The following is a 144179-nucleotide window of genomic DNA, read 5'->3' on the forward strand; positions in this document are numbered from 1 at the left end:
AATAGCTTATCACTTCTGAAAATAACTCTTAAATAGCATTTGTTTGCATTTGACACAAGGCCCTTATGTTTGCACTGATTGATGCTCATACCGAAAATTAAGCTTAGTGTTATATAATATTTTACAATAACTGAGCGAATCCTCGCGTGCTGATTGGTTGAGAGCTATGGTCTATGACAGTATAGCCCATGGACACGACATAACATGTCCCGCAGTGCCGGTTGTTTTTGTTTTTGGTTTCTTGTAAAATAATAAATGTCATTGTAAAAAACAAATCGACCACAATTTTCCATGATCTACACTCTTTAATATAGACCATAGAAATGATGCCACAAAATGGTCAAAACTTTGCATTGAAACCACTTGCCTGCAGCTCGTGGTTCCACTTGAGTTTTGACCATTTTATGATGTCATTTTATAGTCTATAAAAGTGTAGACCTTGGAAATTTGTGGTTGATTTGTTAAATAGTAGGGACTTTAAGATCCAACAATGCAGACGGCAGCAAGAACACACAAAAAAAACAATAGGTTTTATAAGCAAAACAACAACTTTGCATGTGTAACACACTTTTTGGTACATTTCTTTGCCCGTTTTTGCACGACTACGACGTAAAAATGCCTAATTTGGTGTTTTATGAGGACGTAAACAAGCAACAATGAAATTTTATTTCTTTTTCTGTACTTGAATATGGTCCCTAGGAATTCAACTCCAGGAGGGTTCACCTACATTTGACAAAGTAAGTGGGTAGGAATAATTGCGATAAAGACTGAAAGAACGCAAATTCACTTTTTAAGCAACAATCTCATTGCCGCCACGTTGTTGGATCTTAAAGTCCCTAATAACTACTTACTGCTCCATCAACAATGTCTATCACAGATTCAAACAAACTGATGGGTAACTGAAACAAAATTGTTGAAATTACAAGCAAGTTAAAAAGATGTCTACTCATGCTCAACATGTCAAACAACAGGAAATATTGTTCCACTTTGAAATAATAAAAAAAAATCACAGTTTAAGGTGGCAACCAAATTAAAACAAAATCATCAAACAATATCACTCACTCCAACATGTAATAATTGTAACTAAAATAACATCAAATAAAAAAGCAAAAATTAAAAGCAAAAATTGATGTGTACAGCATAGCATATGTTAAACAACAAAAACAATAAAATTGATACTAACTTACATCATTTGTCTTTGCAAGTGGATTAAGTTTCAGAAACAATGGACTTTCATTTATCTCACACATCTGAAGAAAAATTAATTTTCACAAAGTTTGAGAAAGTAGAAACATAACAACTTCAAAAGATCAACAGTCAATCATCTTCACAAAACTAGACTGCAACACAGACGAAACCAAACTTTTGGTTAAGTTTGTCGGTGGGCGAGCACAGAAATCCCTGTTCTTGGCCACCAGCTGAGTACCAGGATTTGACGAGTACACACACGGCATGGTTGGCCCGCTAAAAAAGGCATTATTTGATTGGCCAATCAAGTTGAAGGAAATTCGGAATACACTTTTAGTAATTCAATGAGACCTTTGGGGGCCCAGAACAAAGAACTTACCACTGCTAAGCAGATAGTATATGCCAGCATTAGATTACATTATGTCTGTGACAGAGGCTATACAAAACAAACCTGTTTGTGTACTTTGATGTCATTTTCAGTGGGTTCAGACCCTGTCGTATACCAACCAAGGAAATCCAGATTCTTAAACACCTGATGAACTATAAATTAAAATAATAATTAAAAAAAATTAATTTAAACCTATTCGCACTTCAACTGCCTACAATTGCCTGTGTGGATCAACATCCCTTGTGCCGCTTGTGACATCACAAGCAATAACAATGCAGTGACAATTCGATCTCTCAATCAAGAGGTTAGTTATTTAAAGGGATAAAATATTTAAGCAATAGAAAACGTTTTCTGTGTTTGCATAGCCTAATATAAACACGAGAGGGGTTGGGAGAATTCGAGACGAAGTCGAGGGTTTGCATAACTGTCGAGAATTCTACCAACGCCTTGAGTGTTTATATCAGGCTATGCAAACAGGAAAAAAGTTTTCTATTGCTTTTATAAAATAAATTTCCCAAGAAAAAACGCAAAACTCTTTGTATGGCACTGATTAAAATAGAAATTCTTACCAGTCGCAAAGTCTTGTCCACGAAGTCTTGCACGCGTAATCAGTTCTTGTTTTGCAAAAAGATGCTTTCCAAAATACAGACTTTTCTCGCTTAAAATGTCAGCTAAAGCGAAAAAAGATTGACACACTTTCTTCGCAACGATTTTCCAAGTTTCAGCTGACGAAGGAATGGGTGAATAAAGTAAACTTGTCGAGTTTTGAACATGGAAACTTTTTCAAATTCGTGCTTGCGTGATTAGCGCGGGTAAAGCAAAACATCTTGACGCCACAATTATGTTTACATACCCTCATTCAAACACTTCTCTCAGCCAATCAGAGCGTGCATACCATCTTAGTTATTTTATAAGAAAATTTGGATTTATCAGCTAAGTTGATAAGGTAAATAGATTAAAAAACGTGTTTTGGGTTCCATTATTAGGAACATTGGGAGGCATGTTATTGTAGTTTATAGAACATCACCAAAAATTGCAGTTGCACCTAACAACCAGGTACAAGCTTATTTTTCAGATTTTTTACCTTGACAAAATCTTGTTTAAAAGTTTGTCATGCATCTTATAACTGAATTCACAAAATAACTAAAAAATATATGGCCTTTTGTTGGCAAAGCAAAGAGTTGTGGTTTGTGAGTGGTTCATTTTCTTAAAATGGCAGAGGTTCACTTATTGTGGGAACATGACAACAAGAAAAAAAAATTGAATTACTTGGAAAAAAAGAATTAATTTGAAAGATAAATATATTTTTCTTAACTGCAACTACAGCTTTCTTTATGCCTTGGTGGAGAGAAAAACAAATGAATCCATCGGTAGGCAATAATTATTTTGAGTTACCTAGCATGGATAGCTTGGGGAACTTTGTTGTCCCTTTAATTTCAATCAAAATAAAACCTTTCCATACTTATTTAAAAATTTAAACCAATTTAAGAGCTCTTGCTAAAAAATATGCAATATTTTCAGAGCAAAAGAGGGAAGAATACAAATCCATGTCAACAAAATAGGCCAAAGGAGATTTTGCCCTAAATTCACTTGACAAGTGGCTAGATTTCTTTGCTTGACTCTCTTCACACGTTTAGGGAAAGTACCACAAACAAAGTTTCCATTTTGGATTATAAACTTTGTTCCTGTTATCTCAACAAGTCTTGTGTCTTTACGAACATTCTGTTAATTTCCCTCGTTTTGAAACATTACCCTCTCTTTGTTGGTGAGGAGAGGGCCACCATATCTGTTATCAACAGAAGACAGAGAGTCTGGCTTAGTCATACCCTATGACATGGTGATCCTGTCCGATTAGTTATTGAGGGTAGAATAATAGGAAAGAGAGCACCAGTCATTTTCCACTAAATTTGCATTAAAATGTTAAGAGTTGTGTCAAAAAATTTACCATAATTATTCAAATAGTGGGAGCTCAGCTACCAAATTGAACGTTCATATAAAATAACTGTTTAAAATGTATGAATTCAAAACGAGGCACAGATAGACAAACTTGAAGAAGATTAAAACAGATTGTTGTTTTTAATGTTTGATATAATGTTTGGGAGACATGTTTGTAAGAGATGAAACTGTAATTTTGTCATCCAAAAGAAATTTCTCAGGTTTCATAGCAAAAACCGAAGCATAGAAGTTGTTATTAACAAAATCAAACAGTCAGCCATGACAAAGCCCCTTTAAAGGCGATTTTACATGGGATGATTTGCAATGATGATTTTTAGTGCAACACAGCGTTGCAATGTTGGAAAAATATTGTAGCTGTAAGCGCCAGGAATGTTTTCCGTTACCTTTATAGTATTTTTATGTTCGCCGCGTTCTTAGTTATTTTCGTGTTCGCACCTTTAGTGCTGTTGTTTGGTTAATTAGTTTTTCATTGTTTGCGTAGCTTTGTCCTTCGTGTTAGGATTTTTCTGCATATCGTATATTTAGCTTTTATTGTAATTTTTCGCGTCAGTTCTTCGTTTAGCTGCGCTTGGTCCGGTTTACAGTTTAATGTTTGGGTTTTGCTCGTCCTAGTTTTTTGTCCTTATCTTGCTATCATCTTGTAAGTATCTTGTTTGTTTCATTCGCATTTCTAGATTGCCTTATTGCTTTCGTTCAGTTTGTAGGTTGTTTTATCTTGACTTTGTATTTGTTTAATTGTTATTTTTCAGTACCGCTATACTTCGCTATACTTCGCTGTACTTCGTTATACTTCACATTGGTTCACTTGTTTCCCTGCACCAGTTGTAGAAGTTCTAGAATAAAGTTTGTGTGTTAAAAACTTTAGCGCGTAAAGGCTGTGACTATAGTAGCTATTCGAACAAAATTAATGTCACAACAATGTTGCAATGCTTTCTTAAGCTAAAAACCGTCATTGCTAATCGTCTTGTGTAACATCAACTTGAGTGGCTTTCGTAACTTAAGGGGACTGTCACTTTATAGAGGAAAAAAACCACATGTACATGTAACTGAATGCATATTGAGAAGACTGATGAGATTACATGGCAACATGACGAATCTATATTAAGCCAAATGTAAAGTGAAGAAAAAGGAAAAAAACATAACTTCTTTTGATTATTTTCTGTAGTATTCTTGCTTGAATCTACAGTAAACTAGTTAACATCCAAAAAAATTACTAAGAAATGTCCTAACTACGATATTCATCATTTGTGGCTAAAAGATGCATCCAGAAATGACCAATATTTGCACTTTTTTGGTCTCTGTTGTCAAACATGTGACATAATATTTTGTTGTATTAAATTTGTCATTTTTCTTGCAGACCTACTTGTTTTGCTCTATGGAGCAGCGATCCCTTATAAGTAACAAAAGCCCTTTGAGTTGATTAATTTCCAATACCTTAATTAATTCATTGAGCATAAATTTCCTATAATAAAGTATGACAAACTTACACTGTTCTTCTTTAGTCTTGTAATACTCCATGTTAATCACAATTTGACCATCATCAAACAGATCAAATTGCAGCTCAAAGGAATTGAAAATTTCTATGTTTCGTCCATCCTGAGTTCCAAGAAGAGCTCCAATCACTAAACCCAAAAAGAGATAAACAACTACAGCAATTTCAAACAATTATACATAATAATCATACCATAGCTAGAAGACTTGCCTAATCAAATTTAATAGTGCAAATGTGCTTCATATTCCCATCCAGCACACTGATGACATCAACCAACTAAAACCTCATGTTTTTGTGGGTTTAGCAATCCCCCCAAGTGCACCCATAACTCAATAGAACACGATGAAGCATTTACCATGATTGTGTTTTATAAATTATGTTATCTAAAAAGAAACGCCTTTGAATTTGTTAGCAGATCACAGGGGAGCGGGTGAGTGTTGTTGTTGTCATCTGGGCGAGCTATGGTGTGTGCAAATCAATCTTTGCAAAGTTTTTTTGTTCAAGAAGAATTTTTCAGTGAATCTATAGTTTTCCGACTCAATATGGATTCTAAAACACTTTTTAATGTTTTCTCAAGTGTCTTTTGTAGTCGTTCTCTCAATGAGGGTAGAGTTGTTCTCATCTAAGCCTGGAGCAACTCTTACGCCTCTTTTGTGCTCTACAAATTTTGCTAGTGCTTCATATCTCAACAAACGCATGCTGACTCATAAACCAATTATTGTTAAATGATAATAATGAGCAATATTTTAAAAAACATATATTGGAAATTCAATGTCCAGCATGTTCTAAGAGCTTTTAACTTTCACCTACTTTCACCCACTTTTAACAGCAATAATGTTTAAATTAGACGTTGAGTTTACATCTGTCCACATACATGTATGAGCCTCTCTATGGGTACTTGGGCATAATTTTGTTGCCCATTTTCCATCAAATGATCGGTTTTTCAGCAGAGTCGTTGCATACTAAGAATTGCTTAGCGAGCTCGAGAAACCACAATGACAACAAAGGAAATGACAAAATAGAAAAGGAACAGGTTTAATAAGCAAGAGAAAAACTGTACATGCAGCACAGTTATTGGCAGATTTCTTTGCAATCATCCCATGGCTATTACTTTGTCAAACGTGATTGGAATGGGAGTGCAATCCTCCCTATAATCTTCAAGATGGTCATTTCATCAATAGTGATCGTCGTGACTTCAGTTTCCCTATTTCTCAATTACTTTTCCAAATATTACATTTTGTCATTTTCACGATAGTTTTAGGAAAAACCGCAAAATATAATACTCGCGAAATCTGATACTCAGAAGATTAAAATCGTGAAATTTAATATCGGATATATGCATCCATAAATAACGAAATCCAAGCCGCTGCTGTATTAGTTATGCCAACATGTTTCAGTTTCAAGTTCAGGAGTTTTTTGTTTGATTTTGGCCATTAGCCTTCCACCGCATCACCCTCGCTTTCCGAACTGTTCTCTGCTGCTAGATTCTTCAAAATCTCGCTGGTGCAGTCGTCAAACTTTTGTTGGTAATTGTCTTTGTTTGCTGTTGTTTACGACAAAATTATTAATTCTGTTACGTTGTTACTGTTCTGAGGTCAAGTTACCTTTACATCTAAAAGAATAGAAAAATCGCGAAATTTACTACACTTTAATTCTACCTTTCCCTAAAATATTGCAAAATCAAATACTCGCGAAATCAAGTGAGAACAAGCTACGTCGGAAATACCTATACAGAGTGTCGCAAATATAAGCTTAATCGTAACTGAAACCTACCTTGAGGGTTCGGTTTTCCATACTGTGCTTTTATCCTAGTATAATGTTCAGAAATATTCATGATGACGAGAGGATGAAGAGCCACAGATACGCTTCCACTGGAACCAGAACTTGCCAAAACAGTATCGGATACATCTTTTGATGAGGAAGGTTGAACTTCCATGGACGACGCCATGTTGGATAGTTGGTGGGTAGTTCATCATGTAAGCTTCCCACAAAATGTCCCGTGCACGTCATGTAAACTTTCCGCAAAATGTTCCGTCAAAAATGCACCTGGGCTGGTTTGCACGGTCTCTTGGGTCATCTCGTTGTTTCCAATGTTGCCTTGTTACCTGCTATCTTGTTACCTTGTCTACCGTTTTACTTCAGTAACCTTGTGTGAAAAAATCGCGAGGAGAGGGATAGGAAACCCTTTCCCTTCCCTCTCCTCGCGATTTGTTCACCCTTTCCCAAACTGAGAGCCTGTTCACACGCTAGGTAAAAAGAGGAGTGGGAAGCGGGAATTTTGATAACGAGCGGGAGCGGGAGTGTTCAGTCCAGTTTTTGTTGGATTGGGATACGGGAATCGTAAGGGAAAAGCAGAGGGATACAAGAATTTAGTTTTTTCGTAACCGCATTTTTTATTTAATTAACCAGAACTGACTTTAAAAATGACTCTTTTTTCAGTAGTCACCCAAGGAAATGAAGCCTGTCAAATAGGCCATTTGCACTAAGAGGCATGTGACAACGTTTTTATGAAAATGAAAGTTGTATGATTTTGCCTTCGAAAAACGATTAGTGGGTCATATCTTAAACAAAATAATAGTGATTTGGTTTTTCAAACCCGCACCATTTTCTTAAAATGAATAAGTTCGTAAATGGTCACGTGACCAAAATGAGATTTTTAAAATTATGAATTACTTCTCTCTGAACACAAATTTTGCACTTAAACTTCAAGGAAAATGTTGAAAAGATGATGTGATAATGTTTACAGCACATCTGAGCGTAACCATGAAACGTTGAACAAGATATAAGCAAGAAGTAGTTTTGGCCGCCATGTTGGAGGGCAAGAGCATGCCCTCCAACATGGCGGCCAATACAAACCATACTACTTTGCTGAAAAATCAAAGTGCCGTAAAATATCTCCCTTAAATGCGTTTCCTCTCAAATTTCGGGTGTAAGATAATTTTTGTGTGCTGTAACAATTTTTGGCATCAGCAAGATTCCAACTCATTGTTTAAAGGATGCATTGGTCACGTGACCTCTTAGTGCAAGTGGCCTATTTATCCATTATTACCCTTGCGTGTTTTCGTGATACCTTAAAGTTCCGAAAGTAACAACCCCTCGAAAGTAGCGCAGTTGACAAATCCCGAAAGTAGCGATCCCCCTCGAAAATAACGACCCTCCGAAAGTAGAGACCTCAAAACGAATTTCCCTTTTCGCAACATATAACGGATATGATAAATATCCTGAACAGATGCTACACTAATCCAAGGTTTATTAATTATATTTAATGAAGCTGAGTATCTTTAATATGAAGAATTATGGAGATCGCGAAGGGTGTTAACACCCTCCCTCCGGATAACACCCTCGAGATCGCCATAATTCTTCATATGATACGAAAGCCGAATTCAATAATTGTTTTATTATTCATTCAAAATAATTCCCAGTTTAAAAACATGGCTAAAACATGCATGCTTATCTCCATCGATCCATCGATGTTAAGTTCATCTTCGATAGTGTACGTTTAGAGTTTGTTCGGCTCCGCAAATATTCTCCAAATAGCAGATGTCGCCCTTCGAGTTGTCTTCTTGCTGTTCTTGCAATGTTTTTGGCTAGTTGTTACTCTTGAAACTTCGTTCTCACAACCAAAACAACTCAACCTCGTCCCCAGGTCTTCTCGGTTAACGGTGCATTAACCTTTCAAAAAAGCTGCACTTTTGACGTCATTGGTTCATTAAAGGCAAAATTCTTCCAAATTTGGTCATCAGTAGCTGGTTATGGTGAATTATGCGTGTGCTTTTAGCCAATCAGAATCAGGGAAATATTTTGAATGAATAATGATAACGATTACTTAACATTCCCATTAATAACTCTTAAAGCACACCAAATACATTACCTTTTTTCAAAAAGTATTCCTTTTACATTTTTTGCAATTTTATTTTCGAAGTGCCCATGTGGAGTAAAGTGTCACGTTTTAGCCATCCGAAAGTAACGACCCCCCGAGAGTAACGAGCGTCCGAAAGTAGCAATAACAGAAGGATGCTAAATCCTCTTCACTTTCGAAGCTTTACGGTATTCCGGTACTTGGTAAGCGTGCCCGAACGGTTAAAGGCAGAGGTCTGTGTGCCAAAGTGCGGTCGAAACTAGGGAGAGACACGAAAAATATGCCGTTTTATACAGTCGTCGCGCGGAAATTTTACGTCGGTACTTCGCCCCTTTTAAAACCCACTGTGAGGAAAAAAAAGAACTGTTTTTCAGGTTGCACGCAGATATTTTTGTGAGGATTTAAGACTGGAAGAAAATCTAAGAAAATATGGAGATTTTAAATAGGGAGTACAAGTAGCAGTGCAAAAGAGGAAGAAATCGAAGGAAAAGTCCAAGAAGGGTGGAAAAGTAAACTTTCTGCATGGGGGGTTGTCTGCATTTGGTTGTGCTGTTCGATTCCATCGCAGGTCTATGCTTCTGAATTTCTACAAAAGAGAACATTCTCTCAGTCTTTGTATCCAGTGTGTTCATATACATTTTCCATAACCCGTAGTCAGTGTAGATAATTGGCTTCATCGCATTATGGCATCTAGCAGTAAAGCAATCGAAACATTTTTCTACCTAACTCAACTGGCTGTTTTCCAAAAAGCCAGTAAACAGATCGAAGTAAGCCTTATTTTTTGCGCGGACAAAAAAAAACATGAGCAAAACAGAAAATGAAATTACGGTCGTTAATGGTTAAGAATGTTTCTTTCAAGCCGAGAAACAAAGAAACTCGTATAAGAAACTCGTATAAGAATTAGACGGGGTTCGGGCTGATCGGGATTCGGACGTTAAAAAGGGCGGTATACTGGGATTAAGAAGAAAAAACAAGCTGCGCGGGAAGGTGGGATTTGAGAACCCTATTGTGTACCATCCTTGTTATCCCAGGAGGGGACTCCCATATAAAAGTGACGGGGGTACTCGTTGTCTCGCCATATAAAAGTGACGGGGGTACTCGTTGTCTCGCTTTGGGGTGTAAATCAACCTCGTCCCCAGGGCTTTTCCCTCAAAAAATGGGTGTGGCCCACCCATTTTTTTGAGGAAAAAGCCCTGGGGACGAGGTTGGGTGTAAATTGCAGAGCAAATTTCAGATTTTGGTCTCACTTAGGATGTTTGGGATGGAAAGTCACTATATTTGCCCATTCCGGTATCGCTTAGTGCTGTGTACCTTAGGGGTTTAATTTGAATTTTCCGGCGCGTATCCCCGTCACTTTTACATGGGAGTCCTCCTCGGGTTGATATCCCAGTAATCTTGTTACCTCAGTCACCTTGTTACTTTAGTTACATTGTTACCTCTGTTACTTTGTCACCTCAATTAAGTTTATGAACAAACATGTATTTCTTGCCATGTCTGGCACGATGCCTTACGATCCTGTCACGCAATAGTCAAGCAAAACCAGAGATGTCACTTATAATAACCATTAAAAACCACAATGAATTTGATTTTGTTGCCCTAGCACTGGTTATACAAAATTAGCGAAGTCAAAAATAAGTAAAGAAAACTACTATCCTCAAAATAGACATTTATTGGTAACTCAAACTTGACTCAATCCTAACTCAGACTCAACTCTAACTCAACTTAAGATCGTAATTCGACAAAGAGCCGATCCCGAATTTCCCTGGCTTTAGTTTTAATATGCACCGATCGCGTTGCTTAGCGGTGAAATCTAACATTTACGACAAATGGCGTCTTGAATGCAATAAGCGAAGTAAATACGTACCGATGACTTGTGGCGATAATGCTTTTATAAACTATCGTTTATTTTCACTTTCTCAGTCAATTTAACATGTGTTTCCATTTTTTCTCTGACTGGTTTTTTGTTTTCCGGTTTCTCCAATGACACCCTGAGCTACCCAATCCAAATTTTATTACATACTCTGTATAATAAACAGCATCTGGTAGGGAATGATCGAGAATGTACTAAACAGTTTCTGGTTTTCAGCTGACTTCACGGCGACTATGGCCGTTTTTATACTAAGGACGCATTATCCATCTGGACGAAATTGGGGAGACATTTTGTAGTTTGTATAAAGACGGGCATAAAGACGGGCACCGGCTATGCGTCCAGACGAACTACCTTTCGTAGTGCGTCGTTCAAGACGTATTTCGAAGGAAAGTTGGTCCAGAGGCGCGCATAATGCGCCTTGTGCCTGTCTTTATACTTGAGGCGCATAACCAGACGAACCTCAAATGTTTGCCTAAGTTCGTCCACGCGGATAATGCGTCCTTATTAAAAAAACGGCCATAGACGCGTTATCCGTCTTCGCAGATAATTTGTCCTCTAATATAAAAACGGCATATTTGCGGGTGAACCCCGGGGGTCGACAAAAGCAAGAGTGATGATGTGGGGAAAATTTCCGTATTCAGACACGTGGTGACTGTAAATCACGTGACCATTTCAGTCATGTCGAATCGGCCTGTCGAGATGATACTATGATGACTCAAGGGTATACTTTGAAAAGTTTTCAAGTCGCAGAAATTATACGAATGGACAAAATTATTGTCGAGTCGACAAAATAACTTGTCGAGTGGAAAAAACTGCATCTCATTAACAGAAAGAATAATATGGCGGCAAAATAGAAACAAGAGCGTTACACATATGTATATCTCGCTCTTTAATTCAGGAAGCCGAACCAAGCGCTCATGGTACGCATAGATGGCGGCAGAATAAAAAGTTCAAACACATATATTGGATAACAATCAACAATTCCAACGCGCCGGTGGTAGATCCAGGCCTCCATCTCTGTCCAGAGCTAGAAAACAATTTTTTTCCGCTGAGAACTAAACTGTCAAAAACAATCAATCGAGTACCCTTATGGAAGCCTTTGATCATAAGTCAGGCTGCAAATAAAGCTGAAAAATAATATAAACAATACATAATAGTAATAATAATAATAATAATAATAATAATAATAATTATAATAATAATAATGACAATAATAATAATAATAATAATAATAATAATAATCATACTAACAATACATAATACACAATGAGCATAATTACTAGACCTACATGTTACATAATACATAATGTAATATGTTATACATACTGGTATTACGGACATCACATCTTCATCTTTTTATAATTTATTTGTTCCTGTTGTTTTAAGGGATTACATGAAGAAATAAATGAACAAATCAAGGCATACGTAAATTAAGAACTGACTAGTTGCACTAAAATAAGAAATGGCAGTTTTGTTGCAATCATTTATTTGCTGACCTGGCAGTCACTGTTTGGAAACGTAACAGCGTTTAAACTTTGAGTAAAGGCTAAAAAATACTCTATTTTTGCAATTCAGTATCATTGGTTTTTTATTGTTGACGGTGACGACCGCGTTGCTGTTCACAGAGAGTCACTGCATCTATTTTTACACCTTTTGCCCTTCATTAGATTATTAGTATTAAAAAATGCTCATGTTCCATATGCTTGCTTTTTCGATTTTTGAGTTGCGTGAACCCAAACAACTCTTGATGTTATTGCCTTCGTTATTTTCATTCATCTTCCTGCTCGTTGATTTTACATTAGATGTATTGACTGAACATTGTACGCATCGCGCAGTGTTTGTTTGTGCCAGAACCGCAGAAAATTGAATAGTTGTAAATACGCGCCACTTCTGCAGTACGAGTTGTAGGTATATTGTAAAATTCGCTCCCGAATTAAAGCATGCCTCTAAATTCAAAGCGATGTTGGCAAGAAAATGTACGTAAAAATAATAATTGTTATTGATAATATATTCTCATAAACGAATATTTACCCAAGGAAAATGAAACTTCATTCGCACTAAAGTATGTTGATTTCGATACCAAAAACGTTAGCGAAATTGGCCGTAATGATTGTTCTCCTTGATGCAAAAACCTTACTGACTATGCCACAAAATTAAATGTTTGCTTCCTCGGCTAATTTGTTTATACATTAATAAAATAAAATGAATAACATTTTCACGTTAATAGAAATTTATTTCTCAGGTAATGAAGGGCAAAGGGTGTAGATCGAAGATATGCTACGTTTTTTTTATCACAAGCGTAAATGTAGTTCTCGAGCATAAAAACTAGACACCCGTTCGTTCGTTTGTGGTGAATCAAATATAGTAACATCTCAAAATAAAAGTGGGCCGGCGATTTCATGTGTTTGTTGGCCTCCTTAAATAAACTCGTGATTTCTTCGGTTTATTTATTCCAGTGTATAGGCATATTATTTGACTATTTTTGCCACAAAGACTGGAATAATCCCCGATGACACTGAACTTAAATTATACGTCAATTTACGCACCTCGAGTATTTTTTACTATAAAGTCTGTTATGATCTTAGTGGTAAGATCATAGATTAGAAAATATGTTACATACAAAGCCATTCTGAAACAATTTGCGCATGTGTTGTTATCAAAACTTTCATTTTCTAACCTTATGACGTCACAATCAACTGTAAAAAAAAAACCCAAACGTAATATTTTACCCGTAATATTTTATTTTACCCTTCAAGTCAAGAAATGATGCTGCATAAAAAAGGGTTCCTAATGCAAAGATACTTAAAACGTTAACCTCACCAACGCTGGTACTGCCGATTGACAAAGAGCAGAAACTTTACGTATTTCAGTTGAACAAGAGGATAAATGGCTGCTTGCCGACGAATTGCGGAGTGTGCAACTTGCAGCACGGATACTTCGCTGGTGAGGAAGTTAAATTGAACCGGAAGTACTATTGCTATAAGTGTCCAAACGAATGATTTCGTACATATGAAAATTTGAAGAGACATTTTGGGAGAATTTCGCACATTTCCCCTCAATTTGTCCATTGTTTTCGATCGAAAAGATTTTGTGGATGGTCTTACCCCTTTTTATTGAATGAAGTAACATCGTCAACCGGCTTTTTAATAACTTAATGGCTTTGCTTCTCAGTAGTGGCCAATTTGGGCGTTTATGCTCTAAATATCCGACTACATTTATAAAGATAAGCAAAAAAGTTCGGTATGTAAAATAAGAAAGTCATTCTATATATTTATTTAGATTAAAAATTGTTTAGAAAGTTTGTGTGTCCAAACACATTTGTAATTTATAAAGTAACTACTCGTTATGTGATCCTGGTAGAGAGGAAAGCCACTGCTTTTCTTAAACAGAGTTTGTATTTAAAGTACAGATCGCTAATATTCGTACTCTCAGACGGTACACATGAAGATCCAATTTTTTAAATTTAGAGAGTAATTCGGGGTTTCATATCTTAACTAAGTCAATTCAGATTTAACATAAAAGAAAAACTTTGAAGGCGGTCTGCATCAAAAACATCTGTGAGAACATTCCTACCAATAATCGCGGACAGATTAATAAATCCTAGAGCACATTATTCCTTCTGTGATAACAACGTAGTAAGCTATTTGTAAATCTTAATATCACCTTTAATACATTTAGTATTCACAAAATCAGTGAATAGCGGTAGTCGACCAGTGGCTAGTGGGTATAGGTGATCCGCTGATCGTGACCCTGTTCAGGATAAAAACTTCCCCACATACATACCCTGTTTAGGACAACACCCTCAATTTTGGTACCTTGTTTAGGAAAAAGGACAAAATGCACGCCAGAGCAAATTCACGTTATAATCATTGCTTTTGTATACTTGGAATACAAGCAAAATTCATCTAGCAAATCAAATCAATCGTGCAGCCAATACCGTGTTGACCGACTCAAAAAATTTATACCAATTATATACCCTGTTTAGGACAGAGAGGTCAATAACCATACCTTGTCCAGCGGCACATCCCCGTATAGGCTAAGTATAGGCCATATAAAGGAATACCCCTGGGACATATTGAGAGACTGAAGAGCATGATGCAGGCCTGTCTATAGACTTTTTCATTTTATACCCTACCGACCAACGACTTATGAGCATTAAACGTGCTGAATGGGAATGAATTCAACATGAGCTTTGTTCTTAAGTTTTTCATATTCTTTTAATCATTCTACGCTCTCAAATTAAAGGTCTCTCAAAAAGACTGTTTTGCCAACGAAAATTGCTCCCGCGGCTCTCGCGAGAAGGAGAGAGGCAATTAAAATACTGTTTTTCCATTTCAAATACTTTAAATTCAATGGCAGATTGATTCAGCAGTTTATTTAAACCTCGGTGGCCTTTTCTAGCCCCATCACTCATGGTGTTTAATCATTAATGTTGCCTATCTCTCTCTCCTTTATTCAGATAATCACATGTGAAAGTGGACAGCACACATTCTGCCAGGAATGCGCGATAAACTACTTTCTCTCACTCGGAGACCCTAACACCGTGGCTGGTTCCGCGGAAGCTGGATTAAGCTGTCCTCTGACAGACGACTGTGGATCACAGCTCGAATTTGGTCTTGTGAGGGATATTCTGGGCCAGATAAATCGTGCTGCACGAACTAGAGTGCAGAGAAATTTGCGAGAGCACATCTTGAGGTGTTTGGGGAGGAATGTTCGCATTCCCTGTCCAAACGTGGAATGCACTTATTTCGTCATTCAAACAGAACACGATGATTTTCAAGAACTCTTTCTGTCATGCCCCAAGTGCTCTAAAACATATTGCCTCACCTGCAAGCACTCTCTCAGCCTTCAAGGTTACAAGGATCACATTTGCCCAGCTGATGATGACATAACCGACACTAACGCCAACCAAAAATTACATGAAGTTCTTACCGAAGCTATTTCAGTTCGATGCCCTAATAGTCAATGCAATGCGTCTGAGGGAGCTCCTCGCGCGGTCAAAGATCCTGCGGATTGCAACACAATGAGATGTGACAGATGTCGCAGATTTTTCTGCTTCATTTGCTCCAGGGATTTGGGGAGAGAAAGCTACCGGGCACATCAAGCATTCCCTCACAGGTAACTGAATAAATGCACGCTCTTGCCTCTCTGCACCCAGTCTCGTTTCCAAGGGACCTCTCCTAATCGGACGAGTAAGTTAGAGAGGGCCCTACGAACGAGGTCCTGATTATGGACCATCCCACAATGCATCATATTAGCACATATCAATAGCTGTGTTAGGACGACTTTAAAGTCTAGCATAGCTAGAAAAGCAGACGCCTTTAACCTCTGACCACTTAAACATCTTGTGTTAAGTGCGTCGTTCAGACGCTTTAAGAAACTGGGCGACTTTAAGACGTTAATGCGTCTAGTATAAAAATGGGACGAAATGACTGAGACAGTGTTTTGTCCTTTTTTTTTTACAAAGGAATCTGTTCTTTTTAATTCCTTTCGTCTTATAATTTAATGCATCTCGTTTTTTTATATACACCAGTTGACTTTGACGTCTCAGATGTTAACTGCGTCTTGACGACTTAAACTTCTCTAGCATAAAAAAAGGTCACTATGTACGTGGCGATAACTTTTTCGATTTTTTTTTCAAAGAAAAAAGTCTCTTTCACCATTTTGTAGTTAAGTAACTTATAAAGGCGGAGTGTACTGAAAATACCCAGACCTAGCCCCTTAAAAGATAAAAAAACAAAATGGTAAAAAAGCAGACAAGATCGTTGCTGCGTTATAACAGTACACTTGCCTTGGTTCTTAGGCTGCGTGCAAACGGACGCAACAACTCCCAACATTGTTGCGCCAACAATTTTGGAAGTTGTTGCGTGCATGTTATCAGTGGTGCGCAAAAGGATGCAACAACTCCCAACCATGTTGGGGCCTGCAGTGCATCGTGGGAAGGATACAACCCATAAGTCTTTGCAAACCATGCGTAATGAGCGTGCGTGGCCCCAACAATGTTGGAAGAGCTGTGCAAACGGATCCAACATTGTTGCGCTACGCTTCGGCGATCACGGAACAAAAGAAATGTTGGGAGTTGTTGGCTGAAAAGTTTGACCGGTTTCAAAACTGCACAACAACACGCAACGACATCCAACAACATGCAACAGGGTGTGCAAACGGACACAACATGTAACATCCAACAATGTTGGGAGTTGTTGGCCAACAATGCTGCGTCCGTTTGCAAGCAGCCTAAGGGAGAAAAGTCATCAAATTTTGTTTTTTATCTTTTACTTACAGGAACGTTAAAATGACAGAAGCGCGTCCATGTTGGCTTGTCAACGATGAAGAAATGCAGCAAACACACGAAACTGCGATAGAAATTCGACAATTGATCGCTGTTAGGAACTACCTGTTCTCACTTGATGTAAGTGATGAGAGAAAAGTACGGCTTCTCGAACGCAATCGCAGAATTTTAGGAAGCCTCCATTCTGCTTTGCAAGAAGACTTAGAGCTTACTAAAGTTACAGTGAATTGTGTCATTGTATAGAATACTCTCTTGCGGTAGCGCATGCGATATCAGGGAGCTTAACCAACTACGACAGTGATAGCTGCGAAAACGACACTTAAAAAGTGAATTCGCGTTGCCTCAAACTTTAACGTGCTTATTCCATCTCGTTCAATTTATCAAATATTGGCCAATTTTTCTGGAGTTGAATTCTAAAGCATCGCGTCAAAGTACAGGTAAAGAAAAAGAAATTCTTTGTCTTCGGTTCACGTCCCCAAAACGTGAGATTAGGCATTTTCACGTCGTAGTCACGCAAAGTGACGGCAAAGAAATGTGCAAAAAAGCGTGATGCACGTACAAAGATGTTTTGTCAATCCAAACCTATTGCTTTTGTGCCGCTCTCGTTTTCGTCGCCGTCGTCGTTGACTAAGCTCCCTGTTTTTTTAAATTCGCTCCTGAAGATGTTCACTACGGAACAAGGGCTTCGCTCACACTGCACTAGACGAATCTTTCACCGGCTGAAAAATTTAACCGGGTACTTTGTTCACACTGCACCGTTCAATATTTTTGCCCTGTTACAGTGAAATTTGATCGGCTATTAAACGTATAAATTTCCGTACGAATTTTCAACCAACAACAACAACAACAAGTTTTAAACATTTTGGGCAATAGCAGAGAAAGTGAATTTCATCTTCAATTTCATTAGAATCCCAAACTGGGCATAATCTTTTGTCGCAAAGAGTTTGGTTGTATCTTTCGATCCAATTTGGCTCATTTATGATTGCTTACGAGTATTTTTAAAATCTCACAGTTATAGGATAGTAAAGGGTTGATCATCGTGTCGAATATTTCACAGCCAAAGAAGGTTTTAAGGTTTCTACTAATGCCTGTGTGTTTTCGCGAGCCGAAAAGGGCGAAAAGGGTTTTCTCTTTCAAGTGTTCGAGAGACACATTAAAATTACCAGTTGAGGAGACTCGGGTTCCTAAAAATGTGTATTCGTGTACAATATCAATGGTCTTTTTCCCTATGTGTCGATATGTGGAATTCTAGGTAGGAGTTTGTCAACAAGTCGAAAATTCGTCATGTGCAGTGGAACTTAGCCACCTTTGTCAATGTGGCTATCGATAGACCTTTTCACGGTTTTTTCAACTTTTTATATGGACAAGTTCAAGAAAATCCGTCGGCATCACTGAAAAGAGCAACTTAAAATTAGTAAAATTGCCAAATTTGAAAGGGATGCGTCTTTAGCATGCGAAGATTATAATAGCTCCACAAAGTTGTGAAAATTTACCGACGTTTGTACGGTGGGGAGCAAATTTGTGCTCCCCCACTATACCAACGTGACCAACTTCTGTAAAATTTCGCGCCGTTGGGGAGCTATATCTTCATTAGTAAAATCCAACTAGTGGTCTATTATCAACGCTGCGTTCTGATTGGTTGAGCTACTACTAGGCTATATGTTATAGCCCCCTAGTATCGAAAAGCGGGGGCTTTTTGGCGGCAAAAAAGGATTAAAAGGATATTTTTGACCAACAGAGCTATTGACGCAGAGCCCATTCGGGCTCGAGGAATAATTGTTAATTAGCTTTCAACAAATCACTTTCAAACTTGGCAATATTAGTCATTTTAAGGCGCTCTTTTCAGTGGTGTCGAAGGATTTTTACTGAACTTGTCCATGTCAAAAGTTGGAAAAACCATGTAAAGGTCAATTTGCAGTGCAAAAAATCAAATTAGATTTAGTGAGTTACCTTTGTCATGTTTAAACGTTTATTTGTTTTTAATAACTTAAAAAGGAGCTTTTAGTCTTTCATAAAATATATAACACTATTTATGGAAGGGGCGGAAAAAGTGGTTCTAGATTCTGAAGCCTATCGCAGACAGCACAAACATAAAATATGTGAGTAGTTAAAATTGGTGTTCATGGATCTCTATGTTAGTAGTGCTGCTGAATTTATCGTATGCTTTTTTCGCGAGTAAAAACCAGCCTAGACGGCTTACGTTACTTTAACAATCTTTGTAAATAGCTGTATAATTGCTATGTAAACAGTATATATTAATTTTCATAACTTTGTGGGTTACGCCACAACATGGCGCCAATGTTGCCTAGTCACTAGGCCTCATTATTCCGCGCGGCCTATGAGTTTCGGGTCACGTGCTCCGAGCGAGCTCCAAAATGCCGGAATTTACCTAGCCTCCCACGCAGACGTTCTTAGGGGTTTTGTCACGCGTTCCTGCCCCACGAACGTTCGCGGGGCAGGAACGCGTGACGAACCCCTAAGAACGTCTGCGAGGCTAGAATTTACCGTAAGACGCCGTACAGAGAAACTAGGCAACCGTAGTTTAGAACTCGGAGAGTTTGATACTCTTATCACGTTTTTGTTGGATACTGTGTAATCATCGATGTGAATATTTTTATCAAGTGGAAATAAAGACCCTTAACAAAAACATAATGGTTGTTTTATCGCCAAACTTTAGGTTACGAATAGCTCTGTCTTTGAAGGAAAAAAATGTTGTTGCAAGAGAAATTGCAAGGGTCAAGTGTCGGTTCAGATGTGAGCAACGAGTTTCTCGCGATCAACAACATTTTCCTGAAGACATTAGGCCCAGGGCAAACGTCGAACTTTTCATGAATCAATGAATAAAGAGTCGTGGATGAGAGGACAACAGACGTACCCTCTTACAATACATTTTAACATGTGAACAGTAAACTCGGACATCAGCATACAAAGGCGCCACTGGCAGCCGCTCTCAGTCCATTTATGAGCTTACTGTACCCACCCAACCCATGATGTGAATGATGTGATGTGTGAAGGTTGACCACACCACTGGGGTCTACGTCCCCTAATCTTTTCGAACAGTGGTGTGAGTTCTTTTACGTCCCACAAGAACCAGATAAGTGAAAGTGCTGTGAAACGGGACCTACGGTTTTTTGTCTTTATCCGAGAAGACTAGAAAGTCTAATCATTTGCAGATGTCATTACAAAGGTAGCACTTTCTTCTCAGTTATTTAAAGACCCTGAGTGTTGGTCCGGCCTGGGTTCGAACCCGTGACCTCCCGCTCAGCAGACCGGCGCTCTCCCAACTGAGCAAACTAGGCGGCAGTTCATGCATGAGACGAACCAAAATGTAATTTGGGTCGACCTATAGCTATATAGCCGGTAGCTACTCTAAAATTCGGGTTAAAATAAAGGTTACGTATTGATTTATGCAACATAAAACAATTCGCCACTTTGAGGTTGCGCGAGAGACCGGGTCGAGATGGTTGTCAAAGTGCATTGTGGGACTGTTTGGGGGGACGCTTTTTCAACATGGTGGCAAATTCATCCCCCAAAACAGTCCCACAACGCACTTTTACAACCATCTCGACCCGGTCTCCCGCGCAACCTCAAAGTGGCAAAAAGTCCAAAGAAAGAAAGAAAAAAAACCGTCCCATAATGCAATACAACACAACAGCGACGGAGTCTCCAGGGTAACCTCTTCAAAAAGGCCAATGGAACAAGCGGATAGTGTTTATTTTCGTCCCCAAATTAAAGCCACTCGACATTTTTGAAATGAACCGAATCGAACTCATGACTAAGGGGCTATTTGCATGATCGATACCGGAATGACTTTCATTCTGGAACGAGTTCATTCCATCTCCTCATATTTTTCTATAGTGTTTACATGATACCAAAACGACATTTCGTTCCCGTACAAGTCATTCGGAAATTAGATCATTCCGGTTGTTTTATCCGAATTAAATTCTCGTTCTGGTATGAAATTTTTTTCTGGTATCATGTAAACTGAAATCGAAAATCGTCTTTAAACCGTATAGTCTGGGGTGAAGTGGCGCATGCTTATTTGATCTGGCGCGAAAACCACGCGAGCGAAACGTGAGCGAGAACGCCTAAGGGTTGATTTCCATTGCCGCGTAATTTTTACGTGCGTACGTGCGTAAAATTTACGTTCGCAAATAAAATGAAGGCAATGCATGAAAGGTCGCTCGAAAGCGTAAAAGTTGAACCTCGCTCAACTTCTCGTTTAAGCTCGGCACTTCAGTTTTATCTGTCCTCTATTTTATTTACGTGATTAAAATTTACGTGCTTTAACGTTCGTAGCCAAACACGCGTCAGTGGAAATCAACCTTTAGGCTGAGCTGTTCGATTTCAACATGTGAACGCAGTATGAACTTCACTCTGCCAACGAAACTCGTTTCGGAGTGAAAGTCATTCCGGTATCATATAAACAGCCCCTAAAAGAAACGGCAGGGGTTGGGGGTCGAAAATTGCGCATCGCTTGTCTGCGCAGTTGGGTAATACGTTGTCTTCAGCTCTTTGTTTAACCGCTAGTCACGTGAATAAAAGTACGAAAGCTTTGAGCGATGACAATTTGAGGATTGTAGTTGATGGTAGGCCATTCTCGTACTCCAAGAAGTTTAGATGGCATATCATGAGAACAAAAAGACGATCATGATGAATAAGTCATCATATTAAAACCGCTCTTGACTTTCGTGTCAATACTACTGGGAGCTGGGAATAGTCCGTCTTTTGTCTTCCATGAAACTTCAGACTGCAGGCAACAACCATTTAAGGCAAATATTTACAAGATGCTTTTAAATTTATTGGCTCTACAGGTTTAAGCTACAATAAAGCCCGTTTTGCTTTTTCGAGCTTTTGTTAATTGTCCTTTCAAACGCGCCATTGAATTTCTCAGATTCGCGATCATTTCAGTGATGCGTTCTTCTCAGTAAGGTTATGTAGCGAAGCAACCCGTGCGTTATTGACGCAATTAAATTTTTCCAATTAGGACTAGGCAGCAAGGTGAATTTTGTATTTTAGTAAGTTATCGTTCTGCTCTCTCCGCACGTATCCTTGCGAGATCGTTTTCATGTCTCAACACCGAAACTTTTTTTGGTTGTGAGTTTTTACACGGTTTTGTACCTTTGACGAGTAATAGCTGACGCCCGGGAGCTAATGACGAAAAGCAGCAAATGAAACATGCATGTCACCGATTTTAAATCTTATTTTCTAATGAGCGTTTGGACTGTTTGACTAATCATTAGTACGTCCAGTAACACAAGGATTAGTCGGCTGGCCTGCTTTTAATTACAGGCTTAATTTCAAATTCGTCTTGTTTAAAAATACCAGAAACTTACGGAAAGTTTCTGCGCTTTAAGTTAACCTTAAAAGAAATCTCCTCATACTTGACTGAATTTTTACGGTGAAATTATAAGCTATGCCTACGAAAAGAGACACTACTTTTCTCAGGACTCTGAACCAGTCAGTATTTTTCGGTTTTCGGTATATGTTTTTTGTACTATGAAATCTTTGATCTAGACCGGATTTACCTAAAAATCGGAGAGACGGTTTCGCCTTGAAAAACATCGTAGCATTTTGAGGTCACATTGCATCTTAAAAAGCACCGAGAAAGCGCCTTTTATGTTGTGAATGAATTGTCCCGTCTAAATTCGGTAGCAAAGTGGCGTGGGCGATCGATTGTCTATCAAGTTTGCATTTTCTTGTCACGGTATAGCCACATAAGTGTAGAGAAAATATTCAGAAATGTCTAGAATTCTTTCGCTGGCATTGAATTGTTTCCACAGTGTCAAACCAAAAAAACCCAGACTGCAGATGTTTTTCAGATCAAAATCTGTTTGAAAAGAACGATAAAGTAATTGTCTGTAGTATCATTTTCATTCACACGTGAATGAATGTTTTCCAACAAGGAATAGATCACAACTCACGTTGCCGGAGTATATGTATTGGCAGAACAAACTTTTTTCTGACTTCTTTAAGAAGTTGTAAAACCTTGGCTGTTCAGCCTTATTGAATGCTAAATCACATTTGTTTTTATCTTCTCATTTGATGACGAAAGATTAACCGTAAAAACAATTTCTAAAAACGTATGACTACTAAAAGGTATAGCTCCAGTCACTTGGATTGATTTCATTGCGGGGTAGATTGTTAGGCAACAGCGACATGGCTAACTATACAAAGCGGATAAAACTAACCAATCTAAAAGCAGGGATTCTAACTTTTCAGTTGTCCTATTTAAATTTCAAATCGACTCCACCTGGAGTCAGGGAAGTTCGCTAAAGTATAACCGAGAATGAATTACTGCAACAATTCGTGACTTTCGCTTCTTTAAAATATTCTTGGTAACTTGGCGAGCGAACTGTAAACGAGAACGAGAAACCGCACAAACAGGGCACGAAGAGTTCCTTCCAACTGACAAAGAAAACGGTTGCAGAAAATTGGCTTTTAATCCGAAGTCTGGACAACTTAAAATCAAGTGGCATTTTTTTTGGAACTCTTCCCTTTTGTTTGGAGGGATTCGTTTTGTCTGTGTTCTCAATACCCGGGTTATCATTGTTGATTCTGTGGAAGAAAATACTCGGGAACGAAAGGAAATGTTGTAGAGAATTTGCTCTCTAAGATGCTCTATCTAGTTGAGCTTAGAACGTAAATTGTTTACAGAAAAGTACTGTGGAATCACTCTTCAAGCATTTTGAGAGAGGCAGCATCGTCTTGAACGACATAACAAGTGCCTCTACAAAACCTACTAAAACGCTTCGATATGAGTGTTGTGGAATTGTCGTTCTTTTTTCAACTAAAACTCCCGATAAGCCAGCTACTTTCAGTTGTACTTTAGGGTTCAAATGTGGCTCTAATAAAATCAAACGAATCTTGCGGATTTGTACGTATCTGGCGAAATATATCTCAACTAATCTAATATTTTAAAACCTTGATAGGTTTATAGGCAAATAGCTGACGAGTAGGCTGGCAATGTTTTTAAATAAGGAAATCAAGTTTAATTCCAAGTAATTGAACTGATGTACTGATGTAAACCTGTAAACCGCGCCGTTTGTTCGCTTTCAATAAGCCCTAATTTGAAATAACAGAAAATGCTCTTTTTAAGGTTACTTTTGTTTTAAACAGCTAGGCTGTCAAGTAGGGACATTTAAAGACAGATTCACAGAAAATCATCGGAAGTAAGAACCTTTTCTAGACTGATCTGAGTTGACAGTTCTTTATTTATAAGTAAACATCCGCCGTTTTATAAAGAAGTATTTATATTTCCTTTTGAAGTCGTTCAGTTATTGAGTGACTATATTTTTAAAGCCGGATCTGTTGTTTATCGAAATACACAGCGCGTTTAAATTGTTAAAGTTTAAAACCAGGCAAAATGAACCGACGTCACGTAAAAACAAATAACGGCGAGTTTTTTAAATGTATAAATGATCACAATTCCTCCAGAACGACAAAACAGTTTGAATTGTTTAACAATGTTTTAATTACAACGAACGCCGCTTTGTTGACAAAAAGTAGAATTTTTTGGTGATCGCTAAAAGAACTCTGTAAATATAGCCGTTTGTTGTTTCGGCGAATTTATGAGAATACGAAATTCAACGCTGATATGCAAATACGATTACAAAAAAAGGCGTATATCAATAAAACGAACCCGTCATATTTAATGCGTTCGTGGACACATTTGTATTTATTTGGTGTTGTTAAATTCATTGTTAGAAACACAAACTTCGGGTTAACCGATTTCGTTGTAGATGCAATGAGAAGACATCGAACACGTTGCCGGCTCCCTGCCCTCCTCATTGCTAAAGTAATTCTCGCCTTACTTATAATGACGTTTGTAAGAAATGGAGGGGAACGCGCGGAAAAAAAATTAGCGATTTTACTTTAAACAAAAGGTGTGGGGAAGATTTGCGAAAATTTATTCACAATAGTCTTATCGCGTTTGCACGTGTTTAGCTAAGAGACAATTCCACCCCGAAACTGCCGATGATAATTTAGTAAATTGGTCAAAATATCGAAGTATCGGAGAACTAAAGTGCTTGTTTGAGGAAGAACAACTTGGTCGATAAAAACACACAACCTGTTGTCACTTTGGACAAGGCATGCGAGTCGATCAGGAAGTCTCGCTCGGCGTCGGTACAGGGACCGAGTCTGAAATCAAAGAACAATGTAGTACCAGCAACATGCATTTTGGTTTTAGCGTATTCTCGCAAGAAGTAAACGTAATAATGCTCATGATCTTTACGCATTCACATAATAAAACGATATTTTCTGTTGTCCTTCCTTGGTGTACTGTGACATTGAATTTGTGAATAAAAATACTTCTGGAGACGTTTTTAATATCCATGGCTTCTTGCCTAGAAACAACGCTTACTCGAAGACGAGGATGCGACTCGGCCGGGAGAAAAAAATTCTAAATGAGAAGTTGATCGCATATAATCATCTAAGTTCGTACCGAAACAATAAGGAAAAAGACAGTTTTACGCGTTTACAACGCGGTAACCGGGATTGACTCCTGATGCAATTGTACTAAATCCAAAAAGGGTTTTGATTTCTTTTTGAGGGGACTTTAACGCCAATTGTTGTATTGAAAACCTTTATGTTGCCAGCACATGGTTATTATAAAGAATCTGCTTGTCTCTAGCCTGGGGGAGAAATTCAACGGGTGATACATGCGCAGAAGGCAACACGTTGTAATTAAAAATAAAGTTTGACTCACTGTTTGGGAAAATGAATTTCGCTGGAGAGGGAATTAAGTAAATTCAATTTTTACGTGTCCATAGCTTGTGGGAAATAGAGAAAACAATCCAAGAAAAAAGATACTAATTTGCTCGTGACTTGAACAGAAAAACATAGCCGTTTTTAAAATTCAACTATTTAACCCCCGCATTTGGCTAAACGACGCACTCTGAAGTGCTAATCAAAGTCTTATTTTCGCGGTATTTTTGTTATATTTTTTTAAAAATAGTTTTTCTTCCTAAGAGAACCGATACACTTTTAAACAAGCTACAAAAGTACTTAAAATTGTGACATTCCTTTAAAGATAAATCGTTTTTTGGATGATCCGAAAATAAGATTGAAAATTAAAATATTATGCACAGTGATCAACTCGTTTTGAGCATAGTCATGGATATTTAAAGTTTAAGTGTGGTATGCATGGTGAAAGCAGAATTAGTCGTCTATTGTATTACGCGGTCTTGCCAAAGGTGGAGAACTTCCAAGAGCTTTTTTTAGGAAAAATCAATCTGTCAATCAAAAGTTGTAAATATGACGACAGACCTAGTCTTTATTGTTTAAACTGGCATACAAAAGAGGGGAATAATGAGTACAAAAATTAACAGCCAATGCTTCGGGGTATGGTGACGCACAGATTTTGCGACGAACAACGTTAAAAACTGGTGCCAAAGTTTGGATTCGGATAATTTTTTAACAGAAACGCGTCAATAATTTCAAGGTAAGGTGAACTTTTTACCCAGAACTGAGCAACTAAGGACTTCGAATGAATTGTAACTCGGGAGACCAGTTTTACCCCTCCGCGCGCCAAATCGGTTGCATGGAAATATCAAAGAAGGCATACTTGTGTTGGCTTCCATAGAATTTTGCCAGCGAACGATTCTTGTTTTAGGTTTCTATCCCAAAGAACAGATGTCGGTCTTTGCGCGGATACCGTGCATGTGTTGCTAAAGTATAACTGACTTCAAGACGCTTGTGTGTCCCCGGTGGTTATCAAGGGAACACTTGCTGCTCTGCATCCGAGATGTGTGTTCACTCGTCATTAGGCAATATCTTGAACAAAAACTCCTCTACTGAGAACCGATCCTGGGTTAAATGGAACTCAAATGAAATCAACTTTAACAGCTCAGAGTTTGCAATTACTCTTGTTTTCTAACTCAAACCTATCGACTTGCCGCAGTTCGTTACTGGTCATCAAAGTTGGTCGTTTTCTAAAAGTAATAACGGAATCAAGAAACAGTACACTCACTTTGACGTTCATAAATTTGGCGGTCACTAGAGTCTTTTTCTACCAACTCAAGAAGCCACATTTTGCAGATCTAATTTGAAAACAACCAGTTGCTTTGCAATGAAACTTGCGACGATATTCCAAATAAATTTGAATGATCGCCTGTAGGAGTTCAGTAAAAGACTTGAAATGAGCAAAATGCTTTGTAAGAAACATGTTTAAACTATGCTGATTCTATTTTCCACTTCACTCATTGTACCGCAACTGGGTTAGTTACAAATGTTATCAGTGATAGTTTTATCAGCTGACTGGGCACTGTGATTTCATTCTTGAGTGTACTTTATCGGACCTTCTGTTTGGAAGCTTGATATGTTCAACAAATTTTACCCTTTATCAAAAAAAGTGACGCCCTTGGTTATTTCGAAATGAATGACGACGCTAATTTTGCGCCGGCGACATCTTAGATTCAGTTATTTTATTTTCGCGCCAAGGACAAGTAAAGGAAATTTTATGATAATCCAAATCCAATTTTTGGCACTATAAACTCAATAACGTATTTTTAAAGATGTTAACCGTGAAATTTAATCAGTGAATATTTGTCTCAAAAACGGTGAACCAGGAGCTTCTTATTGGGCAAAAGTACTTACACAAATTCGTTAAAATGATTCAATCACTGTTCAATTTTTAAAATGGCTTCCATGAAATTTTAAACTTGAAATAAATTTAGAAGGCTTTGTTTGAAAACCACGAAGCATCAAGCCGTGGTTATAATTCGTCAATAAAGGAAGTTGAATTCATAGTTAGCTAATCGATTTTTAAGCGATACATGATAGTTAAAATTCCCTCAACAAAATTACAATTGATATTTGTTCAAAGAAACATTGTACGCTTCACATGAACAGCGACGATTCGAACAAATGTCCACTTGATTGAAACAGAGTATTGGCTTAAGCCGTGAATTACCTCGCCGCAATTCTATATTGTAGCTGCGCATAAAATTTATCCACTGGCACATGCACGTTTGCGCACTGCTCAAAGTAAACACGATTCCCAAAGAATCCACCTAGTTTCGTTGAAAGGCTTTTCTCATTGGCACTGATATTAAACTCATTTGATGTCACGGTGAATGATTTTTCACGCCTTTTATCCCTGTATAGGATGAAAACAAAGAGAAAATTTGCAGGCTGGAGCCTATTGATATATTTGCTTTTGCGATATATCATTTGATTGCCTTTAGACTAAAAGTCACATTTCCATCAAGACTAAAGATGCTATTTGTGTTAAGATCAAAGATCGTTTCGCACCCTAGAACCAACAAATTGCACTTCGCAAGAACGAAGGTTTTTTCTACTTTGTCTGTGATCAATGATTCGATTCCCAACACATGCGTTCCAACCGAGTAAAAACCGATTGCTTAGATACACTAGTAATTCCTACCTCAACTGTAAGTATACAATCGCGCGCTGCCCGTAAGGCTAACAAAAGATACATGAAATTAGCTTATGTTCAATATATATTTGAAATTGTATGATTTCTGGTTATGTATGGTTACGGAACATTTTCAAACCAATCTGGAGCTTGATAATACGATTGACCGTCCCATAACTTCCCCATTATCTTTTGTCCAACGGCTTTTTAAAGACAAAGTAACGAACTTATTCAGGTTTCCAACAGCGTAACGTACGTTAACCGTTTCTTGAGTTCTTGTTTGTAGGATGTCAACTCCTGCAGATAACAAAAGAATTTTTTCTCTGCTTGTAAACAAGTCGATAAGGGGCCGAAAACGACACCTTCTAACTTTGGGTAAAATCTCCCAAGGTCCGTAGAACGATCATCCAGGCTAAACCGATACAAAGATGAGTATTTTTTCTGATATGAACATTTCGCAAAGTTTCCAGCACGGGCCTGCCATGTTAGCGCTCGAAACCAGTGTTATGATCGCAAAAAACACGTTGCAGATTTCGATCAAAAGATCCGCCTCTTCTGGGTTTGCGAGGCGTGTTATTTGGTTCGCTAGCACGCCGACCGATTGACTGTTACGGAAAGCGTGTTAGTCAGAGACGATAAGGCGTTTTAAACTAATGGTCAACACCTGGAGTTCACTCTTTTGGTTCATACAAAGCAAAACAAAGAAATTTGCTCATCCAGCTGTTGATTACAGGATGTTCGGAGCCAACGGTCATTAGCTGGAAATTAGCGAACGTTAGCGAAACCCCTCGTGAAAGAAAACAATCAATTTACAATGCACTGGCGCCCATACCTGGACGTTCTAGAATTTTCTGCGAGCCGCGGTGGTGCGCTAAGTCACTCTTACATTCGGATTCTCCGAGACGCGATCATGTCTTCCAATCGATTAACAATACTTGCTCGGGCACGTGGCGAGTGTCCGTATTAATTGTTCGCGCGTGCCGCGATCTATGATTGTATATCTAGTGGGCATAGAGCAATTAACTAGACGACAATGGACAATAGTCACTGACACACGCGCCCTGGGCAAACCACGCTACGAACAGAACAATGGGCACTATTGTCTTTGGAATCAGTAACTAAGACACGATCGCTATTCTGTTCTTACAGTCACCTTAGGAGTTGAGCTTCTTCTTAAACCTCGAGTCCCTGGATATGGTTGGTTTACTCAAACTATAATAGCTATTTGAAAACGAAGCATAGTAACAAATCCTAAGTTTAAAAACGTTGCCTGATCAACTAACGGCTCATTGCAGAGCAAATTGTCAAAGAGTGCATAAGTCAGTACAACTGTTTGTAAATATGCTTTCCTTGCAGACCTTAGCAGACGGTTTTGGAAGCAGGACTACGCCTAACAAAATGCCTCGTGGACCAGGTATATTTAACAGCTGAGATTATTATTCCTTTTTTAATTCTACAGCGTAGCTATGTAATTATCACTTCCTAGACGCCGTCTTTAATTATGTAATAGTCGAGATCAGAATTTCAAGTCTGTTCGCATGACAGTACCTATGCAGCCTAAGGCATGTAATTAGCACTTCAAATTATTAATTCGCGTTTCTTGGCTTCATCGTTTCTATGACTCGACAAGCCGAAAGACAAATCGCATACCCGAACGCACTGTCTCTTTCGCATACGATATCACGCGAACGAACAAATTTACCGCCCCTACTTTTCAGGATCCTTGCGCTGCATCGCATTGGCTGATTTATCTCTAAACAACGCAACACGAGATTTCCTTCGAAAATGTGAAAGACTGTTCACACACGTTATTTATTTATTTTTTTCGCATGGGTAGTCGTTTAAGGGCTGTCATATTCTAGAAAGTCAATAAAACTAAGTCGTAGCAGAGGCCAAAAGTTATTTTCACACAGCGGGAAAAATTTGACGGCGAATCTATAAAGTTCCTTAAAACTGGAAGGTGATATTATTATCAAATTAAAAAGTTATTGACGTAAATTTAAGATGATTTTATTTTGGATGTTTTAGGACGAATTAATGTAAAACCAGAAAGAACCTAATATGATTTTTTAAAGAAAATGTTTAGCTAATTCTCTTTGGTTGTTTTTAAACTTTCACAACTTTAAACTTCTATACGTGTAGCGATATCCATGACAAGAGACTTGATAACGTCCCATTCGGTAAGAAGTTTTTTCAGTGAGCTAAAAGCATATAATGTTAATATTACAAGAAATTGTTTAAATAGAACTTAAAGATCAAAGACAACTTGCTGTGAATTTAGACGCTCTTCGAGGTTAAAATGTAAATTTCCAAGCCTTATGCAAAGACAAGCGCGTGCCGCCAATTAATGTGCGTTTTGTGATTGGCGGGAAGCGAAGCGAAACGAGTTAACAAAAGATATTATAAAATTGCTCGCATTTTGCTATTGTTATTTTTACAGAAAGGCATGTGGCTTGTCTGTGTGCCGAAATCAATGACCCTTACTGCCCTCACCGAGAACTTCGTTTAATTCAGTAAAATCCAATTCCTAAAATTCTTGACAAATATGTAGTGACTACTTCTATTTCAGCTTCTTTCAATAAGTTCATTTTATTTTCTTTAGCCCTTCTGGTAACAAAACTTTGATTGAGAAACTAAATTTACAAGAGTACAGGACAGTTATTTACCGAATTTCGAGTGCCTCTATTCTTCTTTTCTTAAGTTGTTCATATCCGGCGAGTTTCTCAGCGATCTTGGGAAAAACTCTCTTTTTCGTTCACCGCCATTGTGTCGAGAAGGTCGTAAAACAAAAACACGTCTTTTGTGTCTCGTTACAAGGCTACAAAATGTAACTCAACAAATTTCTAGAATGAAGGTAATGTGAACTGCGGAGATACAAATTTTAAATGAAGACAAGACCGTTGCAGTTGTATTTTATTTTCAATACAAGTACAGAAAATTGAGTGGTGCTAGCTGTTTTTATTTTGCTAATAAGTGAATGCAATAATTCTGAATAGTCGTGATCATCTTTCTGATCTTGTTCCGCATTAACTTAGATTCTTAGCTTGAACTACAAAACTAACAAAATTTGGTTCAACAAGTTTTTTCTGGGCCTAAAACGTATTTAAGGGAGATTTTTCGCGGACAAACCTTTTTGACCTAGTAATCGTGGATTTCTGCATGAATCCGATAGCTTTCATACTTTGCTTTGCTCCATGACATTTCGTCTAATTTCATTGCAATTTTACAACATTGCTTAGGATTATAGCCCAGCAAAATAAAAATACTCTCTATCCGACGGGTAGACATTTTAACCTTAGGGTCTTAAAACGGTCACCCACTAAAATAAAATATCAGATATGCGGGCACACCATTTTAATAAGATGCGCTTTTCTCTGTTTTGCGTGGTTATCAGTAAGTCCAGCATTAATTTTAAGAAACCATCGGAATTCTTACAAATGAGCTCCTTATTAATACTGACGGGCAGAGTCTGAGACAAATGTTTTTCACTTATTTTGTTGTGTTTGTGAAATTTTAAGAGCGAGGCCGCCCATTTAGTGAAATACCGGACAGTAATTTTCCTCTTCCACTATTTATGATATAAGCAGACATTTTTTAAATTTTTTGGGGCCCTGAATAAGAGCTAAAATAAAAACTTCAGAACACGTTTTGGAGTTCTGTTGACTATGCTCTGTAAAATTAAACCAAAATTTGGGAGAGAAGGTACATTTGAAGTAAGTATAGTCTTCCTGTAGCTTCCCGCGAAGAAGTGCCGTGGAACCTCGATATAATGAAGGGCCAAAAGACTGGCAAAATCTATTCGGTATAACGAGGTTTCGTTAAATCGAGGTTCTTTTCCATATATTTTACCACTACTGGGGCAAAAAATATCTTTCGTTATACCGAGAGGACTTCATTATATAAAGGCTTCACTGTATCTCTTAAATGGTCACCTGTGACAGCGATCTCGTAAAAATGACGGTTAATTCGATTTACATACACTATCCGCCTTACTATAATGTACAAAAGAACAATACCTCGACATTCTAAGCTGTTTGATATTTGGCACGTGAACAGAGAAACAAAAACATGAGTTTTTAAATGTTTTGTTACATCAGTAGCACATTTAAGAACGGTCTATGCACATTACGAGATGAGCAAGAATTAGCGCTTAGCTTGCTGCAAAATTCTTGAGTTTTGACAAGTTAATTTTTCTTCTGGCTAGTAACTACAGGTGTTTATATGCGGTTTATTTACAGTATATTACAATTCTATATTATTAATCGTGCATGCTGCCTTCACAAGACAAATGAGCTCTTTTTTTTATGTCAGGTCAGCAAAGCATGTACTCAGGGAACCATTATGTCTCTCACAGCAAGCTACAGTCGCCATTGACAATTCAGTGGTATGTATACAGTGCGGGTATCTATTACTATAACTCTTAACAACGATAAAGAGGGCATAAAACCCATTTTTACCATATATTTGGACCGAAGGACAATGATAAATAATGGCCTTATCTCGCGTAGCCCTTTGAAGCCCAAAGCCAGCAGTCTTAAAACAAGTAATCAGTTTTTAGCTTGGGGCGAAATTCCGGCCTAGTGTCCATAATATGGAAGTGCTAAAAATGAAACCATTTTAGCATCATTTTCTCAAACAGCCATTGTTTGCCGGTATTTCTCGAACATGAATTTTATTCGGTAATTTTCTTTCAATTTAATTTTTGCACTTTTTGATGCTTTTGGAGCTTACAACTGCGCCGAACAAAAATCAATTTTTTAGCTCCACGCGCGAGGAGGTGCAACCCCAAAAACCTTTTCAAATGGCTACACGTGTTTAGAATTTTGCCTAATAATTTACTGTGAAATTGGACTTTAAAGAGGGAAATGGAAAATTGATAAGTTAAAACCCACTCAAAATGATGAGAAGAGATTAACCGCGTAGTTGTACACAAGGAAAAATTTTTCTTCCAGCATTTTTTTTTCTTCATCCAAGAGATCAAAAGACTGGTTCAATTGACATTCTTCTCTAAGTTATTTATGCTAAAAGATCTTGTTTATATTTCAGTGCAATAATAGCAAAGAAATTTGAACAAAACTTTACCATTGTTAAAGGCATTATTTTTTTCGCGTAAAATTTGTGTTGGCGTTTGACGTTAAAAGTCGTTGGTATTTCCTGTTTAACACTGTCCTAATTGAAGGGCCGTGGCATGTAAGCGGATAAGCCCTTTATCAGGGAACAAGTGAAAAACACTTTTTAGTGTATCAATATTAACACAAACATTTAAATACTGTAACCTGTTGCTATTGTACGCTCTGTTAATATACTTTTGTCACTTTTCTTTCAAGAAAGGGCCGGGCGCGATGATAAAATCACTTTGTTTTAAACTTCACCAATAATCTGCAGGTTATTAGCTTCGCATGTATTCGCAGGAATGAAATGAAAATGAAACAGAACTGTATTCAAAATTTTTCCCCTCGTGCAAAATGTTCGGCTTGTTAAGTTATGTTTTTTGTTTAGTTTAATATGGTAATATATTTTCTGCAGTTTTGTGTTTAATTGACCGATGTCGTCGCTAGACGATAGAAACAGATACATTCAAACTGAAGCATCAGTTTTCTTCAACTGGGCGAAACATCATTTATTTCGGAAGAAAAACTCTATATCTTTGAAACATTAAGATCCCAATGGGTCGAGCGAGTGAGCATTTCTTGCTCTAAAACGAAGTTGAAAATTTGTTATTTGATTTGAATTCTGAACAAATTAATGCGACTGAAATGATTTAAAGCCCTAAGCTCGGAAACTGAAAGTAAAACGGACCATAGTAAAAACGATAACTTTGTTAAAATTTTCTCTGTAGGTTGAATGAAAATTATGAAGTATCCGAGGGAGTTAGCTTGCCTCGGAGCGCTTTATATTCGCACTACTTAGACTTTTGCGAAAAGAACAACTTATCTCCGGTGAATGCTGCTAGTTTTGGGAAGGTAAGTAAAAGAGAGAATTATGTGTTAATTTGAAGTTTGAATAAAAAGATCAGGTATGTTTACAAAGGCGTTAAATGTTCTTGGTATTTAATTCAAATTTACAACAGAATTCAAAGCTTCAGATCTTCAATAGCTCCGATTTAATCCGCACGTTTAAAACAACTCCTTAGAATAGGTCCAACATTGCATCACTTATCAGACATCATTCTGGTAATGAAATCTTCTGGGAGAAACAAAAAAATAATTATAGACGCCCGGTCGCACATTTCAGTTGATCGGATGCCTCGATAACACCTGCCCGTGGGTGGTTTCACACACGACTTCCTCAGAATAGGTATCATATTGCATACCCATAATGAGGACACAATGAACTCAAATTAGCAAACTGCGAATAAAGGGGGAACTATTCCTTTAAAACATATAAAAAGAAAACGGTCATAGAACCAACTAAAGTATCCCCGAGTCAAACCACTTATTCAATTTTCTTTCAGATTATTCGACATACTTTTCCGAATTTGAAAACTCGACGTCTTGGAACACGTGGTCAGTCAAAGTAAGTGCAACAAGTGACTACATTTTCCTGCTAGTTTTGTATTTTTTGTTTTTCATTTACTACTTTGAGAAAAAAACACAGTTCTTTTGTACCGGTGAGAATTCGCGTAAGAGACAATAAGCTGAAATCTAATTGTTTTACAATGCTGGGTTATTCTGTTAAAAAAGTCATCCTGGTGGTTGTTGTTGTTGTTGTGTCGGAATAGACGAACCGTTTGTACGTTCTCAAGGACATCTATCGTTGTGTTGTCTTCCATAATTATAGAAATGATCGGTCAGGTGTAAATTCCGAGCGTTTATCATCCAGCAACAGCCAGTTGGTTTGAATGTGTTACTCTCTTGAAAACAAGTTATATTTTTGGTTGGACTGTCTTTAGAAGCACATGGTTACACATTGTTGCGTATTGTGTCGATCTAAACGCGTTGTCAATATTCCAGTCAACTACTGAATTTCAACACTTAATGAAAAGCACATTGTTAAAAAACACAACGCCATCAATTTGAAATAAAGAATTTGTATAACGCTGCGAAGGGTTATCAAAATTGCAACAAAAACTTGTTGCACAAAAGGGCCCCCCACTTAAACTTCGTTGCCTGGTGTGGTCAATAAAGTATTATAAACAGACTAAATGTATTGTTTTAAGAAAGCTATGATAGGTTTAATATGAGAAGTTTGCAAAAGTTAAACGTTCAACAAAGTACTGCGGGTGATATGCTAAACAAAGACTTATAAATTAAAACTACTTTAACATCATGTTTGTGTTAAAATAACTCAGATATTGGTCACCTGAGTCCTTAAATGTTGAACAGTATCAATATAACGTTGGTATATTTTTACACGTGCGTTTTGCCTTTGAGAAGCATATAGTAAGTTGAAGACAAAAGGGCGTAAAAGAACGACACATATAAAATATTAACAGTTCAATAAAATACAAGATCTCCAAAGCAACGAACAGGTGTTACAAGTGAACACGGTAAACATGTTATCGAAATATTTCTGTTTTTGTAAGACATAGCAAACAGTCTGCCGTTTAGAAAAGAATGCAGTAACGAGAACGCAATTTAGCTAAAAACAGCGATTAAGGTAGTTAAACTGGCCACTAAGTTAAGTGAAATATGAGATAAACTACTTAAAACAATGAGGGAACATTTTTAAAAATAACCCCGTCAACAAATAAAATACAATAGATAGAAAACTCCGGGAGGTTGCGTTACGTATCACAAACAAGAAGGAATTATTTAATATATATACAGCATTCCCTTTCTTCCTTGTCTCCGACCTGATTATAACATTGTATGCTATCCATTAAAAGATAATATATATCCAGTCGAGAAACCAAATATCAAGTGCTCTCCTGTGTTTGTCTGAAATACCATGGAAAAAGAAAAACAAAGTAAATTCTGACTTTGCTCCCATTAGAAAATTTGATCTGTACAAACCATATAATAATTTCTTAATTGATCAAACTTGTCGGTTAAGACTGGCTAGGCTGGATATCTTGAACGGACAAGCTTCGTCAATAACTCATGATCACTATATGATTGTATCTAGGGAAACTGAGGCCATATTACAAAGGCATGTGATAAAATTCACCCAATTAATTCAAATGCAATGGTACTTCTATTCAGGGGACACCCTCGGGACCAAGGGAAGTGTCCCCTGAATAGAGGATGGCCTAGAGTTTTTTAATAATTAACCAACAAATAAAATATCTCTCTTTTATTCTGCCTCGAAATCTACTGCAGTCATTATTTCAAGCAGCTAGATAATGTATAACAAATCATGATTAACGTATCTCTGCGATATTGTGTGTTGAATTCCCACAAGGGCGGTACATCGATTTAAGTGAGCCAGTTCATGTTGTGAAAGCTGTCGTCATTGTGACTAGTGTTTAAACTTATCAATGCCTTCTGTATTCGGTCACTTTTTAAGTGCAAAGGTGTCCCCTGAATGGAGATTAAACCGGGGTTTCAGGACCCGGAAAAACTGTCCCTTTTACGCTGAATAGAGGTGTCCCTTAAATAGAGGTGACAAATGCAAAGATTAGTGTGAAAATTTTTCCGGAGACCAAATTTTGTGCTCCCTGAATGATGGTGTCCTTTGAATAGAGGTGTCCCAAAGGAGTGGTTCTACTGTACTTGGAAAATGTTAAGGAGAACTTTATATTGATACTGAGACTTTTATTTCCAGGTACCACTACTACGGTATCACCATAAAGACAACTTCTCCCTACCACGATACAGTCTGTAACGCAGCCAGACAGAGCAACACTGGGTAAGAACGAATTAGTAACTCTCTTTTCTTGCTTCCATACATTTACTTGAACATCAGTTTAGAGAATTTGAGGTTATATCAAGATAACAGCCCAGCCTCTGGCTGATACATTCACCTATTCTCATCACCTGTATATTGGACAATGAATTAATATTGTATGGAGGAGTTACTTACCAATTTTTTGCAAATTTCTTAACCCCTTAAACCCCAAGATCCACATACCAATTCTCTAGACTGATCTCCATTCATTTCTTTTAAGAATAGTTGAGAGAATTTGGTTTAAGATCAAAGTATTATGCCTTTGGTGATCAATTTAGTCATTCTCATACCCTTTACTCTTGATGATCTGCTGATGTTGTTAGGAGAAAATTGCTGTCGATCACTCTTGGGCCCTAAAAGGTTAAGACGGGAAAATAGGGGAGGGGTACGTTTAAAAACAAGCGTTTAATTAACTAGCCTGTGTGTAAGGGGAAAGGGTAGCTGTACATAAGCTAATAAATAGAGGGAAATGAAGGTGTTACCTTTGCTCTGCAAATGGCTAGACCTACACGTGGCTTGCATGGCCAGGTAGAAATGGCTTTTCCGGCTCCAGCAGGAGAGGTAAAAAAAGTGTCCTTTAATGATTGGCTCTTCTGTAATAAATAAATTAGGGTTTTTTTGTCATGATAGTTCGATATTCATTGTGATCGCTTGGCTCTGTGTTATTAGTTTCAGTCAATCGTACAGCAAGAATGATGCGGATGAAAGGTCTCACGGACCCGTGCTCCATAAGGGAAGTCAAGGGAATGGTGCCTACGTCGCGACAGCCCCAGGAGGAACTTTGCTCCCGGACTTTCCTAAGCCCAGCAAATTGACCCTTCCTGAGAAAGTGCCACATGAAAAGGCAAGTAGCTTTTGGGCAAAAATTCGGAGCAATTTTATAAAAACAGAAATTCAGACAGGAATGACTAACACTATAAAGAATAATAAAGCGTATCATGAAGTATTTTCCTAAAGTGAAGTTTTACGACTTTAACAGCTGTATTAAACTCCCCAAGCTGAGAACGAGTCGACCAGTTTTTTAACAAGTAAAATAAATTTTCCACAGGTGAAGACGTTTCTGATCATGTACCGGGCTCATTGTCAGAGAATCTTGGACACTATTCTGAGGGCGAATTTTGGAGAGGTAAGTTGGATTGTTGAACGTTTTTCCCTCTTCCATGTATCAGTTCAAGCCTTCGAATACTAAGAATAAGCTTTCCTTAACATTTCATTTTGTCTCAGAATCTAAATTTAATTAAATTTCAAGTCTTTTTTTTCATTTTCAGGTTCAGAACTTTTTAGTCCATTTTTGGCAAGGAATGCCCAGTCACATGCTTGAAGTCCTAGGTTCTAATGAAGTGGTAGAGTTGATTGGTCAGTGCGATACCATCTTGTACAAGGCGATAAGCGGTGTTCTCATCCCAGGAACCCTTCAGCCTTTACCAGCAAGGTACTGATTTTTTGTGTGATAATTTACTATTAATATACTTTTCTGATCGAAGGATGGTATCCCGATACAGTTCTGGGCAGCTATTATTAAAAAAACCACAAGAAGGTAATAGGCAAAATTTCGGTGACAGGGAAACACTTGTGTCTAGGGGTAAAAGGACCAGGAGAGAAGCCCTCCTGGGGAAAACAAGATCGAGTGCTATGGGAGTAACCACCCTGGACAGAAGTCCTGACCAGTCTCCAGGTGTTGAAGCCTATATCCATGCACTGGGAACTAATGAAACCAGGAAAGAAGCCCTCCTGGGGGAGACAAGATCGAGTGGCAGGTGGGGGGGTGGGGGACCACCATAGCTTATAAAGAGATGTATCGAAACAAATGTTATTTGTATAATATTATTGTAATTACAGTTTGACTCAAGCAATCCGCCAGTTTGCGCAGCAGCTTGACGAATGGTTGACCGAGTCTTTGTCTCACTTGCCTGAACCATTACAGAAGAAGAAACTGACTGGTAAATAAAAAATAGTAATTATTTATCTTAACATACTTGTTTTTACTTGCCTCACCACAGGGTCTGGAAGGGGGGCCGGGGGTGGGGGGAGGTCCTGATCCCGCAGATTCGCTCTTTTTTCACGGGACTCCCGTATCCCGAACTTCTGTCATCGCTATCCCGAGTATCGTTTTCTTTCCCAATCCCATCAGCATCCCTTGCCAAATGTTGGCGAATACCGCTTTCCTGGTAGCACTTGACCTTCCTGTCAACCTTGACCTTCTTTTATCATTGTTTCTAAGAATTGCTTGCTTGTATTTTCAGTTGCCAAGAGCTTTTCTCACTCACTCCGAAGACAAACGTCTCTAACACATCTCGCACAGGTATGATGATAGCCTTACAAAGTGTAGGGCTCTTAGACTAACTCTTAGACCACGATAAAAGGTAATACAGTGCAAACTAAAAAACTTTCCCCAAAATAAACTATTTAGAAGCAAATCTAGACACCCACTGATTGTCTTGAACCACGCTCTACGTTTGACAGACCATTATATTAAATATCTAGAAATGTAATTTTCTTCGCTTCTTCGTGCTTTGCCAACATTTTTTTTTATCTAAATAGTAGAGATCGAAGCTAAGATGCAATGTGTCATTTTTTGAATACAAATTCAAAAACTCTGCTAGAGTACATTAAACTTTGAACTTCGTTAAATGTCGTTTTCAAAAACTTATAAATGATTAATATAGAAAAATTCAAAAGAAATTTAATTTCAATAGCTCCTCTACTTTTTAAACGGTTAATACTTTAGGTCAATTTCTCGGGAAATTATAAAAATCTCAAGGATTAAGCAAAATATAAATAGCTAGATCTAGAGGAAAGTCTCTGCAGCCGTTTGATAAACTCTTAGTTCTTGTTTTGTCAAGAAGGTGAAGCCAAGTGTTTTTAACGTGATAAAACACTCTTACTCGTTTTCTTAATCAACATATTACTGACCGAGTCTGGGAAGTAATACGGTTGAGTTAGAATAAATGAGTTAAATTGCATCTTGTTAAAGACATAGCGTAAGTTTACGACTGATTTGTTTGTTTGTTTTTGTTAACAGGCCGCGCGCACAGTACTGCACAGTGCAGAGCCGGTATCACAAATGTTGACTGACTGGAAACAGATTGACTTTGAAGGCATTTCCCGCCAGGCTTTGTGGACATTCAGCCAATCGATCGCCGAGGATTACGAACTGATTAACGAACGTAAGTATACGCCCCCATAACTGGTTTGCCGCTTTATTTTGGCTTGATTGTATCTCGGTGTTTTTAGAGTGTGCACATGTGTTTTGTACCATATTAGAAGGTTGGTAGTTACGCCGTAAGATAATAATTAATTTTTTTATAGTGCGTCGCATACCAGTTTCAAGGTTGAGGCGTTAAAAGGAATAATTAAATTAACAGTTATGTTTAATTTAATAAATCTTGTTTTCGATTCAAAACATTAGAATTTGATATAGACTTCGTAACACAGTTAACTTTGGAATTTCGAAAAGAATAATAACATAATATTAGGGGCTTTGGGCAGTTAGACTCTAGTTACAATGAAGGAACATTAACGATTTCATACTTTACAACTCTGTCAGCAAACGCAAAGTTTCAAACTGAAGTGTTCATCTACGTGAGATCTTGAATTGCTTCGTTTTGTAATTGTTTTCAGATTTCAAAGAGTTTACCCAGCTTCTGGAACAGCAAGCCACCATTGACCAGTACGCTGAATGGGCTGCTAATCTTGTCAACCGATGCATCGCAAAAGTAAGAAGGATTTTATTCTAAAGAATAGACTATGTTAAATGAGTTCCATTCTAGTTGTTTGGACCAGAACCCTACGCGGTAGATTCTCGATCCCCCTTGAAACTAGACTTGTAATGTAACGATCCTACCCGGGACATTTTGTTGTGTTAGTGTTATGGGGTACATGCACGTCCTTTTTGCTCTCGAGGAAAATTGTTGTCAGAGGTCTTTAAGATTTGGTCGCACGACAGAATAATTGTAAAGCGTCAACCTCATCCACTTGTCATATATAATCCACGCACTGTTTGGAATTTCCGTAAGTCCAAGTTTATCATTATCCACACTTGTTCCAAATCCAATTGCAGTAAAGGAATTTAAATTGATATTCAACTACAAAGGAAAATGAATAGAAAGAACATGAAATTTACTTTTAACAGAACAAAAATGTGAGGAGGATAAAGAAGGGACAAAAACCGACCTTCCTTTTAGTTTCCATTCCTTTTAAACGTTTACGAAAGACACGGTTCGTACAACTTCAGAAAGGCAAACAAATTTCAAGGACTTTTCAAGAACATTTTAAAGACAAATTACAGTTTTCAAGAGCTAAGATTTATTCAATAAATCAGCGTTCTTTAATCCCCTTTTGAACACCTTATTGGCTAAAACACGTCATGAAGTCATTTACGATTTTCAATTCTTCAGCCATGGTTGATCACATTATTTTCTACTACTTTCCGCAAAAACGGTTTGGAAAATGACTGGATATGAACTGCAATTGTATCTGAGGTACAGAAATAGCAAATAAAGAAACAGAAGTAAGATATTGCTCATGCATAAAAATTTTTTTTTTTACAAGGTACTTAATTTCAAGAATTTTTCAAGACCTAATAAAGAAATGAAGTACTTTTCAAGGACCTTAAGACCTTTTCAAGATTGTACGAACCATGCATGGACATAGCAAAATCTCGAAATGACCGTTTATTTTTACTGAACCCAATACAAGTCCAAGCCACTAGGACCACTACACTCTGAGTGCATTTTTCATCACTGACAATTCACTTTTTTTCTCATGTAGCAAGTGGAGAAGACAGGTAAAACTTACAAAGAATGCTCACGGGATTTCCTGCTCAAGTGGTCGTTCTTCAGCATTAAGATTGTTCGTGAGCTGACACTGCACAGTGCGCACAGTTTTGGTAAGTAATCCTTTTTTAAAATATATAATCTCACCTTTCAATCAAGTTACCGTACGTAAGCCACTTGTCAATAGAATAAAGAATGAGAGTTTCTAATGAAGCATTTAAACAATTCTTTTGATTGTCTCTTACTGCAATTCATTGGAGTGGCTTAAAAGGGGTACACACTTTCGATAAATAAGAGCTGAGACGCGGAAAAAAGAAAAAATTAAGAAATCCTCACATGCTCGCACGAATGTTCCCGATCCGGATTCCGGCAAAAGTCACTTACTTACAGTTGTGATATGTTCGTGACTGAAATCCTGGATACTCTCGGCTTTCTTTTACTATCTTTTTCCACACTATAGTTCCGTCTGTCGCACGCGGCAGCTTTTTACCAATTCGCCAGAATTGAGCTTAGAAAGAAACTAGGGTCAAAACTATATTGGCCACCTTCAATTTACCAAATGCTTGCTCAGCCATTCGTTCTTGTCTATATTAATTAAATGGCTGTACTAATTAAATCAGAAAAGCCATTTAGTTTTAATAGTTTTCCACACCTTTCTTTGTGTTATTACAGGCTCGTTTCATCTACTGCACATGCTCCTTGAGGATTACATTCTGTACACCGTTGAGAACCACAACAACGCAGACGAACAGTCGGTCCAGTCCTCTGACGGTGAAAGTAAAGAGATGAACTTTATGGAAGGTTGGTGCTTTATTTTGACGAACAACTTAGCCCCAATTAAATAAACAATTCGTGGATTTTTATTTGCAACCCCTCCCCGCCTCACCCCGTCAAATAAAAAAACCCACCTCTACAGCACAGCAAACGACACCGACGGAAAAAAAGTTCAGTATATTTTTATCCGATTGGTCACACCTTTGAAGTTAAACCACTGGCTATCAAGGCTATCAGGGGTCTTTATGTGACTCGCCTTTTATAACATAAAAAAACACCGTGATTAGGAGGCTGTGATCAGTGGAGTTGATTTGTTTCGTCCCAGTTATAGAAACACTGTTTAACACAGCTATATATTTTTTTTATCTCAAAACTAGTCAAGGAAGACATGGAGATTGACGTGGTAGGACCAAGGCCTACTCATGTAAATGTTCGTAAGTCTACATCCAGAAGACACTCCAGCTCTTCTTCAATGGGATCTCTAAGAAGCCCTCGTGATCCGACCCCTCAAAGAAGCCCCGCACAGGTGGCTATGATGCGACCCTCGTATCACGATTTGTCCCCACATCCCATGACCCCGATGACGCCAACCACACCCACAAATAATAACAACAACAACAATATGAGTAAATACTCTATGCTATCATCCGAGCAAGGGCACTTCTTGTACCCTCCCCCAGGGGATTATGGAGCGCGATTTGGCTACTCCACCTCTCAGGGTAGCCTAATGTCTTCTATGGGCCATGGAAACAGCTATGCTGCGGCGGGTGCCAGTGAGACTGGAATTAACTTGGGAGATTTTGACATGACAAGCAGCTACGCGACAGAAGGATCCGGGTACTCTGCCGTGCGTTCCAAAACCAGTATTCCGGACTCAAGCTACACGATGATGACTCCCGCAGCCAACATGACGGCTTACGACTACAGAGGGATCTCGCCAATGGATCAGTTGAAGCAGTATTCTCAGTACCCTTTAACAGATCGAAGCTACCCTTCCTCTTACATGTTTTCTCCAGGCGCCATGTCGTCAAATGCTATGTATCCCCTGTCTGGGGTCAGCGGAGGCTCCAATGAGAGATATTACCCAGATGTACTGGAAGAATTCGTGGATATGCAAGCCGCAATGCACCATGGGATTCCAACACGGCCCGTGAGATCAGATTATAGTTACACACCCGCAATCTTGAGTAATTAGAAACTTACTAAAGTGGGGTGAAAAAAACCCTGAAAAATGTCAAGTCCTTGTAAAGATTATAATTATAGATGTTCCGAGTGTAGAAAATAGTCTATTTATTATCTTTAATCTGAATTGGCGTCCATTTTTTTGCGACTAGATGCATTGAAAATATAGTATTTAGAGTCACGTTAAAATCGGCAGTCGAAGTATATTTTCCGACTTAAAAACTTGCATACTGTCGCTCTCAGGTTAATGTTATCATTGAAATACTGTAGATAGAATTAAAATGGGTAAAGTAGCGATAAATTTTGGCATATAATTTAAATTATTTGGGATAATAAATTAAATAATGCTAAATGTAAAAAGATTTTATACATGATAAGAATATGCTTTATTAAAATGCGCTCGGAAAGAATCAGCCGGTTTGTCTATTAACATTGTAAGAATTTTAAGTCAAAGCGCTTAGTCTCCAAGAGTAATTATATTTAAATTTGGTATGGGCCATCTCGAGATTTCGCGAGAGATTGGGTCGTTACCGTGTCGAATTGCACAATAGAACCCTTTTGGGGACGCTACCGCTTCTTTTATTGGTTATTACGAAGTTGCAAGGGTAGCTGGGTCAAAATTCGTCGATCAAAACAGTCCCATAATGCAATTCGCCGCAACACGGCCCCAGATTACCCGCAGCTTTAATCGATATCTCGATTGAGTACAGTGCATTTGTATCGGAGACTTGTTGTTGAAGCCTGCTCATCACTTTCCCGCGCTTATTGCAGTTACGAGCTTCCTCGCGCTTGCTGTAATATTCCTTTGTTACAGGAACGCAGTTCATTGTACTTTTTACTCGGATTGGTATTTTATGAATGCTTCAAGTTGTAAAAAAAAAATCATATCTAACGGGATTATTCAGTATTGTAAATTAACGAGAAAAACGCAAAACTCTTTGTTATGGCACTTATTAAAATAGAAATTCTTACCTGTCGCGAAGTCTTGTACACGAAGTCTTGCATGCGTAATCAGTTCTTGTTTTGCAAAAAAGATGCTTTCCAAAATACGGATTTTTCTCGCCTTAAAATGTCAGCCTAAGGGGAAAAAATTAACGCAGCATATTTGTAAAGATTTTCCAAGTTTCAGCCGACGAGGGAATGGATAAATAAAGTAAAATTGTCGGGTTTTCAACTCAAAAACTTTTTCAAGTTCGTGCTTGCGTGATTAGCGCGAAAAGCAAAACAACTTGACATCAAAACCATGTTTACATACTCTCATGCAATCACGCCTCTCGGCCAATAAGAACGCGCGTACTATCTTAGTTATTTTATAGGTAAGGTTACTTTTAGTGTAATTGCGCAGAGATAGAAGGGATTATATCTACATTATACAAGGATAATCTACAGTAATTTGTTAAAATGGTATAAACTTATTGAAAAATGTGTAACAAAAGTGTGCATAAATAAAAGCATAAAAGTCAATAAAATTGCAACAAAAAATGTACTGGCTAGCGTCATTCATTTTTTGCTTAGAATTGAAAAAAGGGAAGTACAGTTGAACCTCAACACAATGGTAAAAAAAAGTGGTCGTTTTGGAAAGGTGGGCGTCAGAGGAGTTGGTTTGAAAAGTTTGGACCTAGTCTGGACTGTGTTAAGAAAAGCGGAAATTGAACTTCAAATTGAACATATTCTTTGTTTCTTGGGAGGTTTGTTTTTTGGTTTGAAAAGTTTGGACACTTAGTCTAGACTGTGTTGAGAAAAGCGGAAATTGAACTTCAAATTGAACATACTCTTTGTTTCTTGGGAGGTTTGTTTTTTGGTTTGAAAAGTTAAGACTTAGTCTGGACTGTGTTGAGAGAAGCGGAAATTGAACTTCAAATTGAACATACTCTTTGTTTCTTGGGAGGTTTGTTTTTTGGTTTGAAAAGTTTGGACACTTAGTCTAGACTGTGTTGAGAAAAGCGGAAATTGAACTTCAAATTGAACATACTCTTTGTTTCTTGGGAGGTTTGTTTTTTGGTTTGAAAAGTTAAGACTTAGTCTGGACTGTGTTGAGAAAAGCGGAAATTGAACTTCAAATTGAACATATTCTTTGTTTCTTGGGAGGTTTGTTTTTTGGTTTGAAAAGTTTGGACACTTAGTCTAGACTGTGTTGAGAAAAGCGGAAATTGAACTTCAAATTGAACATACTCTTTGTTTCTTGGGAGGTTTGTTTTTTGGTTTGAAAAGTTAAGACTTAGTCTGGACTGTGTTGAGAGAAGCGGAAATTGAACTTCAAATTGAACATACTCTTTGTTTCTTGGGAGGTTTGTTTTTTGGTTTGAAAAGTTAAGACTTAGTCTGGACTGTGTTGAGAAAAGCGGAAATTGAACTTCAAATTGAACATACTCTTTGTTTCTTGGGAGGTTTGTTTTTTGGTTTGAAAAGTTAAGACTTAGTCTGGACTGTGTTGAGAAAAGCGGAAATTGAACTTCAAATTGAACATACTTTTCGTTTCTTCGGTGGTTTGTTTTTTGGTTTGAAAAGTTTGGACTTAGTCTGGACTGTGTTGAGAAAAGCTGAAATTGAACTTCAAATTGAACATAATGTTCGTTTTTTTTTTCATCTTTTTAAAAATTTCCGTAGGTTTTTGGTAACTGTGGTATTTGGGTCTTCCCCTACTGGTGCTCAGTCTCTTTTCCGCTAAGGCCTCTTCTTATCGCAGGGAGGTTGAAGTGAGGGAAAATAGAAAGAACTCTCTTCCAATTGTCCACCGCGCGCTTACTATTTTTAATTATTTCTATTTTTTGGAATACCCAGTAGGAACCTCTGCGGGAAGCTGATCAGGACCTCTGTCCCACACATCAGGGTGGCTACCTTCGGTACCATCCGATCTAATCTCACTCTAGGAGGGCCCCCCTTTTATCCCTTTACCCCTAAACTAGTATGGTTCCTTTTCCATCGCTTTTTAGTCTCGCTTGCGTAAGTAGCGAGACTCTTAATCTACATGCCGTTTTTCTGCGTATCTAGGACACAAAGAGGAGTCATGGTCCCAGGCGTTCCTAGCGGAGACCGTGGAAACTGGGAATAAGAATTGTTTTGCGAAGAAAGCTTAGAAAAGATTAAATTTAGAGCTTTTCAAGAACAGTTCGGTCCACGAATTCTATCGCTTGAAAGCGTCGATTACCTTGGAACAAATGAACACTACAGTGGTCGAAAAACCAGAAGAATCTTAATTAGCAAAACCGCGATGGTCGGGTGTTGTAAACTTTCATTGTATGCAATGAAATTGCTGCCAAGAACTGGCACTTCTTGTTCGATGATTTAAGAGGCAAAGAAACAAAGGTAAGAAAGTGAGAGAAGTAATAAAGTAATAAAAGTGACAAAGTTTCAAAGGGTAATTTAGATGAAGCTCATCGATGAAATATCGAGTCACCGAAGAAAGAATGGAGTACTTAGTAAACTTGAACCACAGGCTGGTGAGCTCAGTTAGTTGGTTACCTGAGAGTAGTGGAACGGTACGGCGCGGTTCGATCCCAGCCAGACTAACACTCATGATCTTTAAACAAGTGAGGAGAAAGTGCTGCCTTTGATTTGATATTTGCAAATGGTTAGACCCTCTAGTCTTCTTGGATAAAAACATGAAACAGTAGCAGCGTCTCAGAACACTTCTCTGATCTGACCCTTGAGGGTGTGTGTGTGTGTGTTGGGGGGGGGGGGGGGGGGGGCGGTAAAAGGATCACTAGGGAGATAACAAGTGTTTGATAGCCGCCACTACAGATTCTTAAATCATTTTACATTCGCACCAGGGAGCTTTCATAATCCATTACTTTCTAAAATTGTAAACTGCACAAAAAGCGGTCTGGCACATTGACAGACCGTATCGTATCATCGTATCATCAGATAACATTGTATGGCCAGATATTTTCATTTACATTCTACAACTTAAGAGCGTATCATCCCTGTCAGAACGAAAATCACCTTTGATGCGTCCTTCACAAAAGACCTTAACTGCAACTGATTTAAGTGCCGTTACATTCTGACCACCATACATGACCTAATTACCCGTAGACATATTACCCTTGCCGATGATTTGCCAAAGGGATTACGTAGTCCAGCAATCTCGACCCCAGTGCTTACCCTGGCCGTCATGCGCAAAAGAGCTCCGGGGTCGAGATTGGTCAAGGTGCCTAATTAATTAATGACGCCAAACATGCGCAGTGTTCTACGATAATATGGCCTTTAAATAAGGACATTTAATTGATGTTAATTAAACCTCAATTCTGTACGTTCTGTTATTAACATCTCTATGCATGTTTAAGGTAACGAGTTTAAGGTGGCAAACAGCTGAAAATTCCTGCTTTTCAATTAAATTGCCATTCTACCACTTTTGAAGTTGTTTCTAATAAAGGCGAGTTTTATACCTATGAGTTGAAAACGACAGTGTTAATTCGATTAGTACATCACTGATCACAAGACAAGAAAGCAGGATTAAAACATTAAAAAATATTTCCGAAAAGTCGGCATTGTTAAGAAAGGCCACGACTAAATGTTGCATCATATTGGTAGCGGTCATTTCATCAATCTAAACAGTCTAAATCAGAATCAGAATATTTCCAAAAAGTAGGCATTGTCAAGTAAGGCCACGACTAAATGTCGCATCATATTGGCAGCGGCTCGTTTCATCAATCTAAACAGTCTATATCCGAATTTTCCGATCGAAAATTGCAGCTTGGGCTATCTGTGTCCAAGTAGGCAGTTCCTTTTGACAACAGCCTTCCATTTAGTCAGCCGAGTTTCAGATGAGCGCTTAAAAAAAGGCAGTTGGCGCTACTTCTTGGGTAGGCATCCGATTGGCGAACGAGAAAGCCAAGTCACTAAACATGTCAGAACCTAGCACGGTTATTGTTCGGTATTTTCTCAATTGCATCTTCATACCACTTCATTCTTGGTACTCTAACAATTCTTTGGTAAACTTTTATCCATAAGGATGACTGTAAAAAAAGGATCGTACCTGTGATAGCATTCAATCATGGGCATATCTATTAGTTACCGGGCTTGACTCTGTGCACAGCCAGTTTTTTGCGAAGAGTCAAATTCAATCGAGCGGGATTAAAACTGCACAAAGGCGTTATAAAAAATAACGTTGAACAGGAAGCGTAACGCCGACACATATGCATCAGTTTGAAAGTTTCCAAAGGCGAAAAAAATCACTCGAGCAATCATTTCCGGTCGACGACCATTTTTTGAATCACTTCAAATACTCTTAATTTTGCTTTTTAGTGCAAACATTACAAAGTTTTCATGCACTAATTGGTTCACCATTTACAGTAACCAGTCTGTTGCCTTAAGGTTTTTCATCCATGCTTGACAGACGTACATGAATAAATGTATCCAGGTGCTTCAAGGTGAATCATTCTTCCTCTAAACCTCACAGAATTGTGTGAACATCTTTTTTTCTTTCATAGCTTCTCTTGTGAAAGGCTGATTTAAGTATCAAAACATTCAAAACTTTCCTGTCAAGAACAGTACACCAGTTATCTTCTCTTCCAAACGAAATCAAAAGATCTTGAAGCAGGTCTAACGTTGTCTCCACGCCGCTCGCGTGAAAGATGCGACATGGAACACTCTAGGTCAGCTAGTCTGTCAGAAAACTCTTCCCTCTGCTTTTTCAATTCTGTTAAAAGGGTCTCCTTTTCTCTCTCGAGGGTGGCAATTTTCTCTTCCATCTTAGCAAAAGATCGGCTTTTTACTCTCGGTTCAGAGTCAGCGCAGTCTGTCTCAGTTCTGTTGTGCTTATTTGACAAAAGCACGCTCGTGCGTCTCTTGTCATTCTCGAGCCTTTGCTTAGCAATGCTCTCAATCTTTGTTTTGATCTCAGGATACTCGTCGAGCACTTCCATGAGATCATTCTTCGACAAGCAAAAAAGCTCTGAGTAACCTACGGAGCGGACCGAAGCGGTCCGACGATTTCCAGCGGCGCTCATGCACAAAACACTTATCTCTCCAAAGTAACTACCGGCCTCTAACACAGCATAGATTTTGGTGCCTGTTTCTGACACCACCTCCAACTTGCCCCTGTTCACGATGTACATCTCTCTGCCTACTTCGCCCTTCCTGCAGACGTAGTCACCTGTAAAAAAAAAATGCTATAGTTAACATATCGAACAAGTGAGGTAGTGTTTTATCTGACTGACAGAGACTGCTCACAGCAAAAAGGTAGGTTAAGAAAAACGAAACACAGCTTAACTTCTGATTTTCTTGAATAAATCCACTCACAAAACATTATGGTCAGCCTCCCTTGTTTGTTCCAGGTTATAATTACTATTCAATTTTGAGCAAGGTAGTATACACAATTAAAAACGGATACTGTCTTCAGAACGGGTTGCACTGAGACTAAATAGCACGGGCTCGTATTCACGGGGGACACGGCGAGGCTCCGCCCGAAAGGGATATCTCTTTTTAGGCTTTTCGTATATTTTGTGGTTCAACTTTATCCTTGGTTTAAATTTCATTTTCGTTTGTTTCAAACTCGTTATCATGTCATTATCATGCATTAACATACCCAAAAACATATGAAAACAAAATTTTAACCAAGGATAAAACAACATATAAAAGAGGGCAGTGATTTCGTGAGCTGAAGTATATGAAATGTTACGAACATTTGTGAATGACCGTCCCATTGCAGTCTTGCACGCTCACGTTCATTACAGCCAATGGCAGTTTACTTGCTGCATCATCATGACAAAACATCATACTCGTTGCTATTTATAAAGGTACTCAAACTTTCATCAATTTTTATTGATGCTTAGCCGAAAAATATTATAAGCAAGATTTCAAGAGATTGCCCAAGATTACCAAATACTTGCTACTATCTCAGTATTTAAGTGAAGCACTTCTCTTAAATTTTTCACGAGAAATTTTTTCATTTACCTGGTGAAAATAGTTGAGGACGAAGACGCAAGACCAGCTCGCTAAGAAACCCCGCCTCACAGTCCTGAAAGATAGCAACCTTCCTTAATGAATCTAAGTGCACGTGGATTGCCAACTCAGCTCGGAGTTTGTCTGGCAAAGAGTGCAGGAGCTCCTCTTCATCGGGATGTTTCTTGTTCATCCACAAATAATCGAACCACTTAATCACCCGCTGTTGTAGATGTTGAGGGATTTTGTGGAAACGCATGTAAGCTTTAATACCGTCCATCTTGTTTTGGAAGTCTACTTTACCGGCATTTTGATTGGTGATAATACTACCCACATTTCCTACAATAGTGGCAAAAAGAAGTACACCTGCAAAGAAGGGATGAAGTGGAACTCCGTCAATACGACTACTGTTGGTACCTCTCGACCACTGTTGGGTCAAGAAAATCTGCAACACTGTTGGGCCACGAAAATCTGAATTTTTGTTTGGTCAAGAAAATTTGGACCACTGTTGGGCCAAGAAAATCTGGATTACTGTTTGGCCGAGACAATCTGGACCACTATCGCAGCATGGTAATCTGGGCTACAGTTGGGCTATGAAAAATCTGGACCACTGTTGGGCAAAGATAATATAGATTACTGTAAGGCCAAGAAATCTGGACCACTGTTGGGCCAAGATAATCTGGACCAATATTGCACCATGGTAATGACAAGCATAATTGAATTCTGATTATCCATCTGCCTAAATCACATATGTCGCTCGAAAGTTCAATTGCACTGCACTTTTGACGGCTTTCAGAACCCTTCCAAAATCCGTACATTTCTGGACAAAACTGACGGAAGAGTATTATCTTGCATATTTTTGTGCGGAGAGAATTTTAAAGTTTGGTGGCAAATCCCTTGATAATGACCACAGAGAATAATACCTCTCAGGTAGAAAAAGCTGCGTGATTGGTTTATAGCTTGTGTTCTTTCGCATCCAATAAATAGTACCCAGCACAGTCCGCCCAGCTTCAGAAACGGACGCTTCGCACTTTGACCTTACCTTATCCTTGGTAGCAGATTTCCTTACCAAATTATTAGAAAGGCCCCTTCATTTTCCATGAGCAAAATAATATTTACAACTTACCTATCAGATAATCAAGCGTAACAATAATAAACTCCACGTTAGTGTGGGGTGGCGGCACTTCTCCAATTGTCGTCAACGTCAGAGTTGACCAATAAAAAGAGTATATGTATTTTCTTGTGAGTGACAGGTGTCTTTCAGTTAGGGTTCCGTTGATTCCTGGGTAAACCCATGTGTCGGTGCCAAACCCAATTTCGCGCGACACGATGAAGTAAATACATGCATTCCAGTGAATTAAAACAAGAATAAACTGCATTAAGGAAGCCAGTCTGAACAGATTCGGATAGCTGGTTCTGCTCTCTGTGCGATCAAGAAATCGCCAGAAACGATGATATTTTATCAGACGGTTCATGCGTATCGCGGGCTCGTGCTTTATGAAAATATACGCAATATCCAAAGGCACAATTGACGCGGCGTCTAAATAAAAGGCTGACGTGTGCAAGTAGTGCCGGCGCATTTTTTGAATGTCTCTTTGCATGATTCCGTCCTCCATGTATCCTGTTCTTGAGCTCACAAACACATCCGCGATATAGATCACATCGCAAAAATAGTCAATTACAATCCAGATAATCGCGTGTCGTTCCTGGATTTCAGGGAATGAGGTTCTTAATATAAGCGCCCATGAATTATACACAACAGCTATGGAGACTATTAGCAACCAGTAATAGAGCTTGTCACCTGCAAACAGAATATTAAGATAAGCCATAAATATCACAATTTATTCCACGCTATAACAAAACACAGAGATAGAAAGCTGTAAAATATTCTGCGGTATCTTACGGATTGTATTCAACGGCAGTTTTTTGGGATGCCCATTGAACGGACGGGAGAGTCAGGACTAAAAGGGTACACTACGCAAATATGGCTCTCTTCATGTTGTTTTAGGGAAAGGTATATTTATTTTGAATATTCATGATGAGTGGCAAGGGATTTTTTAGTTAAACAATGCTTTCTCGTGTTTTTTCGTGAACAGAATTACACGAAAGCTGAACCCACAATTGACCTGCTCCCAACGTCAGTGGCTCCATAGCTCAGTTGGTAGAGCATCGCACCGGTAATCGCGAGGTCACGGGTTCAAACCCCGTTGAAGTCCTGAATTTTTTTCAGCCTTCTTTACGTAATTGCATAAATTGCGTTCCCTGCGACGATCATTTCTTCATTTTCATTTCATATCCGCAGTTCATATGTGATTTATTTCACATATCATTAACACTCACTATAACGCGAGTTGTATATTTCGCCTTAGAGGATGAGGTATTGATATGCATGAGGAGGAACGACATTGTGACTGATTTCTGAAGATGTTGAGTTCATGTCACTGTCTCTACTGGTTCCGGTTTCGAAATTAAAAAAACGTGTAAACAGCCGACTTTATCGCTTCTTTAGGGACCTTAAGATATGAGGACGGGACAAGCCACGACGGCTACCGGAAGTAAATTTACACAATGAGGCCTGCGCACAAAAACTCCAAATTCGTGTTCTTGCCGTCCTGGTCTCGTCGAGGACGCCATTTAGCCTGTTTTGCCGTCATCTCGAAAACGTTAGTATTCTCGGCTTGTTTTTATCTACAATAAGACACAATCGATTCGCTTTTCAGATATGCTGACCCTGGTGTTTGATATTTAAAGACCATATTCTTCGCGATTTTTGTCGGAAATATTTCGAAATGAGGAAAAAAAGGCCATAATTTATGTCCATTGTTTGCTGTGTTTTGCAGTCGCGACCATGAATGTTCCTGAGTGCCCAGTGAAGAAAAGTGAATCAGTGTAAGTGAAGTTAAAAGAGATCCAGCTACAGTGGAGTGATAATCCGTAAAGTTTAGCGAAGGTTACTTTGACTTGTACCTCCTGACAGTCGGCCGGTGTTTACCTTTTGAAAAGCAATTTCATTTCAGTTGAAAAGCAATTTCATTTTTAACTACAGATTCCGCTTGAGTGTAGATTCTAATTGTTTTTAGGAACCCAATGGTGCGGAGTTCTCTTCACGACGAAATAATACGCCGGTAAATCATGTTTTCTGATCCCTTCACTGAAACAAAAAAGAGCACAGTTGCGAGAGGAAAGAAATGGGAAGAGGTCGCTGAAAACTTGAACCAAATTGTGAGAGAACTGAGAATCAAATTGAAAAAAGAAAAAAAAGCAAGTGGAATTGAAACCGACATAAGCAGCATTGAAGTGGCACCAGAGCAGTTAACTGTGTTGTTTCCGTATTCTTGTATTGCAAATAATGATAAAAAATAAATTCATATGGCAATTCCGGGTTCTTGGAGATTTCATCGTGTAGAAGAATAAATTCATCGTCGTCTATCACTCCGTCTAAGTAGCTCTCCAGAAGAAGGGTCCTAGCGTCTTTAAAGGTCGACACTATTTGTTCGTGAAATGTGAATATCGCCATTGCCTTCCCAAGTGAAAATTGCTTGCTCTTAAGTATTTTCTCTTTGGCGGACACGACGAGGCTCGACCTAGTCTTACTCGTCCAGCCCCGTTGCAGTCCTAGCCCCCCGTTCGCGTATCTTAAGGTCCCTTTCACTGCTATTAGAGAACGGATATTTCAATACTAACAAGTTGTTGAGAGGGCACATAGATTTCTGAACAGTTTTGTTAAAACTTGAAGGCAGAATAGAAGATCTTAATGGACCTTAAAAGCCAGTCTAAAAAACCAAAAATCGCTGTTAACTTGGATCTACCTTCAACTGAAGTTTGGGAGCTAATGGTAAGGTTTAGGACCAGGTTTTGGCTTCTTCTCGCCACCTGCGTTTGAATTGCAGTGGTTATGCTTGATAGTTTTTTGAGTAGAGGAAAAGTGAAAATTACAGACTGGCTAATGAGGCTCTAAGTCTGCAATGCGGCAAGACACTTCCTCGAACGTATAGGCTTGTGAGCAGTATTAGTCTTATTGCCAGTTTTCGCCTACGACAAAAAGGCCATTTTTCAAAAACTCGAGATAACTTTTCGTTCAAAGCCTTCAGACACCTTTTGCCTGGAAGAGGACTACTGTTCATTGACCCTGGAGCCCTCAGAGCCATTCTACGCTTTCTTAAACCGACTTCACGAATTCAAATAGACAGTGAGCGTATCTCTGAGAATTAAAAACAACTGGTCAAATCATAAATTCAGAAGGAGCCTTGTATAGCTGTAGTTATAAACAAACGGCCATTCTTAACCCTTGGGTTTGAACCATTTTGCACTGTTCGTTAAGTTACTTAAAAATTGACAAGAACATCACTTCGAATCGTAGAAACAACGTTTTCCAAGATCTAAAAGGTAAAAAACAACATGCCGATGAATTTTTCAAAGATCTCGTTCGGTACGGGTGAAATTGGAATGACATTTGAACACATCAAGAAAGACGGAGGACGAATTTGTCCAAGTACATCTTAATATGTCAAGCTAAAGAAGCGTTTTTATCCCGACAGTCGTCACATTGTAGGCGTGACAGTGGCAGCGTTATCTGCTAATGAAAGCGACTGGAAGAAAAACCCTTAAGAAGAAGAAGTGGCGTTAAATCATAATAAAGGTCTGTCGAAGGAAAAGTATATTTCTTTAATCAATTTAAGGTTTATTATCCAGTAATTCATTCATGCGAATTTTAAAGCTGTGTAAGAAACATATGTCTATTCTCGCAGCATGATTTATGACATAGACAACGTTCGCTCGTTCAGTTTATGGCAGAAATATAACATCCTATTTCCCTAACACCATTACTGATCATAACTGAGTGGCTTAAATTCATTTGAACACTAGGCGTTAAATGCCTTTTTGTGTCGAGGCAAAAAGAGAAAAAAACTGAAATTTGCAACGCAAATTTCATGACCCAAGCTTTGACTAATTTTAGTGACATTGAAAATGCGGTCGCAATTTCATTTGGTGGTGTAAAAACTACCCCTTTTACGCTAATAAAAAAACTGATATATTGTGGGAAAGATATTTTTACATCAGTTAAATTAAAAGCTCGGTCTTCATCACCTTGTCTCATTTCCGTCCTCAACTAGTAATTAATATCATTTCGAATACACAGAGAATATTTTATCAAGATTTAGGAGAGATAAACTAAAATAACTGCTGACGCGAAGAACGTCATGAAACCTTTTGGTCAGCAATTCAGTCAGTGTATGCTTTTCCCATTTTTGAAAAAAATGAAGTAAAAAGTATATATACATTTCAGATAAAATCGATATGAATCGGAAGCAGCAAGAGCGGTGTTTTTATTGTCAAAATGAGCCATCTTAACTACTTGTGCAAAAGATTCTGTAATTGTGACATACACATCGCAGTATAGTTCTTCGTGAAGCATTTTTGGAAGATTTTTTTTATATTATTCCCGGAAATTTGGCCGCGCTTAAAACGTTATTCAGTTTCACTCTCGAGCAATTTTTAATAATCAGGCAAGTATTGTAAGGAGCTACACTGATTTTGCCGTAAAATTAGATTACCGGCGACGCTAACCCAAGAACAAGAGGAAAAGCTTTATTTTTTTCTTGGGTATTTATTGAACCCCACGCGAGATGTCGGAATCTTTAAGATGGCTTTCAGCTTTTACCTCGGATTTTACTTCTCAGTAGCCTTTAAAGTACAATTTTCGAGGAATGAATGAAAGTAATAATAAAACATGATTATTTTAAATTACTCACCTCCTGGGTCAAAAAATCTTAGCCGTCCCACTTTTGTCTCACCGTCGGCAAGAAGCCCAACTGACGGTATCCTGACACGACTCAAAAAAGCCTTTTCTGCTTCACTATATCTTCTTCCTCCCTTATAGAAGTAGCGCAGAAGACGTTTATGGCGAATGTCCGCTTCTTCATCTTCGCTAAAGGTGTCCGTGTTAGCAGAGAAACGAACTTTTGACGTTCGGCTCGTACCTTCGTTCATTTTCGTCTCGAGGACAGGCGAAGTTTTTAGCTGAGTATCGTGCGAGTCTGAAAGAACAAATAGTAAATTAATCGCTAGAGTTGTCGTTATTTGGGAGCGTTAGTTCTTAAGCATCTTTGGCACCTAAACGAGGTATACTTACCTGCATATGTTAACTTCTAGGGCATCGTCGAAGGAGAATTTTTGCGGAAAATTTAAAGTGGCTAAAATCGAGCGTGAAGCTGTTTACAAGACAGGGAAATGCTGCCGGCGGAGACGAACAAATGACGGCGGAAGGCCCCTAAATAAAGGACAACCTTCAAAAACAACCTTTGGAAACTAACGACGTTGGAAACGGAACTCTGACAGTTGAATACTTAAAATGGGTCTCCTGTCTCTATTCACCATGAAATTCCTTTTTTGTTTAAGTGTATAATGAAAGGAAAACCTGGCATATTTGCCTGAATCGACAACAATAGAGCACTTAAGGCTGCCAATAATTAAAGATCGCTAAGTCTGCTTTTCTGTCCATTTAAACGGATTGCGAGCGAAAGAAATTAAAATCGTTCATGTCAGGCGCGCGCTCTGCTGCGCAGAAAAAATACACGCATCTCAAGAAACGTTTACCTCGGTCTTTCTAGAAGCCATCTCTTGATAAAAGTAACGAAGGTAAGACAACGTTTTTATCTCCTTGTAGATGATACATTGGCTGTCATTTTCGCAGGCAATATTTTGATGACATTTATACAGCATGCAGACACGATAAAACGTCTAAATGTTTGGATTACTTCTAAAGAAAGCCCCAATTCAAGAAAAAAAAAATTGAATCCGAGTCATAAACTGTTCCTGAACAACTTGCTGAGAAATTTTCATAAGATCATTATAAAAAGAAGTTACGGAATCGCACAGCTAAAATCGAACAAACAAACAAGAAACACAAAAAAGAAGGCCACTGAAAGATATTATAAAAGGCTCCTTTCCATTCAAGCCTGAAAGAATGGAAAATAGCTTAAATAATAGACATTGGGTGACTAAATAAATGCAGAAAATCGGTAAATGGGCTATAAACAATTTTGCGCATGCTCAAATGGCTAACAGCTGCTGAGGCCAATCAGTACGTTTCGTTCGCAAGTTCATTCCTAGCTTAGCGATGATATCAAGAGAAACTCATCTTTGTTCACTATGTTCACCTTAGTTAACCGTTTCACTTCTAATTGCAGTCAGAGTAAATTCACAAAAAAAAATCAAAATTCCTTACAATAAATATTACGTATGCAAAAGTTTTATCAAAGGGGTTTCATTTAAATTGTAATACCACAGGATTTTGTCCACTGATTCAAAAATAACGAAAACGAATCAACTAGTCATAACGTATAAACTCGGTCTAAGGGAGAAAGGGTCAACCCAAGCGTAATGTTGACGGTTGTATTTTGAATAATACAATTAATGACCGTTGATTAGAACGGCGATGAACGACCGAACAAGGGGGTCACTGATATTCGATTGAACTGAACAACTCTGAAGTACAAACCCCGCTACAAAACTTCTACTTTTTAGTCGCAATTGACCTGATGAATTCACCTTAGTAGCATTGGAATAATTCTCGATGAGTTCTTATTTTTCCAGCTCATTCTAGCGAAGTCCAGTGCGGCGCTGCAAAAGTCTTAAGGCAGGATCAAAACTAAATCCAAAACATTAGTTTCCCATTTCAAGCCGATATGTCACAAAAGATAAGATCCTAAAGAGTTCCAGCTTGAGAGGAAAATGTTTCTCGTGTTTATGCCCAATATAGTGGATCAAATGTTGAATCCAAAATTCGAATAATCCAAATTAGTAATGTTTACCAATTTCTACTCAGATGGAAATTTTCGCGGGGGATTAATTTTCGAAAACCTACGATTACTTACAACTTTCGGGAAAATTAACCCCCAGCAAAAGAATAATAAAATGCATTTAAGGTATTATTTTTATCACTGAAATCTTAAAAAAAAGAAAGAAAGGAAAACATCTCCAGGCTACTATTTGCGCGGTTTTTTTTGTGCAGTTCCCCGGGCTTTATATTCTGGTGTACGTTTTCGGTGAAGGAACTTATAGTTCAAAGTAAAATTAAACAACCAGTTTTTTTGCTAGAATATAAATTGGTCTGTTGAGAGTAACCTTGAAGAATCAGGATATTCTCCGAAAAAGGTGATTAACCATTGAGAGAGAAAATTCGTTTTTCCCAATAATCCGTAATCTTCTATAGAAAAGGCAAACAGATAAGAGTATGAAGGTATATTTTTTTAATATAATAAAATCTTATGCCTGTGAATTATTCATACATTAGCTTCTGGTTTACAGAGGTAGCGAGTTTGCTTACTAAAAATCTACTTAAATGATTCGTAACCATGCACTGCTAGAGCAAATAGATACTACACCGATGAGACACGTTGGCGTCTTCAAGAAATTTAAAACGAGGTTTACGCGCTATGAATTAAGTCGGGTTTAAACTAAAATTAATTTTCCTTTTAAGAAATTTAGAGGGTCCAAAACAATAAAATTAACATACCAGGGTATCCTGAGCTGAGTTATGGCTTGTATTTTGTTGACATATAATTTGGACGTAATGGTCCTGGAGTTAGAAACGAATTGCATCTTTCGTTTTCCACATTTAAGTTCAAGCTTGGTATTTACCCCTAAAATAGCCAGTTCTAGTTCAAAACACAATCTCAAAATGTTTTCGCTGACATGGCGACCAATTCAAACACGACAAGCCCGGCTCCTCACACAGAGGTGTTGCACAATAACCTTCTTAAGATGACGCGTCATATCATTTCTAACAGCCTAAGTCAATCAATGTGTTGTGATTGGACAAAGGTCGTGCAGCTTCAGATGAAAGGGGGGGCTGGTGGTGCCGACATTTACCATCCTATTAAAGTTTACATATAAGACTTCTGCATTAAAAATTCATGAGTTTGCGCGATTGTTTTGATAAAAGAACTATCATTTAAGCGCTGGAAGTAATAAGAAACTCGCCAAGCGACAGATAAATTGTACAGGCGATGAAGCAACAATTTAATTACGTGCGTTTTGAAAAAGAGCGTCAAGCTAAGTTTCTTGATTGTTGCTTTGCGTATTGAGGAATCGGAAGACGTTTTTTTTTAAAAAAAGACGACAAAAATTCGCATTGAATTCAAACAGTGACTTAATCCATTTCAATCAAAAGGTAAGAATAATTATATTCAAAACTGCGTTCTAAGTGGGGGAGGTCAGACTAGCCATTGCAATAACAATGATAGGTTTCTTTGAAACTGAATTAATGCAGCATGAATACTGAACTATGTTCTAATATCATTTTTTTAAAAATGTTCCTAAAACAGCAAAAGCTTTCTGAATACAGAAAAAACCCAAAGAATTAGACTTAAAAAAAACCCAGTGGTCATACTGCTGGGAGCAAGATTTCTCCAACGAAAACAGCCAGAAATAGTCCGTAAATTGAGTCAAAATATTGGCTAATACTCTTTCACATTAATCGTTTTTTCCTTTAAGGGTCAACACAAAGGATAGTTGACAACAATCTTTCGAGGAAGCTGTAACCTAACATGAAAGCAATTAACAAAAACCCCAGGGAAACGGTTATTTTCCATTTTAGTTCATTCCCTCCAATAAGTGAACTTTCTAATGGCCGAGAGTCTTGATGATTACAGCTATATTTCCGAGGAAAGAAATTTGCGTCATCACAGGAATATCGCCGGAGGGTCTGTATGTCTATTAAGTACCTTGTACGGATGTTTTAAAATTGAGTATCGAACATATATGATACAACGCTGATTTTATTTTTGTCATTTTCATTTGACGATACGAGAACTTCTGCCGCAAGACCAGCGGAAATTACATTTTTATCAGATTCACTAAAAGGGATTGTAACATGAAAAAGCTCTCATTTTAGTTTAGCAAAAAGATAAGACACGGGCTCACCTTTAGCAGATTCCATGGCCTGATGCGCGCGACGAGAGAAAAATGAAATTTCGGAGCGCACGTTTCACTGCAGTCGTTAATTTCTAATCCTATCCGCGTTTCCTGCTAAGTTGAGGACTCTTGAAAAACTAATCCGAGCAAATATTCGGCAGCTTTGGCATGGCAGCCGCATCTAATTGACTTGATAAATTGCGGGCTGAGTTCACATTTAAACAAAGGTGATTTTCCGTCAGCGCACCCCACAATTCACTCCATGACAAATCTTTCCGAGGGTGTCATGCTACTCCGGCCTAAATACACCAGGATGGGGATTTATATTTGACTCGAAGCCAAAATAAATGCGCATTACAAAGCAATATCCGGCATCTAGTCGAATTTACTTGCTTTTAAACCTTCTATTTGCTTTATGAAATGGAAACATTTACATTTAATTGGGAAGGCCCACCAGTGCACGCACTTTTAATAAGGTGCAAGCTACGTACATGACAGGTGACTTCGTTTCAAAAATAAAGAACAAAAAATCTTCGACAAACACAAAAAGACGACCGCTTTCAGGTCAACCCGACAAGGAAATGATCTCTGACACAGCGTCGATCAAAAAAGAAATGTTCAAAAGATTCCTGACAATGCTCTGCTGCTATATTACAACCGTCAGGTATAATCCGGCACCAACATGATTGTGAAAGAGAAGTGTTGGAATACTAAGAGGTCAGTTTATTTTCTTCTCTCAACCCTTCCACTTCTGACATTGTTATGGTGAGATAATTTGTCACTCTAACTTTTAAATTTGCGCACGAAATCTTGTGGTGTTATCATTTACATGAAATTTCTTCAGCAGTACTTTCACATGGCACTATTTATTTAGTATGTAGTTCTAACTTTTGAGTCTGTGGATGAAATCCTATGGTGTTACCATTCAAATGAAACCTCTTCAACAGTACTTTCACATGGCACTATTTATTTAGTATGTAGCTCTAACTTTTGAGTTTGTGGATGGAATCCTATGGTGTTGCCATTCAAACGAAACCTCTTCAGTAGTACTTTCACATGGCACTATTTATTTAGTATTTAGTTCTAACTTTTGAGACTGTTACAGAATCCTATGGTGTTACCATTCAAATGAAAGCTCTTTGGAAGACCTTTTGCATGGTGCTATTTATTTTTCTGGTTTTTTTAAAAAGACATTTTAATAATTTTGTGAACCTTTTCTTTTGCCACAATTAGGAGTAATGGGTTAAGATACAGTTTATTTCAATACCCTGATCAGTTTAACGTCCTTGACACGCGGCCCGAGGGTGAAAAGCGGGTCAGTTGGCCATCTTTGTTTCCTAGGTGAAGTACATAAGTAATTTCTTACAGTAATTAGGATTGTTTGGCTTTGCAACAATATTGCTTTTTGCCACTTCTTATATTTTGTTTACTCTATACGACAATCGCATATACGCGTTTCTGTGACCTTCCAATTAAGTTCCTCGCGTCGATCATATCGGATATATTTGATACCGATACGTTACGTGACCTTGAGATTAGCATACGTCGAGTTAAATTGTATTTCAACGACGACACGGACGCGTTTACATCAACAGGCAAATTCTCTACACTACTGTTCATGCATTTCTCATACTGTAACTGAGAAGAATTTGTTTGAAAATCAAGACATTTGGCACTTTGGTGAGCATTTCTTTGATATTAATCGCTTTTAAAAGATATTATTATTATTAAGCTTCTAATGATGATGACGATGATTATAATTATTCTTACTGACAAGTAATTATTAAATTAATGTAAGTATCTTAACTTAACCAGCGCATACGAAGGCACAGGGATCCCATGATCGGATTGCATGAAATGATAACAAGCAATGATTGGACAGACGAGGTTTAGCAAAATATCGTGATTTTTCAGTAGCAAGCAGATTATTTGGTTACTGACTGCTTGATCCTCAGGCACGTACTATTTATGCACCAATCTTCAGTTGACACAAGACGCTACTGAAGCGTAAACTTGTGCTTTATCTACATAGACAAATTGTGATGAGCTTATCAAAACAAAGAACGTTTTTCACCAGAAGCCTTAGTCCCAGTTCAAACGTCGATCTTTTCATGTACCGAACCTAATCCCTTCAATTAAGTACATGAAAAGATCGACGTTTGAATCAATTAAGTTGGACATATCTAATTCGGCTCGACCCATGATTTAAGATCGAGTGGCCCCCTGTGGGAATTTCGACAGTGGAGCGACTTCTCATGTGCCGAACCTAATGCATAAATTACTAATATTTTCACTTGTAAGCGTTTTAGACCATTAAACATCGTGAAAATGAATTGAGTCCGACTAATTAAGTTCGATGCATAAAAAGATGGACGTTTGAACTGGGCCTTAGCGATAATATACTAGCATGAACACTTCAAATATTCTGACCTTATGCATTCATCAGTTCATTCATTATTGCGGCAAACCGAAGCAAAAACAATAGGAATTTATGAGCCTGTCGTCACTCCGCGGTACATGTAGAAAGCCCATTAGAGTTCGAGTGCTGGTTTTTGGCTAAATGACGAGAAATCTTCCTCGATATTACACATCCCCGATTCCACAAGAAAAACAAAAAATGACGTCATGACCAGACTATGGATTGTGTGAAGGATAGGAAAGATTTTTCGCAGATATTTCAAAAAGCAACGTCCGTACTAGGAGAACAGTAAACAGTTTGATTATTGCGAGGTGTATCTAACACTCGCCAGCATCAAAAATTTAAACCCTGAGTATCATTGATATAACACTTCTTTTCATGCTTCTAAGAGAGACGCTTATTCGATACTGGGAGCTTATTGCTTTTCCTCGCTAAAGGATGGGCGCTTATTCGAGGTGGGCGCTAATTCGAAGTTGGGCGCTTAATCGAATAAATACGGTGAATAAATAGTTGATAAAAGAGATGACAAGGAACGGCCTTGGAGGCTCGTCTGTATTGTCGCAATTTTTGTAACAACTCCATCACACTTTGTAACACCTGTCGCAATTCGTAATAAACCACGTCGCAGTTTGTAATAAATAAGTTGTCGAAATTTGAAATAACTGTCCATCCGTGTCGCCCTCTGTAATAAAAATCTGTCGCAATTTATAATAACTGTCTATAAGACTTTGTAATAAACTAAGCTGTCGCAATTTGTAATAACTGTCCATAAGACTTTGTAATAAACTAAGCTGTCGCAATTTGTAATAACTCCAACGCACTTTGTACATGTAATAAACTTTTGAGAGCGGTTCCCTCTCTTGTGAGCTATGTATCTCGTTTGTATCTAAGTATTTTAATTCATTTCGTGTTATTTAAATTCCTAGTTAGTTATTTAGGGGGTCAATACCCCTTTCTTGCTTTCTATCCATTGGCGTTAATTCCCTTTTTTTATTTTTGCTTTTATGGGTTGTAATAAAGTTGTTGTTGAGATCATCTGAATGGATAAATTTAGGTTTCTGGGAAACTGCCCACCTTCCCCTCCCCTAAGCCAACATTATCACTTACTTCTCACCTAATGCAAAATGTTGGCTTAGGGGAGGGGTAAGTGGGCAGTTTCCAGAAACCTAAATTGGGTCAAATGAACAAGTCGAAACTGTTCTTGTACCTTCGGAAGGGATAATTGTCGGTCATTACAAGAAGCACAAGTTTTTCAACGACATGATAATTTCGAGCATAATATCATGAGTGATGCCTGAAAGTATAATGTTCGATTTTAGCAGCATAATCTGACAGACCCTATGTCTGATCTTCTAAGTTGTCTATGTATTACTTTGACTTAGCTCCAGTGTTGTTCCAGTTTAAATAAAACCCTTCAAAACCACGAATAAAAAAGAAACTAAACATTCTGATTCCTTCTTAAACAGCTATGTATACGACTTATCCTAGGTGACTTGTAATAACGTAGGTTCTTTAAACGCAGATGCTTACTACATTTAGTAAACAAAGCACGCGCAATTCGCGAGAATTATACATAAGCCTAGGATATAATTGTCACACCAAGGTTTTGAGTTGACAACTTCCCTGACGTGGTACTATAAGAGATAAACAGTTGGGAGTATTTGACAATCGGCAGTGACACCTAACAACCAGCTCCCCAGTATGATGAATTAAATAGTTCAAAACATAACAAACTATACTCACACAGGAATTGACTATCTTTACAAGGCGTAAATTATATAGCTGATTTAAAGCTTCCAAAGCAGTCTTGCAAAGGTGTGTTTGTATTTTCATCGATTAATCGACAAATTGAAACAGCTTTGCATCAAGCGAATTTATGCAATGTTCCATAAATGAAGGTAACACCAGATCTGACCCTATCAACAACAATATTTGATAGAAAAATACGATAACACAGAGACTCACCTTACATTTTAAAATCACCTGTTTTCCTATCAAATACCAGTTTCCTTCGTCGAGGACTGAGTGAACACTTGAACCAGACACATTAATCATATCATTTTCTTTCTCTGCACCTGCAGTGGTTATTAATAAAAAGCGTAGGAAAAACAGCGAGATATATAAGCTTCTTCCTTAATTTTGCTCTTGCTCATTTAACAATTTTGTATCCGTAGGGTGTCGAATGTGGTGTAAAATAAACGAGTTGTTTTTTTCAAAATATTCGCTGCATTGTCTGTCGAGTATCGAATTGAAATTGCTTTTTGTATGCTTTATTGGCGACACGCGCTCTTCGTGTGAGACAAATATAGATCACTTGGTTACCGTAGATGCAGTGGAAATATGCATGGTCAAATTAACTTTCTTACAGATTAAGTGTGCCTCTGCACAGCGCTTTCAAGTTAATTCGTGGAGCATGACAAGCTAAGATGAAACATGAACTGTGCTTTTAATTTACAAGAGTCCAACATATTATTAGGATCTTTTATGCACATGAAAGCATAAATTAATGCTTTTTTGATTGTTGAAAACCAAATTTCTAGGACAAAGGTAGGTAGTTTAGATTTTCTTCGCCACGACGTTAGTTTCAATTAAAAAAACGGTGAATTTATCAAAAAATATTCCCTTAATATTTTTCAAGCTTCCATAACAAAACAACGCTATATTGAAAGGTCAACGAATGCTAACTTAACAATGGCACTTCTCTTCGGACTTTTGTTTTATCATAACAACCGGTTTTAAAAGATAAACAATATCATTGAATGAACCAAGGCTGCTTACAAACACTTGCGTTATAGGTACTATAAGATTTAAAAACATAAAGCGAAATATTAATTTAGCAGAATCGGAATCAGTTTGTGGACAAAAGACGCCAAATAACACCTGTAATTTCATATTTCTTCCGCAGGGAAAATATCGGAAATGCTACATGCTGAGAAGATAACACCACCGTGCTGACCGATTTCAAATGTACAAGTAGATGAAAAGGTAAAAGATGAAATTGAGTAGAAATTATTAACCAGAAGGTAGGTCGATATGGACAGGTCTTCACCATGGAACCTTCTCCACGACATTAGAGTTGGCCTCATCAACAAACAATTTCAAGTGTGGCTACTGCCATCTTTTCAAATCACCGTCGCCTCTAGACACGGAATACACGAAGGATAGAAAAGCCTAGGCTAGCCTTAGTAAAGATATATGGTCGAAGCAGTTTTAGCTTTTCAACATTCTAGATCAATTTTCAACAGATATCGCCAGACGGTTTTTTTCTCATAATTAATGGCCAGACAAGAGACGCTAACGAACAAGTGAACAGACAATTTATGACGCCTCTCCATGTTACTCAATCTTTTCCCCCACCCGCCATCGCCTACATTCATTGTTTTCGTAAGAGGGCTGCAAGAGAGCACGAGAGTAAGAGATGGCATAAAAATCTATCGCAATCATGTACGTTCTTCTTCAATAGCGGCTCATTAACGACTTGAAACGTCAAACTTCACATGAGGCGAATCACCCTGATCCATAAATCCTCATTGTGCTGTTAAGTAGTTAAAACAAGGACGTCCATAATAACAGCTTTTGAAAAGAGTATAAAGTTTCTGAACTGGCCCTACGTGATCAATGACGTTTGCGATTTTCAAATATTTTGACAGCGCTTTTGCGGTTTCCGTCGCTTTTTTTTCTGAATCAAAATGACCCTCTTTAAATAACCAATAAGCCTGCAACTGCTTACGTGACGCGAACCATCGTTACATAAAGCGTTCTAATGTGACGTCAAGTCCGTGTACCGAAAACAATGAGACGGCAGCCAAACCATTTGGAATACTTTCTTTTCTCCGATAAACCATAGTATAGTTCCTAGTCAGAGAAAGCGAGGGGCCGGAAAGAAAGGAGCACTTGCGACGATCTTTGATAGTTTTCTTTCCGCCAGGGTTTCCCTTCAGTTCTCGCGGCTTTGTTACTCGCTCGCGCGTTTGTCTCCTGCTGCTCGCTTCCCTCGCCACTCGAAATGAAGGGCATTCTAGCAGGCTAAAAACACAAGAAACAGTTTTTTTCATCACACATGTAATTTTGTCGAAATACTCCCACACGTGTTTTATTTTCAAACTGATTATTCCGAGTGTTTGACAAGTGATGAAACACTTTGTCTTGTTTTTTATATATTACGGTAAGCATTCTTTGATTTAAGTCGGTTCAGAGATGTGTTTTGCTTGAAACATCAAGTTGTTAGGAATTTAAATGTTTCTTTTATAGATGTTACTTCAACTTAAGTAAATAGACTGGAATATATACGAAAAAAACAACGCTACGAACAAGCACAAGCTAATATCTCTCAAAGAGCTCGAGAGAGACTAAACAATCTGAAGTAATTTCCTATAATTTCCAAAAAAAACTAAAACGCTACCACCGAAGGAGTAAAAAATGACCAGCTGGCTTTTAATTGGCAAAAAAAAGAATAAACAAATTTTCGTGATGTTTTACACCTTACTAAGTAGAAAGTAGAATCTTAGCGAACTCTGGCAAGCCTATGTAAAAACGCACTGTTTAAAGCTAAGCTCTGGTAACTTTAGCGCGGTAGCGGTTAAAAACTTACTCTTCTTAGCTAAATAGTAACTCTATTTGTTTTTGAAATTGCTTAAAGGCATAATTAATCAAAAAAGTCAATATAAACTAAAGTTACCCACAGACTACGGCTGAAGATACTTTTTCAAAACAATCAAACTTTTGTCCGCATATAAACTATGTAAAAGTGTGAAGTTCAACATGCTTTGATAGTTTGCTTTGGTTCAAATCTTCGATTTTCACTTTTCAAGAAGATCTTCCCAGTTGTCTACTAAATGGCTAAGATCCTACGAAATAGTGAGCAAAAGAAACAGAGCGTCATCACAAGTGCATGCGCACAACAGCGGAAACACAATCCCAACTGAACATTACCTCGTACTGTTAAGAGGTCGCGTCAGATATTCTCGTCCTTAAACATAGAAACTTCACGGCTTCATAGTTCTGAGAATTTCAAGGAAAAGATAAAATAAACTTCGCTGTTTTATGCCGAAAACGAAAACATAGCAATTAGTTTAGCAATTACAAAATCATTAACAAACCATCAATCATATGAACACTTATTTTTACATATACTGTGTATGCGGATTTTGTCTCGCTCACTCATTGGCTAATTTCTGAACTTGTTATCGTGAAAATGACTACATTGAGCCCTACAATGAAACGTTTCATCTGTTAAGCTCTTTTAGTGATGAAGACATACGCCTAAGAGTCAAAACATGGACCTTGATTTGTACATACAAATCTACTTTGTTTATCGTATGACGTAAGAGCTGATAATATGACCAGCGCTAAATTAGCAATTCACTTTTATTATTTGTTACAAAAAAACACACCACTCGTATGCTCATTGAGGGCCAAACGAATCCACCACTGGCAAAGAATATAAACAATATGATTCTGGGCTGTTTTTAGTGACGTTTAAAAGAGGAATACAGCTCGCAACGATAACAAAATGTTTTGTTGCGAAAAACCTCCGAAGGTAAGAGGGTCTCAATGGTTGATGGTTAGTTTTTTCCAGTGTTGACGGTTGATGATTAAATTTTAACGCTTTTGGCGGTTGACGATTATTAAGTGAAAATTTACTCCAAGATTTTAAGTAAATATTAACTTCTGTATTAATTAATAATAAGTTTTGCGTATTGGAGGTTGTCTTGGCCTTTCACATATGAAATTTCAAAATATTTTCAGATATAACCAAGTCAGGGTTGCAAAGTCTTGTAATGTCTAGAGAGAGTCTTTTGCGGACATGGGAACTGGTTTTTACAGTTCAGAGATTCTCCAGAAGCCAGAAGTCCGTAAAGATCAGCTGATCAGCTTTTTGACGGCTTATGATGATCCACATTTTTGACGGCTGACAGTAAAATTAGGGGGTTTTAGCAACGACGACCGCGACGGCTACGAGAACGTCAAAACAGCAATAGGTTTATTAAACGAAACATCAAGTTGTACGTGCATCACGCTTTTTTGTACATTTCTTTGCTGTTGCTACAAGACTACGACGTGAAAATGCCTAATTTCACATTTTATAGAGGACATAAACAAGCGACAAGGAAATTTTCTTTCTCTTTCTAAACTTGAGTGGGTCCCCAAGAAATCAACTCCAGGGAAATTTACCTACATTAGACATTTTCAGTGAATTGGAATTAACGCGATAAAGTTTGAAAAACGCTAAGTCATTTTAAAAGTGACGATTTCGCTGTCATAGCCGACGTCGATGCTAAAACTCCCTATTACCCTTTTTCGGCGGCTGATGGTTAAATTTTAGGTCTTTTGACAGCTGACGGTTCACTCCATCAAGAACCTCTGCCGAAAGAATACAAAATCATTTGATATTTTGTGAAAATGCAGAAAACAGATTTTACCACAGCAAGGAACTGCTAAGTAGTTGCCATTAAAAGCCGGTACACTTTAAGATCTTATCTGTACCGAGTGGGCGTTAGGACCTCCTTGTCATACAAAATTTTTAAAACAGTTTATTTTCATGGTAACAATGTAATGCGGAATTTCATTCAAAGAGTCAAATTATTAATGCTGTAAAGCGACTGAAAATAAACAGTTCCTACTTAAAAAAATACTAAAACGCTTTCAAAATACTGCCTAGTAGCTTTCACTTGAATGGTCACACTTAAGGATTTCACCCACAGAACCTATAGTGAGAACAACGTTGTACAGCATAATAAATAGTACCACAGGAAAGTACTGCTCAGTAGCTTTCATTTGAATGGTCACAATTGAGGACTTCACCAACACAATCAAAAGTTAAAATCATTTTGTAGAGCATATTATTATATAGAGACGAGTGTTTTACTGGAAAATATACCACTCATAAAATTCATAAAAACTACATCCAGGACCCGAGTGGTTTATTTTCCATAATCTCACACGTGAGTTTATCGATGACGTAATTTTGGTAATTTTCCTCTATTATCTTACCAATGTTATTTTTACCTATATAATAAAAAGAAGATTACACGGCGGCTTGAAGATATGAATTTTATTTTCTCGTGGCAAAAACAATATTTTACTCACTCGCTGCGCTCGTTCGTAAAATATTGTTTTGCCACTCGAAAATAAAATTCATATCTTCGCGCCACCGTGTAATATCCTCTATATAAGCAGCGCCACCGGAAAGTATTGCTCGGTAGTATAGCTTCAGATTTGAATGGTCACAAATTGAGGTTTTCCTCAGGTTTGACTAATCATACAACAGTGCTGAAGAGCATATATATATATATATATATATATGAATGGTATTGCTCATTAGAATTTCATCCACACTCGGAGGCAAAATCTCTTTGCCTTATAGACATTAATCATACCTGACATTTTTTGCATGCGCTTTAGGATTGATGAGATAAAAGGAATGTCACCTGGTATTTCAGAGGGAAAACAAAATATAAAATTTGACAATATGAATAATCGCCGTCCAGTTTGTCTATTCTCTCAAAACGAAATAATTTAATAGTCATACAAAATGTACGGTTCGAGTTTCCACAAAATTTACGTCCTTATTGCTTGCTGAGAGGACATCTCTGACTTCCACCCGTAAGTTGTCATTATCGTCTTTAATATAAAAAGTTGATCATTTTCTGTTGTCTGGAATAAACAAACTCGAACGCGATTTTTTTAATGGCCAGTTTTATCACTTGATTGCTACCTGAGAAACCACGTGACAACCTTTTCACCCAATCAGTCCTTAAGCGCGTGCCAAGATGGCGGGTATCGTGAATAAGTTCTATTGAGGCATAACAACGGCAGAAACAGGCAGACCACTGACAAATGTCATCGTAATTATATTAGTATGTGTAATCAAATGGTGACGAGTGAAATTAGGGAATAATTTCACGAGTATACCATTTGATTACCTATTAATTTCATGGGTGACGAATTACGTTAGCAATCTTGGATTTTTGACATGTTTATCCTGGATAGTATCGATCGAGAACTCCACTCTCTCAAATGTTTAGACCTTAAATTTGACTTACAAAGTTCAGAATTGTTTAGACTATTTCGGCAAAATACCTGTTAGAATCCTTCTTGATGTTCTCTTGTGTGTTCAGGTTTTCTAAAGCGTCTTTTTGTGCCCTGACATCTTCATTCACGGCATTTTAAAACTTCGTCGCCATCTTGACACTGAAACGTACGGAAGGTTGCCATGGCAATTTTGTAATTTCACATGTGAAATTACAAATCAACGCTGAAATTTCGCGCCAAAATTAAGGAGTAATTCGTCACCTATGATATTAAACCCTTCAATCCCTAAAGTGAAAATTCGACAAAATTTTGAATTTTTTTTTCAAAATGCTGAAAAACATAGCACCGGGCGAATGTTATAGAGAGAAGACTACGAGAGGTTCCAATTAAATGGTCATAACGCAAGAGACTCAAAAGTCAGAACCACCTTGTAGTGGTGCAAGTGTTAAGAATTTTATTAAACAATTCGAGAAGCGTTCTCGTTAACGAGTCTGTCAGGAACTTATGGGAGAATTTTTAGGTTATCAAGACTCGCAGTAATAAAAAACCAACCTACAGCTATGAAATAATAAATAAGTCTTTTGCATAAAGACTTGATAGCCTCATTTCTTAAAATGAAAACGTCAGGTTTTGTAAAGCTTTTGAGACATTGCTAATTCTTTCGTATCTGGTCACGTTCATACTATGGAATTTTTTTATTTTAAGTTTCGGTACAGAGGAGAGGTGATGACGTCACAAAAACTAATTTTGTGAACTTATGGGAGAGGTTAACTTTTCCAGGAAGAACGAGGTGAAAAATGTTCACTTGCCAAAAATCAGCCTTTCAGAGTTAAGCATTGTTATGCTCAAATGACTCCATATAAAATCTTAAATGCGCCTGGATGGTAAACGTTTCGATCCAAGTCAACATAAGGATTTGTATGGAGTCGTCAGAGCATTAATTAATTAATAAATTAATTAATTATATCTCCCCGCCAATTTGCACTTTAAGGCTGATTTTTATCAAGTGAATATTTTTCATATTGTTCTTTCTAGATATGTTGACCTATCCCGTAAATTCACAAATTTGAATTTATGTGACGTCACACTTTGGCTCTAATCGATAACATCTTTCATCTTTTAACTCAAACTGAAATTCATTAGCAATTTTAAATATGCCTTTTTATGAAACTGGACATCAATTATTTTACGCAGGCGTCACTGAGATCGAAGAGACAAAATATGGAGCGACCTACACAGCTCTGTAAAGGGCAAGAGGAGACTTCCTCAAATTCGGCGGAGGAGGGGCCGCGAATTCCTCGTCTCGTCATAGAATCTACTGGCCAAACACGATTTGCAAGTTCGGTGGTCAAAGTGCTATCATTGCAACGATTCTACAAGAAAACTGGGCAACGCTCGCGAGACTCATGGCTAGAACGATATACATATCAGGACGACAGGGACTGGCGCCGGCCGCTCATGCGCAGATCAGCGTCGAATTCGCCGCAAGTACAGAGCCCAACATCTGAGGGGACTGCAAGTTCCCGCGATGCTTCAGACTCCTCACCTGACCGCGACAGCCCTAGCCGTTTCTGCTGTGACGTCACACTTGTGTTCGATCCATCAGGTAATGTTTATTTCTTCTGGCTGCTAACAGTTACACTCGGCATTTTGTACAACTACTGGGTCATCATTTTCCGGGTGGCATTCTTCGTGCGAGAGCAGAAATATGTCATTCCTTTCATGGCCATCGACTACAGTTGTGATTTTATATTTCTCCTGGATATCATCGTCCAGTTTCGCACGGGCTACTTTCTGGATGGCAAGATAGTCACGGATACAAAACAGCTGGCCAAACACTACGTCAGGTCTTACGGGTTCTTCCTCGACTGTGTCTCCATTCTTCCGACAGATTTACTCTACCTAGTGCTCGGTCCCAGGCCTTTTTTGCGCTTTGGGCGTCTTCTCAAAGCACACCGATTTTTTTTGTTTTGCGACCGCGTTGAGATCTACAGTGGTCGACCAAAGCTCTTCAACTTGTTGAAATTGATCCATTACTTGTTCCTGATAATCCACTGGGTAGCCTGTTTTTACTTTCTTCTTTCTTACTTTGAGGGATTTGGCGCCGACTCATGGCTACACCCAGCTCTTAACGGACAGTGGGCCGAGGTAGGAAACAAAACATTTTTATTTTTTCTAAAAACCCCACAATAATTCAATAACTTTCCAAAAATCACAAAAATTTTACAGATCTTTAATATACAGAGACGTTATAACATAGTAAATGTATAGTACCATTTGAAATTACCGCTGAAGAGGTTTCATTTAAATGGTAACACCATAGGATTTCGTCCCCAGATTTAAAAGTAAGAATGACAAATAAACTTCAATGTCATCACTTACGTCATGAGTGAAAGGGCTAGCATGATAGACCTTAGCAGCCCTTATCTTTGGGATACTCAAGTTGATCCCAGTTCCGCCAAATTCAATATTTACGTAAGTTTCTAATACTTATAGGTCGGTCCACAATACCTGTATAGCCTGTTCCGTTCTCTGGTTTCCATGACAACTGTTGGTACAGGGAAGTCGAATCCACCGCAGACCACCATGAGCCTAATATTCTGCATCTTTACATACCTCTGTGGAGTGCTCATTTTTGCCACTATTGTGGGCAACGCAGCGGATATGATAGTGGATCTGAGACGTCATAGAGAGAAGTATCACAGAAAGGTAAGCAGTTTTGTTTACTCTTGTTTCTCACATTACGTCACCAAAATTCTTTATTAAAACAAATCTTCGGTTCGAAAGGGTCTCCGTTTTACGATAGAGGACGCTTGAATTTCCAAGCTTTTGGGTGACGCAGCCGGGAAAGCTCTTATCTGGGTTAAAAACGTTACCGATTTTTTGAGATTTTGTTATCTAAACATTCCTTGTCTCAAAATAAATATTACTTTAATCTTTCTGAGTTCCTCAAGTGATATATTTACGCTTTTGTTGGAAAATTCAAAGCCAGATGTTTCTGTTGGTTTCCGGCCGCCATACTTGTGCCACTCAAAGGGAAACTAACATGGCGTCTCTAAACAAGGCTTTGAAAATTTTGGTAAAACATTTTCCCGAATATCGTAACGTTAACGATCCACGACAATTATAGAAGGATTTATATAAGGATTTTATACTGTGGATACATCGGAGCATGACGTCGCGTATATCTCCTCACCAATTTGCACCAACAGGCTAATTTTAGCAGGTGGACATTTTTCATCTTATTATTTCTGTATATGCCAACCAATAACGGCAATTCCATAATTTCACAAATTTAGTTTTTTTTTATGTTATCACTCCTCTTCTCTATGAAGAGGTCATACCTGGTGCATCAGGGTCTTTAGAATTCTGTAAAAGTAAAGATTATTTTTATCTCTAAAACTGTTATTGCGGGCGACAAGAGAAGCCCGCAATCCTAATCTCCTGGTTGTTATTACGCATGCGTTGCATGTTTGTAGCCAGCATTCGTTTGGACTTACACTAAGAATGAGTGGAATGCACAGAACGCAATTTGATCACTCGCGTTTGGACCTTCTATCACTCGCTATCTGATCACGCGTGTTTTGATCATCTATCACGTGAAACTTACGCAGCGCACAGCGTTTAAGCAAATGCGTTTTGACCTTCGGTTGTTGTCACCTGCACTCCCTTAACTTTTGGTTATTACTAGTTGTAGTTCAGAACACAGCACTTGTAGCGCCTCTGCGCCATGTTTGTTGACCTTCATGCCGGCCCTGCAAACGATCCCAATAAGCTTTGTGGTCGCAAATCGCACTCAGATTTTCACCGGCTTACAACATGGCGAATAGGCTTCAGCTCTACTAGGAGGAGCCTCCTGAAGTGATAACAGTTACTGACAGGACATACTACTGTTCTTCCTTACACTCTTCTGGCTAAGAACGTCTTCAATTGCGCATTACATTTTCGCGGGGTGTGTTATAGTCAAATAAACGTTTTCTTCTAGGTATCGGGTCGTTTCGCCCGAAGGTCGATCGGCCCGATGGCAGTTCGCCCAGGCTAAATCGATTCGCCTTTGTGTATTTGTGGTTATTTAAGCCTGAGAAAAAGGAATAAGCATGGAAAGACAGTCACTGCACATGTGGAATCTAAGGTTAACTAAAAGAAGATCTCGGAGAAGTAGGTTTACCATGTTGTGGAGTGTATATATGCCATCGGGCGAATCGATTAAGTCCTCGCGAACGCCTTCAGGCGAATCGACTTTTGGGTGACACGACCGCAATTCTTCTTCTGTACTCACCTCACCCTCTTACAACTGTTTTATCTGTAGCTCGACGGAATGAAGGAATACATCGCCGCCAACCAGCTGCCCATGGATCTACAACGCCGCGTGGTACAATGGTTTGACTTTGCCTGGAGGTACAAGAAGGACATGAGCGAGGAACAACTTTTTCAACAGCTCAATGATAACTTCCGCGCTGAAATCGCCATTCATGTGAACCTTGATACCCTGAAAAAAGTTAAGATGTTTGAGAAATGTGACCCAGGATTCCTACGAGAGCTTGTGCTGAAGCTGAAACCAATGCTTTGTTCCCCTGGTAAGATAACTTAAACTCAAGTTCAGTCGTATATAGTGTTCCTCCCTTGCTTCCTGGTACATTCGTCGCTCAATCTCACGCACTGCAAAAAGAGTCTTGCGAGCCATCTAAGTAAAAACACTTTATACATATCTGATTGTTGCATTTCACAAGTACGGTTTGTCGCTCAATCGTACGTAACCTGTTCAGCAAGTGCAATTACAATTATTGTGATGATTGTGCTTAAACCTCTGAATATTACATTTATGAAGCGCCCTTTAGTTTTATTTTAATCTGGTTGACGATAATACGCTTCTTGGTTATTTTTAATACAGGAGACCACGTCTGTCGCGAAGACGAAATTGGCCGAGAAATGTTTATTGTGAACAAAGGCGAGCTGGAAGTCGTAGATAAGAAGGGCAATGTGTTGGCTAAGCTCTTGGCCGGTCGACACTTCGGCGAGATAAGCATCCTCGATATGAACGGGATCGGCAACCGTCGGACAGCTTCGGTCCGTTCAGTGGGCTTCTCCGATCTTTTCCGACTTTCAAAAAAGGATCTAGAGGAAGTGATTGAGTACTACCCAGAAGAGAAGGATCAGTTGGCGAAGATAGCTCGACAGACATACGAGAAACAACAAAAACAGCGACAGCTGCATCAAACAGTAACAGATGAGGATGGGGGTAAGATATCAAAGGGCAAGGAATTCCATGACTTGCAGCGTTCATATCGGATGCAACTTTGGTTAAACCTATGGAACTATGGGAACGGATCGGCTTGCGGAATAAAAAGGGAAGAGTTAAACTATTATAAAGTGCAAACGGACGTACAACTCCCAATATTGGTGCGCCAACAATGTTGGGGGTTCTTGCGTCCGTGTTGGCAGTGGTGTACAAACGGATGCAAGAACTCCCAACATGAATATTGTTGGGACCTGCAGTACATGGTGGAAAGGATACAACCCATAATGCACGTGCGTGGCCCCGTGGATGCAACATTAGCGAGCTTAAGCAACGACGACAGCGACGGCAACGAGAACGGCAAAAAAAAAAAGCAATTGGTTTAGATTGACCAAACAACAACTTTGCACGTGCATCACGTTTTTTTGTACATTTCTTAGCCGTCGTTGCACGACCACAACGTGAAAGTGCCTCATTTCACGTTTTGTCGAGGACGGGAACATAACACAACGAGTTTCTTTTTCTTTTCCTGAACTTTGATACAGTCTTTTAGAATTCAGCTCCAGAAAAAGTTGCCAACACTTGAGGAACTGAACGAGATGGACTAAGCGCGAAACAGAGTGAAGCAGAGAGACTTTACTTTTTAAATGACGTTTTCGTAGCCGTCGCCGTTGCTTAAGCTCCTTATTGTGGTGCTACGCTTCGGCGATCACGGAACAAAAGAAATGCTTGGAGTTGTTGGCTCAAACGTTTGACCGATTTTAAACTTTGCGCAACAATTCCCAACAACATGCAACAGGGTGTGCAAACGGACGCAACACGTAACATCCACCAGTCTAGGGAGTTGTTGGCCAACAATAAGGACTTTAAGATCCAACGACGCGACGGCGACAAGAACGTCGCTTAAAAAGTGAATTTGCGTTCTTTCAGTATTTATAGCGATTATTCCTAACCACTTACTTTGTGAAATGTAGGCGAACCCTCCTGAAGCTGAATTTCAAGGAACCATATTCAAGCTCAGAAAGAGAAATAAAATTTCGTCGTTGCTTGTTTACGTCCTCTATAAAGGACGAAATTAGGCATTTTCACGTCGTAGTCGTACAAAAACGGGAAAGAAATGAACAAAAAAGTGTGATGCACGTGCGAAGTTGTTGTTTTGCTTATTAAACCTATTGCTTTTTTACGTTCTCGTTGTCGGCCGCGTCGTTGGATCTTAAAGTCCCTAATGATGCGTCCGTCTGCACGGGGCCTTAGGTTTACTCTAGTTAGCTCCTCTATGGTGAAAATCGTGAGGAATATCGAAACCTGCGCTATTTATTTAGTATATAGTTCTACCTTTTGAGTCTGTGGATGAAATCCTATGGTGTGACCATTCAAGTAAACCCTTTTCAGCAGTAATATAATAATATAATATAATATTTTTTTAGTATATTCTTCTAACCCGGAGCCAGCGGGAATATGAGCTGTTTTTCTAGCTTACATAGTTTGTAGATGAAATCAAACGATGTGACCATTCAAATGAAACCTTTTTGGCGGTACATTTGCACGAACTTGGGCATTTTTCTTCATTTTTGACTTCACTCATTTCTGGAAGTGAAATAGACTGCAAAACAGTCAGTATTATTATTTTTTCAAAATCGATTTTACAAGGCGCGAAGCGCGCGGGCCTCAGACGCCCGTAGGGTGGCAGTCAGGGCGGATCCGCCCCGGTGGCAATCCAGACCTTTCCGCGCTTTGACCGCTCGCGCGCGAGTTGTTAATCTACGCAAAAAATACGGGCTGTTTTGCAATCTAGAAGTAAAACGATTATTCTAATTTTAGGAGAAGACTCCATCATGGAGAAGAACGATCCACGTAGGTGGCTGGTGGCCGACAAGGAAACGCTTCAGCGTCGGTTGTCTCTGATAGAAGCTAAAAACGACGTCAAGGCGCTTGCAAGCAAATTTAGAAAGGAGAACGGCCACGTCTTGAACCCACGCGAAGTGGTGGCTTCGTTAGCGCAACGAGCACGAATGGAAAGAAGTGACGAGGAATCCAGGCTCATTGTTAAGGACTTTTTAGCAAGACGTAAGAGAGATAAAATTGCGACAAGAAACGCGGTATCACAGGACAGTGTGATCGTAAACTGGGATGATAATGGTACCAAAGAACTAAACGCAGCTTTTATGGAGAATTGTTCAATTGATCAGCTGAGAAAAAGTCAGCGAAAATTCTTCGGCCGCCCTCGTTCACGCACGCAGGTCAGTTTAGCTATTGGTGCAAAGGTGTAGCAGGAGTTATTGGGCTGCCTGTGAACCCCCCCCACCCCCGCCCCTCACTCAGCCAAAGTTAGGTTAATAGTATGGTATGGTATGGTATGGCATGCTATTCGGACACGTTATTTTCTTCAGGTATTTACAAGTATTTTTCTTCAGGTATTTAAATATCTTTTCTACATATATCATAATGGTATAAATATTGTTGATCACTGATTTGTTTTATTCACAAGGAATCCAACCCAAACTCACCCACAAGGAACGAAATTCCGTTGTTCACTTTCAAATCAAACAGCTCGGAGAACTGCGATCAGAAGAAGAGAGGGTCGCATGACAAGGGTCAGTCTTCAAACTCTTCATCAGCGTTTACCATTAAGCTTAACAGAACTCCGAGCCAAAAGGGAACAGCTTCAGCTTTCAAGAAAGGTATCTTGAAAAATAGTGGCAATAACGCGATAAAACTGCGACCGTGTGAATCAACTGAGACTTCATCCTGTTACGAAAGTGCTAGTAGCGACGCTGAGAGTTCAAGCAGCTGTCTCACAGGTAAGATGAGGTGCTGCATACAAAATGAAGAAACGCATGACAGTAGCAATAGCAGAAATAGTAAGAGTGGTGGGAATAGAGGTTATGGTTTTATTGATTCTCCACTGACCAGTTATGTCATTATAAATGATCGCAGACTCAGAAAACTTAACTTCAGAAAGACATTTCTTAAAAGTTCCCACGAGAGCTTCGCTTTTGCCCTTGGCTAAATCTGTATATTAGTGGTACAGTCAGTAGTGATGGTATTTGTAGTGGTAGATGTCCGTGGTAGTGGCGATGGTGGTAGTGCTAGTGGCAAGGATCTGTTTTGATTCTCACGATCAAGGAAATTTTTAAATTTCTTTCACTCATTCTGCATATAGTACATTCCGCATAATTATGCCATTCCGTAAGTCACGCCAAATGCCATTGCGCAAACTCATTCTGTCTTTGACCTTCACCGTTTTTAAAACCTTCGCGCTTCGCTAAAATTTTCGAGTCATCTGCATATATTTATGCTATTCCGCAAGCCCTGCCACATGCCATTCCTCGAATTCACCCTTACCCACACCGCACTTGTTGTTGTAAACTTTGGTCTAAGTAAGCCTTTGTACAAATGACCGGCCTCATGAACTCTCTTATCATTTTGATTCAGGCAAAGAAACAAGTCAAAGTGTCAAACTGAAGAAGAGGTTCAGAGCCCATTTTATAAAAGACAAAAAGAAAACAGACACAACAATCATCCTTGCCACTCCTGAAAATAGTGAAATCGTGGAAGATTCACCAAGATTACATCACGCTACCAACCGATTTATTCCCTTAGATAAAGACCCAGTGAAAGAAGTCAACAAGGACATGTACTCAGTCGCTCCCGAAAAAAATTGCACTTGCCAGTTGGAAGAAACAGAAGAAAAAGATATCCAGAAACTGAGCGCAACTTCATCTGAAGTTGAGTGTTCCTGTAGAAAGCCATCTGCTGGTCAAGAGATAAACTTAAACACGGGCTTATCCAGGCTATCGGATGATCGAGCTTATGGGGAAAGGGAGTCGGTGTTTTAAGCGAACCAATGAGAAATGCTTGCATGAAAACTTTGTAAAAACAAAGAAGCAAAGTGACCCCCCAAAAAAATTGCAAAGCAAACAATGGCTGAGTTTGTTTAAAACGACCATCTTCATCGGAAGCTTAAGTTCTTTTTTTTTTTTTTTCAAAAACCGAGACATCGAAAGCAGGAAAATGTTCACGGTTGAACTCCTTTCCCATGAATTAGTTCATTAATGGGCCAAGTTTTTTTCTTGGGCATGTTATCTTTTGACGGTTAGCTCAATAGACCTTCTTTAAGCTACTCGCCAGCTTTACACGCGTCTTAGGATCGATGGGATAAAAGTAATATCACGTGGTATTTTAGGGGGCAACCAAGTGATAAAATTTGCTAACACGCGTAGTCGCGGTCGAGTTTGTTTATTCTATCAAAACGATTTAATATTCATGCAAAAAGTACAGTCTCCGGAGAAAGCCCGGAGACTGTTTATGAAATTGTCGGTTTATGATATCGTCTACGTTTCTCATGCGTGGGTGGAATTCGTAGCAGGTCTTCTCTTTTCCCCAGTGAGCTTTTGCAATTCGGCTGATCCACCGTGGATCCCCGGCTTTTGTAGACTGTGTGCATCTACCCACCTACTCGCTCTAGCAGCTGGTTTTGTATTCGAAAACAAGGGTATTGTCTCGGTTGTTTTTCTTATCTTCTGTCGTAGATTAATCAACATTACGCGGCAGCTCAGCTATTTTTGCCAGCTAATTGTATGGCGATGGCATTTTAAAACACTATCGAATTCGCTAGCACGTGTATTCCGTTCCCAAATGAACACGTGGCAAATGTTCCTTTCAGGTAGTTCTTATAATAGTATGGTGAACGTACGATCAATATTCATTGAGAGACTGCAACACACTGTGTTGGATGCAAGTGGTTATTCACGTGCGCGTTCTTTCACAAAGGTTCGGAAGTCAGATTGCTGGTGGAGAATATGAGATTTTAAAACGAGGAGCAAAAACTTAAAACACTGCTATTACAAGTGTGCTGGATCCACAAGCGACTTGAGGAGGAGTGCGTGAAATTTAGAACAGCTCTTTGTGGTGACTTACTCGAGAGCTAGACATTCTAAAAGTCCTTTATTTTTTCCGGGTTGGTTATGCCATTTTAAAGGACTTTTCATACCTGTTTGGCGCGAAATTCACCGGTCGAAAATTCTACCGAGGACGTCATGACAACAGTCTACGTTCGATGTAATAAAATTCTACCATGTCTCCGCAGACCACGAGTAGTCGAAATTTTTCCCCAGGGATAGTAAAGCGAGCGAAATGCGAGCGCGCGTGAAAATCACGCGCGTTTCGTTCGACTATCGCTGAGGAAAAATAGAGACTACTCGTAGTCTAATGTCTTCTAGGCTTTAGGGTCAGGCGAAACAGGTCGACCTCGAGACACTTCGTCGCTCGCCCGGTAGCTGCGCAGTCTCTTGCATTGAAGGTAGCTTCGCTCATTTTTAAGAGGTCGACTTGTAGCTGAGTCTACTCGAGAGCTAACTCACGTGAAAAGCCAAGACGAGATTCATAAACAATTTATTAACGGATTAAAACGTACAGCTTGGCTTTAATCAAAGTTCGGTGGGCAGTTTCTTTCTCATGTGCTCATGGTTTCCAGCCCCACGTTACGTTACGGGCGTCTCTCTCTTTTTTGCACTCACTTCACAATTTCCTAACTCTTTCCCGGCAAGCCTGAATTTTTTGGGCCTTTGTTTTCCTAACTGCGTAAGTTATGACTTTAACTCTGATGATCTCCTTTGTATTTTTTTTCTTTATTCCGCGGTTCCAATATATGCCAAAATCATATACAGTCGAACTTCTACTGTAACGGCCACTCGGACAGTCCATACATTGACTCTTCTTTAAACCTCCCTACAACGGCCACTTTCTTCTGTCCCCACGGGCCAGAAAACGACCTAGGAAACGAAGACCTAAAAAACTACGACCTAGAAAGCGACGACCTCTTTACATTCGCATTTTCTTTCACCCATTAAATTCTAAGCGACACTCTTCATATTTTCAGGTCGTGAATGGAAATATATGAAATGACTCATGTCTTGAACTGCGGATAAAGATGTGAAAGTGGAAATAGTTAAATAAACAACCCTAGCGGTCGAAAGAAAAAAAAAAACAGAACAAATTCAGGCCTGACCAACAAAAGGGCCCTTGACAAAATCTGGATCAGACAGGATCGGTTCAACCTCTGAACACTGTCCCAAACCTTTTGTCTTTAAGTGAAATACAGGGCGGGGGTTGATCCTATCATCGGACGAGATCCGGGTTTTGTTCAGTGATGGTTACATTTCAGTGATGAATCAAATGATGACTTGTGTTGAAAGCATTTCGCAACTGTGATAAAATACACGTTTTAGTCGATTAACTACGAAATGCGTAGGATTCTAACGTTTTGAGCAGGGCGCCCTGGTTTTGAGCTGAGGCTTGCCGCTTGCCCCTCACACGCGCTCTCGATCTATTATGGATTTTAATAGTGATAATGTAACTAGACAAAATTACTGGTAGAAACATGCGAAACTGTATTTTGATTTTAAAACAACAAGCATGAGTAATAAAATTGAATATTTAATAGACTGCTTGCAGTCCGCCTTTTCTCTTAAAATCCGTCTAGTTCCCAGCCCAAGCCCGTCCTTATGTCTACCTGCGTATGTCATACAATTTTTGTCAGCCCCGTTTTCGCAAATTTGATATACATGTCTTCATAGCGATGTCATTCATTCAAAGATTTTTCAATCTGGCGAATACTGAGAAGTTATCGTGAAAAATTCACTGCAGGAATGTAGATTTCTATTTGATACTACCTTCAGTAGCAGCGACATACTGAGCCGAGCTAGCGTGACTTAAGCCCGTACAGAGAAGTGCTGGGTGACAACAGGCGGATCCAGTTTCATACTTCTTTTCAATTAAACTACAATAAACTTTGCCCTCAGTTCAACTACGTTTTCGATTTCTAGCTCGTCGTTTTCTAGATCGTAGTTTTCTAGGTGGTCGCTTTCTAGGTCGTAGGTCTTCGTTTTCAAGACACCCCCCCCCCCCCCCCCCCCCCCCACTAAGATGGCCGTTGTGGAGAGGTTCAACTGTATTCATCTTTCCCGGTTCTCTCTTACTTATGAGTCCCCTTTTTACAAACTTGCTTATGGCTAATATGTTCTATAATACATGCAATAAGAGGAGAAAGACAATTTTTCACGGGAGAACTGAACGGAGACTTTCTTTCTTCCGTTCATAAAAGTGCTCTGGAATTGGTCCAAAAAAGGGCCTGGGTACTAAGCTGGTAGAAAAATAGGAAACGGCAAAAAGAAACTGATCCTTACGGCAAGGCGATGAAGAAGTAAACAAATATATATATATATATATATATATATATATATATATATTTAAAAAAACTGCCCGATATTTCGGTTTGAAAACAAACCTTCTTCAGGGGCTGAAAGAAAAATGAAAATAAAACTAAAAGTTCATTACAAATAAGAATTTGAAAATGTGACAACAATGGATTGTTATTGATATAGGAGACTAGTTGGTATCATATATCAGTGAGCTTCGTCACGTCAATTTATTCCTAGAGGAGTTAAAGACCGTGGAATACCCTGCGCCATCAACCAAGGTCAAGCATAACAGATGAGAATAGTCGTGCAAAGATAAGGTTTTACGTTTTGAAGCTGAAACGTTATAAGTTTTACGGGAGTCTGTGAGTTAACTAGCCTACGAACGGCAGATGCATTTCCGGTATAAGTGGATCATTTTTACGAAGTCTTTTCAAAGCGAAACACGTGAAGACTGGTCAGCGCTAAGTGACTTCCGGTAAATCGATTCACTGACTAATGGTTCCTAAAACCTCTTCTAGTGTATCGACAGTCTGGTGTATCGTAAAATAGTTTAGCAAACTCACAGACTTACAATAAACTTATCATCCTTTAACTCTCAAATAAGATCTGAACAGAAAGCTAAAAGTTATTTTAAAATTAATAACTGCACGTTCTTACCATAACTCCTTAGCTGGACCAATTTTCCACTCAATGACTCACTTTGAAGCTCCACCAGATCTCTGCTGAATAGGAATACACGTAATTTTGGTGAATATCATACACTAAACTTGATAAATATTTCACTTCAGTAAAAACTCAAAAATTGCTATTAATAGTGATTATAAACCACGGCAAGAAAAGTGGCGAGCTCAGTGCGAATAAACAAAGAAGGCATATTTTGCCCACATTTTCTAACATTTACCGCGCGGTGAAATCTTCGTTGTCCGATTCTTTTCACTCCGGTTAATTCGAGTATTACTTCAGACCGCTCACACCACATACAAAATACAAAATTGGTGTGCGATGTAACAGCTTCCGTAGACAGTTCAATAAGAGAACCTTATCAACTGTACTAATGCGAGGCAACTATACTTGGCTTATGTTGTCGGTCACTAGCCAAAAGTGAGTCAGTAAGCAAGTAAGTAACTTTTTACCGTTACAAAACAATACTAGGTTGTGATCTCCAGAAAACATATACCAACGATTCCGAAGGAAGAAGAAAAAGCTCTAAAGCATTCCAGTGTAAATTGTGAACAGTCAGCTCAAAACTTTCGCCGCTTTCTCTCTCTCTCTCTCTGGAAGTACCGGTCTATGCGCAAAGTGAATGAAACAGTTGATTTTACACCGATTGACAGGCTGTTGCCAGATATTGATTTGAGGGGCGTAGAAGAGTTTTAATTAACAGTTACAGATGTCATCCGCAAGTCATATGATCGGCGTTGTACTGGGCGTTAACTGCTTGGAGTTTTTCCCACCAAAACGATAAAAAATGAGTCTGTGTGAGCCAGGAAGTGAGCGTCGCGTGTCATCCCCCGGCCAAAAATAGTTTAGGTAGAAAAAATCGCCAGCAAGCTAATATCCATGACTAATTCCCAACCAATTTTTACTTAAGATGCCATACGTCCCAGCTAGCATCACGATGCCTGAGGAACGGCTTTTTTGAATATCGGCTCTACTGAGCACTCCTGTCGTAAAATAGTTTAGCAAACTCACAGACTTACAACAACCTTATCCTCAAGCAGTTTAAGGTCTGGGTTTTGAAAATATGTTCATAAATATGGTTGATCGCCAATATCTTTCTCTAGATTGCCTAGAACCGGATGAAACTTAACCTGAAGATAAATCTTGTTGTTCTCTCTTGCCTTAACGCACGTCTCACAGAAAAATATTTTCATTTTCGCTTTCTCTTTCATCTAGCGCTAAACGAACATTTTTTTATCTTGATTTCTCGGTTGTGCAGCACGAAATATCAGATCTAAGAGTTGAAAATCATGAAGTTGGAAGAGTAAATAAGCTAAGTTAGGTGCTATGTTTGTTTGTTTGTGTTAATGGTAAGGTCGTACGGGAATTTTTACGTCTCTATCAGTGCTAGTATTTCACTTCATTTCTCGCTGCAACTGAGCAGCTACAGCACGTTCCATATCAGACCTTTGTGGTGAGGGTAAAAATCGGAATGAGTTTGCGGAATCGGGCATGTGGCATGGCTTGCGGAATGACATAATTATGCGGAACGTAATATATGGAAATGGCGCAAAGAAATAAACTAAACAGAAAATCATACGCGCGTCTCTGCCGCCTCCTTTTTTGGCAGGCGATTTTTTTGGCACAAATTTGAAGGAGCAACCGCTTTGCTGGCTCAAACCAACAAGGCAGAGCAGCACCTTGGAGTTCACGAGGATTGTGGAGGAAATCATTTCTAGTAGCGGCAAGCTTTACGAGGCTGCAAGGAAATGGTATACTCGGTAGTCCCAAATGAAATAAACAAATAAGTCTCGTAAATACGTGCAGACGTATTGTGTCGCAAATCTGTCGGTTCTTTTATTTAGGGGTATATAACCTGTACTTCACTAAACTGAAATCAAGGGTCAATCTTTATCGTAACGGTAGTGGGAAAAGAACGATCGTTGAACGTGAAGTCTGATATATTTGATCTCTGATAGAATATTATGTCACGATCACGCAACACACCGTCTCAAAAAGAAAGACTTCTCACGCGGTTTCAAATACGGAAGAACGCCAGTAACTCGAACTCGGAAGGGAAACGAAAAACAGTTCGAGTCACAGCTGGACTGAGTTAGCGAGAATTCGAGTTATCGGGGTCGATTGCAAAATTCAATTTGCCATGTTAAAATTGATAGTTACTGTGAAGTTAATCGTGCAAACATCTTTTGCAGAAACATTACAGCAGAAGGGAGCGTGACCTTCTAAAACATCTTTTCTTCATTGGCCGACTTTTGTTGTGTACGTAGTATCGGCAATGCCATGCAGCCCGACTAATAAAGGCAAGTAGTAGAATCTTTGTAGCTGAGCGAAAAAGGCCAATCAAGAGTGAAACCTAGCTTCGTGGCTTTTTGTTTGTCATCGTTGTCGAGCCCACAACATTAATAGGCAGCGCTTTTCTGCTCAATTTATTTCTTTCACTCATTCTGCATATAGTACATTTCGCATAATTATGTCATTTCGCAAGCCATGCCACATGCCACTCCGCAAACTCATTTCGCCTTTTACCCTCACCGGGAGCCTTTGCTCCTCAGTGCCGGCCGGGAAAGAAAGGAAACAACAATCCGAGTACTTTTAGTTCACAACAACAGTAATTGCTGCCATGAGTCTGAGGAACATGTTATTTCCTTTCTTGCTACAATCAAGTACAACACGTCTTACATCAGACCTTTGTTCGTAGTCGGCTTTAAAGAAAACAATCCGAGTATTTTTAGTTCACAAACAACCGTAAATTGCTGACATGAGTCTGAGGAACATTTCATTTCCTTTCTTGATGCAATCAGGTACAACACGTCTTACATCAGCTGTAAAGGAATATTTTACTTGCGGCTACCCTTGCTGAAATCACCTACAACACGTACCGTCTGATGGGCTAGGAAAAATGTCTTCTGAAAAGATTTTCTCTCCGGCCTCGTGATCGCAAAAGCCGGGGAAGTTGAACTCAAACATTCATTGATTATTTTGAAGCTGCACACATCATAATGACGCAGATCGAGTTAAAAGAACAAGGCATAACAGAACCTGAAAACATTCACGTTTTAGAATTGCCTTTCATCCTGAGTAAGTTCAGGTTTCATCGGTATTGGCTGGCTTAGCTAATCAATTGCTTCTTTTCTTACCATAACCTCTCTTTGACCTTGCCTCTGATAAGTAGACCATTCCAGAAATAATTACATGCGGCAGAACGCATAAAACTGGAAACCCTGTTGCATTTTAATTTACAAATAGACGTTGACGGTCTTGAAACTGCGCACATCACCATGAAGCAAATTTTGTTACTCATTTTCCTTTCCGCTGCAGTAATGCCCTCTGACGCCAATGAAGGTGAGTTCAAGTTCTGATATCAATATTGCTACAATACCATTTGAAGGATCTTTACAAGTATCACTAGGGAACAAACAGCCAATGTTAAAAAACTTATCTGTTGGTAAGGCCGCAAACAGGATCATGATCAGACTCAGACCATAAGCTATTAAAAGACGACACACGAAAATCTCCATGCTCAGGGGTAAGAAGTGTTTCTGAAAAAGAGCAAGTACATGCTGAAGCCTCCCTTATTGAAACAAGAACTTGAGATTAAGTTGTTGCCAAAAGTAATGCAACGAAGACTGATACAAAATAGAGAAAAAATCTTAGGTCGCCTTAAAACCAAGTTCTATCATGCTGCAACTGTACGGCTGGTTTGGTAACGCGACCGCCCGATGAACCTCTATCCCACACCGTGTTAACTATTTCACATGCATTTGTCTGCACAATATTTTCATCTGGAAACCATAACAACTAACAACGGTATTCTGACTTAACATTGCTCCTTTACGGAGCATAAATTTTCCCTTTTGATCCATCAGTCCTAGCACGGGGTCAGGATCCCAACTGGGGATGCCGGGATAGCTTTGACGGATGACCATTAAATTCTACCGATTTTGGCGGTTCACGGTGATCAAGAAAAAATGAACACTTTAATTTCAATAGTATCTTCAATGAGCTTAAACTTAGTCTAAGGGGAGGACCATTTGATTTTTGATGGGGGGGTTGCAGGATTTTTAGACTGCTAGATATTTTTTTATATTGCTCCAGCCCTGCAGGATTTTTTTTTTAATCTCCCTGTCCTTGCATGATACTTTTTTTTAATGGAAATTTAAAACACAAATTTTGAAGTTTAATATTAAAAACTTGACCATCACCAGCCACTCAAAATTCACCCTTTAGGCTATTAAAAACAACCTTTACACGCAATGCATTTTTAAGTTTACATCTTTCTTTCAAAGTAATAAAGAGTTTCATCTTTATTCAGTGTACAAAGAAATGCATCTCCACTAACCTGCGGCTAGTTGATTTCCCTGTCAGGCTAGTGGATGTTATATGCATCACTCTCTGTACTTGCCCAACAGATCACTTGCCCACTGAACAAGTGAACGTTTTTTTCTTTCGAATTACGTAATGCTACTGAGAAAAGCTTTCAAACTTGCGTGTAATGGTTCCAAATTGTCCAAAGGGCGAGCTGGAAATTCCATCTTATTTGAATCCTGTTTTTTGCTTTCAAAGCAAGAGAGAGGGACTTCAAAGAAGGAGAAATTGCACAGTAATATGGCTTCTCAATATACGCATTTAGTATTTGGAGTTATCTAGAGTTTAAAAAAAAAGGAGGGTTCAAGAAATGGGGACGTCACTGTAGATTTTACCAGTTTAGACGAATTTCGAGTGGGCGTAGAAGCACCTGGAGGGGATATAACCTGCAGGTGTTGTCAATGGTCCTTTTTGAAGGTCGGTACCAGGACAGTTCCGTTCCCACAGCCCATCATAGGAGTACCAGGCTTGATCACCCCTGTTATTAAACTGTTATTATTCTTAAGGCGCAATTGTTCTTGATGGATAAATATAGACAATTTCTGCCAGCTTGTGGTTTATTAAAGACATTGTTAAATAAACATTTGTCACTACAGTTGTCAATAGGTGAGAAAATCAGATTGGTAGTTGACCCCTTTGAATCATCTTTTATATAGGTACATGATCTACAAAATTACAATATTTCAATGCCTAAATAATTAAAACAATTACGTTTTAATTTATGTGCTACAGACTGTTTACTATTATTTTCTTGGCTTGAAAATAGGCAATGAACACAAAAGTAATAGAACTCTGCAAAAACACGAATGACCCAGAGGGAAAAAATGCTCTTCGATCTATTTGATCGTCTTTTGTCTCGTGCACATATCCAGCGCATCCGTTTCACATTCTTTGTATATTTTGAACCCTACACCAATTCAATGTGGCCTGCCTTTACTCTTGTTTGTCCCATTACCTTTTCTATAAAGTAAATCTTATTTTGTTACAAAAATACGTGCACGTGACAACTGTTAGGGTAGGAATCTGAATGCATGAATATCTTTGAATCATAATATCCTTCTAGATCAGAGGGTTCACTTTAATAGGAAATCTAATTGGTAAATCATGCGTCGCGCTTGCAAAATACTAATTCACGCATCAAAAAATGTGATGTCCAGTCCAGTATCATGTGACTCACAGCTACTTTTGGGGCCGTCACGCATCACGCAAAATCCTTTGCCACGCCCAGGTTAAGGCTGCTCGATTTTTTTTTCCATCTTAAGAATTCTGCAAGAAATTTTTTTTTAACCAGAAACATATGCTCGATATTTTTTTTGGGATTTGCACAACCCCCCCATCAAAAAATCAAATGGTCCACCCCTAAGTTTTGTGTTCTGGAGGCTGTTTTGGTCTTCCTAAGCATGAAAAGAACTGAAATTCAGGGAACGTCGCGGTCAGAAACACGTTATTAATGAAGTAAATCATAAATATTTTGAAACCGGAAGGACTTCAGCTGTGATGTCAGTTTAAACGTAAATCGAGCGGAAAAGACCATAAAGTGAGAATATTTAGGAACATGGAAACTGGTTAAATCGATCGTTTAAATCCAGAAGTCCGAAATGAGCAGCTGAAATAGTGAGATTTGAAAGACCTGCAAACTGTTTGACAGGTGATAGGGACTTTTAAGATAGGTCACTACAGTAGACTGGGACGGATGGAAGCGTATACGGGCGGCCTGGGGCCATGACGGTAAGAAGCCGCGAAAATTTTCCATTTAAGATCGGACAACAAAACAGAGGACGGTGAAGTCATGTGCGAAACTCGCTTGTAGAAGGCTCAATTACTGAAGAAGAGTTTATTACTTTATACGAAGAATACCAATCAGAAAAATAAGGGTACAAATTTAAGCTAGCTGGTTTTCAAAAGTAGTCTATGTTTTTACTTGAACTTTCCTTTCCTAAGCCAACACCTTTTGAGTTAAAGGAATCTTTTCTTGATAAAAATACAGTTTTAAGTTATAAAAAAGACGGCCACAATCATCACTGTTAGGCCCAGTTGAAACGTCGAACTTCTCATGTGCCGAAACTGATGCACAAATTACTAAATTTTTTTTTACTTGTTTAAAGCATTCTAGACCATTGAAAATCGTGAAAATGAATCGAGTTCGACTAGTTAAGTTCGACGTCTGAATCAACCTCAAAGCATCTGGATCGACCTAAATAGGTATTAAGTTCGGTACATGAAAAGATCAACGTTTGAACTGAACCTTACCTTTCTTGTCGGCAATTTTTTTGTAGAAAACAAGCAGTCGCCATGCGGCCGCGAGCTAAGTTATGAAGAGTATGCCTAAATGTCGCGGGTCGCGACTCGCGGGTGCGGGTGAGTGTCGCGGGTAAAAATAAATCACCAAATTTTAACAAAAAGACAAAATAAACAACAAAACTTAAATTCCTTTTTTTTTAACGAAGACTAGTTAGCAGCTCAAAGGAAGACTTCTTGTAGCTGTGGGCTTTTTCGTTTATTTCCGACATGTTTCGTCTCCTACTGAGACTTCTTCAGGAAATGAATACAACTAACAAAGAACAGCATAGATAACACGTTTTCTGCGTAAGTAAAACTTCCAATAAAAGTGAATAAAAAGAATAACTTGATTAAACTATGTTGTAAACGGACTAAATAAGAAACACCTTTTAATATAACAACACACAATAATTAAAATTATTGTGTGTTGTTATATTTTGGGGGTCATACCATCAGCGCTAATCGTATGGCCCCCCAAAACTCAACGGACCCTTAAACCCTTGGGCGTACAAGGCAGGGGAGTGGGTACAATCCCCGGAAGGTTTTTTTGAATCAACCACCAAGTCAAGTCATCACCTGATCCACACTTGGCGTCGGAGCGGGAGCTCGTGCGCAATACCAGAACCATAAAAAAACTGAATGACTTGAAAAAGTCATGCAGTCTGTAAAACAGCTACATAAAATGACCAAATTCAAGGTTTTGTAGAGAACATGAACCCGAGATACTACTCTTTTCTCTATCAGAACTATAACCTCCTCCCCAACAAATCCCAAACGCAGGTAGCTCGGTTACTTAGTGCAATGTTAGCTAGCCAATGTAGTTTTAACCATGTGGATTTTTCTTTAGAGACTTTTTCCTTTGTATCGCCCTTGGTTAGCTTCAACTAACTAGACTTCCTCGTTATGACATGTGGACCAAAAAAAAGTATTGCAAATCTTCTTTGAAACATAATAAAATTCTTCTTTATTTTATTAATAATTTAATGTTAAATTTGGTCATTTCTGTTTACCCGCGACCCTAACCCGCACCCGCGACCTTTACCAGCACCCGCGACCACTACCCGCGACATTTAGACATACCCAGTTGTGAAAGAACTCAAACATTTTTGCTTTTGTTTTTTCATTTCACCGATAGGTAAATCAATGTAAACACAAGCCAACGCATATTTAACCCATTGGCTTCTCAGTTTTAGAAGAAAAGTGACAATAAGTATGCATGAACTCTTATCGGTTTCACCGTTGTCTTCACGACGAGAAACCCGGCTAAAACATACCGTCCCAGAAGGACTATCTTAAACTTCCTAATGACTTCTTTTTATGACGGTTAAATTTTAGGCTGTTTGACGAAAGAGAACTAAACTTTTCATCTATGGCTTTTTGTTTCTTTAACAGGCCGCTGGAGGAAGCTGAATCACGGAGCAGTGTGCTTTAGTGCACGCGGTGAACGGCCCGGCAGGTTTTATGTTCCCTCCGGTAACTTAGCAGCCATAAAGTTGGTTCACCTGTACGGTTACGTCACCTGTGACAAGCATACTAGTTCCAGCTGGTCTTACTGGGGCTGTGATGTACCTGTCGTAAGATACCACGTTGGTGTAGCCATAACAACCAGCTCGAGCTATGGAGCCATCCTGCCGCTGAGCAAGTTTCTGTCAGGCAGTAGCGAAGTGAAATCAAGGAAATGGTCCCGCATTCCTGGTTATACCGGTTTGTCTCCTACGCTTGTCCTGTCGTTTGATCACCATTACCACTCTTCAGGGGAAACGTTCCGTTTGTGGTATGGTGAAGATTTGACGGATTCCACCGAACACGACAACGACGGTCGAACCTGTTGCGATGTTTACGGGAGGTTTGTTTAACTCAGATGTTCACAACCTCATTCAGAGATGTGGAGAGGATTCCCGAAATGATACACCTATTATATTGTAATTCAATAAAGTCTTGTTATTCCAGAGAACTTTAGTTTGAAATTGTGACACTTTGTAATTCATTGTCCTTGAAACCGTTTATGAAATTATCGGTTTACGAGATCGTTTGCATCGCTCATGCGTGGACGGAATTCGTAGCAGGTCTCTTTTCCACAGTGAGCTTTTGCAAGTTGGCTGATCCACCGTGGACCCCCGCCTTTTGTAGCGGCTGGTTTTGTATTCGAGAACAACGATATTGTTTCGGTTGTTTTTCTAATCTTCTGTCGCAGATTACTCGACATTACGCGGCAGCTCAGCTATTTTTGCCAGCTAACTGCATGTCGATGGCATTTTAAAACACGATCGAATTCTTTTTTACTATTATTTACTTATTTTACTTCATATTTTATTTTATTTATTTATTTACAAAAAAATAATTACAAATACGTGTTCTTTTAACTATTCAAAACTATTTTCTATCACAGCGGGCTGAAAATAATATATATATCAAAAGAAAACTAAATTCGTAAAGGAAAGAAACTAAATTAAAAGGAAAAAGACGCAAACCTAATACGTGAAACAGTACAGCAGTACAGTGTAGCTTAAAGGAATATGCATTATGGAAATGACACTACCATTTACATATCTAAACAAATTTGGCCCATGCTTTTTTAAATTGCACATTCCGTTCCCAAATGAACACGTGCAAATAGTAGCTCTTACAATAGTATGGTGAGCGTAGATCAATATTCATTGAGAGACTATAACACACCGTGTTGGATGCAAGCATCCTCGGAGACTCAGGGGTAGTCAGTCGGGCCGGGAGAAAAGACGCGACGAAAGTTTTCATTCATGGGGGGAAGAGCCCCTGGATACCGACTCTCACCGGACTATTTCCAAATGGTCAAGCGAATGCTGGCTCCTGAGTGGGCAAAAAAAAAATGCTTTGTATTATTGTGCTCAATCGGCGAACAGTTTCTTCTGAGTTCTTTTCGTGAGTTCCTACACGACGGCTATTAACACTGCTATTACAGGTGTGCAGGATCCACCAGCGACTTGAGGAGGAGTACGTGAAATTTGGAACGGCTCTATGTGGTGACTTACTCGAGAGCTAGACATTCTAAAAGTCCTTTATTTTTTTCCCTGGTTGGTTACGCCATTTTAAACGACTTTTCATACCTGTTTGGCGGAAAATTCACCGGTCGAAAATTCTGCCGGTGACGTCATGACAACAGTCCACGTTCGATATATTAAAATTCTACCAAGTCTCCGTAGACCACGAGTAGTCCCCATTTTCCCTCAGAGATAGTAAAGAGAGCGAAACGCGAGCGCAAATTAAAATTACGCGCGCTCGCGTTTCGCTCGCTCGGCTGTCCCTGATGACAAATGGGGACTACTCGAAGCAGTCGGATGAAATTCAGGCTACCCTTGCCTCACTTTGTAAAAAAAAAACTGTATATCACCGTAACACAATGACATTCGTCCCGATTACTATACGGATAGACGACAACGTAGTCGATAAAAATAACCTTGAAGTTTTTTGGCTTTTTTTCCCAGTTTTTTTTAAAAATGTTTTTGAACAGTAATGAAGAATCGCTCATTTATCAAGACTTGGTCAAAAATTGAATGTCCCAGTGTAACTTTAATTTGTGATTTCAGTTTTATTGACATTAAAAAGCTGATGCAAATTTCACAACGATTCAAAACAACTAATTAAGCAACAATAGTATTGATTATGAATCCTATTTATGAACTTAGACTGAAATGCAAGACTAATAAAAAACGGCTAAAATTGGTTCTGACAACTAAATTCTATAATTACCCAACCTAACACAGTAAAGAAATACCCTCAAAAGCAAAAACCAATAGTAACTGAATTCTATCACCTGACGGCCTCACTTTATAATCATAATGTCATTCTTCTTCGATCAGATACTAACAAAGGAAAAGGTACTGATCAATATTAATACGCCAAGTAAAGATTCAAGTGCTTATATTTTTCTACTGTTCAAATACGGCTTAAAATAATAATGATGATAATAATAATAATAATAATAATAATAATAATAATAATAATAATAATAATAATAATAATAATAATAATAGGTTTTTATGGCGCATTTAAAGAAATTCTCAATGCGCTTACAATAGAAAATTAAAACTAAAAGAACTATGTACAGTTATTATTTTAAAAAAGTGGAAACAGATTCAGAGTATTTGATATGATCAAGTAAACTGTTCCAGATTTTCGGTGCATAATATGAAAATGAGCGACGCCTGTAAGTCACGGTATTAACAGAAGGAAATTGTAAAAGCAATCCACTAGATGAGAGGGGTAAACGAGTCGGGTGGTATTTGAGAAGGAGTGAAGACAAATAGTAAGGAGCTAAATCATTTAAAATTTTAGATGTTAAAAGGAGTGTTTTAAAATTGATGCGTGCACCAATAGAAGGCTAGTGCAAGTCTTTCGTGACAGGAGTTACATGGTCAGATCTTCTTATTCCTGAAACCAAGCGTGAGACACAGTTCTGAACACGTTGCAGCTTGTCTATTTCTCGCTTACGTAAGCCACGATGTAAACTGTTACAATAATCCAAACAAGACATAAAAAAGCATTGACCATCATGTTGAGGTGATCCTTGCTCAGATACTTCCTCAAGCTGTCAATAAATCGAATCGCCAGCATAGCCTTTTTGCATGTTCCATTAATATGATGACTAACATTGAACTCTCTATCTAGGATGACACCAAGATTACAGAGTCGGTCTGATGGTTGTACTCTGGCGTTACCAATCAAAAAATTACTAAGAATTGGGTTCTTAACAAAACGAGAACTAAAACTGAATGACCTCTGTTTTACTAGGATTGCACACTAATTTATTGATGGTGTTCAATTCTATAACTTCACTAATACACTTCTGAAGGGTGTTTAACGCAGGACGTTGATCAAGAGGATCAACAGTAATGTAAGTTGAGAATCATCTACATAGAACATACAGTCTAGGTTATGAGCAGAGATTATGTCTTGAATAAAGAGTAAACAAGAAAGGACCGAGTATCAAACCTTGTAGAACTCTAAATTCTAATCTCCGACCGCTAGATATTGTGTTACCAATGATAACAGGCTGTGTTCGACTAGCAAGATAAGAAGAAAACCATCTTAGCACTGTCTGGGAAAAACCGAAGTAACTACTCAGTTTATACAAAAGTACAGTATGCATGGTCTAGGGTTTCAAATGCGGCTGAGAGATCAAGCATGACACAACAACATCTTGCATTGCCGACCATCAATAGTCCTAAGAACGTCATTCATTCGACTTTCAGAAGGGCCGTCTCGGTGAAGTGATGTTTACGGTTATCACACTCGCTGTTGCTATTTACTGAAACAGTTGTTCCTCCATGAAACGGATAGTCAATAGTGTATTTACAATATATATCAATAATGCATATAAAACGGGCAGTTTGGTCATAACTTAGTGTCCATTGTCTTTTGTCTGAAGGTCTGCTGTACTTGACTGGAATCAGGATGTAACGTTTTCAGCTGCAACCCAGGCGTCAAAACGGCAGCCATATTTTCCTTTCTTTCTTTAAGCGGCCTATTTATTACGGCCTGGCGTCGTGAACAGTACGAAATAAGTGTTTGTCTAAACTCAGGGATTCTTAATGCATAGACAAGTGGATTTAAAATGGAGTTGGAAAGATTAAGAATATTTATGATATCTACAAACAATGGAGCGATATCGAACCGCTGGATAGCAGTCAGATAGTTAACAATGACTAAAGGAAGCCAGGAAAGAACAGAAATGGCGGATACAAACAGCAAAGTTTTTGTCAAGCGGTGGTTTTGGGATGCTGCTCGGTTTTGCTGTTGTAAAGCGTTAATTCTCTTTCGAACTTTTCTCCATATACTGATATTACATACACAAACGATGAACAGGAAACTCAAGGGGAATGACATCCAAGACAAGGTAGCTGCTTTATATGACCCTAGGTAGCGAGAAACGAGAAAGACAGTTGAAACAAGGATAGCCAGAGACCAGACCATAAAAATAACAATGCTATACGCTCGTGTTGTCAATGTTTTGTGTTTAAGTTGCCAATAGACAGCATAAAATCTTTCACAGGATATAAAAGCTGCTGAAATTAGCGAGGACTGTGAGAAGGTCATGAGGGGACACAAAGGGCTTGCACTGTAAGTATCCCGGAGAGCTCCATACAATTCCTTATAATTTTGTTATAAGGAATTGTATGGAGCTTTCGAGGAGACTTTTCTTAATTAGTTTAGGCGCGGCGGATTTTGTCACGTATGATCAGCGCGAGGTGTTTCTCCCGACACCCTTCTGTCAGGAAAATGTCATCATATGAAAGCAAAACAGACACGATCGCGTCGGCGGGCCGAAGCCGGCAAAAATAAAAGGCTTTTCTTCTTCCATTTCAGAGGTCAGTTTTGTTTCGATCTGGTCTAAAATCAGGTTTTTGGGTTGTCGGTAATAAAATATTGTCTTACTCTGTTCTCAAGGACCTTTAGAAAACGAGACAAACGAGATAATTGACTAGAGAAAGAAGCGTGAAAACGCTTTTTTGGAAGAAAATTTTTTTTAATTCCCGCAGAGATTTTGCGAAATCGCGAAGCGCAATATATTCAGTTTCTTCCAAAGCCGTCATGATTAAGCAATGTAATGCCATCACAACTAAAAATGAATTTAGTTTGTATCGCAAAAGCCGCGAAAATAGAGCTGAAAAAAAAATGGATCGGAAAAATTAATAAAATCACCGAGAAACCGTCTCGCGGGAGCTTTGTCAAACAAACCGTTGGTACGGTTTATTTAACCTAACCTGGAAAAGGAGACGTCTGCACGCAGAATGCATTTCATCCTACATGTAGTTGTGATTTCCAGAACGGACCTCGGGAGCCTCATTGCCGTAATATCTTCTACATTACAGAAACCACAGCAGAATCGCCCTGCTCGCGTGCTAACTTCCTGCTCCAGTAAGTATTATGACTATACAGTACCAGTGAATTGTTTCAAAATTTAAAGCGGCCGAAACTTATTTCCATCAGCGCGTAGTTAGTTAGTTAAGCAACAATAATGCACAGCACTGTAGATAACACGGTTCTAGAATATCTGACGGCTTCGCGTTTTGTTCGTCGCTACATGCGATTTAATCGCTTATAACCTAACAGAAAATGTAAATGTACCTGAAGGAAATGCCGTGTATTGCCTTACCTTAAAGCTGTGATGTGTGTAAATTTGTCTTTTGCTATGGTTTTAGACAATACGACTTCTCCTGACTATCAATTGTGCGTCAAAACAAGCGCGATAATGAAATAGTCGAAGTGCCATGGTGTAGCACTTTATGACAAAGTTTTAACTGGAAAACTTGTTGCCATCTGATGTACACCTGTATAGTCTATGTTTGTAAGCTCTGCCTAAAGAATCACTGGGTTACACTGCACCCACGGGTGTGCCACCTAAAGTGCAGCCTATGTTTGTTAGCTCTACCTAAAGAATCACTTGGTTACACTGCACCCATGGGTGTGCCACCTAAAGTGCAGCCTATGTTTGTTAGCTCTACCTAAAGAATCACTTGGTTACACTGCACCCATGGGTGTGCCACCTAAAGTGCAGCCTATGTTTGTTAGCTCTACCTAACGAATCACTGGGTTACACTGCACCCATGGGTGTGCCACCTAAAGTGCAGCCTATGTTTGTTAGCTCTACCTAAAGAATCACTGGGTTACACTGCACCCATGGGTGTGCCACCTAAAGTGCAGCCTATGTTTGTTAGCTCTACCTAAAGAATCACTGGGTTACACTACACCCATGGGTGTGCCACCTAAAGTGCAGCCTATGTTTGTTAGCTCTACCTAAAGAATCACTGGGTTACACTGCACCTTTGGGTGTGCCACCTAAAGTGCAGACTATGTTTGTTGGCTCTACCTAAAGAATCACTGGGTTACACTGCACCCATGGGTGTGCCACCTAAAGTGCAGCCTACGTTAACTTTGTTAGCTCTACCTAAACAATCACTGGCTTACACTGTACTCACGGACGTTTGCCTCGCGCTCTCTTCAAAGACAAAAAAGCTATAGTCTGTTTGGCCAAAAATCATATTAGGGCCCCGAAAGACGTTAAAATTTCCTCCATAATAGAAGAGTGTTTTGCTAGAGTTTACAAACGTTTGGCTCATGAGTTTCAATATAAAGGTGCTAAAACTTATCAGCATAATTATAGCACACAAACATTGTCATCAAACTCCTGGCATGTACCTGAATAAGCCAAGCAAATATGAATAAAGCATATAACAAGAAATATTCGTCAAATGGTCTCGTTAAGTAAATTATACTTCACTTTGCGAAAGAAATTTATCGCTTGTATCCGTGTTACGCATCGAAAAAGCGAGGAGTCATCGCATGACATTAGGTAACAGAGGTAATACTCACGAGTTTCACGAATTCCCATTCCACGATTTTTCGCCGAGTAACAAATTTAAAACTTCAATTCTTACCTTACAGTGGTCGGTTCATTTACCTTACATTTGCCAACACTAATAAACATAAACAAAACGATGAAATCCGGCACTCTTCTTTCAGAAGTAGCAAGCCGCATGAAGTAAAATCCACCGATATGCGCTGCATTCTCACTACAAATATAAACATTTGCCGTGAAGAAAATACGACGAGGAGGAAAAAATGCCAGATCTTCGCCTCGGCAATGTATTCCAGCTACCAAGCCGGCGTATCTCCAGAAGGTGGACTCGAGGTGGGACAAGCCTTGTGATTTTTTAGGAGCCCTTTGCGCGCAAACTAATTTATTCTGGCGCGAAATGAAGATTAAGAAAATGCATCTGAAATCTAATACACGACAAGAAAATTTTCGCACTTTCGAGGAGCGCGACATATTAAATGGGATTAAGTCGGATTAGCTGGCCGCGGAGAAAACATCACTGCGTGGGATGGTACTTCCAGTAAAAAGCCTCTGTGTCCTCTCATGGTATCAAGAAAATGAGTAGAATAAACCATGGCGGCATTTGTCTTTGCAGCCCATAAGTGATAGTAGGGTCCTACCAACAAATAAACAAACAAAGGCAGAGACACCGCTCCCAACAACACATCAGCGAGGGCCATGTTCATAACTAAGAACAAACTTTTCTTGCGAAGCTTCTTTTCCCGTGCAAAGAGAATTATTACCAGCATATTACCCATGACAATTATGGCACTTTCAAACATAAAGGCGGTAACCACTTCTGTTCCTTGTGCTTTGGATGGAGTATACGTCATCGTAGGGGATGTAGAAGTGTTAGTAGAGCTTCTGGTGACCGAGTTGTTTTCCATCTTATTTCTTCTGCCTTCGTGTGAGAGAGTAGTGCGCGAAATGGCGCTGTCTGTCTCGACACGGATGCTTAAAAGCACTAGGTGAATAATTTTTCCCTTTAATAACAGTCGATCAATTTTATGCAAACATTACAATCCGCTAATTATTGTCAATTTTGCTCGTCGCCAGGGTTATGGGCTCCTGTGTACTTTCGTCGCCAAAGTAGCTAAGATTAAGAAAAATACCCGCATATATGCCTCTTATTAGCCGAGTTTTCGGTCCGTACTGTAAATTACGGACCGAGTTTTTTTCCATCGATTTATGGCCCGCGCGCTTCGCGCTTGGGCCATAAATCGATGGAAAAAAACGAGGATCCTTAATTTACAGTATGGACCGAAAAAACGAGGCTAATAAGATGTTTATTATATGGCTTCTTCCTGTTTGGGGGACCGGAAACAAGTGCAGGACGCACGATTTGACAGTCATTCGGCAGGTGTCAAAAAAGAAAGTTTTTATTGGCGCACGAAAACAATAGCACATAACAAAGGCTTTCCGAGAAAGTAAAGACAAATTCGCCATGTTAAGAAAGTTTATTCGGTCAAAACTAAGACCGTTAATGTGACGCTGGAGTCTTTTGAAAAATGGACATTATTGTGTCTGGCTCGCTTCTATCTTTTGTTCGTTGGTCTTTAAAAAACACTGCAAATGGCAAAGAAACTTGCCAAGATGATCGGGTGCAGGTATGTTTGTTATCATATTTGTTGAAGGAATGACTCATTTTCTCTTAGGCAAAACATCTCGAATCTCTGCCAGTCGATTTTCGTCTTCTTAACTGTGTACTACGATAAAATTTTCAAACACAGACTAGAATCCTCCTCGATAAGATTACGAGTTAGTTTCTTCATCGCCTTCGTTCACAAATAAACACAGTTTAAAATGTTGAAGGCCAAAGTCAACACCCAAGTTCTCAAGGTTGACAGGCGTCTTATAACTTTATTTAAACATTTTTTACGAGGTGAAGAGATTTAGACCTCCGAAATGAGCATTTCTTTAAAAATTTTGGCCCGTATAGCAAGTTACGGACCGCAAATTGACCAATCGCATGGCGAAAACAGACTCAGCCATATAACAATTATAAAAGTTTTATTTGTCGCTAAGAAGAAGCGACGACCGCGGCCGTTCGGTTATCGCGCGCCAAAATTGTAATCGTTGGCAACAGTAAATGAGTTAAAAATCATCATTTTGTGCTCAATTATCTTACTGTTTTAGTATATACTAAAACAATTATTCACCTCAGTGTCGGTGGCCAGTAGTGGATATTTACCTCGTCGCTTCGCGGCCCCGGTAAATATCTAATACTAGGCACTTCCACTTCGGGGAATAATTGTTATTGAGGACTCGAGGGAGGTTTCCCATGACAATTATGGCACTTTCAAACAGAAAGGCGGTAATCACTGCTATTCCTTGTTCTTTGGATGGAGTGTCCGTCATCTTAGGGGACGTAGAAGTGTTGGTAGAGCTTCTGGTGACCGAGTTGTTTTCCATCTTATTTCCTCTGCCTCTGTGTTAGAAACTAGTGTGCGATGGCGTTTTCTGTCTCGACACGGATGCATTGAAGCACCAGGTGAATAATTTCACCCTTTCACAACAGTGGATAATGTTTATGCATACATTGTAATCCGCTATGTCAATTCTGCTTGTCGCCAAAATATTTACGATTAACAAAATACCCGAGTATTTAAAACTAGCGTTTAGTTTCATCAAATCGCAGGTGCTGTAAAGTGATAATGAATACACTATATTTTAAGAGAAAATCTGTCAAAACAGTTATTGGTGTTCTATTTCTACTAAAATCATGCCCGAGGCAGTGTGGAAACAAGTCAGTTCAGAATAGAGTAAATTAATGGACACTGTTTAAACGTCTCTGTACCCGATTTACCTGAGCCGTTGAAATGGACAGCTCCCTACTTTATTTCAGTTTTGTATACATGAAATTTAAAATGAAAGCACTTTTTCCACTTTGTGTTTTCTTCGCTTTGTTCATTTTTGCTAGTGAGCGTCGTTCCTGAAACAAAGCAAACTCCCAATACTTTCACGGGCATATGGGGACGGAGGGTTAGTGAAACTCGCAAAAAAGTATAATTTTATTCAAAACTTTAAAACTTTTAGTTAAAACGTTTGAAACTTAAAACTGTCATTAATTTCGATAATTATATAGCTGGTAATTAATCCGACATCGTCAGCATGGCTATTGCATATACCCTTTAATTTTAGCGAACTGCCCAATTAAGGATTCATTTGTATAGTTTCAGAGGGGAATTTCCTTTGAAAATGGGCAAACTGTCCAGTTTAAGAAAAATAGCTTGTCTAAACCAGTCAAATGCCAGAAAAAAAACAGGCAATACAAACTAGCCAATCAGTGCAAAGTTCCTGTTGTGACAACGCTCCAGAAAGTGTCTTTTGGCTGATGGCGGTTCGTCGGTGAAGGCGAGTCTTGTTGCAGCTGTAAATGTCGTTTTATGATTGCAAATGCTGCTATTTTGTTTTGGTTTCTTGTTGGAGCTATTTTAAAAGAAAAATGGTCAGTTTGATCAAACTGATGAAATTTGCATTGGACAATGCCCGCATTCATGACGTAGCAAGAACAAACGGTCCTATGGGAAACGTGCAAGCACTGAAACGTTGAACAAGAACAAGAAAAACAATGATATTTGTTGTTTGGATGTCCACTGGCGTGTCACAGGACTCTAAATCTTCCCGATTTTAAAGATACATGGAAAGTTAATAAAAGTTCGATAAACATCCGATCAATAGGCTTTCAAGGTTCTAGAAGGCATTCTAAGTGTTTTATTGATTGGTAACTTAGTTGTTAAAATTCCTTTGAGAGGTGGATAAAGTGAAAGACCATTTTTGCTTGCTTCAGTTGGCAAATTGACGTGACTTCTTATATCTAGCTGCACCTGTGATGTCGGTGATGAATGACCTGCTTTCATTGTTATCGGTTTAACTGCGCATGCTCAGATACATTCGCTACATTCGCTTTACATTCGTTATCAAGGACAAAAATTTACAATAGAAATATCGAATTAGTGATACATTGAACTCGTGCTTGCTGTGGAAAAGATATGAGAGGAGGATCGCAAAATGCAATATTCTCGCAAGCAAAACATTTTACTGACGATGAAAATATTTTTACTGGTGTGCGGTTGTGTTTTCTTTGGCAAAATCACAAGAACACTCAAATCAATTCCTTGGGTAGCCAAACTAACTGGGCATGTGCCGACTGTCGCGGATGTGAATTTCATGATGGTTCACCCTTCGGTTCAACCTTTGCTGCCTGCACAAGAGATCTTTCTTCTTGTCCTCGTTTCGTCGGTTCCCGGTAGCGACTATCGATTCGCTAGGAACGCTATCAGGGAAACTTGGGGGATTAGCCTTGACTGTAGAAGTAAAAATGATCCGTGTCCATGGAATGTCGTTTTCCTACTGGGAAGAAGCTACCAAGACACGCTAGATTCGCAAATCATGGAGGAAGCGCGGGCTTTCAACGACATTCTAGTAGGAAATTTTAACGACACTTACATAAACCTAGTCATTAAGCTATTCATGGGATTTTCCTGGGCCTCAAAAGTCAACTGTCGCTTCGTTTTAAAGGCGGACGACGATATCTACGTTCGTTTACCGAAACTAGTATCATGGCTACATCACGCTCCTTCATCGCGTTTGTACGCTGGGCACGTTCACAGTAACGTTGGCGTCTCGCGGGATCCCGATGAACGAAACCCACTTCCACCAGGATCTTCTTTCAACGAGAAATACTACCCGCCTTATTGCCTTGGGGCTTTCTATGTACTTTCGCGGAGTATTATACCAGATATATTGAAAGCTGTACGGCGATGGAGACCCTGGCCAATTGAAGATACATATATTGGTGTATTGGCTCGCGATGTAGGGGTATCACCAATCGATATTTACGGCTTTGTTTTGAAGGCAAGAGCAAGCCGAAATTTGCCGCAATTCACGGATTGTTACTGGGATTGCATCACTGCTCTTGGACACAGGCTTACACCCACTCACCTTCATCTTGTTCACAATAAATTTCAAAACTTCCTATCCTTTAACAGCTCCACGTGTGCGGTGAATACCTGCGGCGAGGAAAATGGCAGCGGCTCGTTATGTGTAGGTTATATCGTGATTTTTGTCGCGGCCATTCTTTTAGCAGCGTTGGCTTATTTGAGAGCGCGAAGATTAACGTTAAACATGCAATGGTTCTGTGAAAGGATAAATATTTGAATACTTACACAGAGAATGTTTCTAGGGGTAAATCTTTTGAATGATAGAACGAGTCTGCCAACAGTCATTTTATATCATTTTAAAAACAAGATTGCAAAGTAAATTATATTTCAAGTTTAGTTTCAAGTTTCAAGTTTATTAAGAAAAATTGAGAAAATACAAAATATGATGTACCACTGCTCGCAGTTAGCTATAGCTATTCGAGGCGAGCAGTGGCTGGACACTAAGTAGAATAATTACAATAACAATACTAAATAGAATTAATTATTATCGCACAATACATTAAAATAAGCTGAATACTAAGTACAAAGTGAATAATTACAATTACAATACAATACAATTACAATACTAGGTAAAAATAAGGTGAATACTGAATACTGACTAGTAATAATAACGAAGATTCTCAGGAGAAATAAGGCAGATTACATGGGAAGCTGGAAGGATAATGTAGATAGAAAGCTAATAGAATGAACTGAGTTTAGTTTTCAAGACATATTCAAATCCAATAGATCAATATACTCATTCGCCTCCGAGAGTTTCTGAAGGAGCATATTGTGAATGTTGCATTTAAATTTCACTTTAGGCATTTGACGAATTTCATTAGATAGGTTATTCCAGACTCTAACACCGTTTCTTGAAAAAGACATGTTTAGCTTGTCTAATCTAGAGTATGCGAGAAAGAAGTTGCCTTTTGTTGATGATCTTGTGTTATGTGAATGAATATTATGTTGGTAATTAAATATATTTTTTGCATCTCAAAGGATATTCGAAGTAAAAAAGAAAAGAAAAGACCTCACTGAGTACACATTGGTTTATTCAAATTATTATCACAACCGCCCCGGGTCATCCTCGGAGAACCAGGGGCAGTTAGTCGGGTCGATAAAATGTTCGTGGTGAAAGTTTACTGTAAGTTTAACATTTTATCGACCGGCTAACTGCTCCTGGGTCTCCGAGGATGCCCCTGGGTGTGCAAAGCAAAATAATGCAGTTTCAAAAACAGAACAGGTTGGCGGAAAATATGCAAATGATTGAGGACGAAATGGGTTAAATATTTGATTACCGCCCTTCAATTCTGTAGAACAGGAGCTACCGAAATTGAGTGAAATAAACAGAACTAGTCATAACTATTATGTTTCTTTTTAGTAAATCAACGAGACAGCTTTAGTAAGCGTTTATTGACGGTTTACTGACCAGGTGATAAAATGGTTGGCTTCTGACAACGTGATAAACAGAGCGGCTTTCAATGGCACCCGTCAAAAAAATTAAAAGCGAGCAATTACTCCAATCAATCAAAGTAATGGAGGAGCAATCCAAGGAACCAATCAATTCTCGAGGTAAATACACGTGGCAAGCGCTTAGCACAAGAAAATATATGCGGGTTTTCTTGGCTCTCAAGACGTAGCGAGGTAACGAAAAACCAATGAAAGAACTACGAAATCGCTTCAGGTCTAGTCGCTGTTCTGTACAGCCCCCGAAATGATCCCGACCCCGAAATGATCCCGAACCCTGAAATGATCCCCAAGGAATTATGGAATGGTGATTAAACATGAGACTGTGGATTACTTTTTTGTTCTTTGTTGAAATGCTGCAATCCTGTCATTTCTTTTTATTCTTACGAAGTTTGAAACAAAAGGAAACTAGTTGTCGGGTCACTGTCTCGTTCCAGTCTCGCTCCAGTCGACCTTTGACCCATTTAGTTCGATGCAATGTCTCGAACCGCGTGGTTTTTAGTTCTTCTTCTGTGCTATGTTTTACAAAGCGTTATTTCGGGAAATGATGATAAGCCTCCTCATACAAATTCAGGATTATCGAAGAATATGGTTAAAAATAAGCGACGGGCATCACACGACTCCTGCACTAAATCGTATTGGAAGTAGTATGACCTTCAGAGGCAATTTTCGGGAAAATATCTGTTCGGAAGACCATTTGAGATCTAGAATTTTCGGAGCATTTGTTGTAAAATTTCTTGCTTGCCCGCCTCTCCTAGGATTTTCGAACATCTACAAAATGGTATAATTACTCATTTTTAACAGATTTTGACCCTAAAAAAGGCCACCTAGAATTTTCGGGAGCCTTTTCCTGGCTGAAATTTTCGAGAAGGTAAAGTTTAATCCCTATAATTTTCGGATCACTAGATTTTCAGCTAGGAAATCCGAACAGATGAAAAGCTTTTAGGAGATAACAATATGCCTATATCTACCGTTCGAATACTAAAATACGTTCAACAATGCTATGTTAAGTGGTTTTGAACTATATCCTTGTTGGGTGCCCCTGTTAAGAGATTTTCCCTTGCGATAAGATATGAGGGGAGGCTCCTTAAAGATTTCTCTTAGTCGTTGCTGGTTTTGTATAAGGTACCACTTCCCAATAAGTATTTTCTTCAGGCTAGGTAAAGCCGGGTGGTATTGTGTAACAAAAGGTAGAAGTTTTTTGCGTGCGGATTTGTTTCTCTGTTGTAGGGCTGTTTTCCTTTCGGCAAATTTTACCTCAGAGAGGTACTTTCTTAAAATAGCGGCAGGGTAGCCTCTTTCTAACAGGCGGTTGTGAAAATTTCTGATTTTCCTCTCAAATGTGATCTGCGAGGAATTAGTCCTTAGAAGCCTGAGCACTTCCCCTTTGATGAAGCCTTTCTCCACGCCTGGTGGGTGACACGAGTAGAAGTTCGTGTACTGGAATGTTTCTGTTGGTTTGTAAAGTGTTTGCACGTCTAGGATTGATTCCTTGTCGAATCTTACTCCTTTGTGCACTTTTGTGTCCAAGAACGTGATCTCTGCTTCTGACATCTCAGGCATGAATTTTATCGTAGAGTGAAAGTTATTTGCCTTTTTCACAAAATTCTCTCTTTGGATTCTTTGTAATGTTACCAAGACAAGGTTTTGTTAGCTAGCCATTTAACACGTTAATATTTTCGTATCTGTTTCTATTGTTTGCTGTCATATGATCAATTTTATTTCTAGCTTATGCATTCCTATTAAGAATTAAAGTCGTTCCTGTTATGTGGTTGCATTATGTCAGTTGCAGTCCACCTTTCATAAAAACATTAATTAGCTTCAGTTACAAATGTTTCTACAAATTGCATTTATTGCAAAATTTTTCCCTATTCTTAGTTTACTTTATTCTCTTTTAGTTGTTAATATCGGCGCCGTAAATCTATTAACTACATACGCCAAAATGTCTTTACTTTCCCTAATTATTGAGCAATCCACAGTCCCATGTTTAATCACCATTCCATAATTCCTTGGGGATAATTTCGGGGTCGACAAGAAGAAAAATGGGGATCATTTCGGGGTCAATTTGGGGATCATTTCGGGGTCGGGATCATTTTGGGGGCTGTACAGTTCTTTTCCTTGGGCTGTGTCCTCTTGGCGTTGTCATAAGGCTAATTATAAAATAATGAAATTATAAAACTTTACGTCTCTTCATGTTGTCCTTTAGCAGCAAGATTAATTAAGAGCGGCCGCCTGTAGATATCGAGAACTTGCCGTCAAAACTGAAATTTCGAAATACTTTATTTTCAGCCAGGAAAACCCCTTTGGTGAAACATTTTCGAAAATCACAATCAAAGTTTACAAAGGATTTTCTTTTTCGAGAAAACAGCCAAAAAGTGAAATGCTGCCCCACGTCATATAGTCGCCGGTCTAAAACCTTTGAATTTTACCATTTTCAAAGCCCTCGGGATGAAAGGCGGTTGAAGGAAACAAGTTCATCTTTGGCAGTGAAGTAAGGCATCCCAGTCACAATACTATTTGGTAAAATATTGCAAGATAATGCATTTTTTACGCGGTTAAAAATCGCCCGAAGATTCCTATCTTCAGCACTTTCATAAAAAATGAAATTTAGGGAAACTTTAAAGGAAAAAATCAAGGCTTGGCACGTGAAATTTTAGAAGAATCATTTTACCTCAGTAAAGCTCTACTGTTGTAGTACAACATATGAAAAATCCAGCTTGGGAAATTAAAAAGCAACCCGCCGAGAGAGTTAAACGCGCAGTTCATTCGATGTTTTTGCTTAAAATGCACCTTGAAATCGTCACGCAACCGGGGGTAACACAAACTCCAAAAAATTGTGTTGAATTCACATTTTTTGTGGTGATCAGGAAAATAGTTTTAACTTGCAAAATCAAAAGATTGATTGAGTCTTTTATTGCTCTGGTATGACTTGACTAGTTAGAAAGTTAGATAGTGGGCGATCGCAATGAACCAGCTCTGAAAGGTCAAACGGCCGTTTCCATAAATGTCAACAATGCTAAGGAAAGTATGGAGTCTTAAATCAATATACATATTTTCTTGAAATTAGATTTACTTGACATAAATTTTTTGATCTGAGTCGTGTGGTGTATTTTATACAAAGAAACTGCTGGAAAGAAAACAAACTAAGATTCAGACAAACATTGAATTGAAGATGGTAAATAATTAGCCTGCGAACCACAGACCAATATGAGGGTATATCTATGACAAAATTCAATAACCTAAAAGTGAAAAGGTTTAAGTCAAATCTGAAATTTGGTTTAAAAAAAAGACCACGCTTTTGCCAACATGCAAAAGGCATAATGCAAAGAGGCAACACGCAAAGATCCAACACGCAAAAAGGCAGTACGCAAAGGCAACACGCAAAAAAGCATAACGCAAAAAGGCATCGCAAAAAGGCAATTTGCAAAAAGAGCATCACGTGAAAAGTTTACTCAGGATCCAAGCCTGGATCTTAAACAGTATTATTTAGTACATACTGCAAGCAAACCGAAATGGTATTCGAACGAGACATTCCATCTTGTTCACCTCGTGAAGTGCTTATTCAGTACCTTAGGCGTGCCCTGATTGATATATTACAACAAGTTCAAAACGGAATTGGCAGCGAAAATTGCCGTCAATCTGAGGATGATCCCACCATATGAGGGATCATCCTCAGATTGACGGCAATTTTCCACTGCTGTTAACGCTGCACGAAGAACCGCTTAAACCTGTCCGCCATCTTTGGTAACTGGATGTGCCGATCTCAAAAGTAAATCAATTAAGTTCTCCAGCTGGGACGAAATGCAATCGCTGTCAATTCCGTTTTGGACTTGTTGTAATATATCGTCACCTCACGAGGTGAGCAAGATGGAATTCTCGTTCGAATACCATTTCGGTTTGCTTGCAGTATGTACTAAATAACACTGTTTAAGATCCAGGCCTGGATCCTAAGTAAACTTCTCACCTGGTGCTCTTTTTGCAAATTGCCTTTTTTGCGATCCCCTTTTGTGTGTTGCCTTTTTGCGTTATGCATCTTTGCGTACTGCCTTTTTGCGTTTTGCCTTTTTGCGCGATGCCTTTTTGCGTGTTGGCTCTTTGCGTGATGCCTTTTAGCGTGTTGGCTCTTTGCGTGATGCCTTTTTGCGTGTTGCTCCTTTGCGTAATGCCTTTTTGCGTGTTGGCTCTTTGCGTGTTGCCTTTTAGTGTGATGCCTTTTACCGTGATGTCTTTTTCTGCGTGATACCTATATGATAGTGGCTTTTTTAGTATTTCTTCCTTTTGGGGTGGTCTTTTTTTTTTAGCAGCTTTGACTCGGTATATTTCAGATTTGACTTAACCCTTATTGAATTTTGTCATAGATATACCCTCATATACCAAAACCGAAAAAACCTGATGCTCTCGAAGGCTAGTAAAGCTCAGTAAATAATATGAGTTTCCTAAACCAGCTGATTGAAAGATTAGGTGCCTTGTCAAAAGCTTGTCAATCTTGGCATCTGTGAGGTATGTCTCTTGATTTCGTTGTTAACTGATTGAAAAAATTATAAAAACTATAGACTAGAGAGGTCGAAATTATGTCTATTCAACACTTTTCATTCGAATAGGATTAGAAATATGAGAATTTCCTTTCTAACATTCCCGTTATACAAATCCCAAAAATAGGTGAGACTTGCATAAACGTTTTCCCATGCTTCCTAGTGTACCAATTTTTATCCTTCTTTTCTTGTGCATGATTTTGTTTTTCTTTCGCGTGAAACAATTGCGCCGGTTCTGCGGGTATCCTGGTTTTTTTGTTGATGTAATGTAAGTCAGGTTCTCTTTATTTTCTACATAAATTATTAAACGACACAGCCGCACAGTTGAGCTCAATGAAGAGTCCCGGGGTGAGAATTACGCCCTTTTTTGTGTGCTCTACGGTGGAGAATAGACCAACAAGTGAGAGTTAGATGGTATAAAGGAACCACTCAGAGGCCGAACACTTTGTAAAGAGTTTTTAAGAGGCAGTCCCGCTAACAGCGGTCCGGTCGATTTTGCGTCAGAAAAAAGTTTCCCTTTAAACTTTGTACACTAAAAGGGTTTGGTATATAAGTAATAAAAATGATTTTCTTTTTTGCAAATAATATATTTCCGCTTTCCTACAGGCGCGATCACGTCCGGGCCAATTCGTCTCCTCTAGAGCCCGGTTTGAGGACCGAAATTTGTCGTTTTTGAGGGCCGCGCCATAACAAAACTAAAACGAACTATAAAATATCTTTCACACCAGCTGTTTCCACTGCCTTTTATTGACAAATGAGCAAAATATCGAATTTTTAAATAATTTTGCAGACAATCTGTAAGTCCCGAAAGACACCACTCTGAGCAGGTCACCCGACTGCCAAAAAACATGCTCCGATTCGAGAGCTAAAATCTCAATTGTGGGACAAAAATCTGATATAAAATTTGTATCAAGGTCAAGGCCTTACTTCATTTTAAGAGGTTCTAAGGTCAAATCTGCGGGTATCCGCCTGCACACTTAGCAGTGAGAAGGTAATTTTGGCCATCATGGCACTTTGTTTACAAAAATAACTCTGACTCTATAATAGTATCATATATTTATCTACTTGATCGATCACTCGCTTGACCGAAAAAATATTCACAGCTCTAAATGTTTCCTCAAAACGTTCAAACAAACGCTTTTTGTAATTTTATTTGAAAATCATAAAGGAAAAATATCTTAGGTTCATAGAGCTAAGGTCAAGGAAACCACTGTTCCTTATATGCAAATTAGCTGGTTGTCACGCAATACCTAACGAAAGTGGATGAGAAAGCAGAGTTTGTATCATGGCGACTTGTTTTCTGAAAACACGAGAGTTTGGAGACTGTGGAGAATTTCGAGGTATAGCTGAGCTTGTAAGCTTAGATCAATGTAGAAACGATTTAAGTCAACATTTATCCCGATGTCATTTGAGTCGAGAACGGATTATGGAGGGAGAATTGATTTTGGTGCGTTCAGGTTTGTTTTATACGACCGAAACGCAGAGACAAAAAATGCTTGTTTGTCCGAAGCACCGTGCGTATCTCGGGCAGTACTGGGGAAATCAGACAAAGTTAAGCTCATGCAAGTACCCTGACCACAAGGGAGAGCACAGAGCGGTCAGAACAGATCGCGCATTTACTTTGAAGGTATCAAGGGAAGTAATGGAAGTGTTTGGTGTTCTTGTTCCTGTCGGAGCACGTGAGTATTTGCCTATTTTCTGGATTACCTCTTATTTGAAATAATTGAGACTCATAAACAACTTGCGCAAATAGCAGATATTATGAATAATCTCGTGTATGATTTTTTTAAGCGATCTGTAGTAGCTGTAGAAAGGCGCACAGCAAAAGGGTCCAGAGTAATTGGCCGTGGCTACAGGGAGGAAACGCGAATGCGGGACCACGCGATGAAGATGATGCAGTACTGCTGACTAGGTATCTTTAATATAAATATTCTTGTTTTTGACATTAAAATGCGCAAAAACAGTTATCCTCAGTTCTTGTCATAGCTCAAACACAATTCTGTTGGCGCAAGATAAGATCGTGAGAACGCTCGTTCGGGATTGGCTAGCTTAGCCCTGTTTGCGTTGTAATAAAAAGCCGACATGCTTTGTTCCATCCACCCTCTCGGTACTCTGAAAATACCCCAAGAACGGGACCATTAGGGAAACGTAATTGTTGGTAACAACATAAAGGAGCATTTGTATCCAGGAAAAAAATACCCTAAAGTTTAAAAACGAGCCTAAGGGACGGACCATTAAAGAAACTAAATTGTTGGTTACAGTATAAAGGAGTGTTTGTTTATAGGAAAAAAATACCCTAAAAGTTCAAAAACGTGAAAAAAGTGTTGTCGATCACCTTTTCAATCACTTTATATTGTTTGTCCCAAACAGCATTGCGTTCAGACCTGCAAACCAAAATGTGGTAGCTTTTATTTTTTATTTGTTTGTTTAAATGGCACAATCGCTTTACTATCGATATGAAATGCCCTCCATAACTTGAAGTTTTCGGAGGGAAATCACCCTAGCTTCCCTTTAGCAGTAGGTCTCTTGCCAGTCGCTTTTCCATCATTGTCATGTGGTAATGCCTTCTTGTGTCTCATATAGGAAGAGCAAAGACAAGGCCTTGGCGGAGATTCGAGAGATCCCACCAGACACCCCAACTGTTTCCACACCACTTGGTGACTTCCCTTGGACACCTGGACAGTGGCGCAAACTAGAGTTAGTGGACGATGACAGCACAGGCGAGGACAGGCAGACTTTTCCAGACCAGACATTCGAGGTGTATGATACCGCATTGGCGCAAATCGCTGGACTGTCCGATATCAAGATTTTAGAGCCGTTGACCTTTAGGCTGAAAGTGGACTGGGGCACTGCGACAGAGAAAGAAAAGCAGATGTGCGAAGAGAAAGTTGACGAGGCCTGTCGGGCAGTGTGTAAAGTGATCGCACCAAGCTCTAGCGAGGAGTAGCTGAAATCGTACGTGAAGCGTGCTTCCAGGTCAGATAAAGAGGTCGAGGCATTGACGTCAGCCTACAGGCAAGCACCAACCAAGAATCTAAAAACACAGATCCTAAGTATATATGCCTTGCGCTATACGTCAAACGAACTGAAGGCAATGCACGCGCCCTTTGAGAAGCTCAGTGATCGCCAAATAAAGAAAGCAAGAACACATGCAAAAACTGTAGGAGTTGGGCTCGAAGTTGAAAAAGTTCCTCATTACAGGGTACGCATTGATAGGTCGAAACTAGAACACTTTTTGGATTTTGTTGACCAGCCTTATTTTTATCAAGATGTTTCTTTTGGAACGAGAACAGTTAAGCTGGACTCAGGTCAGCAGATGGTTATGCCTAACGTAGTCAGAACTGTAGGGCGTTCAACAATGATTGAGCAATATCATCAGTGGTGCAGAGAAGAAGACTATCAGCCTTTAGGCAGGTCCACCTTATACAGGATATTGAAAGTGCGAGAGGCATCACAGCGCAAGTCGCTCCTGGGCTTAGATAACACGGCATCAAGTGGGGCAGAAGGCTTTGACACCCTCAATAAAATAGTGGATGACTTGGAGCAGTGTGGTGCACGCCATAAATGGTGCGAGGGATCTCGGGATAATCTAAAGGGAGCAAAGCGCTACTTAAAAACGAGCTACCGTGCGCACTGTCGTGAAGACAGCGACAATCTGTGTGCTGAGCACTGCAGGGAACACGCACTTAGCGATACGCAGTGCTTAGAGTTCAAGACATCCTGTACTCATGATCATATGGAGCTGTGTGAAAGCTGCGACAGTCTCAGGAACACACTGGGCTCTGTTTTGTCTGAGATTAAAGGTTCACAAGATGTCCAGTTCTACAGCAGAGACCAGCAAGAAGACATGTTGTACGATGCTGCTCAAGCACAGGACATGGTTCTCCAGTGGAAGGCCCACATCCTAAGGGCAGAGAATCAAGATCGCGCGAAAACTGATGCCGTTAATTGCCTTCAGAGTGATACCATTCTCATAGTGATGGATTGGGCCATGAAGTTTATACAGATGAAATACCGCGAGAAACAATCAGAATGGTATGGAAAGCGTGGGATGAACTGGCATATAAGCTGTGTCCTATCAAAACCAGCAGACAGAGAACAGCTTGAGGTTACTTCTTATGTGCATCTCTTTGACAATTGTGCCCAAGACTCTTACACAGTTTACGCGATAATTAAGCATCTCTTGAAGACTCTGAAAATCGCCAACCCGCACATCAGCAAAGCCTTGCTGCGTTCAGATGGAGCTGGATGTTATCACAACAACAACCTGATTGCTGCTTTGAATGAGGTTCACGTTCATACTGGCATAAGTGTGTTAAGGTAATTGCTTTACTGTTTATATCTCTTATTGTACATCGTAAACATTTTACTACTCCGAGATATCAGCTCAAGGAACAAACATGCTACATTCATATATTTCATAACCTCAGTGCGCTAAGTAGCCACGTGCGTATTTATTATTCTCCATTGCGTTTCACTGCAGAGATCATAAACTCGTCACTCTGGATACCGAAATATGCATGCACCGGATGTGATTTGTATAAAAGAAAACGGGAAAGTAAAATTCAATTCTTATCAAGGGGATGTTTGTTTCGATACTTTAAGGATTAATCATAACAACAACTTCCAGTAAGCGCTTTCACCGTTGATTTCTAGGTATGACTTTTCGGAGCCGCAGTTCGGGAAGGATGTGTGCGACCGCATCATCAGCCCCCTGAAGGGCGTGGTCAGACGCTTCTGTAACAAGGGTAATGATATCCTGTCGGCGGCAGACATGCGTGAAGCGCTCAAGGTCCGACCAGTGAAGGGATGCACAGCTGTTGTTTGCGAGATAGAGCGCACTGATCAAGAAATCAAGGTAAACCGCATCCCAAACTTCAGCACCTTTCACAACTTTTCATATGAGGGAACTGGGCTGCGAATGTGGAAAGCCTATGATATTGGAGCTGGAAAACTCGTGCTGTGGTCAGACCTAGACGTCCAAGTTCCCGGTGCAATAACCTTGAAACCTGCCACCAACCAACTACAGTTCTGGGATGTTCAACCTAGGTATGTAAAACTACAAGGAAAGACGAACCAAAGTGTAAAGCTTGACACAGAAACTGCGCTATTCGAATGCAACGAAGCCGGCTGCTCACATTCATTCGATAACTATGATGCCTTACAGGACCACATCAACTTTGGCAATCATGATCCCATCAGCACAAATCAAGAAAGTGTTTACGACAAGTTGCGTCGCGAGTGGGTTCGGAAATTCTCGGCAATGTCAGTAAGTGAGCAGAAACCGAAGCAGCCTACATCAGCAAAAAGCACTATGACAGCAACTCATGCGGAGTCTTCTGAAGCCGGATGGGCCTTGCAGAAACCGAGGGGTAGTGGGACAAGGTTCTCAGAGAACGTAAAGTCATATCTCCAAGCCCGATTTGACGTCGGAGTACAAACTGGAAGAAAGTCTGATCCAGTTCAAGTGTCAGCGGATATGAGAAGCGCCAAAAACCAAGACGGCACTAGAAAATTCTCGAGAGACGAGTGGCTGACGAAGCTACAAGTTCAAGCCTTCTTTTCCCGACTTGCTGCAGCGCAGAAGAAACAGGTGACTCAGAGACACGTGGAAAAAGACGACGAAAATACTCTGCTGGATGAAGATCTTGCACACCTGGACCAACAAAACAAAGATGAGGATGTTCAAGAGGTGCTGTCGCAAATAGGACTGGAACATCCGATCACATATGATGGCTACGACATCTGCGATCTGGTCAAGACTGAGGCATTGTCGCGCTTTACTGTGAAGGAACTGAGGGTCATGTGTGACCACTTTGAGCTGCCACGTAAATCAACGGACAAGAAAGCCGCTCTGATTAAACACGTTACCGACATGGTGGAAGAGTGTAGCTGCTCATAAACACGGCTGGAAAAGAACACATTGATTTTTATTCGGCGAATCAACTGGGCCGTGAACTCAGTTAGCATGTTCCACTTCGAGAGGGTGTTGTGAACAAGAGCTCTATGTACGAACCTTTTTAGAATGATGAGAAAGCCGTACCCCAGCACCACACCCATGTTCCGCCCCTTATAGTGAAAATCCTAAAATAAGTGAACTGTATATGAAACCCTGGATCCGTAAATAATTATAGTATATGAGCGGGAGTACAGGGCTCGGGGGAGGCTTTACTTGTTTGCGAAACTTTGTTCTGATTTGAGACTTTTATTAGATAACAAAATACACAAAGTGCCTTTCACCCCTGGATTTCTGTACTACACTAAGATGAATTGACAACACCTTACAAAACAGTCTCGTGGGCATAAAATTAGCCTAGCCTGGATTCTTTTACAGACATATTTTTGTTAGCCTAGTATTTTTCGTATTTCGCTACTCATGTTTCATGGGAGATTCTGAACCAAAAACATCCGGGTTTTTTTTAGCTGGGATGAAATATTTAAGTTAATCGTGACTGAAGAGGCGAATATAGGGCACATAGTAAGCGTATAGATTTTCTATCAGTGCGCGACTCGAACGTTACATTCACACTGTGCTATATAATACATGGCTGGATCTCAGTCACTGTGCCAGTAATTCGTATTCTGCGTAAATTGGCTGACTTCAAAACCGACTGTAGAATTCACCAAAGAGGGCATTTCATATTGATAGTAAAGCAGATTGTGCCATTTAAACACAGAAACGAAAAATAAAAGCTTCCACGTTTTGGTTTACAAGTCTGAACGCAATGCTGTTTGGGACACACAAATATATAAAAAGTGACTGGGGAGGTGATCGACAACATTTTTTCACGTTTTTGAACTTTTTGGGTATTTTTTTCCTGTATACAAATGCTCCTTTATATTGTTACCAACAATTTAGTTTCTCTAATGGTCCGTCCCTTGGGGTGTTTTTAGAGTACTCAGAGGATGGGCGGAACAAGGCATGTCGCCTTTTTATTACAACGCAAATACGGCTAAGCTAGCCAATCTCGAACGAGCGTTCCCACGATTTTATCTTCTGCAAACAGAATTGTGTTCTCTCTCCATAATCCGCCCTCGACTCAAATGACATCGTTCCTACATTGATCTAAGCACACACGCTCAGCTATACCTCGAAATTCCCCACAGTCTCCAAATTCTCGTGTTTTTAGAAAACGAGTCGCCATGATACAGACTCTGCTTTCTCATCCACTTTGGTTAGGTATTGCGTGACAACCAGCTAATTTGCATATAAGCAATAGTGGTTTCTTTGACCTTAGCTCTACAAACCTAAAATATTTCGCCTTTTTTGATTTTCAAATAAAATTACAAAAAAGCGCTTATTTGAAGGTTTTGAGGAAACATTTAAGCAAATTTTAGAGCTGTGAATATTTTTTCGGTCAAGCGAGTGATCGATCGAGTAGATAAATATATTATACTAATTATAGAGTCAGAGTTATTTTTGTAAACAAAGTGCCATGATGGCCAAATTTACCTTCTCGCTGCTCCGTGTGCAGGCGGATACCCGCAGATTTGACTTTAGAACCTCTTAAAATGAAGTAATACCTTGATCTTGATATAAATTTCATATCAGATTTTTGTCCCACAATTGAGATTTTAGCTCTCGAATCTGAGCATGTTTTTTGGCAGTCGGGCGACCTGTTCAGAGTGGTGTCTTTCGGGACTTACAGATTTTCTGCAAAATTATCAAAAAGTTCGATATTTTGCTCATTTGTCAATAAAAGGCAGTGTAAACAGCTGGTGTAAAAGATACTTTATAATTATCTGTAGTTTCGATATGACGCGACCCTCAAAAACGACAATTTTCTGTCTTTAAATCGGGCTCTGGAGGAGACGAATTGGCCCGGACGTGATCGCGCCTGTGGAAAGCGGAAATATATTATTTGCAAAAAAGAAAATCATTTTTATTACTTATATACCAAACCCTTTTAGTGTACAAAGTTTAAAGGGAAACTTTTTTCTGACGCGAAATCGATCGGACCGCTGTTAGCGGGACTGCCTCTTAATACAAATTGTAGCTGCAAGGTTTTACTCAGGTAACGACGAATATCAAATGGTTCCTCTGAGTTCACTGATGCTAAATTTGCATGTAAAGTTCATAAGAGGAAACTTTGAGTACTTTCTTGGCCGGTTAAACTCGTATTTTATGAAGAGGCAAAGTGCCCTTCAGTTGATTGTTTCAATAATATTACTTTTCGTACGAACATTTTGCGTCAATTTTTAATGGACTTAAAGCATTTTGTCGACCAGTTGGGAAGAGCGCATTAAGGGTGACCTTTACCTGGGTCACAGAAGCAATAGGACTAGTTTATAATGAATGCAAGCTCTTTAATGAACATAAAATAAATCAAAATATAAATTAAAAAAGGAGTGCTTAGGGTGGTGTCGATATCTTTTGTTGACCGTTGTTGTTTGGTTCGCCAAACGCAGTTTCAGTTTAACAACTTCCAGCCCCTCAGTAACGGGTTTTTATCGAATGAAACAAACTTTCAGATTCACCTTTTCGAAGATTCTCGATTTGAGATTCTGTACATGCATTTTTAACATTCCGCTTTCCTTCGGTACATACATGTATATAGTCTGCACTTGACCTTCTTCACGGCGGTTTTCACTTATTCCATTTATATGTTAAAATTAAAAAAACGATATTCATAGAGTACTTAAATATTCATTAGATACAGCATTAGAGAATACTATCCATTCATCTTCATCGAAAAAAAATGCATATTTGGGCCCATTTCAACATTTTATGCAAAAACATCGAAAGTGAACTTCGCGTTTACCTCTCTCGACGGGTTGCTTTTTAATTGCCCAAGCTGGATTTTTTATATGTTGTACTACAACAGTAGGGCTTTACTGAGGTATAATAATTCTTCTAAAATTCCACGTACCAAGCCGTGATTTTTTTCCTTCAAAGTTTCGCAAAATTTCATTGCTTATGAAAGTGCTGAAGATAGAAATCTTCGGGCGATTTTAAACCAAGTAAAAAAAAAAACATTATCTTGCAATATTTTTACCAGATAGTATGGCAATTAGAATGCCTTACTTACCTGCCAAAGATGAACTTATTTCCTTGGACCGCCTTTCTTCCCGAGGGCTTTGAAGATGGTATAATTCAAAAGGTTTGGGACCGGCGACTATATGGCGTTGGGCAGAATTTCACTTTCTCGAAAATGAAAATTCTTTGGAAACTTTGATTGTGATTTTCGAAAATATTTCACCAAAGGGTTCTTTCTGACTGAAAATGAAGTATTTCGACATTTCAGTTTTGACGGCGAATTCTCAATATTTACAGACAGCCGCTCTTAAAAATAAAAACACTGTTCAAATGAGACCTTAACTGCTATTAAAATATAAAATTGTAATCAAAGCTTTCGCTGATCAACGGCATCATCAGGGATGAGAAAATAGTACGCGCGGAGCTATATTTATATTCAAAAATAGGTGTAATTTACTTGTTTGTGCCGAAATATAAAGATTTTACCTATATTCTTTATTTAAAAAAAAACAGCTTTATTTTAGGCTGTAGTTTCGAGCTATTCATCTCTTTCACTACTGCATTTTCCTGTAATTTTCCTCCAGTTTTCACTTACGTCCAGTTTTCACGTACTTACGCAAAATGGCTCCTCAAAACGTCCCTTTGAGGTTAAAAAATTAAGTATATTTAAAAGCTAGACATATTAGGGTTTAAAAAAACGTTTGTTTTGGTAGCTGTTTGCCGTTGGCGATGTCTTGCAGCTGACCCTGGAGGTCTTGCGGCCGCCGAGGCGCCCGCTTACTCTAGTTTCTACACTGCTTTCTTGAGCACCATGTGGAGAAACTTTACGGCTTCGGCTCTGAATTGTTGCGAGAATCTTAGCCGGAATAATTCACCTGAATCATCGCTATTATTCGTTGCTTCGAATATCATTCGACGAATCTCATCTATGTCAACGTTTTTTGAAGACGCAATCTTCAAAGGTACAGTGAACTCCCTTTATAGCGGACACTGTAGGGACCTTAAGTTAGTGTCCTCTGTAGCGAGAGTCCGTAATAGCGGGAGTTTATTTCAGTCAAATTTCTGTAATTTATTTTTGTCCGGAATTTATCTGCTGTCCGTATTATCGGGGTGTCCGTTATAGCGGGGTGTCCGCAAGGCGAGGGTTGACTGTAGAAGGTATTTGCAAACACAGCGAAGAAGTTCGTCGAACATGGCGAACAACCGGTCAATGCATCCTCGGAGACCCACCGGCAGTCAGTCGGGTCGGGAGGGACGTAGCCTGCGTCACAGTCGGAACTAAACTTAGATTACGTCTGCAACGCAGGCTAGGAGAAACGAAACGACGAAAAGTTTTCAAGCACGGCCGGCGAAACCTCTCGGTACCAGATCTCACCAGATCATTTCCAAATGGCTCTCGGCTAATACCGGCTTCTGATTGGGTGCGCAAACTCCTTTTTATCATTAAAGTACGTTTACGCAACACGACGGTAGAAAGACGAGCACAGCAAAACGTCGGTGTGTGAGGAACGTGACAGGGCAATTATCTGCGTGTTTTATCGCGATCTTAAAACATTACTGTGATCTGGTCTTTTGAAAAAGAACTATCAAAAGGGAAGGTGTAGTTTGACGGAAATTGTTTAAAAAGTTTTTTGTTGTCACGCATGTCACACATGGTTTTGCCGTCTTCCTTCCTCAAGCGCAAGCTCACTGTTATGCCCAATAAGCGAACAGCATCTGTTGAGTCACTTTCGGTTGTTCGTACACGACAGCTGTTAAGTTGCCTTACCATATTTACTGGTATGCGTGCAAGGGAAACTTTCATTAAATGAGATGAAAGACCCATCGATAACTCGGGAGAACGATTCAGATGCCGGGAAAGTTGGAATCCGGAACCCTGAGCTTTGGAATCCGGTATACAGCTTAAGGAATCCGGAATCCCCCTTAACGATTAGAATCCAAAATCCTTTTCCACTAACAAAGACCCGGAACCCAGTACCTGGAATCTGCATTCAACGGCCTGAAATCCAGAGTCCAAGACTGTCTTGAATTCCCCTACATGAGGTGACAAATCACAAAGTATCACGTGATTTCCAAGAAAAGCGAGTCGCGTGATTTGAAGGATCCTGTCCTCCTAAATTTAGAAGCGTAAACCTCGGTCCTCGCAAGTAACATAAGCACAACCATACTAGAAACACATGTCTCGTACAGCCCCCCTAAGCTAAACTAAAGGCCCAACAGTATGACTTAAAGGGCTGAAGGCTAAGCAAAAAGAAAAAGGCAAAAAAAGTTCAAGTAACCAGGAACCAAATCAGAGAGCGAAAGCATGAAAGGCGCTAGCGTAGAGGCCATGAAACCACGCACCCTACACAAATGATCGGATGTGTTCTCTTTAAATCGTTAACCTCTCAAAATTTTGCCAAAAAAAGCCGTACAAGGTTAGCGAAGCCGTTGTCTGGTCACTATCTGGCCGGAAAAAAAAGTAACCCCCAAGAGAATTTTAAAAGTCGAGCACTAGGCAAACTTTCGTTCGTGATGTAAATTACAGCCTCCAAATTTCGGACATGCGGTTTTGTTTGCCACAGTTTTAATTTGTTGCTAGTCAACTGGGGACACCAACCTGATATACATATAAAGACAAATCATTGTAGATTCAACCGTTCCTGGATCACACTCGCTGGAAATGAATGCAGAAAAATTCATAAGCCTCGCTACGCTCGGATCTGCAGCCCCGTCATTTCTCTGAGAATAAGGAAAATTAAAGAGAAGTTTACGAGTCATCAGTAGATCAACTGTATGGCTTGAAAAAAGGAGCGTAAACCATAAACTAATCAAAAACAAGTTCTCGGCTTAAGTACACAGCAGTAAGGAAAAATTCTTGATTGCAGGACCAAGGTGTTATTGTCAAAAAGTTATCAACTGCCAAATCTAGACGCAAATGTAAGATAATAGGAACTTTAAGATCCAACGACGCGGACGGCAACGAGAATGTCAAAAAAACAATAAGTTTTATAAGCAAAACAACAACTTTGCACGTGCACCACGTTTTTTTTGTTCATTTCTTTGCCCTTTTTTCACGACTACGACGTTGAAATGCCTAATTTCCCTGGGTAGGGAAAATCACATATTTTTGTCTTGAAAATGGTTCTCCTGAAAGACCTCCATATATGTCGTTAAAGAAATACCTGGGAGGATCAGAATTTGTTAATTAAAAAAAGGAAGCTTTCCCTTTGGTGATCATTTCGATGATCACTTTGATATTGATCAGTCTTCTGACCTGATTGGTTAAAGAGGTGGAGAGAGTATGCTGCATATTACCAGCCAAATTTTCCAGGAGTACACCCCTAGGGGGATCATTAGCCCCTGCCAGAAGAGCCTTTCTCAGTGATTTTGTTACCGCTGCGTCCTGCTTCCCTGATGCATAAAAACCCCCAAAGACGCAAAATAATTCATGGCATGAGTCCCGTGAGGGCGCAAAGATCGATCAATCAATCTGAACATGGGTATTTGTAGAAATATCCGGCCTGTTCGTGTAATTTCTGTGGCAGTTCTTATGACTGTTGTAGTTTAACCATGTATATTTCTTTTAGCCTTTGTTGTGCTTTAAAATAGAAGGACCCTATTTCAATTTCAGTATACTGTAATACAGGTTTTTGGAGTCTGTCTTCACATTAACTGTATGGCTTCATAAAGGCCCAAGTATTTTCAATTTTGGACTCGTTTTTTTTACTGGGACTTGTTGGTTCTGGACTGGGTCTAGTGATTTTCCCCAAGATGTGTCCCAGGACTCACTGTAACTATTTGTAACAAAATCACTGCTTTCGTTTGCTTTCTCGATTTTGGTGTACTCGAGAAAGACTCTACATGAATTGAGTAAGATCTTTGTTAAGAATGTGCTGCTTGTTGCCAGGATACAGTTTCTACCACAGCCCTTATAGCTGTGCACCAAGTACAGCAGGCTCAGTTATGAACATCAGTATATCAATAAATGCATGCTCACACTCGAAAAACCAGTTTGACCAAAGAAATCAAGATTGACTAGTCCAGAATTTTGGGCTGAGGCTATTTCAAAGGCTTGACCCTCCTTTCCCCCTCCTAGACTCTCACCTACGCTTTCAGGGTGAGCTGTTACAGACAAAATTGGTAAATACTTGAACGTTGCGTGACCAAAACGGAAATGTTACGTGACAGAACATTGTGTGAGTTTCGTAACGTAACTGTTTCACATAATTAACATCCAACTTGCACGGACCTGCTTTGTGCCAGATGAAATATATAAACGTTTCTTTCGTTATAAGTTACAAGAAAATATACCAAGTGTAACAGGGCCTTAATTCTACCTTGCCTTCTGGCATTCGACACGGCTTGTTGATCAAAATTCGATGAACATGACAATTCAACTTCATCGGCGCATAAATTGGTTTAATCAGCTGTAATCTGGCTAATACGACAAGGGATTTTTTTTTACGATACAGTCGATATCCCCGATGCGTTTTCGCCAGGCCAGTTTAGGTTAGACTGTGAAACGTTATTTGACGATGTTTCAGAGCGATAATAACGATTTCTTAGGGTATTCTTTAATTTTGACTGCATTCCCCTGCCATAACTGATTTGACGGCGGTGATTTGATAAAAGCAAATTTTGCATTTAAGTATCTCTACAGACACAAACAAAAATTCGCAAATAAACGACTCTGTATATATACAGAGTGAAACTTCGCAATTAATTAATTGCGAGTTTTTTACTCACTCATATTTACGAAGCAAAATTTTGTAATTAGTTGTTAATCGCGAGGTTTTACTCTAAATACATATTAATTACACTGATACAAATCTCACACTTTACTATTTTCTTAACTGCGAAATCTCTGTCTGTTTCTAGTAAAAGACTGAAATCTCACATTTAACTATTTTTCCTTGACTGCGAAATTTCTGGCTGTTTATTGTAAAAGACTCAAATCTCGCAGTTAACCATTTTTCCTAAACTGCGAAATTTCTCTGTTAACATGAAAGAACACAAATCTCGCACTAAACAATTTTTCCTTAACTGCCAAATTTTGTCTGTTTATAGTAAAAGACTCAAATCTCGCAGTTAACCATTTTTCGTTAACTGCGAAATTTCTCTGTTTACATGAAAGAACACAAACCTCGCACTAAACAATTTTTCCTTAACTGCGAAATTCTCTCTGTTAATAGTAATAAACACAAATCTCGCAGTTAACCATGTTCCGTTAACTGCGAAATTTCTCTGTTAACATGAAAGAACACAAATCTCGCACTTAACTATTTTTCGTTAACGGCGAAATTTCTCTCTGCTTACATGAAAGCACACAAATCTCGCACTAAACAATTTTTCCTTAACTGCGAAATTTCTCTGTTAACATAAAAGAACACAAATCTCGCACTTAACTATTTTTCGTTAACTGCGACATTTCTCTCTGTTTAAATGAAAGAACACAAATGTCGCACTAAACAATTTTTCCTTAACTGCGAAATTTCTGTTTGCTTATAGTAAAGAGACTCAAATCTCGCAGTTAACCATTTTTCGTTAACTGCGAAATCTCTCTCTGTTTACATGAAAGAACACAAATCTCGCACTTAATTATTTTTCGTTAACTGCGAAATTTCTCTCTGTTCATAGTAAAAAACACTGATCTTGCACTTAACTATTTTTCCTTAACTGCGAAATTTCTGTCTGTTTATAGTAAAAGACTCAAATCTCGCACTTAACCAGTTTTTCCTTAACAAGTTTATTTTAAATTAAATATAGCTTACAAAGCTTGTGCCCGCAATTTTAATAGCGAAGGCTATTCGAGGCATGCAGGTACAAGAGAAAAAAGAAAATTCTATAAATATATTAAACGAACAATCCTAGAAGTAATCTAGTTTGTCGTGTGGTTTCCGGGGGGGGGAGCACTTGGGTATTTTTTGCGTGGGTATGTGCCGCCCGGGACTCCAAATTGGCACCACGTTCTAAAAAAATTTCCCCTAAAATTGATACCCCGTTCTAGAAATGGGCCAATTTTTTATACCCCGTTCTAGAATTCCCCCTAAAACTGATACCCTGTTCTAGAAATGGGCCAATTTTTTATAGTCCGTTCTAGAAAGCTGTAAATTGAAATAGCCCTGTTTTTTAAAAAGATTATTCTTTATTTGTTCGGCTTATACATCAAATAAATGCTTCTTCATAATCAGCAACAATTTTAAGCAGAAGATAAAGCAGTGATCCGCAATTTTTTTTACCCCGTTCTAGAAAATGCCTCTGAAATGTATACCCCGTTCTAAATCAGGAGCTTCAAAATCACGACCCCGTTGGGCGGCACATACCTGTATAGGTAATGTATGGGAGTACCCCCCCCCCCTCCCACCACGGGTGTGGTTTATAGCCAGAGTGAGACAGGAAGGCAGACTGTACTTCATAGGAGGGTTGTCCAATACTCACAAATAGACTCCATTGGTGTTAGTGGTGATAAGAAAGGTCTCCATTGGTAACAATGGTACGATTGGTACCAATGGAAAAGCACGCTATTCAAGTGGTTCTATTCGTGCCTATGCATCTCATTAAGGGGACTTAGATTATTTTCTCATGTGGTCTGGCTGGGTACAGGGCAATTCCAATGGTCCATTGGTACTAATGGTACGATTGGTACCAATGGAAAAGCACCCTATTCCAATGGTTCTATTGGTGACTATGAATCTCATTAAGGGGACTTAGATTATTTTGTCATGTGGTGTGGCTGGGTACAGGGCAATTCCAATGGTCCATTGGTACTAATGGTACGATTGGTACCAATGGAAAAGCAACCTATTCCAATGGTTCTTTTGGTGACTGTGCATCTCATTAAGGGGACTTAGATTATTTTCTCATGTGGTCTGGCTGGGTACAGGGCAATTCCAATGGTCCATTGGTACCAATGGTACAATTGGTACCAATGGAAAAGCACCCTATTCCAATGGTTCTATTGGTGACTATGCATCTCATTAAGAGGACTTAGATTATTTTCTCATGTGGTGTGCCTGGGTACAGGGCAATTCCGATGGTCCATTGGTACAAATGGAACTATTGGTACCAATAGAAAAGCAACCTATTCCAATGGTTCTATTGGTGACTATGCATCTCATTAAGGAGACTTAGATTATTTTCTCAAGTGGTCTGGGTGGGTACAGGGCAATTCCGATGGTCCATTGGTACCAATGGTACGATTGGTACCAATAGAAAAGCACCCTATTCCAATGGTTCTATTGGTGACTATACATCTCATTAAGGGGACTTAGATTATTTTGTCATGTGGTGTGGCTGGGTACAGGGCAATTCCAATGGTCCATTGGTACCAATGGTACGATTGGTATCAATAGAAAAGCACCCTATTCCAATGGTTCTATTGGTGACTATGCATCTCATTAAGGGGACTTAGATTATTTTGTCATGTGGTCTGGCTGGGTACAGGGCAATTCCAATGGTCCATTGGTACCAATGGTATGATTGGTACCAATGGAAAAGCACCCTATTCCAATGGTTCTATTGGTGACTATGCATCTCATTAAGGAGACTTAGATTATTTTGTCATGTGGTCTGGCTGGGTACAGGGCAATTCTGATGGTCCATTGGTACCAATGGTACCCATGGAAAAGCACCCTATTCCAATGGTTCTATTGGTGACTATGCATCTCATTAAGGGGACTTAGACTATTTTCTCATGTTGTCTGGCTGGGTACAGGGCAATTCCGATGGTCCATTGGTACCAATGGTACGATTGGTACCAATAGAAAAGCACCCTATTCCAATGGTTCTATTGGTGACTATGCATCTCATTAAGGGGACTTGGATTATTTTCTCATGTGGTGTGGCTGGGTACAGGGCAATTCCGATTGTCCATTGGTACCAATGATACGATTGGTACCAATGGAAAAGCACCCTATTCTAATGGTTCTATTGGTGACTATGCATCTCATTAAGGGGATTTAGATTATTTTTTGATGTGGTGTGCCTGGGTACAGGGCAATTCCAATGGTCCATTGGTACCAATGGTATGATTGGTACCAATGGAAAAGCACCCTATTCCAATGGTTCTATTGGTGAATATGCATCCATTGAGGGGAGTTAAAATGTTGTTACCAATAGAAATTGATGTTCAAGTTTCTTGAAAGTTGTACTCAATTGGCAGATTCTTACTGCTGTTCCATTCATGGTGTTTATTGTTAGAAATAGAGTGTTTTAATTTTATTAACTGGGTTCCCAGTTCTAGAAAAGAGTATGTGAATGAAGAGAAATTGTGACTTATCGATAGAAGTTTAGATATGTTTCGCGATTTGATTTACAACATGGAAGCTACCAGGAGTTTTGTTGGTCTACATCTTCATTGTGGGAGTCTAGCAAATGTAACATAAGAAATAAAAATCTCCATCGATTCATATGTTTAGTGATTGATGAATATCTTGATAGCCAACTGAAGAGTTGCTCACAGACTTCTGTGTTGATATTCTGTAGGTAAAAAGGGAAAGTCATTTATAGATTATTCAAAGATAATTACAAAAAATACGTTAAACATTACAAACAAAAAGGAGTACAGTAAATATATAAAAAGTGGAATGGTAAGAGCCAAAAATTAATCACTATAATTATACAATCATACATAAAATATAACAAACATTGTTTATGAAGTTGTATGCCTAGCAAAGTTGCTTACTTATGAGTTTTTATTTGAAGCCTAAAGCATCTTTGCTTAGTTTTATTTATTGTCCAGTGAGTTCCCTTATTCACTGGTCTGTAATAGAAGCTTTTCTGGTTAGTCACTGATTTAAATAAGGGAATATGTAGCAATTGTGGGTTTCTAGTTTCTTGCCCACTGATGTTGAATTGTTAAATAAATTTAGGGATAAGATAATCTGGTGCTGAGCTTGTTACACATAGAGGATATTACACGGTGGCGCGCCGTAGTGTAATGCTCCTTTTATTATATAGACAAAAAGACATCGATAAAATAATAGAGGGAAATTACCAAAATTACATCATCGATAAACTCTTGGTGAGCCTATGCAAAAGAAATGACAGACAGTCCTATGTACTCAGTAAATTTGACAAATCGAAAAATGTTAGCTACTCTAATTTTTAACTATCATATGTCGATTAAGAAAAGTCAAGGAATCCTGAAATACTCTATAGATCTAAAGAATAGGGTTTGGTTTACGCTGGAAACGGTTGGAAGACCAAGAAAAGGTCGTCACTTGTTTCCATCCGCCAAACTAACATTGACAGATTAATGATTCGTACAGAAAGTAAGGGTTAGGGTTAGGGTTAGGGTTTAGTTAGGGTTAGGTTTAGGGTTGTTGCTATATATATTCAAATTAAACCCTCAAACCCTCGGCGTTGTAGGGGTTAAAGTGATGCACTGCAGAGCCGATGATCCGAGATCGAATATTACTCGTGCCATCCTGAATTTTTTTCCTCAAAAATTGAAGAGACTGAGACTTTTATGAACAGAAATTTCAAGAAACAGAGAAATTTCATGTAAGAAAAGTGAAATGTCTTGTGAAAGGCACTGAGAAGAAAATGTCAGTTTGGCGGATGGAAATAAGTGCTTACCCCAAGAAAACCGTGTGCACTAACAATTATAATAATAATCATTATCATCATCATCATCATCATCATCATCATAATTATAATGAAGACGTTGATGATGATGATGATGATGATGATGATGATGATGATGATGGTAATAATGTGTTGATGCTGAAGATGATGATAATACTAATAAGTAAATAACAATGATACATGTAATTATATTATAATGATAATGATTCAACGATGGGGATAACTGATACAATATCTGTATTTCAGGTAACAACGCACTTCAATCGCGAACGAAGAATCCTTTATGCGGTTGAGCAACATGAGATCCCTGGTCTGATGAAGTTGTTCAGTAAACGATCAATGATTACCGCTCCTCGTGGCGTAGCAAAGAGATGTAAATCAAGAAGAAAAGACCATTGGTGGGCTTGCGGCCGTTGCTTTTTCGAACGCGGAAAGAAATCGACAATTAAGAATCATTTAATTCAACAAGTTTGTCAAAAGTCAGTTGAAATTAGAAAACGGGGAAAAAAAATTTGATATCCTACACTGCAGTTCAACTTCCATAAGAAAATATGCTGCTTTAAATGTGCTATTTGCTAGAGGATCCTATAATCTACAATCCTGGACAAACGTCCTTGGGAAAAGACTGCAATATTCATATTTTTCTGTCATTTGTCGGTTCCGTCTTAAAACAGTGCAACCTTTTCGGAATTTTCTTGCAGTTCTCCCTCCCTCCACCCTATACAAAGTTGAAACTCGGAAAAAAAAAATTCTGGATACACGCGTCCAACATTGTCTGTAGGGTGAGGGAGGGATTGGACCTGTTTGAATTGGAAGGCGCCCCAGAAACGCAAAAGTGTCCCAAGACTTGTGTCCATGATTGTAGCTAAAATATAGTTCATCCTTGTCTTTGCATTTCTTGTGCTTAATCTGCGAAAACTACCGCCTCTTTCCAAACGAATTTTTAGGAATTAAACCATATAAACAGCTCTCATTTGGATGTCTCTTTTAGACGGGCCCGTATACCTTGTGTTCGAGAATCCGGCTTGATCATTGAATCTGGTCTAATAAAAAGGAAAAACTTTCTTTCCTAGTTAAATATATCAAATTATTATTCATTCAAAATATTTCTCCGTTTCTGATTGGCTAAAATCCCAAGCTCAATTCGTCATACCGGTAACCAGTTATTGTCGACCAAATATGCAAAAAATTTGCGATATTAAACCTGGAACTACCCTGGGTGCCAGAGACTTTTCTAGCGCGGTTTCCGGTTTCTGTCAAGTCTTTATAGTGACCGAAAATTCCCACCGCACGCGAGAAAAACCTCTGGTACCCAGGGTAACCTGGAACCGACCATTGCAATAAGCCGCTGGGTCATTGAGGCTCTGCTATATGGAAAACAATTGTCTCGAGAAGAAGGGTCACTCGCCTACCCGAGCCACTCTGGGCGAGTCAACGTTTCATACATTTCCTTACAAAACGCGGCAAACCGGTTACGCGAGAAACAAACAGTTGGCTCGGCTGAAAGGGTGACCAGCCTAGCTCCGAATTAAAGAACTGTGCTTTTTGATTAAAGGTAGAAAGAATTCCAAGACAGGTTTGTTAAAACAACATTTTTTCAGGTGTTTGCTATACATTTCTTTGCCGTCACTGCACAACTACGACGTGAAAATGCCTTATTTCACGATTTCACGTATCGTGGAGGACCTAAAGCAGCCATTCATATTCGCCATTTGCGCATTTTCCATAATAGACACCTTGTTTGCCCCCTCTTAAGACGACTGTAATACTCAGGAGAAATTGTTTTGCAAAATTTTGTGGGACAAGCAAGATGTACTATGAGAGATATGCAAATAATGGTGATTGACGAAGCGGTTTTCGTTCTCTTTCTAAAGTTGGATATGGGTCTCCAGGAGATTTCGCCCAATTTTGACAAAGTCATGCGTTGGAGTAATCGCGATGACACTGCCGTGAGCTAAGAACGCGAATTTTCTCTTTTTAAGCGACGTTTTCGCTGCCCGGCGTCGCCCAAGAAGGAGAAAAGTAACGTTATTCGTCATGGAGACAGGCTAATAGTAAATTAGGCCCGTTTATATGGAGATTAGCTGTCCCGACAAAAAGGGGCCATCCTCCCAGCCGAGTCAACTTATAACGAGCGTTTTAATGTGTGAGTCTCTTTGTACTGGCGGATCCAGACCTTCTAATAAGGGGTGGGGGTATTCTAACCGTCTAATCCTTTAATATACCATTTTTGACAGAAAAGGTACCCCTTTCGCGTGATACCTTCTATTGACAACTATTGAGAACTTTGCATCCCTTTTAACTGCTGTCAGGAGCCTACTAGTCCTGTTGCTGTAAATACACATAATTAGAACGTTTTTTCGACTTTTTCGCAGCCTCAAAATGCATCTCTCAGCCCTTTGAAGTACCCAGGGGGGGGGGGGGGGGGGACGCTGGCAACGGCCTTTGATCTTGCCTCTTTCCGGCTTTCCATGATCGCGCCATGTCTACGACCAAGCCACTATGTTCCTGAGGGCAAAATAGGCTTTGCAAAACACCTAGCACATGACGGCAGTTCTCGTTGTTGTTCCCGCAGGATCTGATACGTGAAATGAAATATTTTCCACCTAACGTCCATCATACCGCATTCACGTTCATCCACAATTCCATTTTTGATGTACATGAGCCTATGTTTTCCCGTGCAAAATATCCGGGTGTCACTAGTCAATGAAATATCCTTTGCGAAGTGAGTTTTCGGCGCCGGTAAATGCACAATGTCACCCTTCAGCCAAAGTAACAGATCATGCCACTCGAATGCCACGGTATAACTTGTAGGGACCACGGAAAATCGTTCAAGAAAATACATTCAGCGTTTTCAACCCCAACCCAGGCAAAGTTTCCGGAAGCAGGATTAAAAAAAAGTGTTAAAAATCAAGGTCAACGGATTAAGTAAGAAAGTTTTACCGCAGTTCGCATTGCCAGTGATCATAATGTTCCGGTATTTACCCCTCCCCTTTATCTGCAGATCACACACTGCGTCGCGAAATACTTGTGGTGGGACCGGATTATTGGCTAGGATTTCTTCGGCACAAATCTTCCACAGCCCGCCACAACTCTCCGTGCATTCTATTTCTTTCACTTCTTGCAATAACTCTAGGGGAGTTTTCTCGATCGTGCCAGTTTCTCAGCAGCATTCTCAATTTCCCATGCGGTATTCAATATATCTGCGACCGCCCTTGGCGTAGTATTTCCTAGGAATTTAACAAGATCCGTTTTGCCCTCTTTTTTCTGTTGGTGAGCCAAAGCTTGCAGTTCTACCAGCGATTTCACGTTTTTCTCAACTATGATTTCTGTCACCTCGAATGTCGTAAGACGCTTTCTCTTTTTTCATGTTTTGCTTTATTCTTTACTCATCTTTAATTAATATTCCAACACTTATCAACCAAGGAAGGAGAACATCCAAGATCTAGCAAGAGCTCAGCACCATCTGTTAAGAAAAAAACCCTGCTAACTCCATCTTTTCTAAAATTCATACCGTTGCTTTCTCTTAGGGCATAAATACACAGGACATCTGCAGTCATTTCTGTACTCCAGTCCACTGGGTTGATATCCTACTCATGACAGCTGATCATGCACTGTAATACTATAGCTTACAGACCTCTTTCATATCCGGTCATTATAAAACACAGACTAGGTATAAAATGCGGACTAGAAACTACGGACTGAGTATGAAACACGTACTAGGTATAAAACACTGACCACAGACTGTGTAAATAAAAAAAGTTTTAGAGAGGTAATTCTCATAAATCCATACCAGAGATACATTTTGCTGCAACACCACGAATAGCACCATAGAACACCATCAGCAGTAGGTTACCAGTTATCTAGAAAGTGACATGTAACAGTTATCAACCATATGGCAGAGTCTACAGCAGTCAATAGTGCTTTTTATTAATATTATCTTCTCCATTCCATAGATGATAGGTAGATAAATATATAGACAGTAACTTTATTAAAGTGTCAGTCATTTTTAGTGTTTACACACTAATTGAAGACACTATAATAAATTATAACTCTCGCAGTGAAGCAAGCTTATAATTTTGTCGCCCCCGGATCACAAGCGAAGTGCGATTTTGCTTTGGTCATAAATCTTTCTTTCTATCGGTTTGGTATCCGCAGTTGCCAAGCAACAAACCACAAACAAACTCTAAAAGACGCCACTCAGCATGACGTCACCATACATTTTGGGTGCCCATAGTGCCCGATTCGAAAAGTGGCCAAAAATCCTCGCAGTGGAAAATTTCTAAAACACTGAAAGAATGGTGACACAAACTTTAGCGAGAGCTAGAAAAGATGAGCATGTTCATCAGGTGGCGCTTATAAAGCCAGAGAGTGAATAAACGCGGAAAAAATGCGAAATGGCTTTGAAATACTCATTTAAGCTATTTTTCTTAAATGTATATTTGAGTTTGGGATAAATACAGCTCCACATTAGGTTCAAACAGTGTAAATGGCAGAGATGACCCAGCCAATCCGGGAAATATGATTCTGTGGAATAATAAAAATATAACCATAGCAGACAAGTCTATATACTGGAAAGACTGGCACGCTGCAGGTATAGAAAGAATCTGTGACTTATTGAATGAAAATTGTAAACTTCTAAGTTTGTGAAGACTTCTGCAGGAAACCCGGCCTTAGGCCGCCTTTTACTAATTTCTACGGTCTTATTACGGCCATTCCAGACAAATGGAAACGTGCAGCTCTCTGGCTGGACTCTAATTTCAGTGAGCAGAAGTTGGAACGAACAGCTGAAAACAGCTGCAAAAGTATTCGCAAACGGTTAATAGAAAGGAAATTCCAGGAACCTTTAGCTAGTTCAAGGCTATGCAGACTAGGTCTTGATTCTAACAAGCTTAAATCAATTTACACTTTGCCATTTCGCTTAACCAAGGATATTAAATTATGTATGTTCCAGTACAAAATAATCCACAATATTTTACCGTGGCGGCAAATTATATAAGATGAAGATTTCAAACTCCCCGCTTTGTGTTCATTGTAACTCTTTAGAAACACTTCCCAATATGCTAGTCAATTGTACCGAAATTAACAGTTTATGGGCAAAAATAATTTCCTGGTGGAATCATCAAAGCGGAGACTGCTACCTTGTAGATGAATTAAGCATACTTTATGGTTACTATCCAAAAGACGAAAGAACTCTAATTTTCAATTATTTTATTTTACTGGGAAAGAGACACATTTTTGTTCAGAGATTCGAATAGAAGACCCCTAACATCGACCTGTTTTTTGATTTTGTTAAAGGCAAGCTAATTGTACATAGATGTATATTCAAATCCAAAGGGCTAATTAACAAGTTTCACTCTCTATGGAAACCTCTCCTGTGCTTACTATAAGGTTTAATTATATAATCACCGTGGCTCTTTTGTGTAAAGTAGTGTAATTTATTCATTTATTTATTCAATGTTTTGTTTTGTAATACTGTGTAATGTTAGCAATAAAGTGTTGAAGAAAAAAAAAAAGTAAATGGCAGAGAAAAATACTTTCAGATTATTAAAGTGGTCTGTTGTCTCACCTTTTGCGCTGGAGGAAGTTGGGGTGCAGGTTCAAATCCCGGCGAGGGAACCTGCAGTTTTTTTTTCGTTTTTTCTTTCAGACCGAATACTACCTATATTGACACTCTTAAGAGGGATACTGGGGCATTCGAAGCAAGTGAGATTGCTGCACTGATGGCTGATAAGAGGCTGTGGAAAGATCTAGTGGTTGCCCGCCTTCGGGCGACCATGTGAGTGAGTGAGTGAGTGTTTGTTTCCCTTTATTTCCACTGCTGGCCCTTTTTAGTTTCACGAGATTTTTGCAATAACGTATTTCTAGTAAACTAGTTTCACACACTCGCATAAATAAAAACACATTCAACTAATACACCTAAGAACTTTTAAGGAGAACTGAAGTGAAAAGTTGTTTATTTTATAATTTGTCACTATTAGTTGAGTAAATATTTGGTAGCTCTTATTGTTAAGTTTGGTGAAATATAGCAGCCAATTTAAGTTTCTTTCCTTTTTTGTGACTTATTTATGGCTCAAGTGTTAGCATTAAAAGTTTACAAAAAATATTCACCTTGATTTGATTTGTGGCCAAGTGTGGGTGTGGATAAGGCTGCAGAAAATATTTATTCACAAAAAGTGGAATGTTCAAGAACTGTTAGGCATTTAAATTTTAAAGCCCACAAATAACAATGGTTGATTTATCAGGAATGCACTCAAGCTTACAGTTTGACGCCAAGCTGAGGTTAAATGAGCATAAAAACAAACAACAAAGATGAAACCATTTAAAACATGGAATTTAAATGGCCAGGCAGACAATGAAAGTGGCTTGTGATGACTGCACTTTGCCGTATGAACAAATCTACTTAATTTTTGGGGGTGTTGTGAAGGAACGATTAGCGAGTCCTGACTCGACACTTCTTTTCTGAGTTAGCTTGCTCCAGGCGTTCAATAGATAATCGGGTGAATGGAAACATTTGCTTTTCAAAGAAGCTTTTTGTATTGTTCTTCTGCGGGCGTTTTAATTGATCAGTGAGCTGGAAAAAATATAAACTACTGAAACGTTCTAGTTGAATGGCTTGTGGAAGCGTCAAGTTATCCGCTCTCTGGGTTAAATAAGTTTTGCTTTTCTGAACAAATAAAGTTGGAAGTAGGAAAACAAACTTCAAACTATAAAGGTTTTTCTTATCAAATTGCGAAAAAAACTAACAGGTAAATATTGAACTTCCTACGATCTCCTACGTGGTATTCGCAAGGTTGGGGTTAAATCTCTGCAAATTTTGGTGAACCTTGCAGTCCGTACGAGCATTTAAGGTACTTTAGCGCGGCTCCAGGCTTTTAACAGGTACGTTCTCGAAAAAATGAGATAGTAAAATCTAGAAACCAATACCCTTCGGAAAGTGCAAAACAATATTTTTACGCTTCAATACACAGCAGCCGAGATAACTGCAGTAAAGTTTTGAAACTTAAATTTGACAAGTTATTATTCGACACTTTGACAATGGCATCCATGGGATAGCAACAAGCAAAAACTGTTATAGGGGCAAACACATGGACTTAAGCTTACATTTTGGAAAAAGAGCTCATCCATTATAGGTGTGAAACCGACCATGAATGAATCTACTACTGGCTAAGCTTACAAATATGACAAGACGCAGAAAATGAGGTGATATTCATATAAACTTTAGCCTGTGAACAGGCTCTTTATTTGGGGAAAGGGTGAAAAAATCGCTAGGAGAGAGAAGGGAAAGGGTGAGAGCCTGTAGGCAAACATTTGGGACGGTCGTTCCACGCACCCTGTGTGCAAGCTCCATTGGCGAGAACACTGACTGTTGACAGGTTTGATTTACATCGCTTTTTTGGTCGGCACTTAGCACGCGATTTGATTTAAATAATCGCTTGTAAATAGGTCTTCTGATCTTTAACATAGCGTCAGTCTGGCGCTTGACTGATGAGGTTTTTCAGCCGCAATGAATGTTCTTGCATTAGAGGGCAAATCACGCCGACCAGAAACAATAACCGCAGAAAATCAACATGCATGTCACGACCTCTCAAATAAGAGGCAAAAATCACATTTTCTCATTTAAAACTAAACCCTCCAGAACAGAAAAAACTCATTGGAAAAAGCAGCATTTTGGCACCAGGTAAAAGTTGAGTGTTGCCTACCGACCCCTTTTTTACACGCGAAATTGATTACATTCCAATGTATCCACGTGACAGATAACGATCTTGCTGACAGATGGTAGGCAAGTACAAGACAAGCTTAAGAAGGCGGAATAGCGGCCTCAAATATGTTTGTCTACACGTTCTCACCCTTTTCCTTCCCCCTCCTCGCGATATTTCCACCCCATCCCAAAACAGAGAGCCTGTTCACAGGCTATTTCATTATTGACCCCCCGGCAAACAGCAATCCAAGTAAAGCTAGTTTCGTACATAATGAAATTCGGTCTAAATAGTCTTTATAGTGTCGCCATTTTATAGGAAAGTGCACTGTTCACAAAGCCTCATGTGCCGCGTTATAGGTGGTTTTCATGCAATCTCGGGAGACACAAATAATAATGGTGAATGGACAAATGCTGGTGGACAAACAAAGCGAGCTAAAAATATAATGAGCGATCTTTTGTTTACCGTCCATCAGCATGGCGGCGATGACGTAACGTGAAAACCACCTATTATGCTTTTATCAGATATCACGTTAAAACCGAGATTTTTCCTAAGAATAACTTCACATTCATATTTATATTATGTCGCTAAAGTTGCCTTTGATTACTGGATGGTCCAAAGAACTTCTTTAATGAAACCCTGAGGCGCGGAAGTGCTAGACAAGGTACACAAATCGTTCACTTTATGCTTGTTTGATCAATTGTGAAACCATAAAACTAAAGACAAGCTATATTATAAGTAATTACGTGAGAAATAAATTGTAAATCATTGATTGTTTGAGGAGGTTTGTTTTGGCTTCTTTTCAAGATCGGAAGTTTTTCTTTTGTAATTAAGTTAGCCTGTTCCAGGCGTCGTTCAGATACTAGTGAGGACACTATCCGAACGCCTGGAACCGTGCTGATTATGACCAAAGTAGGGAATAGATGTTTTTATTTCAAATACATAATAAATAAATAAATAAATAAATAAGGCAAACTCGCCCAATTTGGTTTCTGCTAAGTATTGTAGATCACAGGACGAGGTAGTCAAATGTAAAATGTTAGAGGCTTTAGACTTTAGTTAACAACGTAATTTACCATTATTCGGCTAAAAATTACTCAATTTTGGTGAGAATTAGTGGATTCCATGCAGTAAAAACGGATTAAGAAGCGTCAAGGAGACATAGTAAAGCCCGTTTGGTCAAAAAGGTATCCCGCATGGGTAGGGTAGACGCGAACTTTGTTTGGGAATTCGGTAATTGTCTACATCACACCAAGGAGACATGCACGTGCACGCGTAGTGTGCGGACGCAGGATTTGATTGCTCTGGCCAAGATCGAAATCACCGAAAATTTTAGTCCAAAATATGCCCGATACACGTCATTCGAAAGCCTCAGTTAGTTCTTTGGCGGCTGAAGTAAATGTTCAAGGAGAGTTTGTAACTCTGGCAACGCTTCGCGAGATGTTACAGATGCAGGAAAGAATGTTCATTTTATTTCTTACTGCTATTTCCCCCTCGTTTTTTTTTTTTTTTTTTTTTTCATCTTTTTCTTTTTAATTTTGTTTTCCCCCACATTGAAAATGTCTGTCTTTCCGGAATTTTCATTTTCCTTTAACGACCTTGATGACGCCGACTTCAACCTAGCAATTTATGAAATGCAAAATGGTCCTGTTCGCTATGATGCTGATAGATTGGCTAGTTTAAGTTTCAATCCTTTACTTCACAATATTAGAACAAATCTAGCTCGTTCATTTGACCTTGACCCTGACACCAATCTCAGGGATTTATTTAGCGATGACTGTGAATATTTTATTGAAGATCAATTTAATGACATGCTATCTAGTGAAGATTCGCGTATTTGTGACAGCTTTTCTCTACTGCATCTAGACATTCGTAGCCTACAATGTAATGCTAGCAAATTAACGGATCTTTTATCTAACGTAAATTTAAAATTCTCTTTGATTGGTATTTCCGAAACTTGGCTAAATGATTCGTCGTCGTCAGTCGACATCGACGGTTACAGTTTTGTTCATAAAAGTAGGGAAAATAGATCCGGTGGTGGAGTTGGTCTGTATGTTTCTAGCAAGTTGAATTTTAAATTTCGATGCGATCTTGATTTCTCGTTGCCAAACGTCGCAGAATCTTTGTTTATTGAAATTGTTAAGCCCCAGGGAAAGAACATTGTTGCTGGTGTGATTTACAGGCCGCCAAACCAAAACGTTGATGAATTTTTAACAATGACCAATGAGCTGTTAAGTAAGATTTCAAAAGAAAATAAGCTATGTTATTTAATGGGTGACTTTAACTTAAATCTAATGAACCACCAATGTCATTCCGTTACTGGTGAATTTTTAGATGCGCTATATTCAAATATGTTCTTTCCATTGATTACGCGCCCTACAAGAATAACTTGTCATTCGGCAACTTTAATTGACAACATTTTCGTCAACCAATTTTTCGATAGATCCAGGAGTGGACTGTTTTTCACTGCTATTTCTGACCATCTGCCTATATTTTCTATTCATTTCGACACCTCAATTTCAGCATCTAATGAAACTGTTTTTGTTCGAGATGTAAATCAAGTCAACACAACTAAGTTTCTATCGCACTTGGAGAGAATTGACTGGTCTCAGTATGCCACTCTTGATGATCCAAATAACGCCTATAACAGCTTTTTCAAACAATACTCTACGGCATATGACTCATGTTTTCCTTTAAAAAAAACTAATGCGAGCAATTACCGTTTGAGAAAGCCTTGGCTATCGAAAGGACTTCTGAAGTCGATAAGAACGAAAAATAAGTTATATAGACAGTATCTCACTAATCAATCTTTGCATTATGAAATTCATTATAAAAATTACAAAAACAAATTGAATCACTCATTAAGAATCGCGAAACGTATATATTACGAAAAGAAAATCGATGCTTCTAAATCAAATGCCAAAGCAACATGGAGAGTTCTAAACGAAATTATTAAGACAAAAAAGAAAGCGTTTAAAATCAATTCCTTCTTTAAAGTTGACAACTAAGAAATTACGGATCCAGTAGACATCGCTAATAGATTCTGTAGTTATTTTTCTAATATCGGACCTAATCTAGCCAAAGAAATTCACTCGTCTGTCTCTCACCGCAGTTTTCTCTCTGGTCACTTTTGTCAATCGGCGTTTTTTGATCCAGTGACTCCAAATGAGCTATTGGAAATTTCCAATGCCTTTCGACCAGGTAAGGCAGCTGGCCATGATAGAATTCCCATTTCCATCATAAAAAAGTCAATTCAAATTATAGCCGTTCCTTTAGCTCATATAATCAATTTATCTATCTCTCTTGGCATTGTTCCCGACCATATGAAAATTGCTCGCGTGATACCACTCTTTAAAGCCGGTGATCGATCACTCTTTACGAACTATAGACCGATCTCGATTCTCCCTAGCTTTTCTAAGTTTCTTGAAAAGGTTGTTTATAACCGTCTTTATAATTATTTAAGTAAACTAGAAATTCTATGTGATAATCAATTTGGCTTCAGGAAAAATCATTCAACTTCGTGCATTGATTGACCTATATGAAAAAATCTCCTTTGCTCTTGATCGCAATGAACATGCCGTTGGCGTTTTCCTTGATCTTTCTAAGGCCTTTGATACCGTCGATCATAATATTCTGCTTGACAAACTCGAACACTATGGTATACGTGGCGTGGCTCTGGACTGGGTTAGAAGCTACCTCTCCAACAGGTTGCAATTCGTTCAATTTAACGGTCAATGCTCCTCTCCTCAAACTATCTGCTGTGGTGTCCCCCAGGAAATATATTTTGGGCCCCTTGTTTTTCTTGCTCTATATTAATGATTTAAATAATGTATCGACGCTCGTCGAGCTGATTTTATTCGCTGATGATACTAATTTATTTATGTCCCATAAAGATCCTGTCTACCTGGCAGCCTCACTCAATTCCGAACTTAATAAATTATCCACTTGGTTTAAGGCAAACAAACTCTCCTTAAACCTAAAGAAAACAAACTTTATGTTATTTAAGACTAGACAGAAAAGGTATCATTTTCCAATGCAAGTATGCATAAACGAACAGAGAATCGAACAGGTTAAGGAAACGGTCTTCCTCGGTGTAGTCCTTGATGAACATCTGTCTTGGAAACCGCACATTTCTCAAGTAGCTCGTAAAATCTCGAAATCAATAGGTGTCATTAATAGAGCAAGATTTTTTCTACCTAAACCGTGTCTAAAAACTCTTTATTATTGTTTAGTTTATCCTTATCTTCACTATTGTATTATTGTCTGGGGATCTACGTACAAAACCAATCTTCGCCGTCTTGTCTCTTTGCAAAAGCGAGTTATCAGAATTATTTCTAAATCAACTTTCGCTTCTCATTCAGACCCTATTTTCAAAGAATTAGAGCTACTAAAACTTTCCGATATTAGACAGCTAGAATTAGGTAAACTTATGTTTTCTCTTAACCATTCTCTTTTGCCTTCAAAGTTCAACAATTATTTTTCTTTAAACAAACAAGTCCATAGCTATGCCACTAGACACGCGAACGATTTTCACCTTCCTTCTTGTAGAACAAACCTTCGTAAATTTTCTGTCAGTTTCCAAGGACCTACTTATTATAACACTATAGAAAATGATATTAAAGAATCTAATTCTCTCCACTTATTCAAAACGAAATTGAAAAAAAAATTATATATGAATTATTAGTTATAAATCTTGTAGTAAATAGTTATATTTCTTCCATGTCTGATATTATTTTTATACTTATTGTTACTTGTACCATACCTAATATTTTGTCAACTCAGTCTATGTAATTAGTTAATTTATACTTACCTTCATTGTATTTTGCTTTCGATCCTGGCCTTACCGTTACTGTTAACTTTATTTTTACTCTGAGGGAGCCCAATGTCTATAAGCCTCATGGTTTCTTTTTGGGCTTCCTCGCCACTTTCATTTGCTTTTGTGTAACCGTCTTGTTTTATCGTTATTTGTATTTTGTGGTAAATCAAATAAAGTTACAAAGTTTAAAGTTACAAAGTTTATCGACTGAACCGCCATCACAACAAAACTCGTGGAAACTTGCAAACACTTTACTAAAGTAGTTCGAAACAATAACAATGACCGCAATAATTGACAGGAAAGGGATCTATAAAGTTCCTTCAAAATAAGCGTCTTGCTTGCAATTGTGTATTAAATTCCCTTTACCTGAAAAACGTAAAACAAGACAAGCAAAGTAGTCGGCTTTCCTGCAGTGAAGCGAAAAGATCGTCCTGAACCTACGCGAAAGCGTTTTTTTCATTTTTCAGCGCCTTTAATACATTTCCCACAGAGTGCTGGGCCCGGGTGTCCGAGTTAATAATTTCAAGTACGGCCGATAAAATAAATGCGAAAGCACAGGAAGTCAGTCGACAAGTGCCTCAAGACATGAAAAATATTGGATTTTTGTATCATTAACAACAGTTCCACCAAAATAGAACTATAGTAATACAAGGTAGCTGGGTAGCGGGGTAGCTGGGTAGCTGCTCTAGTCATGTTTTGAGAGTGGAGTGCAAGGCCTGGTTTGAAATTGGGGATATAATTTTGGATCAGACATGATATAGGACAGGGAAAATCACGTAGACATATAAAGAATGGTTAAAAACTATTTTTAATAAAGTGTTAACTTCTCCAAAGTAAAAGCAGTCGCTAAAAGACTATGCTAGACGGCATAGAATGCCAGGCTGTAGGTTATAGCATAGAAACACAGGTTTGTTTTCTAAAACTCAAGAAGAATATATTTAGCTTCATTAATGTAATTCAGTAGCAAAGTAAAAACAATGGGTACAAGGTTATGCTAGTAAGCATGTGAAGTGGATGACGGCAGGTATTTTGTTTTCCTTAAAAAGCCCTGAAATAGCCTTTGTCTATCTTAAAATCTATTATATTAAAATGCGCCAAATATATACCAGTAAGGAAAAGCATATGCTCTAAAGCACAGGAAGTCAGTCGACAAGTGCCTCAAGACATGAAAAATATTGCATTTTTTTGTACCATTAACAACAGTTCCATCAAAATAGAACTATCTAGTAATACATCCAAAAAACGGTCTTGATTGCTTCAAGAATAAATATTGTATTTAAATTACAATTTTCAGTGCTATACCAGAGTAGTAAAAAGTTGGGCCAAAGTTTAAAAACTATTTTCAATTGAATTCGGCAAAGTGAAAGCAGTCGCTAACTAAGACTATACTCGACGGGCATAGGAAATGTCTGCATGACTGCAGATCACAGCATAACAACTCAGGTTTGTTTTCTAAAAATCAAGAAAACTATTTTTAGCGTTATTAATATAATTCAGTAGCAAAGTAAGAACAATAGGTACAAGGTTATGCTAGTAAGCATGAGTGGTTGACTGCAGGTATTTTGTTTTCTTCAAAAACTCAAAACTATATTTTTTTACACGGGTCAATTACATTAGGATAAAACCAGTTAGTAAAGAGATATTGGTCCAAAGCATAGTTTGTTAGTTAGTCTAATATTAGATTTTAATAGTGAAACAAAGAAGTTAAAGATCGAACCGGCTGCAAGAATGTCGAATCATAATCAACTTGACCTCCTCTGTATTCTAATGAACCGCAAATCAAACATTGCGGTATTTAAATAATTAATTAAAAAACGACGGTTTCCTTCTCCAAATGCATTGCATTGAAAACACTTTTTAGGAGTATCCAGAGTACTTTTAGATCTTAAGAAATACGTTCTAAGCGGCGCTATGAAATTTAATATCTGTTCGGTCATCCTAGGGCAACTTGTGAGTCTTTTCAAAATTACAACGGCTAATTCAGTATTACTTTCCCAAAATTTTTAGATGCAATTAAAAGTTTTACGAAAGTGAAATTTTTCTGATCCCTCTCAGTTCCATCGAATTTTCGATTCCGAAAATTTTAGGTTTCTTTTTCTGCGAAAAATAGCTTAACCTGGGGAGTGGAATGCGAAAAATTAAACTTCAGAAAATCGGAGCCGTGGAATTTACTTAATAAATAGGTTCGAAAATTGTACATGAATGGAACAGTCATCTAGAAATTTTTAGCCTTCCTCAGGGTATAGAAAATTCTAGGCAATTTTGCTTCTCCGAACGGATATTTTACAGGAAATTGTCGTTGGGTGCCCCGGCCGAGTAAAGGAAGTTGGTTTTTCATGTAAGGTTCTTGATGTTAGTCACGGGAAATGGAACGCAGTCGAGGTCATACTGAAAATGATACAGAAGTCAGATAACTCATAGGTAGCCCAAGCTCGAAATATGAGCATCGGCGAGCTTCGGCGTTGTTGCGTAACATTCGAAATATAAGAATTTGTATGAGGAAATAACCTATCGTTTCTGTATCCTACGAGAATGAAAGGATTTCAATAAAAACAGCTTACCTTACTTAAAATGTGTGTTACGTCTCTCCTGTGTAAACCACGGGTTTACAAGAGAGAAAACCGTTTACATGAAAACCCGTAAAACGGCCATAAATCGACCCGTGGACTACACAGGAGAGACGTAACACATATTTAAGTAAGGTAAGTGTTTTTTAATTGAAATCCTTTCATTTTGGTATGTTACAGAGACGATAGGTTTTTTCCCTCATACAAATCCTTATATTTCGAATGTTACGCAATAACGCCGATGCTCGCCGATGCTCATATTTCGAGCTTGGGCTA

At 38.8% G+C, this 144179-nt stretch overlaps 8 protein-coding genes across 11 annotated transcripts in view; 5 read left to right on the forward strand and 3 right to left on the reverse strand.

Moving 5' to 3' along the window:
• The window catches only part of LOC140950171 (COP9 signalosome complex subunit 6-like), an 11728-nt gene extending 4736 nt beyond the window's left edge, over positions 1 to 6992 (reverse strand). Inside the window, exons 1-5 of one of the 2 annotated variants that reach the window (XM_073399367.1) lie at positions 6798 to 6992; positions 5020 to 5154; positions 1640 to 1728; positions 1188 to 1250; positions 852 to 899 (exon numbers count right to left, since the gene is read on the reverse strand). In XM_073399367.1, the coding sequence (XP_073255468.1) occupies positions 852 to 899; positions 1188 to 1250; positions 1640 to 1728; positions 5020 to 5154; positions 6798 to 6972 (510 nt within the window). In that variant the 5' untranslated portion in view covers positions 6973 to 6992. The remainder of the gene's footprint in view (positions 1 to 851; positions 900 to 1187; positions 1251 to 1639; positions 1729 to 5019; positions 5155 to 6797) is intronic. The other variant, XM_073399368.1, reaches the window with a different exon arrangement.
• A 6568-nt stretch (positions 6993 to 13560) lies between these two features.
• On the forward strand, positions 13561 to 19426 carry LOC140950170 (uncharacterized). Its single transcript, XM_073399365.1, has 3 exons — positions 13561 to 13696; positions 15213 to 15871; positions 17036 to 19426. The coding sequence occupies exons 1-3, from the start codon at positions 13640 to 13642 to the stop codon at positions 17283 to 17285; spliced, it is 966 nt and encodes a 321-aa protein (XP_073255466.1). The 5' UTR covers positions 13561 to 13639; the 3' UTR covers positions 17286 to 19426.
• A 6904-nt stretch (positions 19427 to 26330) lies between these two features.
• LOC140950420 (regulatory factor X 4-like) lies at positions 26331 to 45457 on the forward strand. Its single transcript, XM_073399644.1, has 16 exons — positions 26331 to 26487; positions 29779 to 29836; positions 32734 to 32806; positions 34262 to 34385; positions 34877 to 34938; positions 37129 to 37212; positions 37921 to 38095; positions 38300 to 38377; positions 38520 to 38683; positions 39091 to 39191; positions 39495 to 39553; positions 40274 to 40418; positions 40873 to 40967; positions 42022 to 42139; positions 42699 to 42827; positions 43178 to 45457. Exons 2-16 carry the CDS (start codon positions 29821 to 29823, stop codon positions 43993 to 43995), a joined length of 2241 nt encoding a protein of 746 aa, XP_073255745.1. The 5' UTR covers positions 26331 to 26487; positions 29779 to 29820; the 3' UTR covers positions 43996 to 45457.
• Positions 45458 to 48166: 2709 nt separating this feature from the next.
• LOC140950414 (cyclic nucleotide-gated channel alpha-3-like) lies at positions 48167 to 61076 on the reverse strand. The gene is made up of 5 exons (XM_073399639.1): positions 60792 to 61076; positions 56618 to 56902; positions 51991 to 52665; positions 50877 to 51230; positions 48167 to 50076 (listed from the first exon to the last, which is right to left on the reverse strand). The coding sequence occupies exons 1-5, from the start codon at positions 60805 to 60807 to the stop codon at positions 49481 to 49483; spliced, it is 1926 nt and encodes a 641-aa protein (XP_073255740.1). The 5' UTR covers positions 60808 to 61076; the 3' UTR covers positions 48167 to 49480.
• On the forward strand, positions 59848 to 80719 carry LOC140950413 (uncharacterized). 3 transcript variants are annotated; one of them, XM_073399636.1, is made up of 9 exons: positions 59848 to 60039; positions 66107 to 66186; positions 72430 to 73383; positions 73732 to 73944; positions 75545 to 75812; positions 76127 to 76474; positions 78293 to 78711; positions 78960 to 79272; positions 79907 to 80719. In XM_073399636.1, the coding sequence occupies exons 3-9, from the start codon at positions 72457 to 72459 to the stop codon at positions 80308 to 80310; spliced, it is 2892 nt and encodes a 963-aa protein (XP_073255737.1). In that variant the 5' UTR covers positions 59848 to 60039; positions 66107 to 66186; positions 72430 to 72456; the 3' UTR covers positions 80311 to 80719. The 3 variants fall into 3 exon arrangements, with proteins under 3 accessions (XP_073255737.1, XP_073255738.1, XP_073255739.1); XM_073399637.1 differs by lacking the exon at positions 59848 to 60039 and adding an exon at positions 61352 to 61499; XM_073399638.1 differs by lacking the exon at positions 59848 to 60039 and adding an exon at positions 65969 to 65996.
• A 6876-nt stretch (positions 80720 to 87595) lies between these two features.
• On the forward strand, positions 87596 to 92953 carry LOC140950467 (uncharacterized). Its single transcript, XM_073399699.1, has 2 exons — positions 87596 to 87696; positions 92392 to 92953. The coding sequence occupies exons 1-2, from the start codon at positions 87633 to 87635 to the stop codon at positions 92853 to 92855; spliced, it is 528 nt and encodes a 175-aa protein (XP_073255800.1). The 5' UTR covers positions 87596 to 87632; the 3' UTR covers positions 92856 to 92953.
• A 3416-nt stretch (positions 92954 to 96369) lies between these two features.
• On the reverse strand, positions 96370 to 100185 carry LOC140949472 (trace amine-associated receptor 13c-like). Its single transcript, XM_073398631.1, has 2 exons — positions 99977 to 100185; positions 96370 to 97093 (listed from the first exon to the last, which is right to left on the reverse strand). The coding sequence occupies exons 1-2, from the start codon at positions 100183 to 100185 to the stop codon at positions 96370 to 96372; spliced, it is 933 nt and encodes a 310-aa protein (XP_073254732.1).
• A 3214-nt stretch (positions 100186 to 103399) lies between these two features.
• On the forward strand, positions 103400 to 104533 carry LOC140949473 (beta-1,3-galactosyltransferase 1-like). Its single transcript, XM_073398632.1, has one exon. The coding sequence runs from the start codon at positions 103400 to 103402 to the stop codon at positions 104510 to 104512; it is 1113 nt and encodes a 370-aa protein (XP_073254733.1). The 3' UTR covers positions 104513 to 104533.
• Positions 104534 to 144179: the final 39646 nt, after the last annotated feature.

This window comes from Porites lutea, chromosome 10 (assembly GCF_958299795.1).
Source record: "Porites lutea chromosome 10, jaPorLute2.1, whole genome shotgun sequence".
NCBI classification, from domain to species: Eukaryota; Metazoa; Cnidaria; class Anthozoa; order Scleractinia; family Poritidae; genus Porites; species Porites lutea.

Bases quoted from the DNA above. Each gene is read 5' to 3' on its own strand.
- LOC140950413 (XM_073399636.1), top strand. From the start codon at position 72,457: ATGGAGCGACCTACACAGCTCTGTAAAGGGCAAGAGGAGACTTCCTCA. The intron at 73,384-73,731 runs GTAGGAAACAAA...TAATACTTATAG, and splicing joins TTAACGGACAGTGGGCCGAG to GTCGGTCCACAATACCTGTA. The intron at 76,475-78,292 runs GTAAGATATCAA...TTCTAATTTTAG, and splicing joins AGTAACAGATGAGGATGGGG to GAGAAGACTCCATCATGGAG.
- LOC140950420 (XM_073399644.1), top strand. The intron at 34,386-34,876 runs GTAAGTAAAAGA...ATTTTCTTTCAG, and splicing joins ATGCTGCTAGTTTTGGGAAG to ATTATTCGACATACTTTTCC. The intron at 38,378-38,519 runs GTAAGTTGGATT...TTTCATTTTCAG, and splicing joins TGAGGGCGAATTTTGGAGAG to GTTCAGAACTTTTTAGTCCA.
- LOC140950414 (XM_073399639.1), bottom strand. The intron at 52,666-56,617 runs GTGAGTAATTTA...TTCTGTTTGCAG, and splicing joins AAGATTTTTTGACCCAGGAG to GTGACAAGCTCTATTACTGG. The intron at 50,077-50,876 runs GTAAATGAAAAA...TTTTTTTTACAG, and splicing joins TCCTCAACTATTTTCACCAG to GTGACTACGTCTGCAGGAAG.
- LOC140950170 (XM_073399365.1), top strand. From the start codon at position 13,640: ATGGCTGCTTGCCGACGAATTGCGGAGTGTGCAACTTGCAGCACGGAT. The intron at 13,697-15,212 runs GTGAGGAAGTTA...TCCTTTATTCAG, and splicing joins GCAGCACGGATACTTCGCTG to ATAATCACATGTGAAAGTGG. The intron at 15,872-17,035 runs GTAACTGAATAA...TTTTACTTACAG, and splicing joins CATCAAGCATTCCCTCACAG to GAACGTTAAAATGACAGAAG.
- LOC140950467 (XM_073399699.1), top strand. From the start codon at position 87,633: ATGAAGCAAATTTTGTTACTCATTTTCCTTTCCGCTGCAGTAATGCCC. The intron at 87,697-92,391 runs GTGAGTTCAAGT...TTTCTTTAACAG, and splicing joins GCCCTCTGACGCCAATGAAG to GCCGCTGGAGGAAGCTGAAT.
- LOC140949472 (XM_073398631.1), bottom strand. From the start codon at position 100,185: ATGACGTATACTCCATCCAAAGCACAAGGAACAGAAGTGGTTACCGCC. The intron at 97,094-99,976 runs GTTGGTAGGACC...GGATACTTACAG, and splicing joins CTGCCTTTGTTTGTTTATTT to TGCAAGCCCTTTGTGTCCCC.
- LOC140949473 (XM_073398632.1), top strand. From the start codon at position 103,400: ATGAAAATATTTTTACTGGTGTGCGGTTGTGTTTTCTTTGGCAAAATC.